The following is a 124,815-nucleotide window of genomic DNA, read 5'->3' as shown; positions in this document are numbered from 1 at the left end:
GATAATCCGTTATCATTATCTATGACACACTCAAGTCCTGCACAAGCCAAACAGGCTAAGTTAAATGTGTATTAAGATAGGAATCACTGCAAATCAAAACCACAATGAGATATCATCTCACACCCACCAGAATGGCCATTATCAACAAAACAGAAAATGACAAGTGCTGGAGAGGATGCGGAGAAAGAGGCACACTTATCCACTGTTGGTGGGAATGTCAAATGGTGCAACCACCGTGGAAGGCAGTTTGGCAGTTCCTCAAAAAGCGGAATATAGAATTGCCATACGACCCAGCAATACCATTGCTGGGTATCTACTCAAAGGACTTAAGGGTAAACACACAAACGGACATCTGCACACCAATGTTTATAGCAGCGTTATTTACAATTGCAAAGAGATGGAAACAGCCAAAATGTCCATCAACAGACGAGTGGCTAAACAAACTGTGGTATATACATACGATGGAATATTATGCAGCTTTAAGACAGAATAAACTTATGAAGCATGTAATAACATGGATGGACCTAGAGAACATTATGCTGAGTGAGTCTAGCCAAAAACTAAAGGACAAATACTGTATGGTCCCACTGATGTGAACCGACATTCGAGAATAAACTTGGAATATGTCATTGGTAACAGAGTCCAGCAGGAGTTAGAAACAGGGTAAGATAATGGGTGATTGGAGCTGAAGGGATACAGACTGTGCAACAGGACTAGATACAAAAACTCAAAAATGGACAGCACAATAATACCTAATTGTAAAGTAATCATGTTAAAACACTGAATGAAGCTGCATCTGAGCTATAGGTTTTTGTTTTTTTGTTTTTGTCTGTCTGTTTGTCTTTTTTTTTTGTACTATTATTATTTTTATTTTTTTCTCTATATTAACATTCTATATCTTTTTCTGTTGTTTTGCTAGTTCTTCTTCTAAATCGATGCAATTGTACTAAGAAATGATGATCATGCATCTATGTGATGATACTAAGAATTACTGATTGCAAAAAAAAAAAAAGATAGGAATCACCACTCTTGTCAGTGAGGGGGAGAGGTGGAGGTATGGTATGTATGAATTTTTTTTCTGTTTTTTTTTTATTTCTTTGGTGTTTGTTTAGCGTTTTATTTCTTTGGTGTTTTTTGGTGTTTCTTGAAGATGATTGTATAATGATATAGCATTCACAATATGACTGTGTGATTGTGAAAACCTTGTGTCTGATGCTCCTTTTATCTACCGTTATCAATAGACGAGTAAAACATACGGAATAAAGATGAATAATAGGGGGAACAAATGTTAAAATAAATTTAAATTGAAATGCTGGTGATCAATGAGGGGGAGGGGTGGGAGTATGGTATGTATGAATTTTTTTGTTTTCTTTTTAATTTCTTTTTCTGAATAGATGCAAATGTTCCAAGAAATTATCATGATGATGAATATGCAACTATGTGATGATATTGTGAATTACTGATTACATATGTAGAATGGAATGATCAAAAGTTAGGAATGTTTGCGTTTGTTTGGTGTTTTTTGGTATTTTAAAAAAAATTTAAAAATTAAAAATTAAAAAATCAATTAAGAAAAAAAAAGTAATGAACTTCCGGATGCACGGGTGGTTCAGTGGTAGAATGCTTGCCTTACATGCGGGAGACCAGGGTTCGATTCCCGGACCATGCACCCAAAAGAAAAGAAAGTAATGAAGTTCTGATACATGCGACAATATAGATGAACCTTGACAACATCACGTTGAGTGAAATAAGTGACATACAAAAGGACAAATACTGTCTGATTTCACTGATATGAAATAATTAGAATAAGCAAAATCATAGAGTCAAAGTCTAGAATACAGATTACTAGGAGCTACACTGGGGATAGAGAATGGGGAATTAATGCTTAAATGGTACAGAATTTCTATTGGTATTGACTATAAAGATTTGGTTATGGATGCTGGTGATGGTAGCACAAAACTGAATTGACAGCACTAAATTATATATGTGAATGGAGTTAAAGAGGGAAATTTTAGGTCATATGTATGTCACTAGACTAAAAATTTAATGAAAAAACACAGAACTGTACCAACACAGTGAATCCTATTGTAAACAATAGGCTATAATTAACAGTGCTATTATAATAATGTTTTCATGAATTATAACAAATGTACCACACTAAAAAAGAAAACTGATTGTGATGCATCTTTCACTGACTTCTATGTACTTATCTTGACTAAATAAACACTGTGGGTATGAATCATTAAAAAAAAAAAAAAGACAAGAATCACCACTCTGGAATTTCTTTGATGGTGGTACAAATATTTGTCATTTCCTTAGGGATGCACTTTTGCTTTTGGTTCACAATTTTTGTGGGGAAGGGCAGTTCCAGGGGCCTTCCTTTGTCCTTCTCAACACAATAGCTTTCACTCCATGGGTCAGTCAATGTGAAGATTCTGCCAGTTGCCAACTATGTCTATTATAAGTGTGCCTGTGGGAACTGGGAAACAACCAAAGGATGGATATGTGAGATAGACTCATGCTCAAACTCCTTTTTATCACTTGACCCCCATAAACTTCTACTCTAACCTAAGGACTACAAAGGCCTTTTGGGTCCCTCGAGATTAGTGCTGGCTTGGGATCAGTCTCCAGGTGTTCCCTAAAAGGCCTGGATATCCCCATTTCCCTAAATGGGTAAATGACTTAAAATCCCTTTGGGAGAAAAACTCTTTTGTTGCTCAGATGCGGCCTCTCTCTCTAAGCCAACCTGGCAGGTGAACTCACTACCCTCCTACCTATGTGGGACCTGATTCCTAGGGGTGTAAATCTCCTTGGCAACACGGGACAGGACTCCTGGGGATGAGCCAGGACCTGGCATCATGGGATTGAGAAAGCCTTCTTGACCAAAAGGGGGAAGAGAGAAATGAGACAAAAAGTTTCAGTGGCTGAGAGATTTCAAACAGAGTTGAGAGGTTATCCTGGAGGTTATTCTTATGTATTATACAGATATCTGTTTTTAAAGTTTATGTTGCATTAAGCAGTGGCTAGAGGGAAGTACTTGAAACTGTTGAACTATTTTCCAGTAGCCTTGATTTTTTTTTTTTTTTACATGATGGCAGGCGAGAACGCAGCCACTGAGCCACCACTGCCCAGTAGCCTTGATTCTTGAAGAAGATTGTTTAACTATATAGCTTTTACAATGTGACCGTGTGATTGTGAAATGATCCTCCGTTTATCCAGGGTATGGATAGATGAGTAAAAAAAAAACAAAAAGGGTAAAAAATAATGGGGGGGATAAGGGATAAAAAAAAAAGGGTGATTGCAATACTAGTGGTTAATAAGAGGGAGGGGAGGGGTAAGGGGTAGGAGTGTATGGATTTTTTTCTTTTTATTTATTCTTCTGGAGTGATGTAAATGTTTTAAAATGATCACGGTGATGAATACACAACTATGTGATATTATGAGACATTGTATACTTTGGATGGACTGCATGGTGTGTGAAAATATCTCAATAAAAACATTTATTTAAAAAACGTTAAGGTTATATTGGGGTTTTTTTGGCAAAAAAAAAATCCTTTGGGAAAAACTAGAAGATTTACAATACACTATGGTGATATTGCTGGCTTTCAGGTCTGAGAATCGAGTCAATGCCTATAACTTCCCATTTTGGCGACTCAAAACAGGTCTCTCTGCCAGGTCTAAAGTTTTGTTGTGTGTTACATAAACTAAGTTGGCCCTTAATAGGTTTCCCACATATTCCTGATTGTTACTCCTGGTCTCTTGCCTTGGTGCTGCCTCTTGACCCCATCCCAGGATCCCATCATTTCTACTCTTATTAGGGATCCCATTCTAGTGGCAGCATTTTTGGCTTCATTCCAAGTCTATGAAGGATATATATACATCACAGCACTTTCCAAGATACTAGTGTTCCCCTCATCTAAGCACTTTTCAATTCCTTGGTGAAAGGACCATCCTCCTCTGGGCAATTTTGGATGGCAAATCACATATATGGTAAATCTACATCAACATTCCAATGTTCATATGTCTTTGGATTCTTTTTCTATTGCTTACTAAGGAGTTTTTGGCATCCCAATTTCACTGAGGGTATCAATGAAATTCATTGACCCACTATCAAGTCCAGGTTTCATCCACCCAGCCAACTAAGAGCCACTATTAGCTGCCAGTGTAGTGAATCCAGAATCTCTAGTATGTTCATATTGATAAATTCTGCCCCAATGAAAATTATGTTCTTTCCTTCTTAATCTAACACTTTATAATCTGGTCCATATACGTTCCTCAAGTTTCTGCTGACAAAAATTAGCAAAATTTTTACAATTCTTCCGTAAACCTTCTCTCAGATCAGACTTTGTGTTTGCCTTCTAGAAGTATACTGGGATCTGACTTGTTACAGATTTGGTGGCAATGAGGGGTAGTGGGTGGGAAATAAGAAATGGCATTCCACTTCAAAGCAACTACTCCAGGTCGCCAAGCAAGACAGGACCAGCCATATCAGAGAGGGGAAGAAGGGCTACTTTTGCCGGTAAGAGAAGCTAAGGATTAATCCAAATCCACTCAAATGTTCTCATTTCTCATTTTGGGGTCCCATTCTTTCCCAAACAATGCTCCAACTTTCACATAAGCTGGTAAGACTGTAAATTCAATTCATATTTAATTCAACAACTCAGAATCTCCATTTGATTTTTACGTAGCCTTGCAGCTATAAGAGAGAAAATTCTTTTGGGATTCTCCCTTACTCTGATGTGCCCTGGGGTGGAAATTTAAAACTCTTGAGCTTTTTGTTTTCTTTCTTTAACTTTTCAAGTGTAGTCACCACCATCTAAGTCATCATTTCTTACACAATGGTCTATCATGACAGCTGCTTGATCTAGTCTTTTCTCCAACAGACACTTCATTTCAGGTCACCATAGGTATAAGGAAATTTTGCCACTGCAAGACATAGCCTACCAGTTTACCATTTTCCAATGCTAAAATTTGTTCAAATTCAACTTAGTCATATAATCTAAGAATCCCATCTTTGAAGGCATGATGACTGTAATGACTTTTGGTATCAAATACTGTTTATGTCACATTCAGTAGTTGCAGAAAACAAAGCCCTTTACCTATTTTAGGTAGAAAAGACTCCAATACAGGTAAATTAGGTGCTTACAAAGAGTTGGAAAGCCTGAACTAGTGATCTCCAGGCTGGGCTTTCAGGAAAGATTCTCAGAATTGCTACCATGGCAGTTGCTACCTGATCTGCCACGATCAGGAAGATAAGGGATCAGGAGGCCATCACAGGTTGACTGTAAGAACACACACCACTTGAATACCACTCGCAGAGAATGAAACCTAAGCTTTCCATATCCTTTTAGGAGCAATACCCAACAGAGCTGAAGATCACCCCTGAATCATATGCTCCTTTCTCAACTTGTTTGTGCACTTAATTAGCAAAACTTAAAATGTATTCAGAACCTTAGTTTCAAGGATCTCTAAGACATGTAGTTTTTTTAGCTTTCTAGTCTCTGGGGTATAAGAAAGTACATTAGAAGGAGGTCAGAATGAATGATGATTATTTTTTAAAACATATCCATAGTTTTTTTCCATTGGCCCATCCAACTAGGATTGGTGACCAAACATGCTCTCCCTGTTTCAGTCCCTTTGAAAGTTGACTGCAAGTATCCTATCTCTCTGTTTTCCAAGATTACCTTTTTTTTTTATCCTGGCCAAAAAAGAACCTAGAATTTCCTTATCTCCAGAGTTGTTTTACTAATTTACACAATCTGGCACCCAAAGACCTATTCAACCTAATCTACTATTCTCCTGTTTGGTGCATTTGCTATATACAGGCCTCTATGCTGTTTTTGTTTTGTTTTCAAAGTCCTAAGTGCCCTTGTACTTTCCTCTTGTGTGGTTTGATTTCCCCCTAGATATTCACATGGTTCTCTTCCTCACTTCATTCAGGTCTCTAATAAAATATACTTCATCAAAGAAGCCTATACCACCTATCTAAAGTAACATCATCTCTATTCTCTTTCTCTGCTTTTTCTTGGGTGCACTTATCCCCATCCAGATTATATATCTGATTGCCTTTCTCCACTACAGTTTAAGTTCCATGGCAACAAAAACTTTGAGTTTACCTGAAACACAGTAGGAACTTCCAGAATGAATGAATGCTGTGTGCTGAGATTTCACTTCCCCCGTTTTCTAAACTGAGAACCAACTTTTCCAATGCATTACTCATTTTCTCCTCCAGGTGGTGCTGTTAGACCTTGTCATCTGCTAATGCCTGAGAGCTACAACAGGAGCATTGCAAAGTATTAGAATAAGCTTTGTTTTTCATAGCCTCTGGTCTAGAGATAAGGGTGTCCTTTCTTAGAAGACACACAGTAACTCCCTTATTTCTTCTTATTCCTGCAGGAGGAGACTCTCAACATGGGGCTTTATCAAAAACATTTTCAGTACATTACCTCAATCTTAACCCCATAATTAAGGTTATCCCAATTTTGGATAAGTGAAAACAGACTCAGAGAGCAAGTTGCCCAAGTCTCACAACAGTAATAAGTGGTGTCTAGATAAGAATACAAGTTTGACTGTATACTCTTGCCCCTCCAGCACAGTTCTTTGATTTATCCAATTTAATTGCTCCCATGAGGAGGCTTCAAGAGAACTGCATGTAGGTCTTAAGTTGATAATTTGCATTTCAGAGATCTCCAGACTGTCTACCTCTTTTTTTCAAAACAGGTTCCTTTCTTCACACAAAGAAACTCTAGGACACTTTCTTCCAGGGACCCAAAGTCCACTAATGGCCTTTCCTGTCTCAGGCACAGGCAGTCCTAAGTCTAGAGGCTGCAGTACCCAAGAGATAAGCATCTTCCAAGTTGGATGTTGTCCAGCTTCATCATTTTAACTGTATAAACAGGCTAGGGAGACAGAGCAGGTACATTTGTGAAAGGACACAGAAAGCCATCTGGCCCTCAGGGAAAGGATATTTTCAATTACTCCTTTGGGCTTAGGGCTAAGGTGATAAAGTTGGCACTGGAAACTCCTTAAATACTGTCTGAGAGTTGGGGAAATTAGGGGAATGAGAGCATAAATGACTCACACAGTCACAAAGTAAGTTATTGCCAGATTTGGAATCCCATCAGGTCTCATGAATCTTTAGTTTAATTTTCCTGCTATGCTATGTATGATCTTTCATTTCTAAGGACACCTAGAACAGCAGAGGAAAAAGCTATGTAATATTAACTTGGCTCAATCATATCAAATTTATAAAGTCAGATAAAATTAAATATGTTCAGAGATTTTAATGACATATCTTCTCTGTCCTTTCACTATAAATTTCAGTTAGATTCCTTAGTATCTCTTACTTAAACTAGACTGAGAAACTTTTTGAGAAAGCTAAGCAACTGAAAAAGCTCTATGAACTGAGAAAATTGAGAATGCTTTTTGAAATAGGAAGGGTGTACCTGAGAACACAGCAAACACTTAGGTTTTTCCTTGATGAATTAGTACATTTTTTCCTCCAATAATTATACTTCTGTTCCCTAATTTGTAAACCTATGACATTCACTGGGATCTCTCTGAAGAGAAACCCAGACCACCATCACCTCTCCTCCTCTCAAGCACAGGACTACAAGTGACTACAATGTAGAAAAGGATCAGTAAAGCTTTAACAAGAAAACTGCACAGCTTCATTCTAGGGCAAACTAGGTTCATTTTAATGTATAGTTTCCCTATCCAGCTGACTCAGCTAATAATTTTCAGTCTAACTACACAGTCCAAAGCCAAGCCTAGTTCTGCTTCTTCATGCTCGAAGGAGTCATTGGTTCAAAGATGACCCCATGGCAGTTTGATCTGAACACAACCCTTCTTCCCTGGAACTAGAAAATCTCAGCTCTAGAAACTGCCAAAGGCATAGCATTCTGTTTTGATCAAATTCTTGGCTCTGTAAGACTATTCAAGCCAAGGAAAATGAGATGAGTTGAATTATGACAGAAATTTTTATTAAAATGTGTCCTTCAGTAATATGTTAGCATACATACAATATACACACATACATATGTACACTCTGACACACCTCATGGATCGCCACTGTCAGTTTAACCAATAAATTAAAACTAAACAAAAGGGGGGGTTGACTAGTGGTAATGGGGGTGGGACTAAGGGAAAAATTTCCATATTTTATCTGGTAAAGAAATAGTGAATTTCTCAGAATCTCCCTGGGGAAAACCTGTGACCGAAACTCTTTGAAATAAAATACATAAATCCCCTACCCCACCCCATCCCTCAAAAAAAGATTCCAAAAGATGCAGTTACAACAAGTGTGCTTCTCAGAACAGGAGCATTCATTCCACTTCATATGCTGGCTTCTGCACCTTCTGGCTTCAAGACAGTCTGCCCCTCAGCTGGGGCAGAGAGGTTCATATGGGCACTTGGGCTTGGTGCACCTTGGGCTCTAGGGGTAGAGGGGCAGGCTGCAGTATGGGAGCGGGGGGAGCCACACTCATCTGAGGTGATGTCTGGCACATCATCTGATTGTGTATCAGAGCTCTCCAGGTCACTGCGGATGCTCTCAGGCTGGGCCAGGCTGATGTCCCAAGGTTTGCTGGCCAAGCAGTCTTTCTGTTCACAGCTTTGGTGTTTACAGGGAGGATCCTCTTCATTGCTGCCACTACCACCACCACCACCACTACCTTCTTCTTCATTTTCTGCCATCTGAGCATGAACATGGAGTGAGTCCTCTGTGCTGCTTCCACTCACCAGCTGATAGTGACTTGGCTTGGCTTCAATGTCCACTTGGATTTCCATATTGTTGCACTCTCTGTGAAGACAAAATCCACCTTGCAGAGTCATGCATGAGATTATATATAATCTGCTATACCTGTTGGTAAAAGTAGTTTATGGATTCAGGATTAGGAACTTAAAAAATATATGTAAGCAGTGGGTTAGCGCTCACTTTTAGCAGAAAGAAAATTTTTAATCTAATACTCAATTAGATTCTTTTTGCAGATTTGAAACACACACACACACAAATACAGAACTTGGTTAATTTCTTTAGACATCTAAAAAAAGAACATGGGAACTCTATTATAGGTTAGAGCCTCACACTACCTTACTCAAAATATGAAAGTGAAAGAAGATTCATGTTTTTTTTTTTACTATTGCATGACAATTAGAAGTGGCCAGAAACACTACAGTTGGGAGTGTTGTGATCATACCACGCCAGATACACTAGCTTCTCAAAAAGAAAAACAGGTTATTGGAGCCACACCAAGCAAAGGGTGTCTAGAGAGCAGAAACCTTAGACCTACAGACATCATTAACACCAATCTAGATGTTTAAAAATATGCTGTTACAATGGCCAAGAAAAAGGAAAGAAAAAAAAGGGAAAACCTCTAAAAATCAAGCACTATCAAGAATCAAGAAATGCTACTCTCAAACCAAGAACTTACTCAATGAATTCACAAGGTACACTATATATGTCACTATATGGTACACAGAACCCTAACAGAAAGCATTGCACTTCTGAAGACAAGTACCCAACCAAAAAAATGCAACCTCTCCTGGGCATCTAACTGTTCACATACCTGTCCTGTGGGTTGTAGGAACTGATTATGGAACCGGCCATAGCACGAGTGCTTGCGTTGTCACTAATTGCACCAAGACTGGCTGTGTCTTTGGGGAAAATTTCCTTTTGGACATCGGCTTGGACTTCTAACCTGTGTAAAGAGGGGACGTTCAAGTTAATACAAAACCTGGATATGCCAAGTCAATCTGCTTCCTGGAAAATCTCTTGCAAATTGTGGTAATCTGATCTCCAACTGGTGGACCAGCTCAAATACATGTCCACACATTTTTCCTAAAATACCTGTTGAAATCGTCCCCTCCTTCCTATTCGCACTACTACTGCTTAACTTCAGGCCCTCAATATCTCCTACCTGTATAACTGAATTTGGACTCCTTCTACAGTAATCCCTAAGTCTACATCAAACAACCTCTAGACCAGTGCCAGTGTGGACAAAGACCCAATAACTCTAAAAATCCTCTTATCTTACTACTGCCTACAGGCATTTAAGGTCTTCCTGATTTGCCTCTAAACTTTCTCTCTAGTTCTATATTTCATCATAGGGCTTAAATTCTGATCACTCTGACTTTCTTCTTTCCTTAAATACCCATACATCTCCATAACCTTGCATATACTTCTTTGGAAGTTTCCTTTCTTTACCTGACAAACTCATACTCAGACCTTAACAACAAATGAAAATGTCATTTCCCCTCACTCTTCCAGCAAACCAGTCATTTCCTGCTAAGTGCTCCTACAGCATTTACCTATTTATTTTATCATTTTCTGCATCTCTCTCTCACTAGTCAGTGAGTTCAACAAAAGGAGGGATCATGTCTCATTCACACTTTGCCCTTAATGCCTTGTACTTAATAGGAACTCAAGTATTTAGCAATCAAATTACTCCCAGGATATGCGATTGCACACACACACACAGGAGCCAATTTCCTACTAGGAGCAAACTTTTCCCAATGGTGTCTCAGAGCTGAGAAACCTAACTATTTCCTTTCTTGGCTCTAACACCACTTTGTTGAACACTTAAGAATTTCCTCATAATGGGTTTCACAGTCAAACCCATCTGACTCATTCACTTCCTATAAAAGAAAGGATTTTACAGAACTGGAACAGCTGGACTGGCTAAGCTGCAGTTTCAGCAAGTCAGTCTCCAATTATATCTGTCTGCTTATTTATAGGGGTGTTGATTTTAAAAAAGTATAGCAGAGTATATTGGTGGCATATGGGGGTGGGATCCCCAACCAAGACACAACCAGAATCAAGAAATGCAGACAGGTCAGCAGCAGTCTGCAGCTGTATATTCAAGCAGCTTCATCCTAAAGCCTGAGCCTTTGCACTACTGTTTCAGCCTATAAGAAAATGTAAAGACCCAGGGAAATGAGATAGTTCAATAAAAAGTGCATTGAGTCAGAAGACCTGGGTTCTGGTTTCAGCTCTGCCACAGAATCACTCTCAGAGTTGGAAGGGGCCTTTCACAAAAGCCATCTAACTTGGGTAGTTTCCAGATACCGGTTCATGAAATAGCTACACTAGAATCATGTGGCGAGCTTTTTAAAAACAGAAATCTCCCACATCCTCCTGATTCTAATTTATTAATTCTGGGATAGGGACCTGAAATCTATTTTTAAGAGGTCACTGAGGTGACTGACAGTGAGATCAAGTCTACCTGCCATCTGTTGTTTCAATCTCTACTCCAAATAGCCATCTGTTTTCACTTTTAAACACTTTGAGGGATAGGTATCTCAGTGTCTACTAAGGTAGCCCCCTCCTTCTTTGGACTTTTTCTATGGTTTTTCCTTATATTCTCTATAGTCACCAAAATTAGTTTTCTCATAGCTTCTACCAATTAGTCTTAATCTATCTCTTGGAACAACTCACGGAAATAAGGCTAATCCTTCCAGTTAAAGGTCCTTCAGATATGTGAAAACAACCATCTCCTCTACCTTGTTTTCTGCTTCACCCCATCTTTACCTCTCCCAAGGCTTTTCTCCAGTGCACTCAACTAACTGCTTCTCATGTAAGAGCTGTTAGCCAACTCTGAATATATTCTGGTTTATCTAATTGGTGAAATGACCAAGAGAGTGACAACCTTTTTAAATCGTAATGCTTTATATAGCCTCAATACAAGTTCACAGAACTTAGCTATCAAATGGGATTATGAATAGGAAAGCAATAAAGATCACAGCTCTCAAAGCCAACAAGATACAGCATAAATGCTGTTTAACTGAAAGCCTAATGGAGCCCAGAGCCTCGAAAATTTTACAAAACGCATGCTCTCTCTTCCTGAAGTAGGTAGCTTAATGTAATAGAAGCAGCATCATAAGTCAAGATAAGATTATACTTTAAATGGTGGCATCTATGGTGCAGGAGAAAGAGCTGTGAATTTTGCATAAGTCCTGTAACCTTTCTGAGCCTGTTACTTATTTATGCAAGAACAAAACACACACACAAAAGATTGATAACTAAATAAAAATGAGGTGATGTATGGGATATGCCTGATACAGAGAAATTGCTCAATACAGGTAAGTTACTTCTTAGAATTCCAATCGGTTCTGTCAAAAGTTCCCTGCTTACCTGCTATATTTTCCCTTGCCGCTGGAGAGAATGCCACCACTCAGCGTGCCCCCTGAGAGGGCTGCAAAGCTGGCTGTTTCGCTGTAAGGGCCCTGCATGACACTGAGTCCATCTGTAGGGCTCCCACTGGTGCTCAATACACTAGTAAGGCCTTCGATGCTACTTTCTCCAATGCTGGGATTCTTGAGGGCTCGCCAGGCATCTGCCACTGCAGATGGAATCGAACATCTCAATTCAAGATAGAACAGTATCAAAACAGCCTGGTAGGTATTTTCCTGCAATGACTCTCTTCAAAGTGCAGCATTTTCAAATAAAAAAGTACTCATTTATTCAAACACTTAAAGAACAGCTACTATGTACAGCTACCAAATCAGATGTATTTGTATTTAATCCTCCCAGTAACAAGGCATTAATAACAATTTTAAAGGATGAAACTGAGGCTTAGAACTAAAAGACTTGTCCAAGGTCATGGCTAGTCACACAAAACTACAATTCTGACTCCAAGTCCACTATTCCTTTCACTACACCACAGATGTCATCTAATCAAGCATGAAGAGTTCAAAACACTTTTAGGTCACATATTGATTCTAGTAGGAAGCTTGCAAAACCTTTGGAGATGTTGTGCGTCAGGTCAGACTTGCTCTAGTCCCAGCAATACAAAACCTCTTAACCCCATTAAAAAGATATGGAGACAAAGGCTTAAAGAAGTTGACTTCCCATTAAATGGATATAATAATGTCCCTGCAATTCCTCTTTAGAGGGCTGCTGTAAAAAGCAAGTAAAAGAATAAGTGAATAAATTCTTCTGAAAAATATAAAGTACAGTGCAGATATAACATTTCATTATAATCACTTTCATCAGCATATTTGGAGTTACTTGGGATCTTACTAATTTGTATCTGCTAAACAGAGGAAAGTACCAGAGGAACTAACCTATTAACTCTGGAACAAAGAAGTGAAAAGCTAAAAATACTTTACCCCGCCCCCCCCCCAAAAAAAACCTCATTATCCAAAGTAATCCAATGACAATCTCCTTGTGAAATGTGCTGAATTTAGTGATTTTATCTTGTATCCCATAAATTCAAATGGAAAAAAATTTATTTTACCTGTGATTGGACCATCATCTTCATCAAACTCAATTTTTACCCCCTTTCCGTTGGCTGTACTAACTCCACAGCCTCCTCCACGACAGAGAGAAATGGGCACAACCCCATAGACATATGCCAGCATAATGGGGACACCAATACCTACGGGAGAAAAATGAAACGTGTCAGCAGGCCATCGGGCTGAACTGCCCTGAATTTTTTTTTAAACCACTTTCTACAGGGCCAAGGAAAGGCAGACAGCTATTCCAAAGAGCTAGGTGACTGGACTTAGAATTAGAAAGGTCTGGATTAGAAGTCTGGCTCCAATTTACCAGTTGTATGACCTTGGACATATACTCCCAGGGTTGTTAAGATTAAATGAGAAAGCATGTATAGTGCCCAGCACTGTAGGTATATGTTGCTTTCACTGTTCCTTCTATGTACTGCTGAAGTGTGAACTCTCAAATCAATCAAGAATTAAATAAATAAGTGATGACTGGGGTCTAGGACCCTTCCCCCCAGAAAGCTAATTCCAAAATCTTACTGCAGTATGAAACAGAATGGCTTAGGTATTAACAGCACAGGCTCTGAAGGCAGACTGCCTGGATTCATGTCCTACTTTGGATACTTCCTAGCTGAGTCACCCTGGGAAAATTACTGTAGCTTTCTGTTGCAACTGTGCTATTGTGAGGATTAGATTAATTAATACATGAAAACTCTCAGAACCACTCCCAGCACATGGAAAGCCTTAGTAAATATTAGTTATTTTATTATTATTCTAAAACAAAGCCCCATGCCTCCCAAAATACTGTAAGGCACTGGAAAAATCAAATAAAAATAATTTCGCTTTGTGGATTTTCAGACATACATGGCAAGTAGGTAAGGAGGAAGATGTAAGATAAAAAACTAAGGCTTAAAGTAATTTTCTTTAATTCAACCTTTTCATGTGCCAGAATGAGTACTAGGCATTATTTTAAGAATGAAAGATCCAAGTTGGCAAAGGGAAATGCTTCAGGCTCCATCCCCTCACAGTATCTTTGTTTGAACAATCAGCAAGAATTGGGAACAACATCCTTCTCAAAGCTCCAAAAACAGCTAAAGGACTGCAGTAACAGAATGAGCACCAAAACAAGAAAAACATTTCTTAGAAGTGGTAGAATTTTGTAGCACCCTGGCTGGCCCTCCCCTTCCCCTTATCAACTTGGCATGAAGCCAGCCCATATTCCCATATGGATCCCTGGTTCTTGTTCCAGAGGAAGCTGAGTGTTCCTCAGTTACATCCTGGGAGCATATATGTCCAGCTCAATATGTAGGGTGGTCACCTGAATGACTTGCCATCCCAGACTTTGCCCCATACATCGAAGGAAGTTCAGAGAACTCTCCTATAGAATACTGTGGAACAGTAGTCATATCGTGATGCTTAAGACAAGAGATTACTGGCTATAGGACATAAGTATAGTGCCAGGAATGTAAGAAAACTGTCTAAAGAAGAAGGGACATTTGGATCTGTGTAAACAGGGGAACTCTTAGGGCCATATATGCATGCCTCAGACAAGATACATGCACAGAAAGGATCAGGGAGGCCTCTAGGCTTTGGTCTGGAGCTATTTTCAGCAATAACACATTAAAACATCAAAATGTCCAAGTTTCAACAAAACACACAGAGAAATAGGAAGTAATGGCCCAGGCAAAGGAGAAGATTAAAGTATTAGAAACCATCAATGAGGAGGACCAATCTGGGATACCAAAGAGTTTTAAACAATGGTCCTAAACATGCTCAAAGAGCTAAAGTAAAATATAGACAAAGAACTAAAGGAAATCAGGAAAATGACAGATGAACGCAAAGAATATCAATAAAGAAATGGAAATTATGAAAAGGAAAGAGAGCTGAAGACTATAGCAACAGAAATTAAAAATGCTGTTCCACAGCAGATTGGGTCTGGCAGAAGAAATAATCAGTTAATTTGAAGATAAGTCAAATGAAATCATTCAGTTTGAGGTGCAGAAGAAGATGAAGCAAAGGGAACAGAGCCTGAGGAGCCTGTGGGACACAATCAAGTGTACCAATATAGGCATTGTGGGAGTTACAGAAAGAGGAGAAATAGAGAAAGGGGCAGAGAGAATACTCAAGGAAATAATGCTGAAAACTTTACAAATTTAATGAAAGACATGAACAACCAAGAATCTCAACAAAGATGCTCAACCCCAAAGAGGATAAACCAAAATAGACCCACATTATGGCATATTATAATCAGATTGTTTAATGTCAAAGAGAGAATTCTGAAGGCTGCAAGAGAGAAGCAATGTGTCATGTATAAGGTAGCCTTAATAACAGTAAGTGACAATTTCTCATCAGAAACCATGGAGGCAAGAAGGCAGTGGGATGACATACTTAAAGTGCTGAAAGCAAAAACTTGCCACCCAAGAATTCTCTATCTGGCATAAATCTCTTTCAAAAATGAGGGACGGATGAAGACATTCCCAGATAAACAAAAGCTCTCCCACCTACCTTCTCCCTGCTTCCTCATCTTCAATAAAACTGTTAAGCTTTGGATAAAAAAAAAAAAAAATTTAAACCCCATGGTAACTACAAAGAAAACATCAGAGAATATAGCTCAAAGAGACAGAAATTAGAGTACAGGTTGCCAGCGGTAGGGAGCAAAAGGAATGGGCGGTTAATGCATAATGGATGCAGGGGTTCTTTTTGAAGATGAGAAAGTTTTCACAGTGGAAGGTGGTAAAGGTACTGCAATATTCTGATTAATCCCACTGAATGGTATACTTGAGAGTACTGACGTGGGAAAAGTTCATATTGCATTTATGTTCCTACAATTTAAAAAAAGAGAGAAAGAGCAAGTAAATAGATGATGACAATTAAATACAATACATAACCCTGAATGGGCTTTATGAAGGTAGGAGAAAAGGCTCACAGGAACATTATAAGTGGACTGATAAATAGACAGAGATAAACAGATAAATAGGTGCATAGAAAATAGACAGACAGATAGAGTGATACAGCAAATGCAGCAAAAAGTTAAAATTGGTGCATGTAGTTATCTGGTGAGGGGGTATATGCTGGACTTCTCCGTATGGGGTTTGTACTATTTTTGTAACTATCCTGTAAGTTTGAATGTATTTAAAAGTTAAAAACAAACAAAATTGAAAAAAGGAAGGATTTTGCTTCAGTGGCTAAAAACAAAAAAATCAGAATAATGGTGTCTGATAGAGTTTAAACTACAAAAGTGGGTCTGACATAAAATGCAGGAACTTCCAGGGTGAAACATTTGGCTAGCTTGCTAACCTGCTATATTCAGAAAGCTGATATGAGAGAGAAAGAGAGAGAGAGAGAGAGAGAGAGAGAAGTAGCGATCTTGACTACCTTACCAACACTAACTGCAGCAATAACTGGGGATGCAATAACCGACAAAGTTACTCCTCCTGTGATAGCCAAATTCCTCTTGTGCTTGGATGTTTTCCTTCCCTCATACCTGCTGTGGATCTAAGAATAAAAAAGAAAATCCAAGTCAGGTTAGGACATCAGTCTTTTTGCCAGGAATAAAAAGGACAAGTGAATATTCATTTATATAGTACCTACATTAAAACAACCCAAAGAGGCATTTTTCTCAAATTTTAGCTTAACTTAGACATGGAAGATATAAACTAATGCAGAAAAAGTTACTCCAAGAAGAGGCAAAATAACTCAGGTAAGTGAAGTAAGCATTTCATCTTTAAGCTACTGAGACAAACCAGGTCCAGCTGTTAATAAGAACTTTCACATCTTTTAGGGGTTTAAGAAAAATCCATTTAAGAAATCAAGGTTATTTTTAACCAGGAAACACCTGGTTTTCAGAAAACTCTGAAATATTAGGTCCTCCCCATTTCCCTTAAACCTTTCCAAAGAAATCTGAAGCTTACAGGTTTATGAACAGAACCCTGCATGTCTTACCTTCCTGCCAACATAAACAGGAATGCCAATGACCATGGCAGGAATGGCAATGCCAGCAATGAGGGAAATCCCCACTGGAGCACCAATCAAAGTGCCCAACTGCCAAAGAATTTTCTTCTTACGGCTCCATGGCTTCTTGCCCCAGAATGTGCAGCCAGAGGGGCTGCGGAAGAAACATATACTGAAGTTAATGTCAATATTACAAATGCAGTTGTTGTCATCAGAGAGCTTGCTAAGAGCAAGGGCCTTCATATCAATAAGGAATGATTAAGAGTTATAAAAAGGAAATGAATTTATTACACTAGGGGGAAGAAAGGACAAGGCCAGATACTAATGATCTGGGCTCAACTTTCTTTTTTTGTGTGTAAAGGCAGGCCTCTATACTTCCCACTTCTTTTCCATTCTTCTATGCTGAATTTTGTCTTCTCTAACCCACCAATATTGATCCAGTTTCCTTGACTGATACTTCTTGGGATCCTATTTAACCTTTGTACTTGGAACACCTCAGTCAAAGGCACTATGCCCTATAGTTAATTAGCACTCCGGTTTGTGTAGTTTTCTTGGCACGTGTTCTACCACATCCAATAGATTCTCTACTACAAGTCATGTTCCTGGAAAGGATTTTAAAAGACCTCTTCACAGACTATATGTAAGTGTGATACTCTGAGTTTAGCAACTTTTACACTTAGCCGTTCTGTGCTGGGCCATTTCTGCTCATCCCCTTTGCCTTTGTGTATGTGCTTGTCTTCTCTACTAGATGGGATAAACAATTCTGAAAGGAGGATCATGTATTATTCCCCCTTGTGTCCCCAATAACTGGGACACAATAAGAACTTAGACGTTTGTTAAACTGGAAATGAAGGTGTATGTCATCCACACGTAACTCTGGCCTCAAGAAACTTATAGTGCAGTAAGATTAGACATGTACCTGAAGTAAAAAGTAGTGATGATATTTATAAAGGCATAGATAAAAGGATGTCAATAAAGAAGAATGAGGCAGGAAAAGATAGGGAAGGCATCACAGATGAAATGGCATTTACTTGGCCTCTGAAGTATGGATAAGATTTAAACAAGTTGAGATAAAAGGGGGATACTGGGTAGGGAGGGTGAGGTGATTAGAAAACATTTCAGGTAAAGAAAAAGAATAGGTGTGGAGGTGAGAGCACAGAAGAGATATAGGGAATAACAAATCCATATTATCTGGAATAAGCATGTATTAAAGCAAAATGGAAAAAGCTAGAAAAATAAATTATAGGGTTAAAGTATGGAAAGCTTAAAAGCCATGCCAGGGAAACTGAACTCTATCTGGAAGATAATGGAAAACAGCCCCTCAAGGTTTCTGAGCTAGAGAAAAAAAAACAGGGTCAGAGGGTGCTTTTAAGGAACAAGGATATTTACTTTTTACAGTTTCTTTATGAAGTAATGAGAGGACAACTATGTCTCTTTGGCATTCTTTCCCCTAATCTGTAAGAGAACAAGACTACTAAAGCAATGGACACTTTACCCATCTCACCTGAGGTAATGCAAGTCTGAGATCTCTTTCATACAAAGCCAACAAAATTCACAGCCACATACTGCACAGGTCATATGATTACAGCTTCCATCATTCATCTTGATGATATAAGCACTGCATCGTGGGCATGGCTTGATGTCATCTGCTAAGGGGGAAAAGAAGAATGGATAGAAAAATACCCCCCGTTAAAATTAATCTAACCCAATTATTTCTAGGAATATATATATATAATAAATGAGGAGGCAGTCAAGAACTCTTAACTGAAGATTCCCAGTTGTGTAACCCACTTTATTGAAGGGCTATGCCCTGACCTTGGGAAATTTCATAAAAGGGATCCTGTCTCATATTGAGCTGCCTTTCCCAACTAGTATACTACACAGCACTTGAACTACACTCTAAGCAAAGAGACTTTCCTAGAGAGAAAGATGGTTCCAAGAAAAATGGAATTTCCACCAGTCAATAGGCTGGCAGAATTAAGGGCAAAATCCTGCCAGGAAGAACAGGCTATAGCCTGGAACTGACTTTAAGTTTTGAAAATTTTAGTTGAGGAAACAAATTTTTTAGGCTCACGAAGTTATTACTGTGATTTGCTAGTGCAACCTACAGTCCCTTTCTATGATATTTTCAAATTCAAAACCTAAAAACAATTGGGTATGCTGGTGCAGCATATACCTGGTAATTTTCACAGTGAGTAAGGAACTATCCTATTACAATAACAATTTGGGAGATTATGCTGTGCCAGGAAAAAGTGAATGGTAAAATCTTTCCTACTAGCTGCTCCCAAATGACATCAGTGAAATAGAATACATTTATAAAAGGCAATAAACCCACTGACACTTTAAAATAGGTTTATGCTGACTTGTCAAGATTGGAACTGGAAATGTACTATTCCTCCTTTCAAGGTTAATTATTAATCCATATTAATACTATTTCCTTTTCTTAAATCTTTATCCTACTTCTAAAAGTAGTGATGTACTCAAAGTTTATAGGAAAAAGAGTACAGGTTTAACACTAATTAAATGTCCTTCTGTTCACACTGAAAATTCTGAAAAAGTTCCCATCAAAAGGACCTAATTGCTCTCTAATCTCAGAAACTAGGTAGAAACTAGAGAATTCAATTTTGTTGCACTCTTATTTACCTGGGTGGATAACCAATAACGGTCAGAGAGGGATGCTACATATTAAGGATAATACTGAAAGTATCACCAAACTATATTCTCTGTCTTTGATCCTATGGAATACTTAAGTTATACAGTAAGGTAATTGCTTCCAGCTTTGGGCTTACATTACAAAATGCCAAATGAAGAGACAATGAGACAATGTCAACTTATACCTGGTCCAGATTCTTGCCCATAACTGAGACCTGAAGTGTGCTTGGTCCGTACTCGCAAACTCTGGGCTCTCTGCTGACGGGCCATATCGCATGTCTGATTTGGATGCCATATCTGTTTGCAGTGGTAGCAGAACTCAGTCTGGCAGCCTTCCCTCTCACAGGTCAGCTTTGGGCAGCTAGCACAGCCATAGGCAATAACAGCATAACTGGGTAAGGAAGAGAGATCTAGTAAGCCAAGGATGATCTAATCAAGACAGATTTATTCATCTATTCCAGTGGTGTGACACTGTCTGGCACCCACCATCACCAGCACATAAGATGCAGAGATAAGAATACACACATACACATACATGAGTGCCTGACTAACTGCTATTCCACATAAAGTAGATTCCTTCTTGAGAGTCTAAACACAAATCTTTTTATTTCCTGAAAAAATGGGGGGAAATAACACATTTCATCTGAATTTGCAGCATTTATTCAGTCACGATTTAAACTGCTTTAAGAGCAGTTTGCCACAGCAAGTTTCATAAATAACAGGGTACAAAACTATTTCCTTTCAATGGTTTGCTATATTTAGAGAGATTAGAGTTGTTTACATGAAGGAATAGAACATTTGTAAAGTAAAGAGCTATACCAAAGATTCCTGTAATGGCTGCTTCCTGGAAGGTGGTGTCACGTGGAACTTCCTAGCCTGAGCATCCAGAGCTCCAAGAAAGGAATATTTCAGGTCAGATAAAATTACCTATATATACCCCATTTCTTCAGAATCTTCAGCCCTCAAGATCCCAATATCATGATCTCAGTTTCAACAGAACTGTTGTTAGTCCTCATTCCACTGCTTTTGGTACTGCCTGTTGTTGAAGCAGTAGAAGCCAGAGATGCCATCATTGTCTTGTTAGGTGTGGTTCTCAGCATTACAGGCATTTGTGCTTGTTTGGGGGTATACGCATGAAAGAGAAATGGACAGATGTGCCCTCCAAGGACCTTCTAAGACAAAACTTCATCCTGAAAACCTTTGTGCTTTTAAGGTTAAAACCGAGCTTTGGTGTCCGAAAGTTACCAAGAAACAGATAGTAAATGAGGTAATTTCACATTCCTAGGTGCTTCCCTATAAATGGGAACAAACTGATATTAAATGGGAAAAAATGTTTTCTTCACACGGGAAGAAACCATTGAGAAAAAGCAGACTATAATTTCTGTTTGCTGGCTGTAAAGGTCAAATAAATAATATGACTCAAATTCGCATAAATAATATTCCATAGTTTCAGAACTCTAAAAGCTCAGAGAAATAATAAGTAGGAAGTTCTTGCTCAGAATCCTAGGAAATCGCCATCATTCCCTTGTAATCACTGCCTCCTGAATTGCTGAGGAGTCTTCATGTTTCAATTAGATTTTTGTTCTCTCATCTCTCAAGTTAATAATGTACTTAGATACGAAAATTAGTCAAAAATCAAAACCTTTATTTCTTCGAAGAAAAAAGATTAGAAAAACGTATCCAATGTACCTAATATGGCAATGAAGAAAAAGATATAATGTAAAAAAAAAGCTTTATATTGATTCATCAATTAACATCCTTTGGTGAAAAGTACTATATTAAATATAAATCCATTATGTTATTAAAAAAAAAGAGCTATAGCAACATCTAAAGCAAGTATACTTTTTAAAGTTCTGCAGTGAAGCTGATCTGACCATAGCTTTAAAGACAATAGCAACAGAAGGTTTCATGATCAATGCCTATTGAAAGCCCATCTTACCTTTCTATAATTAAAAAAAATTTTTTTACTTCAAATCTACACCTCAAAATGTCTTCTTTGACAGCCTCCAAAATTAAAGAACACCATTCACATATTTTATTAATACAGCATAAGGCATATCTACTTTCTCTTCTGATACATATTCTTAGTGTGAAGATAGGCAATTCAGAATCTATCGGCACTAACAACAACTGTTTTTATTTTAATTTTTATTTACCAAGAATTCACCTCTCATAAACAATCCAATATATTTACAATGACTAGTCTTTCTAATCTAAATTTGTCAACTAAATGCTCAAATTAATCTAACAAGTGGATACCTGTTTAAAACACAATAAAAATAATTTTAAGAACAAACAGAGAAAGAAAAACAGTAGTTGTAAAAGTTCACCACACAATTTTTAAACAGGACAATGACTGGAGGTTTATGTGTTGTCATCAGGGCTCTGTCGTCCCCTATTTCATGTATTTCCAGCCATATCCCAAGAACTCAAAGGATTTATACAAAAGGCTAAAAAATGTTTTCTTGTATTTATTCTACAGTACGTTTATTTATTTAAATGCACAGTACATGTTCATGATAGAAACTCATGTTTACAGTTTAACACAGATTCTGCAAGGTGATTTGAAAAATGAAGTTGAAATTATAGATGACAATGAATCCCTGGTGTTATGTAACACAGGCTGTATCAAAACTCTTCTCAGCGAAAAATAAAACAAAACAAAACCTCTTCTCAGGAAGAACAAAGTAAGAATAGGTCAATGTGTGAATGCAAATGATTCACATCCTGTAGGAGTTCTCAACAAATTAACTACACCTAGATGCAAAATAACTACTAAAGATAAACAATGTTTCTCCTAAAGAAAGTGGCAGGTTTGCTATTTCATGTTTAATGAGAAAGGTACTGACAGATAATCTCAGAGAAGTATTAAATTAACTTCTGAAGATACTAACTAGATAAAAGGTCGTTCAGGAAGCCTTGAACATTTCATGATCCATTCCTACCTCACATGATGGGGTAAACAATTAACAGATTCCAATTTTTTAAAAAGAACATTTGCTAGAACTGACGATATCAATTTGGGTACGGAATTTGGTTCCAAGGAAGTAAAATAATCCCCCAAATACTCATGAATCCACAGCAATCTATCAGAATGACAAAGAATTTCTCAGGGCATGAGACTTCGCCTTGCAGCTTTTGGGTACCTGGTCTAGACTCCTGGTCTCTGACTCATAGTATATGACATCGAGCTAGTTGAAACCTCCAAACCTTAGCTGCTATCCCCAAAATAGAGGACCAGGGGTTCAACGCCTTCAAGTGTAGATAACAATATGTTCTAAAATTGCATTTGAGATCTTGCCCTGAAAGTTATGGTATGCAAATAGCACACTTTTTCCTACTTCCTGGCTTTTGCATATACTATTTCTTCTGCCTAGAAATATATATTCCTTACTTCTAGCCATAGCAAATATCCTATTCAAGAACAAGTGCAAATGTCATCTCTATAAAATCTACTCAACCTTACCAGATAGCTAGTTGCCTTCTTCATGTTTGTGCATAAATATTTTATAACACTTACCATATTATATTGCAATTACCTGTTTATCTACTTGCTTCTTCAACCAGCCTGGACTCAAGGGATAGAGTATACAATTTTTTAATCTCTAGGATCTAGCACACAGGTTCACACTCAAAATACCTATGTTGAATGAATGAGAAAGGCCCTTTCTTGCCTCTGCTGTTTAACTTTTCCCCAGGGCATTCTAGGTTTTCTGGGCCTAAAGTAATCTTTTAAACTTATCCATGTATTTACTGGCTTACTATTTGCCAGGTACTATAATGTCATCCTAAATTTTCATATAAACCTACTTTAGGATTAAGTCCCTAAATTCTGAATATGGTAACTGTCTTCCTCAGGAAACTGAGAACCTCATCTCTGAGATCAAATCTGCCCTGACCCTTTTTTCCCTTTTCTTCTATCCTACTACTCTCTTAGCTTACTAACCATTCAGGTTTGCTAATTATAAAGTTAGAAGGGAAGTATAGGAGATTACATGCTGTTAAGACTGTAGACACATTCTCCCCCCCCCCTTTTACTATTTTACTAATTTTAATAATTTCCTAAATCTTTAGAAACATAATAGGTTAGATTCAGCTCTGGACAAAAAATTTCCATTAGTATCAATTTAATTATATTCCAACAGATCCCAGTTGTTAAGAAAACATATTCCTATATTATGTCTGTATTTCTCATCCCTAGGCCGTGTCACTAGGTTACTTATTTCCAAATAAACCCTGAGTATATATCAAGGAAGGGGTGGTTGAAATGATCCATTCTTTTAAACAGGCCTGGGACAAGTAGTTGCACTGGAGTTACTCTCAGAGTCAAATCTGGGATAAGTTTTCACAATGAGCTGCACCTTTACTATCTTCCTTTTCTTCCACCTCTAGTTCAAACCCATGTCATCTCCAGGCCAGACAACTATCAACTGCCTCCAATCTGGTTATCTAACATACAGATATTATGACGTTACTCTTTTGCTTAAAATCCTTCAAAGAAAAAGAAAAAAGTCCTCCAAATGAGTTCCAAGCTATGAAATAAAAATCTAACTTGAATCCAGTCTACTTTTTTTTTTTTCAGGTTGATCTCTAAGTTACCACCAGATCATGCCCCCAATCACGTGCATCTAAAGGCTAATCAAACAAAATTTCAGACTTAATATTGTGCCTTGTGCTTTCATACCTACATGGACTTACCACAATACTCTGGTTTAAGGTACTTTTTTTTTTCTACCCTCATCTTTGTTTGCCTGGTATGAATTCCTATTCATATTCTTCAAGGCTCAGATCAAATATCACTTTCTCTGTGAAGTCTCTTGACACCATAATGCAAAACCTTTTGTTCTTTCATATATGTATTCAGAGCACTGTGTATTTTCTTTTGCATTTATCACATTTTATTTAAAATGTGCTACCCACCTACTACCTATCATACCTCCTCTACCAGACCAAACTGTTAAGAAGGACCAGATCTAAGCCTTTTTCGTAATACCCAGGATTCATCCAGAATTCAACACCATATAATTCTGAAAAGTATATGTCCGATGATTGCCCACTCACCCTGCCTCTGTTCTTCCTCCAAGCAATGAAATTTCACCTATTTTCTACCTCATTCTCTTGGGACCTACTTGAAAGATTTCGTACACAAAAGTTGTAGAAAAAATTGGAATAGCCTAGAGGACTATTCTAGTCTAGAGGAGTCCTCAATCTACCTAGAGCACAAGATTCACTGTTAAATAAAGACACTAACAGAAGATGGGCTGGAGTGACAACTGTTAAAAAGGAGTTTAGACAATGGCAATAGACTTTTTAGGGGGAAGGTTTGACTTAAGCTTAGAGATGCCACAGGAAAAACAAAAACATGGTCCATGGTGATGTAAGATGGGGAAATTATATCATATCCCTCTGTTTGAAGATTTACAGTGCATATTAATTTGTTTAAAGATGAAGAAGCTCAGAAATAACCTTTCCTCATTTTGTTTAACCCAATATTTCCCAAGCTTATTTATTTGATCACAGAACACGTTTCTTTCAAGTAATGCCTATAACATACCTTAGGAAATACTGATTTGGGTGTAAACTAGAACATAAGATCAAAGATTGCTGGCAACCCAGTGTGGACAACTGGGTCCACAAAGTTATAGGCTGAGCCCCCAGTCTTGGGGTTTGTTCATATGAAACTTAACCTCACAAAGGATAGGTCAGGCCTACTTAAAATTAGGCCTAAGAGTCACCCCCAAGAGAACCTCTTTTGTTGCTCAGATGTGGCCTCTCTCTCCAGCCAACACAACAAGCAGACTCACCACCCTCCCCCACCTACGAGGGACATGACTCCCAGGGGTGTGGACCTTCCTGGCAACATGGGACAGAAATCCTGGAATGAATTGAGACTCAGCATCAAGGGATTGAGAAAAACCCTAGAATGAGCTGAGACTCAGCATCAAGGGATTGAGAAAACCTTCTGGACCAAAAGGGGGAAGAGTGAAATGAGACAAAGTGTCAATGGCTGAGAGATTCCAAACAGAGTAGAGAGGTTATCCTGGAGGTTATTCTTTGCATTAACTAGATAGCACCTTGTTATTCAAGATGAAATGGAGAGGCTGGAGGGAACTGCCTGAAAAGGTAGAGCTGTGTTCGAGTAGCCATGTTTCTTGAAGATGACTGTATAATGACATAGCTTTCACAATGTGACTGTGTGATTCTGAAAGCCTTGTGTCTGATGCTCCTTTCATCTACCTTGTCAACAGATGAGCAGAACATACAGAATAAAAATAAATAATAGGGGGAACAAATGTTAAAACAAATTTAGTTTGAAATGCTGGTGATCAGTGAGGTGCAGAGGTAAGGGGTATGGTATGTATACATTTTTTTTCTGTTTCCATTTTATTTCTTTTTCCGAATAGATGCAAATGTTCCAAGAAATGATCATGATGATGAATATGCAACTATGTGATGATATGGTGAATTACTGATTATATATGTAGAACGGAATGATCAAAATAGGAATGTTTGTGTTTGTTTGGTGTGTTTTGGTATTTAAAAAAGTAAAATAAAAAATTATAAAAAACATTGCTGGAAACCACAACAGAGCTTAAATGATAAGGATAGTCATACAAATAAACTCTTAAAGACAAAAGTCATCTTATAGGTCAGTTATTCAATGAACAGTTTCAAGCAAGGGAGTAATACTTATAAGACCTTCCACTTTAAAATGAGCACTTGGCAAATATGAAAAGGATGCACTGGGTCAAAAGATGGTGTGGATAGTCAGAGAATTCAGGAGAGAACTGTTTAACAGGAGGGAGGGAACCAAATTGAGAGAAGAGGTCCAGGATGCCTTTAGAGAAGGAAAAATCCTCCCTTACTGACTGTAAGATTGGTCTTACTTGGGGAGCTTGCTCTTTCCCCACAAGAGTGCTGGGGACAAACAGAAACTTCCTGTTTATGAAATGGTCCAGTCTACTTGTCCTAGGAAGGTAAGAACTGATACTATCTTCTGCTGGGGTCAGAGGGGACTCTGCAACAGTCAGAGGCTGGAGTAGGACCTGCAAGAAGAATTTAGGTCATGACAGCCTTATCTCCTACTCATCTGTACCAAATATCTGCCCCTTTACTTCAGGAGATTTTCTGCTGTGAGACACTGGGCTCCAAGATTTAACCTGTTTTCTCCTTATAGAATGAGTTTCCAAGCATCTGCTTGTATGACACTAAAATGAGGTATGTCTGAATGAGATCATAGTCTGAAGATTACAGAGTAGTATAAAAATGTCAGCTATTTGTATTATGAATTAATTTTATTTCATTTGAAATTATGTTTTAAAGATTACATTTACTGACATTGCATTTAGTGATATTAAACAACACTGTGAATGTTTCCCATTGAAATTCCTTCCCTTATTTACTAGTAAAATGAAATCTCAAACATGAGAAAAGAAAAATTCAAGACTCTTTGCTCTGTTCAACAAATATTTCGTAAACAAATGATGCATCTCTTAATAAATGCTATTTCCATTATGAGTAATTATAGTGAAACAAATGATCAGAAAACCCTTTTGGATCACTTACATACTCTCCACCCCCAACTCTGCAAAACATACACACACACAACACACACAGAAGACAGAGGGAGGACTGGTAATTTTGGCTGGCAAGAAATTGAGTTGTGAGCAGTAGATGTAAAGATGGCAGTATGGGAGGAGATAATTGAACTTCTCTTACAGTATACACCCATGACTTTTACCAGGCCCAGGAAGAATGAATCACAACATTCAGTGAGAATACTAGACCTATTTTTCTTCTGGCGTTAAAAAGAGGTGACAAAACCATTGGCTATATCCCCAGTGAATTAAGACACCTGTTTGGGAAGTGACAGAATTACTCCCTGTTTATACAACACCTTCAACTGACGATCTCAAAACACTTTGCAAATATTAATTAAGCTTCTCTAGCCAGGAAAGGATTATGGCTATTTGAGATAAGAAAAATAAACTAGGTAAGAGGCTGTTAATAGGAAACAAAAAAGAAACTAGATACTAGTATCCTTGGCTCTCTCAATATTGTCCTTTGTTCATTACTTGACTAGACAACCCCCTCCCCAAAACAGTAGCCTCCCCAATAATGGGGGTCTGCTGATGAGCCCATGCTTTTAAAAAGAGAAGTTGAATGGTAAGAATACTGGCCTCAGTTTAAGTGAAACCAGTACTCCAAGCCTGGGCCCATTGCTTATATAACCCTGAGCAAGTCACTCGGTTTCTCTAAACTTCAGTTTCCTCATCTGTAAACTGGATCATGGGGAAATTAATGCTTAATTGGTACAGAATTTCTCTGTTGGGTGAGGAGAAAATTTTGATAATGGATGCCGGTGAGGGTGGCACAACATTGAGAATATAACTAATACCACTGAATGATATATCTGAATGTGGTTAAAGGGGGAAATTTAGGTGTTTAGAGGTTGTGTATATGCTACCGAAATTTTAAAAAAAAGGATTAAATCTATGTCACAATGTTGTTGTGAGGGTCAAATTAAATTACATATGACTGGTACATGGATACTTAGCTGCCAGCTTTCTTTCTTTCCCCAAACTACTTCACCTGTTTTAATCCCACAGACAATACTTACAAAAAATTATACATATGATTATTGCAATCCTTATAATTTATTTAAAAAAATAAACTCTGGATGATAGTAACCCAAGGTTTGGCTAAAATAAGAAATGGCCTAATTCTTTATAACTGCCAAATTGACAATGGTTCAGAGCTGTTACCAAACTTGCAAATTAATTTCTAACTATTTTAATTCATTTTTGCAAAAACAGAAATTGACTTCAGAGAAGTAAAAAACAAAAGGGGAGCTCATGATCAGCAATCCAATCATAGACCTACTCTAAAGTTGCCACATTTCTTAGTCAAAATTCAAGGAAACATATATTAAAAAGGAGCTATGGTAGCACAGTGGCTCAGCAGGCAGAGTTGTCGCCTGCCATGCCAGAGACCTGGCTTCGATTACCGGTGCCTGCCCATGCAAAAAAAAAAAAGAAAAAGAAAAAGAAGTTATCATAATATTACAAAATTATGTAATATTCTTTTGAGTTAATATTTATCTGAATATATATTCAGAAAATATATCAATGATGTCTGCAAAACCCTGAAAACCACATAAGGCCAGTCAGACCAGTGGAGTACCAAATATAAGCAACCTCTTCTAAGAGCCTACAAGGTCCTTTCTGGTATTTATTAACTGAAACTGAAAGTAATTTACCATAGATAAATACAATACCTCTGACCACAATACTTTAAAGTAATTGGGGAATGCTATTTCGGTGAGGCTAAAAAAACACACCCATCTATACATCTCTAAACAAGTTTAGCAGAATAAAAAAGGAACTTAACTCTTTTCACTCTCACACATTCTTAAACGGCTCTCTCTGAAAGGACACAACCGAGTCATCATGGAAATTTCAAAACAGCTTGGATACAGGTTACAATCAAAAGCCTTTCTTAACTCCTTTGAAGCAAAGGATCACACAGTATTTTACTAGCATTACACTTACACAATGCAAGAAGTCCCTTATAATTTTTTGCTCCCAAAGCATGACACACAAGAATAAAATGATCTGCCCAAGGTCACAGAACAGGCAATGAGCATAGTCTGACTCCCAACCACTTAGATGAGCCTGTCTTTACCGAACACTTTGTGGGATGTACTGACAGTAACACACCATCACATCAAAAAGGTCAGGGAGGGGCGTGTCTCCCTGAATGCTCCAGGTAGTGAGATCGGGTGGTATCATGTCTCTGTAAATACAGCATATTTTAACTCACTGGCATAAAAACTCAGTGTACACAGTAGACTTAAACTCACAGTCATCAAGAACCCAAGATCAAGGGAGCTGGGAAACACATTTTCTTACCATACCAACCTCTGGGCATCCTTCTTAGTGATCCATTACTTCTACAAACAGCCCCTCTTTGGACAAAGGATTTGTCCACCTTTCAATCTGCCCAAGGCAACCATAGGGCTCCTTCCAATATCTTGGCACAGAAGAAACGGTACCCAGAGTGTCCCCAGAGCCTGGTCTTTCTCCCCTAGTACCACTCCCCTGGCACCACCATCCAAACTTTAGTAATTGTTAGGCAGAACACGCCTTCTCCTGCAATGCTATGTCTGCCCTAGCCAAACAGACACACCCCTCCAAAGCGCTGCCCACCTCAGAATGATACCCCCAGCCCCAGACAGAGGACATTCACTGAACAATCCTCGTGACTTGATGGACAGCTCCCTTCCCTTCAATGACAGCTCAACCTCCACCTCAAGCCCTTGGGCAGGCGTGGGTATTGGATGTCTATCCCCCACTTGCTAGGGCTTGCCCGTGGTAACCGGTAACTTCCCTAACCCGCCGCAGTTGCCGCCTTCCTTCCAACGATTCATCCAACACCTTCTCCCTCAATTCTAGGAGACACACGGGCGCTGTACCGAGGCGCGCCTCCCGGGGCTGTACACAAGCGGGGTCCAGTCCTCCCACGCCAAGGGTCCCACTCAGCCCCCCCCACCACGCCCCTCGGCCGCAGCCCCCCGCGGCCACGCCCCCGCGCTCACCCGCAGTCGGGGGCCGGGCACCAGCGGCAGTCCGGGTCTGAGGCCAGGTAGCGACGCAGCATGAACTCCTCGTACTTGTGCATGAGCGGCGGGTCTGCGAGCAGCAGGCGGATGTCATGCGGATTGAGCCGCTCGCTGCACTCGGGGCAGCTGATGGGCACCCGGCTCTCGCTGATCTCCAGGCGCAGGTAGTGACGGAGGCAGTCCCGGCACGAGCGGTGCGGGCAGCTGAGGAGGCGCGGGGCCCGCTCCGGCGGCAGCCGCACGAGGCACAGCGGACACTCCACCTCCTCCGGGCCGGGACCGCCGCCCTCCGCTGCCTCTTCATCGTCGAACCCCGGCCCGGCCGCCGCCGCCGCGGCCTCCTCCTCGGCCTCCGCGACAGGCTCGGCGGGCAGTGCCTGGGGCGGCGGGGCCTGGGCCGCGGTAGGAGCCGGGGTGGACGGCGGCGGAGCGACCGAGGGCGGCGGCTCGGCCTGAGGCTTGGCCCGAGCGCGGCGGCCGCGGGCCGAGGCGGAGAAGACACTGTGGAAGGTGAGGCGTCGGCGCCGGCCGCCACTGCGGCACTTGGGTTCCGGCGCTGCCGCGTGTAGGGATGTGGAGCGCGGCGACTCAGAGTCCTTCTCGGAGCCCATGGCCTGCAGAGGCCGAGGGGCGAGAGGCGCCCAGCCCCGCCACAGCTCCCGCCTCCTCAGCCCCTTCAGCTGGTGCCCCGGCGGCCGCCGACGCCTCAGCCGCCCTCCGGAAGCTAGAAGTCCGGCGGCGGCGAAGAAGTGGTTATAAAGCCTCCGCCCCGCGCGCCGCTGTCCACTGCGCAGGCGCCTCGCCGAAACACCTCACAACCCGCGAGGCCCGGCCGGAGGGGGGCTCTGGGCGGGGCCGAGCCGGGTGGGGCGGGCGAGCTGGGGCGGAGCTCCACCTCCTTCCAGTCATGTGGTTTCAGGGCAGCCATCTTGTAGAGGCGCTGGAAGAACCTCTTTTGGCTTCTTCCTCCAGTTTCATCACCCCCACCACTATTATACCCGAGGTAGAGTTTTCAATTCACTTGACTTCACTGCTAGGCTGATTGGCCACCTCCAGCAAATGATGCCTCAGCTACTTTATCTGTAAAAAGAAGGACAGGGGTTTATTAGATGCTGATTCTCAACTGATTCACCTTTCAACGTTTATTTTGTTTATTAAGCAAACAGCATTAATTTGTAAGAATATATTCATTCAGAATGTATTTATTCAGTGAGCATCTTCAAAGTGTAAGACAGGGTCCCTATCTCAAAAGCACTTTCAAAATTAAGTCCAAACCCTTCATCTAGCATTCATTGCTCTCTGTGAGAGAGAATAAACTGTATTCCTAGGCCCATTTCCCATTATGTCCTCTTACTGTCTTGGCTACTCATCATTCCGGGAAGGAAGCCCAGCATTTTCTTGCCTGGAAATGCCTTTCTTTTGCTAGTCCCCCACACATCTGACTAGGGGAGAATCTGGATCCTTAGGCTTTTTAATGAAAATCAGGAAAGGGGCTTCAACAGCAACAGGAATGTGTCAGGATTAGATTCAGTTGCAAATAAAAGAAATAAAAATGGCTTAAGATAAAAAATCTATTTCTCCATGAAAAGTAAGTCGAGGGGTAGGTAATTCAGGGCTGTTTGGCCATCCTCAGCATTTGATTTCCAATCTTAAGATTGGATCATTATCCACATTCCAGAAGGAAGAAGAGGAGAAAGGTACACCTTGTTCCTTTTAAGAAGACTTTTTTGGAAGTTGCACACAACATTTTTGCTTACCTCTCATTGGTCAAAACTTAACCCCATGGCCATACTTAGTTGCATGGTAGTCTGGGAAATTTGATCTTTTAAGTGGGTACATTGTATAGCTAAAAATATTGCTGAAGAAAGATAGAATGAATAATAGAAGTAACTAGCTGTCTTTTTCATGGGTGGCATTTAAAACCATGAGTAAGGTCCCCAGGAATAAACCTTGGGAACTTGAAATTTTTTATATAAATCAGTGGAAGAGGAGCCAGCAAAAGAAACTCAGAAGCAGTGGCCAGTGACATAAGAGGAAAACCAAGCAACTGTGATGTCACAGACACCAAGATAAAATGTTTTCAGGAGGGAATGGTCATTTGTGACAAATGCTGCCAAGAATTCAAGCAAGAAAAGAACAGAGAAGTGACCACTCGATTTGGCAATACCAGTGTGTCTTATGGGGGGGAGGGGAGGGTTCTTCTTCAAATAGGAGAGCAATTTGTTGCACGATGGCTAAAATATCAGTTAATGTTCATATATTGGTCTGAAAGAGAGGGGTGGTATGACACCAAAAAAACAAACATCTCAGTGGCTTAACACAAGAATGATATATTTTTTCCTCTCATGTAAAGCCTGCTAAGGGTCCAGGCACTCTCCAAGGTAGCTCTTCTATACAACGTGGGGTAACTCAGAGATCCAAGCCACTTCCATCCTGGGCTCTGCCATCTCAGTGTGAGGCTTCCAGAATTGCCTCAATTCTGGAAGGGGAAAGAGAGCTGAAGGTTTGTGCACTGGCAATTAAATACTTCAGCCTGGAAAGGACATACATTAAATTCCACTCACAGACCATTAGCCAGTAGGTGTTACATGGGCCCTGTGATAGTTAGAGTCAGTTGTCAACTTAGCCAGGTGAAGATGCCTGGCTATATTGCTGTGGACATGAGCCGATGGCATGTGAACTTCATCTGTTCCTGATTACATCTGCAGTCAGCTAGGAGGTGTGCCTGCTGCAATGAATGATGTTTGAGTTAATTGGCTGGTGCTTAAATGACAGAGCTCAATGTAACACAGCCCAAGCAGCTCAGCATACGTGATCTCAGGACTCGCAGCTCAGCCCAGGCCTTTGGAGATGTAGAAAGAAATCACCCAGGGGAAAGTTGTTGGAACCCAGAGGCCTGGAGAGAAGGCCAACAGAGATCATCCTGTGCCTTCCCACTTAAGAACCTCAGTTGAAAGTTAGCTGCCTTTCCTCTGAAGAACTATACATCAATAAATCCCCTTTTCTTAAAAGCCAGTCTGTCTCTGGTGTGTTGCATTCCTGCAGCTAGCAAACTAGAACAGGCCCAAACTAACTTCAAGGGAGGCTGGGAAGCCATGACTATTTAATAAGTAATGCCTCTGCCACAGCTCCCTATAGTCATCTTTGACTGTTCTCAGTACCCAACATCCTAATCAGTTGTAGAGCCTCTTTAGAATAAGATATGTGTCTGTGGTGGGATGCACTGGGGGAGAGAGGACTTCCTTGTTCCTTGGGTCAGACTGAGCTGAGAAAATGGGGTCTCCTGATTCCAGGCACACTCATATGACTTTTAGATGCTTCTCCCTGTGCAGCTGCCAGAAACGGCTGTCAGAATCCTATCTTGCTGAAAAGCTCAATGCACCAAATGTTTGCTTGGCTTGGCACTGGCTCCCAAACAATCTCTGCCTCAGCTCAAAGCTGCCACCACCGGTAATTTGACAGAAAACTGACTTCTCATAAATGCCATTGACTTTACAGTGGCACCATCTTTATTAGGTTTTCTTTTCCCCTGAATCCACTGCCCTTGAAAAAGAGAAACTAAAGCTATTTCTACCACTTTTTCTTCTGTCTCTCTCCTTTATAGAAACTGAGTAGTGACTCAGAGAGATGGCATTAGGGAGGAAAGGATTCTCTCTCATCTATTCCCTAATTCAGTAAACATTTATTATTACTACTTTGTGCCAGGTCACTTTCCAGGCACTAGGTCATGGGGATGAAAAGCACTGTCTAATGGGAGTTACAGACAAGAAAGCATATCATTAGGGTACTAGTTGATGAGAGCATGTATGAAAAGCTGAAAAAGTCCAAAGGAGGGCATAGCAAACTCAGCTCAGGGTGGTCAGTGATGGCTTCACAGAGGAAGAGCCCTTTGAACTCAGTCTCAAAGGATGAGTAGGATTTGAAGGACATCTCAAACTGAGGGACCCTAGAGGAAAGGTACAGGAAATACAAACAAAATAGGTTTGAGGAAGTGTAAGCAGCAGGCTGTGGCACGAGAAGAGAACATTCTGAAGGATACAGGAGAGAAGCGAGAATGGAAAGGTTCTGTATTATGACTCCATTGGATGCAAGGAACATAAGCCCAACATTAACTAGGACAAAGGAGTGATTTTCAGCTCATGTAACCCTTTGAGACAAGTACCAGGGCAACTGAGCCTTGGAACCAAGGAACCACATGCCATCATTGGCTCCTGCACATCATCATTCACCTTGGCTTCTCTGCATGTCAGCTTCATTGTCTCAGACCACTTTGCTCTCCAAGGCAGAACTGTGGTCAGCTATAATCGCCAACTCACACCTCCTGGATTCCTCACTAGAGGGGAATCTTTGTTCCACATCTCCTAAATCCTGCAAAAGGACTCTGGGCAGGCTTCATCACATGCTCACTCACACCCCTGGTCATGGAAGTTGGATGCCATAATTGATATCCCCACCTGGTCATAGGGTTGGACCAGAAGGGAATATCTGTCCACTTCTCCAAAAGTAAGGAGTTGTACTTTCACAAGGAGGAAAGGGTCAAACATGGGCAGGTGAAACATGAAATGTTCAGCACAGATAAGCTGGGGCCTGGTCACCAGGACCGTTGAACACCAGACTATGAAACTCAGGCTTTATTCTGTTAGATAGTGGGGCATTGAGGGAAAGTTTTGGTCAAGGAGAGATATACGTACAATGAAGTACAATGAAAAGGCCCCTCTTTCTTTACTTGAGTTTCTGAGCCTTTTCTTGCCTTTCAAGGTTGCTCTAGAAGATAATTTTAATCAGATGTCACCTAGATATTGACTTGGCCTGAGGACCTGTTAATGACCCCTACCCTTTCCCTCTGGATTAGGAGTAGTGAATGCTACTGGGCCTAATCAGCCCAAATGAATCTCTTCCTGGATCCTGGTCTTGCCTCCTTCCCACCTGCCTCAATGAATGGTCTCCCCATCCATCTGGAAGTCCTCCTGCCTCCAACTTGTGTTCTAACCAAGTCCTATTCATTACCCCCTAAATATTATGAAATCTCTCCCTTCTTCTTTATGCTCATAGGCACTGCCATAGTTCAGACCTCATTATCTTTCTTGCCTGGACTTTAGCTCCAGGTCATCAATTATTTTCTTTTGCAAATCAAAGGCTCCTGTCAACCCCTACTCAGAAACTCTATGGTTCCCATTACCAGGCCCATCTCCTACAATGGATCCTGGGTTCAAGTCTCCAGGAATGCTTGATGTTATATAATCATGCCCAGAATTGTGAATCCTCACTTTTTTGCATATGCTGGGCCCTCTGCCTCTTATGCCTGTCCTATCCCTCTCTACTTGGCATAATCCTTTGCATCCATCTGGGTCCATTTCCATAGTCACCACCTGCTTTTCTACAATCCTAACCATCTCTCTCCCTTCTCTGTGTCTCCAGAGCACAATATAGATAACTCTAGTGTCACACCTACAATTGGGGTGAGCACACAATTTTCTCAAAAACTTTTGAGAAAATGCTGTTCTTAATTGCTCAGTTCAACAGGTGCCAGTCAGGACTGCTCTAGGAAAACCAAAAGGTATGATCACCCACCTAAACCCAGTATCTCTGTAATCCGTGGTAGTTAATGCTTTCATTTACCTCATCCATATATTGGAAAAGCCCTGTCAGCTTGGTATAGTTATTCCCATTTGAGGTTTAGATTGAGGAGATTTGTGGTCATACAGTGAGAAAGCAGCAAAGTTGGCCAGGGAAGCCAGATCATAGATTCCAAATCCTGGACTCTTGGAACCCAGAGTCAGTTTGTACCACCATACCTGGCTTCTCTAATACCACAGGGTCTTAATGTCTAGGTTAACTACCCTTGGTCCCTGAGATAAAGAGGAAGGGTAGCAGTGGAGTCTTGCATTTCTTGTTCACTGGCCCATATCCAGGGCATATTTGTTGGACAGATGACTTTCCAGGTGTATTAGTTAGGGTTCTCTAGAGAAAAAGAATCAACAGGGAACACTTGCAAATATAAAATGTAAAAAGCGTCTCACGTAACCACAGGAATGCAGAGTCCAAAATCCGCAGGGCAGGCTGTGAAGCCGATGACTCCAATGGAGGGTCTGGATGAACTCCACAGGAGAGGCTCACCAGCCGAAGCAGGAATGGAACCTGTCTCCTCTGAATCCTCCTTAAAAGGCTTCCCATGATTAGATTAAGCATCATTTACTGTAGAAGACACTACCCTTTGGCTGATTACAAATGGAATCAGCTGTGGATGCAGCTGACGTGATCATGAGCTAATTCTATGAAATGTCCTCATAGCAAAAGACAGGCCAGCACTTGCCCAACCAGATAACCAGGTACCACAACTTGGCCAAGTTGACACATGTCCCTGACCATGACACCAGGATACAAATGGTGTGTTTTCATCTTGAAACCTGTGTTACACACTCACTCCCACCACCACCGCCCCTCCAGTACCTAGCTCAGGACTTGCTACATATTCATTAATTCAGTCGATGAACATTTTTGTGTCTGGGACTGTGTTCGTGAACAAAACAGACACATGCATGCTCTCATGGATCTTCCAGTCTAGTGGGGCAGCCTGTTCAAAACCAATCACACAAATAAATATGCAGTTTCAAACCAAAATAAGTGCTAAGAAGTAAAAAATAATGGGTACTTAGGTTTAAGAACTATTTTGAAGGTAAATTTTATAGGTTTTGATCATTTGATGGGAAACCTGGAGCGAGATGGAGGTGGCTCTCAGGTTTCTGATCGAAACAGAGATGGAGACACAAAGAAGGAGCTGTTTGGGAAAATGATAAGGTCGGTTTGGATGCAGCGACTTGTTGGTGCTTGTGGGATTTCCGTTTAATCCTCACCACCTCCAGCCAGGTTAACTGACTTGCCAAAGCTTAGCGGTAAGTAACAAAAACCTGCTTCAGCCAGTTCTCCAGGTGGACGCGAGAGGAAGAGCGGCAGGTGGAGGAAGGCAGGACAGAAGCAGAGGGGAAGGGGAAGGGATGAGCTTATGGACACAATAACCAGACCTCCCGAGCTGCTGCAAGGACTGTAAGTGAGGAGTGGGGGTCCAGACAGCGCGTTCACACACTGCACGATCCCCGCCCTACCCTAGCCCCGCACCTGGGCCAGCGCGCGTCCCCGGGCGCCCGAGCGAGGGGTAGGGTGCCCGCAGTGCCAGAAAACCCGATGAGTCCCCGCTGGCTGAGCTGCGGGTATCCGACAATCGGGCTGCACCTGGTGGCCGCGTCACGTGACTGGTCTCCCCCCACCATCCCCACCCTCCGCCCCGCCCCGGGCCTTTCAGGGAAGACCGGCATCCCCGGTCAACACAACTCCAGTGCCACCCAGCCGCCGCTGCTCCCGTGCGGCATCTGCGCTCTGGGACACGCGGGGGAGGGGCCGGGATTCCGCCGCATTCTGCTGCAGCGTGGGGGGAGGTCGGAGGGCAGGGGCGAAGGGAGGGTAAGCGAGCTGCAGCCGCAGCGCCCGCAGTGTTTCCCGCAAGGTCAGTCGTAACCATTCCCGGGCATCACTGCCTCCGGAATCTCTCCCTCACATTCCCACCTCCACAGCCAAGCGTCTCACTGCAGCATCCCTCCCTTGACTGCCTGGACCACTGTTCCAGTCTCCCGCTGCGTTTGCGGCGGGGACGGAGGGGGTATGGGAGCGCTTCAATCTACTCTGCCCCGCGAGCTTCTCAGCAACCATTCTCTGACGCACACCTCCCTGTGTGGCGCTCTGCTTTAAATCCCACTCTCGGTCTAGAGAAAAAACTGTTTAGGGTGAAAGTGAGCCCTTGAAACTCTAGGAGGCAGCCGTGGTAGAGGCAATAAAGAAGATGGCTGAAAACCTGGATTTGGATTTGTTCCTAAAATGACTCTAGGTGTTTTCAGCAAGAGGCCATATATTGAGAAGCTACGAGGGGTTCCAAGAATCTACTAGAAGCTGGAGGACTGGGCTTGGGAAATAGGCAGGATTGGAGGGTACTGAAGAAGGGTAGGCAGCAGAAGCTCAGCAGGGTCACAAGGGCCCCTGTCCCCACCCCCCCGTCCCCCGACCACCCTGCCTCCACTGCTTCCCAGTGGATAGTCCTCTCACTAGAACCACTGCCAGGAATAACAACATGCCATCTTTTTGGGGCTACATAAAGGCCAAAGAGGGGACTATGGTGCTTTGACTTAGGGTGGGTGGGAAGGAGGAAAGCCACCTCCACCCCACCCCAAACCAAAGGCTTCACACAATGGGATGATGCCTGGAAGGGAAACTGGAGAGCTCTTTAGGAGGAAAGAGTAGAATTGACTAGCCAAAGAGCAGATTAACAGGAGACAAGAGCCAACCCACCAGTAAGGGGCTGGGGACAGCCCTCCCAGAGGGAAGCAGCACTGAGCAACACCTCCTCCTCCCCCTTCCTGCCACGGGAGAGCTGGCTGAGGATGTTTTGGAAACCAGGGAGATTTTAGTTCGCTCTGAGATTTTGCTTGGCTGTGACATGATCTCCTTTCCTCCATCCCCAAAATCTTCAGGAAAGTCTCCTACACTCACCAAGGCTGCCCAGATGGGGTGTTTGTAAAAAACGACAGAAAAGGCTGAGCTTTTAATCTGTTATGGTGTATTGTTGATGCAAGATGGTGCATGCTGAAGTGGGAGCTGAACCAGGAGAAATATAACCTCCCAGGAATTTGCAGTAATCTTGGAGAGGGCTTTGGAAGGTCTCAGGGTTCAGGAGGCCCCTGGCTGACATCCAGGTTAAAATAATAAAGAACTAACTACGATTAGCTGAGTGCTGGCTTGTGCCAGACACTATACTAAATGCTTTCCATGCATTATCTCTGTCATTTCCACGGTGATTGTCTGAGGAAGGCTCTATGATCATAATCCCCATTTTATAGATGTAGAAATTAAGACCAAGAGTTGGCAACCAGTGGAGCTGTGCCTGTTGTCCTGCCAATTGCTCCAGTACAACTAATTGTCATTTTTTTCTGGATTCATGATACTTTCTTCTCAATCAAGGACAGCACTAACAGTGCAGTTATAAGTATTGTTTTGATTTGCATGTCTGTCCTTCCAATGCCTCCATAAGGGGGCAGGAACCGTGTGCCCAGACGCAAGAGTCTGGCATCCAGTGGGTGTGGAGTACATGGTAAATGAACTGGTTAAAGGAAGGCCAAAAGGGATGCCCTCAAGTCTCAGATCTTTGTGACCTCGGGCAAGTCATTCATCCTGCCTGGGCCTCAGTTCCCTCAGAATTAGTCTAAGATTTGAATGAACTCAGTCATGAACTTTTCTGTAAATTTGCCACACAAACGGCAGCTGTTTTTGCTATAAAGATGATGATGATGATGATAATGAAAAGAGCTGAGGCAGGAGCAGGGAAGGGAGCCAGGATCTGGAAATCACAATACTTATCAACTCAGACCGAAATTCTCGAGAGGTTCAGCCAATTTGTGGAGTTTCCAAAACTGCTGTGCTTTCGTTCATCGTTGATGGAGCATTCAAAACACTGCACAGCAGATACTCAAATTATCCTCATTTCTAAATTTTTGTTTTCATTAACTTATTTATTCATTCACCAAATATTGGCAGACTGTTTCACTGTGTCCACAACTTCATTCTATGTCTATGGGAGGGATACAGAGATGAATTTTATACAGATCTAAAGGGAATGATTAAACATGGATGAAAGAAACTCTAGTGGAAGGTAGTTACAGAAAGACCCTAGGACTGGGATACATACAATTCTATGGGATGCCTATGACATTCTAGCATTTTCTTCTTCTTCTTTTTGATATATTTTTATTATCACATCTTCACAAACATACATTCCATACATGGTGTACAATCAGTGGCTCACAATATCATCACATAGTTGTGTATTCTTCACCATGAGCATTTTTTAGAACATTTGCATTACTTCAGAAAAAGAAATAAGAAAAAACTCATACAAACCATACCCTTTACCCCTCCCTCTCATTGACCACTAGTATTTCCATCTATCCAATTTATTTTACCCTTTGTCCCCGTGTGCTGGTTTGAAAGGATGTATGTACTCTAGAAAAGCCATGTTTTAATCCTAATGCCATTTTGTAAAGGCAGCCGTTTCTTCTAATACCTATTCAATACTGTATGTTTGAATCTGTAATTAGATCATCTTCCTGGAGATGTGGCCCAATCAAGAGTGGTTATTAAGCTGGATTAAGTAGAGATATGTCTCCACCCATTCGGGTGGGTCTTGATTAGTTTACTGGAATCCTATAAGAGAGGAAACATTTTGGAGGAAGAGAGATTTCTGAGGTAGCAGAGAATGACATAGCCACGAGAAGCAGACCCAGTGACCTTTGGAGATAAAGAAGGAAAATACATCCCGGGGAGCTTCATGAAATAGGAAGCCAGGAGGGAAAGCTACCAGATGACCCATGTTTGCCACATGCCTTTCCAGATGAGAGACAAACCCTGACTGTGTTCACCATGTGCCTTACCACTTGAGAGAGAAACCCTGAATTTCGTCAGCCTTCTTGAATCAAGGTATCTTTCCCTGGATGCCTTAGATGGGACATTTCTACAGACTTGTTTTAATTGGGACATTTTCTTGGCCTTAAAACTGTAAAACTTATTAAATTCTCTTTTTTAAAAGCCATTCCATTTCTGATATATTGCATTCCAGCAACTAGCAAACTAGAACACCCCCCACTGTTTATTTTTTTATCCATATATTTTTTTATTCATCTGTCCATGCCCTGGATAAAAGAAGCATTAGACACAAGGTTTTCCTAATCTCACAGTCACTTTGTAAAAGTTATATATTTATACAATTGTCTTCAAAAATCAAGGCTATTGGAACACAGCTTAATGTTTTCCGGTACTTCCCTCCAGCCACTCCAATACAACATAAACTAAAAGGGATATCTATATAATACATAAGAATAATCTCCAGGAAAACATCTTGACTCTGTTTGAAATCTCTCAGCCAATGAACTTTATTTTGTCTTCTTGCCTCCCCCTTTTGTCAAGAAGGCTTTTTCAATCCCTTGATGCTGGGTTCGAACTCATCCCAGGATTTTTGTCCCACATTGCCAGGAAGATTTATACCCCTGGGAGTCCCATGTAGGAGGGAGGGTAGTGAATTCACCTGCTGAGTTGGCTTAGAGAGAGAGGCCACATCTGAGCAACAAAGGAGGTTCTCTGGGGGTGAGTCTTAGGCCTAATTTTAAGGAATTAAAATTTTAATCCTTTGCAGGAATAAGTTTCATAGGGACGAATCCCAAGATCGAGGGCTTGGCCTATTGATTTGGTAGTCCTTACCGCTTGTGAGAATATCAGAAATTCTCCAAATGGGGAAATTGAATATTTCCTCCTTTCCCCCAGGTCCCCCAAGGGGACTTTGCAAGTACTTCTGCATTCACTGCCCAAATTACTGTGGGATATATCAGGGCATCACACTAACCTGGACAAACCAACAAAATCTCACGCCATATTCAAGCTTCCATGTACTTATGGTTATCAACTAAACTGGCCTTACAAGTTAAATCAGGTAACGCACTACCCAAAATATGAATTTTGCACCAAATAAACATCTCTCCCTTTGGTCTCATACAGAAGTTGAAGCTTTAAAATATGGACAATAGGGTGGTGCAATGGTGGCTCAGTGGCAGAATTCCCGCCTGCCATGCTGGGGAACTGGGTTTAATTCTCAGAGCCTGCCCATGCCAATATATATGGATGATATCTTCCTTTCCCCTGTGTTTTGCTCTACCTTAGTCCTATCATGATCAGCTTCCTTCATATCTCTACTCCAAATCTGATCACTTTTTCAACTTTTTAAACAGTTCTTCTACGGGGTACTGCTGACTTTCATAGCTTCAGAGCTCAAACTCTGAGTCTCAGGTGTCACATAAATATACACAAACACTTCAGTATCTCAGAATTTAGAAATAATGGTTATAACTCCTGAGTATATGTGACTGGTGTAAGAGCTTACAATCTAGGACCCTTTACAATGGGCCCCAACCTGATAACCCATGCTCTTTTTTTAAAAAAATGTTTTTATTGATAGCTCTTAACACACAAACATTCCATACATGGTGTACAATCAATGGCTCAACAATATCATCAAATAGTTGTGTATTCATCACCATGATAATTTTTTACAACATTTGCAGCCCTCCAGAAAAAGAAATTTAAAAAAAGGAAAAACTCATACATGTCATACCCTTTATCCCTCCCTCTCATTCACCACTGGTATTTCCATCTACCCAATTTATTTATTTATTTATTATTTTTTTTTTTTTAGGAAAGACAGAGAGAAGGAAGGAAGGATAGAAGGAAGGAAGGAAGAAAGGGAAACATCTTTAAACATTTTCTTGTATTTTGTTTTTCCGTTTTTTGTTACATGGGCTGGGGCCGGGAATCGAACCGAGGTCCTCCGGCATAGCAGGCAAGCACTTTGCCCGCTGAGCCACCGCGGCCCGCCCCTACCCAATTTATTTTGACCTTTGTCCCTACTTTTATTTGTTTATCTTTTATCCTTATGTTTCACTCATCTAACCCATGCTCTTTATCCTCCTTTTGTAAGTGAGGAAAATGAGGTTAGAGAAGTGACATGACTTCTCCAGGGGTCCCACAGCTAGGAAGTATAAGATCTGGGTGATTCTATAATCTTTTTTATTTTTTCTCTTTCTACTCCACAGCTTCTTCTATCATCCCTTCATTCATCAAAATATTTAGTAGACATCAGCTAAGTGGAAGGCCTTCTGCAAAGGGCAGGGGATACAAGCCCCAGAGTTTCATTTGCAAAATATTTCCTGTTTACCTCGGGCACATCTCTAACTCTTCAGCATCCCTTCTCTGACTTAAAGAAAGTGAGAAGGGGATACACTCTCATCTCTCTTCTCTGAGGTGGATGGGGTGGAGGGGAGTGGTTTACAGCAGGGGCCACAAAGCAGTAATCAATGCTCTACAAAAAGAAATCCTTCCCATCTCATTCCCTCCCCCCCCTCCCCGTTCTCCCTCCCTCCCACCCTTTCTCTCTCTCTCTCTCTCTCTCATTCACACACACACACACACACACCCCATGAATTCTTCATTGATATTGACCAGAAATGGGTGATGTCGACTAAAACTGGGTTTCTCTGTCATTTCTAGGAATACCCTGCTTGGGTGGTCTAGCACCTGGATTTAGGATGCAGTAGTCCTTGACACTTTGGAGCTGATTGCCTCAGCTTGTATTTAACATCCTGTTACACATACATGAGAAAGAAATCTGGAGGCATCCAGCTGTCAACAGTGATTATCTCTCGTGGTGAAGTTATGCGTAATTTCTATTTTCTTTCTCCTTTTTTGCTTTAAAAATTTACAACACTCTATGGTAATCAGTAAAAAATAAAATATCAGTAGTATGTATACATTTGTATATAATTTTAGCTCATGTTATGATATGTTAACCTTTTTTTGGTATGCTGTATGGTGGGAGTCACATTTCATTCTTTTTCCATGTGAGTATCCCGTTATTGCAGCACCATTTGTTGGATTTTTGTTTCCTTTTGTTTGTAAATTTTGGGGAAGTGCATAAGCCGGGTGTTCTAGTTTGCTAGCTGCTGGAATGCAATATACCAAAACGGAATGGCTTTTAAAAAGGGGAATTTAATAAGTTGCTAGTTTACAGTTCTAAGGCCGAGAAAATGTCCCAATTAAAACAAGTCTACAGAAATGTCCAATCGAAGGCATCCAGGGAAAGATACCTTGGTTCAAGAAGGCCGATGAAGTTCAGGGTTTCTCTCTCAAGTGAGAAGGCACATGGCGAACACAGTCTGGGCTTCTCTCTCAGCTGGAAGGGCACATGGCGAATACGGTGTCATCTGCTAACTTTCTCTCCTGGCTTCCTATTTCATGAAGCTCCTTGGGAGGCATTTTCCTTCATTCCAAAGGTCACTGACTGGTGGATTCTCTGCTTCGTGGTGCTGCAACATTCTCTGCTCTCTCTGAGTCTCCCTCTCCAAAATGTTTCCTCTTTTATAGGATTTCAGAAACTAATCAAGACCCACTCAAATGGGTGGAGACATGTCATCCCCTAATCCAGTTTAACAACCACTCTTGACTAAATCACATCAACCAGGGAGATGATCTCATTACAGTTTCAAATATACAGTATTGAATAGGGATTATTCTACCTTTAAGAAATGAGATTTATATCAAAACATGGCTTTTCTTAGGGGGCATATATCCTTTCAAACCAGCACACCGGGAATCGAACCTGGGTCCCTTGCATGCACCCACCCCTTACATTAACCTTTATACCAGGCATTTAAAATGGTACCTGTCTGAGGTACCTTTTCCCATCTTTGGGAAAAGGTTCAATAGTTTTGGAGTAAGAATTGAATTTGAATCACAGTCATTCTGCTTCCTAGCTATGTGACCTTGGGGAATGTGCTGGTTTAAAGCTTTTATGTACCCCAGAAAAGGCCTTATTCTTTTTTTAAAATTTATTTATTTATTAATTGAAAATAATTTAACAACAAACTAAAACATTAACATGTGATCATTCTGTTCTACATATATAATCAGTAATTCACAATATCATTACTTAGTTGCATAAGGCCATATTCTTTTAATCCATTCCTATGAGCACAAACCCATTGTAGGTGGAAACTTTGATTAGGCTGTTTCAATTGAAATGTGACCCACCAATTTAAAGTGGGTCTTAATCCTTTACTGGAGTCCTTTATGAGAGAGACACCAAGAGCTGGAAGAGAAAACCTGGGAGAAGCAAGTAAGGACCCACAGAAACGGAAACAGCCAGAACCTGAAAGCAATGAACCCTGGTAGGGAAGGATTGTCAGACACTGGCCATGTGCCTTCCCATGTGACAGAGGAACTCCAGATGCCATCAGTCTTTCTTTAGAGAAGGTATCATCCTTTTCTTACCTTAATTGGGACATATTCACAGCCTTAGAACTGTAAATTTATAAATTAATAAATCCCCATTGTAAACACCAACCCATTTCTGGTATATTGTGTTCTGGCAGCTTCAGTAAACCAAAACAGGGAAGTTATTAACTGTACTGGTTTGAAGGGATTATGTGCCCTAGGAAAGCCATGTTTAAATCCTGATCCAATCTTGTGGGAAAAACTGTTTCTTTTAATCTCTATTCAGTACTATAGGTTGGAAACTTGATTAGGTTATCTCCACGGAGATGTGACCCACCCAATTGTGGGTATTAATTTTGGATTATAAAGAGATGTGATTCCAGCCATTCCAGGTTGAGTCTTGATTAGTGTGCTGGTTTGAAAAGAAGTATGCCCCCTAGAAAAGTCATGTTTTAATCAAAATATCATTTTGTAAAGGTAGAATAATCTCTCTTCAGTACTGTATGTTTGAAACTGTAATCAGATCATCTCCCTGGATGATGTGATTTAGTCAAGAATGACTGTTAAACTGGATTAGGGGACGACATGTCTCCACCCATTTGGGTGGGTCTTGATTGGTTTATTGGAGTCCTATAAAAGAGGAAATATTTTGGAGAATGAGAGATTCGGAGAGAGCAGAGAATGCTGCAGCACTGCGAAGCAGAGAGTCCACGAGCCAGTGACCTTTGGAGATGAAGAAGGATAACACCTCCCGGGGAGCTTCATGAAACAGGAAGCCAGGAGAGAAAGTTAACAGATGATGCTGTGTTCACCATATGCCCTTCCAGCCGAGACAGAAACCCTGAACTTCATCGGCCTTCTTGAACCAAGGTATCTTTCCCTGGATGCCTTTGATTGGACATTTCTATAGACTTGTTTTCACTGGGACATTTTCTCGGCCTTAGAACTGTAAACTAGCAACTTATTAAATTCCCCTTTTTAAAGGCCATTCCGTTTCGGGTATATTGCATTCTGGCAGCTAGCAAACTAGAACAATTAGTTTACTGGAATCCTTTAAAAGAGGAAGCATTTTGGATAGAGAAAATGACGAGAGAGTCATGAAGCAGAGAGCCCACAGAGCCAGATATTTTCAGAGATGAAGAAGAAAAACATCCCCAGGGGAGCTTCATGAAGCAAGAGACCTGAAGAGGAAGCTAGCAGCATTGCCATGTTCGTCATGTGTCTTTCTGGTAGAGAGAGAGACCCTGAACTTCATTGGCCTTTCTTGAGTGGAGGTAACCTCTTCTTGGTGCCTTAATTTGGACATTTTTATAGACTTGCTTTAATTGGGACATTTTCATGGCCTTAGAACTGTAAACTGGCAACTTAATAAATTTCCCCTTTTAAAAGCTATTCCATTTCTGGTGTATCGCATTCTGGTAGCTAGCAAACTAGAACATTTATATTCACTCAACAAATAATTTTTAGCATCTACAATGCACTGTTCAGCAAGCAGAAAAAAGATCCCTGGTCCCCTTACATTCATATTACATTCCCTACAGATCCCTGTACTGTAGATTACATCCTACAAGGGGAGGCAGACAATAAATTGTAAACATACTAAGTAAATTATATGTTAGAAGGTGGTAAGTGCTATGGAAAAAAAAAGAAACAGAAGGGTAAGGAGGATAAGAAGTGGGAATGGGGGAGGGAGAAGGAGGTTGCAATATGCACTAGTATTGTCAGGGAAGGCCTTATTAAAGTGATATTTAAACAAAGCCTTAGTGAGGTAAAGGAGTCGGCCATGGAGGTAGCTGGAGGAAACCCTTTCCTCACAGGAGTAAGAGCAGATACAAAAGCCCTAGGTGTGCCTGGTGTTTCAAAGAGCAGCAAGGAGTCCAGAGTGGCTGAAACAGAATGAACTGGGGAAAGAGTCCTCCCTCTCCCCAAGCCTTTGCCCAGTCATTCTTTCTTATAACACCCTTTGTACTGCCTTCATTGTTCTTATAATTTGTAATTACTTTATTTATTTGGGTATTTGCTTATTTATTGTGTTTCCTCCACTAGCCTCTAGCTCCTTGGAAGCAGAGGTCTAGTTGGTCTTGTTTGGTGCTGACTGTAGAGCCTGGAACAGGCTCCGGAGGCAGATTTCATGGATTCCTGGTTCCACCATTGACTAGTTGTGTGACCTCAGGCAAGTTAGGGAACATTACCTGTCTGGGCCTCAGTTTCCAAATCCATAAACTGGCATAATAATAGTATCCCTCTTCAAGGTTTGTAAGTAGTAAAAGCAATCAAGACAGTGTCAGTATATAGTGCTTATGTATGTGTTAGCTACTGGTGTTTTCCTTCTGCAGCCCTCAGGCATGGAAGCCACGACTCTAGTTCCCTTCTGATGGCAACAGATCCCAAATGGGAAATGAGAAGGACACTGTGGTAGAAGAAGAGCCTGCCCGGCACCCGCCATGCGCATTGTTGGATCTGTGCTGTGTGCTGGTAGCGGTAGGGGCTCTATAGTCTCTACTGCAGTGGCATTTTGGAAATAAGCCTCTCAGCCTGATTCTCTGGCCCTTTTCTGTTTAAATGATCTAGAGTAGACCCTAGTGTTTGCAATTGAGAAAGTTGAAGACAGTGTTAGAAGGACAATTAATACTAATTGAGTACCTCCTACTGTGCCTGGTACTTTACCTCTATTTCATTTATTCCTCACATTGTCATGACAGGGAGATATATTCTTAAATCCATTTTACAGATGAGGAAACAAGTTAAGAGAGGCAGAGTGACTTGACTCAAGTCACACAGCCAATGAGTGGCAGAGAACAGGGTTCAGGCCCAGGTGTGACTTTGAATTGCTCTCCCAGGGTGCCTCCCAATGGTACCTATAAGACCCTGGCAGGATTTTCTCTCCTAGTGTTCGCTGCTGACTATGTTGTTAGCCACAGCTCAGCTCTGCTGAAGAGAAGGAATTATGTGTCTGGATCTCAAGCCAGGAAGATAGATGGGTCTGGGCTGCCGGGGAGAAGCTCTGGAATCCAGAAAGGAACTGCCTGTGCTTTGTCTGGGTCAGCACTCCAACAGGAGACGCTGTTCTCCCTACTGACCCTTAGATCAAAGATATTTTCTTTCTGAGGTTGGAGCTCAACTGTCACTGCGTGGCTTGATTCCCATGGAAATGTGGAGATAGAAAACACTTGGGGCTGCTGTGGTTGCCAGGCAACAATCAACCACTGGCTCACTTTTCTGGTCATAGAGACTGCCTGAAGCTGTCAGAAATGCTTGGATCTGGGGCCTGGAGACCTAGGTTATGGTTCTGAATTGCTGTGTGATCTTGAGCAAATCCTTCCTAATCTCTGGGCCTCATTTCCCTTGTATTGACTGTATCAGCTGTAAAATGGGTAGATGCCAGATGGTCAGAAAACAAGAGCGATAGTGGGGCAGGGCCAGAGGCTTAGGGTGGTTCACGGAAAGAGGAAGCCTCAGTTTTCTCATCCATCCTGCCCCAGCCTGGTTACCAGCCAACAACCAGTACATTTCCCTTCCCTTCACTGAACTAATTCAGGCCACCCAGACTCCATTCCAGGTCCACTCTTGTAAGCTCAGAGTCTGGGAATCATCATACCTGCTAGTTAGCTCAGCTGCCACCTACCTGGCAAATTCTTTCCCCAAGGGGAGTTTCCCCAGTTCCTGCAAAAATGAATCCACCCAACTTTGGGCGTTTCCCAGAACACTCATCAGAGTCCTTCTGATGCTATTTCCAGAGATAGCGCTGATGGTAAACTCCGAGAGTGATAGTATGATTTGCAGTAATCAGTAGAGTTAACATTTTTCATTTCACATCCACTATCAAAAATAATGACAGCAGCAAAAAAAATGCCATTTTTCTGGGCCTGGCACAGTACCAAATGCTTTATAGTCCATGATGTAATTTAATCCTCATACAGTCTGGAGGGCTGGGAATGAAGGTCCCTATTCTACAGATGAAGAAATAGAGCTCGGAGAGGTGAAATGACTTGCCCAAGGTCCAAGTAAATGGTGAAGCCAAGATTCCAATGCAGGGCTGTTTCTATAGCCTGGAATTTCAAAGTATTACAGGGCACTGCTTCCCTACAGTCCCATCAGGGAACCTACCCCCAAGCCTCACCATACAGATGGACAAATAAAGGGCCAGAAAGAAGTGACCCTAGGTCACACAGCAATTCAATGTCAAAGCAGATTCCAGTACCACTCCCCCAAAGGTCTCAGCAGTGTTCCAGAAAATAAAAAGTGACCCAGGTAGAGGCGGTGGATAAATGAAAAATCCCCAGTCTTAAGAAATCCCCAGCATTTCATAGAACAGTGCAGAGAGTACACAGAAAAGGATCTCCTAGAGGTTCTCAAGGTTAGGGCAGAGAGTCCCAGCATTCCTATGGGCAGCAAGTGTGGGTGTCCCTCTTTGGGGACTATGAAACTCCAGATTCTTGGTTTGGCTGCTTAGGTCCTATGTGTGCCCAGAATATTCTCCTCAATTGCCTTGCCTGGTTAATGCACATTTGTCTTTCAGGTGTCAGTTCACATCAGTCACCTCCTCTGTAAAGGCCTCTCTGAGCCTCCCTCTGCCCTAAGCTCCCCCCACCATTGATTCTCATGTCCCCGGTTCTTTTCCATAAAAGCACTGACTTCAGTTTGCCCAGTGGAGCCACATCAGAGGGGCAATTAATTCACACCAACTTGAGAGCTTCAACCACTGACAACAAAGGTGCAATTTCATGCTATCCTTACAAAAACAAACTACTCTTTTGACATTCACTAAGATAATAGAAGTTTGCTATAAAAAACAGATTGGCATCCCCCCCTGCAGATGCCAGGAGCACTCCAGAATTCTCTGGCCAACAGTAATGCATCCCTAGAGATGGGGTTGTTTTCTTAAAGGCAGATATCTGAAGACAGCCTCTCCTTTTGTGACTTCTTTCAGCCTCGATTACTGATTCTCAGACTTGAGCAGGCAAGGGAATTATTGTGCATTATAGGCAGTTTAAGGGCTTTCAAATGTAGTTTTGAAAGATTTGCCCTTTCCACCTGAGTGCCGATTTTAGGCCTGAACTCCCTTCAGATATAACCTCGCCAAAATTACGAACGTAAAAGAGTATTAAACCTCTGCCCCTCTCCTGAGACCAGGAGTCCCATGAAGATCTGTTTGACTCACCTCTCTGAACCCACGTGGAAACCCTCCCTGGCACCTAGCAGGTATTCAGTAAATGTTTTTTAAAGGAATGAATTGTGTGTTTACATTGTAGACATGCCAGAAGTGGCCTGTGGGTCTCGGTGGTTGCAGATGTTCTCAGTCTTCAAGGCCTGAAGTCACCTATGTATCTGTGTGCCCCTGCTTACCTGCCCGGGCAAGGATGGGGCATTGCGAGTGTGAATGTGGATAAATAGATAAATATATTTGTGTAAAGACCAGAGGCGGTTTTTCATTTTTGGTGATCAGTATCTGTATTAGTTTCCTACTGCTGCTGTAGTGGATTAACAAATTTAGTGGCTTAAAACAACAAACAATTTTATTCTTTCACAGTTCTGGAGGTCATAGGTCCAAAATGGGGTCTACATGGACTAAAATCAATATGTCAGCAAGGTTGCGTTCCTGCTGCAGGCTCTAGTGGAGAATCCATTTCCTTGCCTTTTCCAGCTTCTAGAGCTGTACTGCCTGGTTCACTGCCCCCTTCATTCATCTTTAAAGCCAGCAGTGTCACATCTTCAAATCTCTCAGCTTCCATCTTCACACAGCTCCTTCTCTCTTATAAGGACCCTTGTGATTACATGGGGCTCACCTGGATCAACCAGGATAATCTCCCCATCTCAAGATCCTTCACTTCATTCCATCTGCAATGCCTTCTTTGTCATAAAAGGTAGCATTCACAGGTTCCAGGGATTAGGACCTACTGTCTTTGGGTGGTCACTAATCAGCCTACCATAGCATTCTACCTCGTACCAGCCCACAAATGGAGGACCCTGTAGCTGCAAAAGCTGAGAAATTGTGGGCGTAATATAACCCAAAGTCCCCTATTCAACCTGGGGGGTGCTGAATCATCATGTCCCTTGCTCCCCAGAGCACTGCTCTTTCTCCTGCCTCTGGGACGCTGATATATCCTGTTCCAACCTCTTCCAGTTATCAAATGTTCTTATTTTATATCTTGTTTTATATTAAATGTTCAATTTGCAAGTTTTATTGTCACCAAGCACCTAGAACTTTGATTTCTATTTGGCTAAACATAAGCTTTGGAGTCAGAAAGACCTGGATTCAAACCTCGGTTCTGCCACTTAATCGCTGTAAACAGTAATTGAATATCTGGGAAGAGCCTGGGATGATGTTTTCTTTTGTTTTGGTTTGTTTGATCTGTAAAATGGGGATAACAGAATCTCCCTTATAAGGTGGTTGTGACAAATAAAGATGATAATGTATACTGTGGTTTTCAATGTATGGCACTATCAGCAGCATGGGCAGAACCTGGGAATTTGCCAGAAATGCAAATTATTGGACCCCACCAGACCTACTAAAACAGAGACTTTGAGGGTGGGCCCCAGAAATCTTGCAACTAGTCCTCTCAGTGATGCCGGTACAGGCTAAAGTTTGGGAACCACTCACTGATGTATACATTGTGCTAGAAATCAAGAGCCTGGTACACAACAAGCATGCAAGAAATTGCTCTTATTTTTATTATTATTATTGTTTACTATTGATAGTTCTAACAATTCCCTCTGAGGTGTTGAGTTGGGTATGCATGTCTCTCCTTCCCATATCCTACAACTGAACTTATTAGAGAGTCTGTTATGGCAATCTACCACACACAGAGCTGCCCTCGAATGAGGTGGTCTTCCAGCCTCTTCTTGCATACCTCCGGTAAATGGGAGCTCACTGTCTTTACAGGCAGGTAAAGCCCCCTAGTTAACTCCTGTCCACATCTGTGTACCAACCTTCTTCCAGGTGCCACTTCTCTTTCTAAATCTCTCAGCTGTGCTCAAGTCTCTCTCCAGCCACAGGGCATGCCTGAGTGTCAGCTGGGGCCTGACCAGCCCAGAGGCGTCTGGGGAGATTTTCTTCTCTGATTAGGCCTTGTTTCTACTTGTTTGCCTGGCATTTTGGCAGCCACTTCACCCTGCTGACTCATACCAGGCTGAGGTCAACCAAAAACCCAGACCTTTTTCTCAGGAACTGCTGGAGTTCTGATTGGTGGGGTCACACTGGTCTTTGATATGTGCAATTCATTTGTTAAAAATAACATTTTCTTTCGAAATCCAAAATCAATGCATGCTTGATGTAATAAATTACACAAACGGAAAATATCACTGGTAGTGGTCATTTTAAATTTGACGTTTTTTTTAAAAAAAGATCATATATTTTGTAATCCAGAGGAAAAAAAACACATTCCAGCAGTTTCCATTTCTGGGGAAGAAAACGATTGTTGAGAAAACAAAACTAATGCACTATAGGCATACTTGTGAATTCTAACAAATATGGATATCTTTTATTTCATAATCCACATATGTCAGATGTAAGTTTACTGCCCCCGCACCCCACCCCACACTACCATTCTACTATTTTGGGTATAGCCTCTGGACCTTTACAATTAACATCCTGCATTAAAAAATTTAATCTAGCACTTAACACTGGATTTGGAGATGGACCTGGTTCAATTTTGTTTTCCCTACTAATTGGTTTTGGGGAATTCATTTAACCTGTCGAGGTCTCAATTTCCTCATCTGTAAAATGGGGGTGATAAAATCTACTTTCCAGAACTGTGATAAAGATGAAAACTAATGGAAATAAAACCACTGGTACACAGTACCTGTGGAGAGTGTATATGGGGTTGTTGTTATTATTAATTCTTCACCTGGCCAACACCTGCTTCCCTTCCTGATCCAGGTCAGATATCACCTTCCTTCCTTGTCTGCTGTCACACATCATACTTTCTCTTTGTCTTGCTGCTGTATGGTGTCCATCCTTCTGTTATAGCATCAGATATGTGTTGCTGTGCCCCACTATCCTTCTAAGCTTCTCCATGGCCGGGACCATGTCCACCTTGTTCATTTCTGTGTCTCCAGGGCCCAGGAGAGGGTATGGTCTGGCGTGGCTGTCAGGAAGTGTCAAGGGAGACTGGGAGAGAATTAAAAGGTGTTTGATAAGAATTTGTTGAAGGAACGAATAAGCATACATCAGAGAGACTGAGCAAACAGGTGTCGAACTGAATTCATGAATGAATGTGTGAGTAAGCCAGGAACAGCGGGTGTCACCCACCAGCCCAACCCTTTCTCCTGGGAAGCGACCCCTCCACCTCCTAAAGTGGCCCTTGCCTGGGTCAGGACAGGGAGGCAGGGCTCCAGTCTGTTCAGGGCTGGGACAGAGAAGCCCTGCTTTTCCCTGCAGGAGACTGCTGGGGGCTCAGGTAAGGTGATGTGGTGGTGTTGGGGCAGGGTGAGGGGAAGGTGGAGGCCTCTAGTGTAAACTAGAAAGTAGGATTTAAGGGATGATTATGATTATTGAATCATTATATAGATATTCCTTTTTACTTTCTGATACATTAGAGTAGATCGAGGGGAATATTTGAAATCTCTTAACTGTCATCCAGCTGCCTTGATCTCTGATAATGAATGCATGACCTTTATCTTGTGCCCTTGTGATTGTAAAAACCTTGTGACTAACCTTCACTTGTACCCATTTTATTTTCAACTTCAGAGTCTTATAATCACTAAAGACAGCCCCTAATGTTTATTCATGAAAGTCCTGGGTCAGCCCAGAACTAACCCATCCCAAGTCCAAAGTTATCTTGGTAACCAAAGCTGGGTCTAACCAAAATGGGCCCACCTGATACGCGCAGTAGTTTAGGCTTTAACCTGTATGTCACCTACACCTCATTATAATGCTAAAAATCACGCCCATCATCACATTAAAGCTGTCATTTTATCACATACATTCTGTGACTAAGTATGTAATTAGTCTGCGCATGCAAGCATTAGATCACCTCTAAGTGTATCATCTGGGGCCATCGTGCTCATTATCCTAAGACTTGCACATCTTTTAATACTATAAAACTATCAGAATGACTGCAGTTTGGGGAGACAGATTTTTGAGCTAATAGGCCATTTATTCTCCTGTTTTGTGCCTAGCAAAAAGCTCTTTCTTTGAAACCTGTGTCTTATGAATGGTTATTTGAATGAATTGGACAAAGAATCCACCGCTTTTGTCTGGTAACAGCAGAAGCTCAGAAGGCGGTCCACTCCCCACCAGGCCGGATGGGAATCTATACCCCAACAGTCAAATCAGTTTCTGACTGCAGCTGCGTAAACACAGCTCCCACAGTCTTTGTGGCCCCACATGCCCCTGGGTGGGCTCTGGGAGGGCCCCTGCCTGGTCTAAGGAGCTGGGAAACCAAGGCCTTAGGGAGGGGATGCGGGGCCTAAGTGGCCACCACCAAGCCTGGCAGGTGCTTCCCCGAGGCGGGTCTGTCTCCAGCCAGTTCATTTGCTGTGTGACCTTGACTAAGTAAGCAACGTCGCCTTCTCCAGCCCCAGTTTTCCCATCCTGGGCAAATGTTCTTGCTTTAGCTTGATTAGTAAGAGTCTTAACTCACTCTCAGGCAACCTCCAAAAAAAACTCCGAAAGCAAAACACAAAAACGCAAAACAAAAATAAGCCTGATACTCAATACCTTTCTTAAGTCTATGTTGCAACCTCTTAAGAGGAAGAGTGAGCTTAGAGTCCAACAGAAGAGTTGTTTTTACCCCGAGCTGGTTCCCTGCTCTTCAGTTTCCTTACCTGTAAAATGGACATGATAATAACTGTTCCTCCTTATGGACTAGCTGGGAGGATTAAGTGAGCGGTTATATGTAAGTTGCTTTACATGGCTGGTAGCCTGTTACTCTTACATTCAGAAGCTGTGGTTTTGGGCCTAGCCCCTTCCTGAGGCCAAACCCCACCCACCCCTCAGCTTGAGGCAGTGGCAGAGGTGGGAGGGCCTCCTGGGACATTCCTGAGCCTGCTGTGGTTGCAGCTAAAGAAGCCAGTGTGGGCATTCTGTGCTTAGAGCCTGGTAGTCTCAGGGCCTGCGGGGATGGGAGATTTTAGAGAAGGAAATGGTTGTGGTCAGACAGAACGATGGGGCAACTTCTGGGGGATGTAGGTGGAAAGCCCCTTGTTCCTGGTGTGTTCTCTTGGTGGGATGTGAGCTGGCACTACAGCCCCGCCCCATCCTCCAACATCATCAGAAAGTACCTGGTATCACTGAGTACCGTGATAGAACAGCAATAGGTCTTAACTGGTGAAACCTCAAGGCCAGTCACTTGCCATCTCTGGGCCTCAGAACCTCCTTCTCCCCTGAAAGTTTCCCTAGATCACCCAGAGGCTGGTTCCACCAGCCAAACCTCTATTTTGCTACTTGAAGGGACAGACCAAGGAAATGGCCTTTGAAGTTAGCTTCTAATTTGCTGGGTGACATGGGAGAGTCTTTTCCCCTCCCTGGGTCTCAGCGAGAGTGAAGTTGCATCTTGCTCTCACAGTGGCATGATCTTGAGCCCAGGACACTAAGGACAAGACAAGCATTTTGTAAATTCTGGACTTTGGATGGTAGAAAGGACCAGCCCTTAAGGAGCCATGAAAAAACACCTAGAACAGTTGGAGAACTTGGTCACTTTTTATGAGCAGCCTGGAGAAGACCCAGTCTTTCTGTGCTTCTGCTTTCTCATCTGCAAAATAGGGACATTCCCCTCTTTGGGCCTCTTGTTCCTTTTCTGTAAAACAGGAGGGGGATAAGCTCCAAGGGACTTGGGCCTGTGATTCTAATTCCCTACTGTGACCTTACGCAAGTCATTTTGCCTCTTTGAACCTTTGGCTTTCCATCTGTCCAATGGGTATTTTGTTCTTCCCCTCTTCAGGATCATTGAACTCAACAGAGTGATGGGTATGAAAGTGCTTTCAACTGGGAGAAGGGTGGACATGGTCCAGCCTCTTCTCTCCCTGTCCTCCTAGGAGCTGGGTATGTGCTGTTTCCATGGTGTCAACTGGAACTGATCTTTGGGATCATCTTTCCAAGGATCTGCTTAAATACCTGCTATGCCTTTCCACAGCCCAAAAGGGATCAAGGACAAACCTCAGCCTCCATTCAAAACCACTCTACCACTCACATCTAATTCTCCCCACTCTCCAAGACACACCAAAAACCTTCTTCCAGACCTCTGCTCATGAGTTCAAGGTCCCAAATGCATTGCCACCTTCCTTTTCAGATCTGTTCCTCCTCCATTTTTCTCAAAATTATAGATGGACTCTCCCATGTACCTGGCAGCTGAAGCCTAGAACCTGGGATGTATTATACTCAACTCCTCTTTTCTCACCAACCACATCTATATGAGCCCAAAGTCATGAAGATCTGTCCTCTGGACATCTGAAGAATCTATCCTCTGTGTCTCTCATATGTAATCCATGACCTTGTGGCCCATATGACGATGTTATTGAATGGCCACACACCATTTCTATGTGCTGGCACTGGAGGCACAGAGGTGGGTCTGATCAATCTTTATTCCTTAGGGGCCCCAGGCTGGTAGGGAGCGGTTATGTTACCACACTCCTGGACTCGCCTCTTCAGTCCCTTTACATTTTAAGCCTTGTACCCCAATTAAGATCATGTTCTTAAAGATAATCCAATCCTGTGGGTGTAAACTTATTGTGGGTGTGGCAGGTGAGTAGGATCTTACCTTGAGATGTGGCCCACTTCATTTAAGGTGGGTCTTAATCCCCTAACTGGAGTCCTTTGTATAAGGATGAGGAAAGAGGGAAGGCAGAGAAAAAAGACACAGAGAAGCAGAGAAAGAAAATCCAGAGAAGCTGAGAGTGAATATCTCACATAGAAATATTGCCACAGGGGAGCAGCCAGAATTTAAAAGACCAGGAGACATGCCATGTGCCCTGAGTGTGACAAAGGAGTCCAAGATCACTAGTAGCCAGTCTTCAGGGAGAAAGCATTGTCTCTTGATATCTTGATTCGCTCATTTTCACAGCCTAAGAACTGTAAGTTGTAAAAGTTAATAAATCCCCATTGTAAAAGCCAACCCTTTCCAGTATATTGCATTTTGGCAGCATTAGTGAACCAAAACAAGCTCCTACACAGAACTTAATAAGACCCTGAACATGGGTTGAAGAGAACTAGATAGGCTGAGTGATCATGTGGAAGCTCTTCCCTTCTCTGGTCTGGAATCTACTTGAAAAAGATTGAGGGCTTTCCCAGTTCCAAGAAGCTTGATAGCAATTGACTTTCCAGGCCAGGGAACTGGTAGAGAAGAGAGGCAGAGGCACATCTGTCTGGTGCCCGACCAAGGAGCGGAGAGGTCTTGCTCCTGCCAATGGCTCCTGCCAGGTCAGTTTCTTTATGCCACAATCCTCTTGTCCTCACCTTTCCTCCCAAGAGGGTGTAAAACCCTTTGTGAAGGTCCATTAAGTCTCATCTCAAACCAAGAGACTACTGAGTAGCTCCTTCCCCAGGCCCTGCTGGATTAACCAACTGAGCTCCTTCCCCCAGCCCTGCTGAATTAGCCAACTGGCTCACAGCCTAACCTGGCTGCTGACTGGCTGCTTCTCTCCAGCTGGCCCAGCCCTGGAGTCCAGGCTGGAGAAGGAGAGTTCTGGATCTCTCTGCCCAGTAGCTGTGGTAGCCATGCCTGAGTTCAAATCCCAGCTCTACCACTTTCTAGCTATGAGGCCTTGGGCAATTTGCTTTCTCACGCTGAGCCTCCATTTTGAAATCCATAAAAATTGGAAATAATTCCTAGCATGAGTACCACTCTCCTGCTTTAGAATTCCTGTTACTTACAGAAAACAGAACAAAATAATCATTTTTTTTTCTTGTTAAATTTCCTTTATTTCAGTAGGCAGAAGACTATTTTCAATGTCCTGGCTGAAAGGGCTCTTGTTGCCACGGAGCATAAGTCCAGGGAACTTCTGGCAGCACATCTGGATTAGGTGGATAAGGGTATGCAGCTTGTTGTAAAGGTTGATAAGAAAGATACTGTGGAAAAATTGACTGCTGAAAATTGTAAGAAATAGGTATCTGAGATTGAATATACCCATTCACTGGCACAAAGTCATTTGCTTGTGGTTCCCCAGCAGTGCAACCAAAATATTGAGAATAAAAAAGATTAGTATATGTGTTTTGGACAGTGCTTGCAACTGCAGTCAACATCCCAGAAGGAGGTGGCTGTGCATCATAGGAGGTTATCTCATGGTATGTCTGGGTAATAAAATTGCCATTGCTGCTGCTGTAATGATAAACACACCAGGCATAATAAGGATAGGAATTTCCAAATGACTGTTCAGAAGAGTTATATATTGGGGTATATGCAGACTGCGGAAGTTCATTCCAATATGCAACAGAATTCTCAGTTAGGACTTTTGAATTTTCATTATTCTGTTGTTCAGAAAAAGAGTGCTCTGTTGTTTGAGACACATTAAGGGTTATATTTTCAGATGCTCCAATAGACATAGTACTGGGATTCAATGTATCCTTCATGTATTTTTCCTTTGACTCAGTGTTTGCAGGCTGTGTTTTGTTTATTTGAAGAGCAGGAATTTTGTTTTGGATAGACAAGAGTTCTGGAGAATTGGTGCATGCAGAATTTTTAATAGGTGAATCTAATATTTTGTTACCTTGAAGTTCAAAGACAGGGTCATTCATGTCTAGACCAGTATGGACATCACTCACAAAACATAAAATGGGCTTTGAGAGCACTGATGTATTAGGCAGACAAGTACCATCAGTTCCTGGTTCTATGTTTGAAGGACAAGAATTCTGTGCAGGATCTGGGGGATTTTTAAGAAACTTTTGTGAAGGTATCTCATCGTCTTTTTTAAATGTGCCATCTATACTTTTTTGGTCACAAATAGCACAAGAAACACAATCTTTATCATCACTTCTAGCAGCACCAAAAATCACATTTCTTTTCTTCACGCTATTTAAATTTCCCTATTGCCCAATGAAGTCTTCTGAAATGTCTGATGAAACAGTAGTTAAGTCTATTTCGCTTTCTGACTTTGACATGCAATCGCATTTTAGGTTCCTTAAAGGTAATAGTAAACCAGGTTGTGATCTTTGCATTTCAGTGTTTTTTGGAGATACATGGTTTCTTTTCAAATTGTCAGATGAACTTGGCCCCATGTCGTTTTCATTTTAGAGATCAGATTTTGTACTCCTTGGATTCTTGAACAATGCCTTTTCTTTGTTGATTTTTGTGACATCTTTCATATGAACCAGGAAATCCTGTTGAGAGGGATTTCAAAGATGTTGCAAGGTGCCCATTATCTACTTTTTGACCAACAAATTTTGCTGTTACTATTGCATATGGAAGACACTGCCTAGGTTTATCTACTGGCTTTGAAAGAATATTGTATTCATAGAAGTATACTGCTGAACTGTAAGCTTGTAGCTCAATGTTATCTTTTAGAGAAGGTATACTTCTCGACATATGGCAATCAAAGTTAGGAGAAGGAGCCAAAGAAACTTTGTTTTTATCCACAGAAGGCTCAATTTTCTTCACTTTTCCAAAGAGAATCTCTTAGTAGTAAATTTTTTTTCCAGATCCTCATTATGAACCAGTTTTGTATCCCCAAACCGCCATGATGACCGTAAATCCGAACTTACATCAAGACGGCACTGGTTAAGAGTATCGTGTATGAAACTATACTCTCTAGTATTGGTGCAACAAGGTGACAAATAAACTTTACCAGCTGTCCTTCTGATCTTGGGAATGGTGAATTTCTTCAAGCAATTGGCTTTTACACCAGTAATAGATAAGGGTTCACTGGTTGAATTCATTTTCCATAGTATCTTGGGTTTAGCATTCTCTTTCATTTCCATTTTGCTGTTGGCCATTCTTCAGTGGAATCTACCATCCTACAGTTACAATCAGGATTCAATCCATACATGAAGAATGATAAACCATTACCTCCGGCACTCCTCGTCCGAGCCCGATCGCCCTCCCGGTCCCGGAGCCGCCCTCGCCCACCCGAGCGCCCCCAAGCCCACCGGCTCCTGCAGCGGGCATCGTGCGAGCGCGGGCTCGGCTCGGCGGCGGCGCCGCGCGCGGGGTGCCGGGGCGGCCCGGGTGCCACAGCGCCTCGCGGCGCCACAGGAGCAGTCGTCACCCGGGGCGGCGTTCCCCGCCTGGGCGCCCCACAGGCGCGTGCCCGGAGGCAGAGGCCTAGGCCGCGGGGTGGGGGAGGGCGGCGCCCCAATCATTTTTTTTTTTTAAATGAGCGTTTCAAGGCTCCTCTCTGCCCTGCCCTGTCTGAGCTTGCCTTGCCAAGACTTATTTTCCCATCACTGACTGGATCCTCTAGCTGGACACATTCCCTTTCCAGACTACATGTCTTTGCACAAGCTGTTCCTTCCCTTAAAATACGTCTTCTCTTTTGTACACCTGGTAAACTCCAACTCATTCTTCAGGACCCAACTCTAAGATATCCTTTTCTGAGTCTTCCCTGATCCCAGGAATGACCTGGCCCAAGACCAAGCTGGAAAAGACAGACAGATTTTCCTCCATGATCTCATCAGAGATCATGAGCCCTGTCCTGGTTCTGATTTGCTGTGTGGATGTGGCTGAGTCACTTGGACTTCCTAGAATTCAGTCTGCCTCTGAATGGGGATAGTGGGCCTTACCTCACAGAGGATCCAGCAAGATAAAAAATATGGAACTCTCTGCTGTTGACATTTGAATGATGGGGAAAGAATACTGATCAGAGGGAACTGTGAGGCAATGAACCTGAAGTCAGATGGACCAGAATTTTGGCCTCAGATCCCTCTTAGTGGCCAGATCACCTTGGACATTGCATCTTGGACTTGATTGGGAAAGTTTTTTCACCTGCTGCTTGGGAAAGCTGATTCCTCTGCATCTTCAGGGTTTAACTGCAACATCACTTCCTGAGGGATATCTTCCCTTGCCTAGTGAGTTCAGCTCTTTGTTATATCATTCTCCAGCTACCTGTATTTTTCCAAACTATTGCTGTGGTCATGTCTTCAGTATCTATGATGGTTAATTTTATGCGTCAACTTGGTGAAGTTATAGTGTCCAGTTGTTTGGTCAAATTCTGGTCTAGATGTTGCTGTGGAAGTGGGATTAGCCTCTATAATCAGTTGCCTTTCAGTAAAGGGGATTGCCATCAATAATGTAGACAGGGTTCATTTAATCAGTAGGAGACCTTAAACATAAAGAACTGAGGGCTCTTGGAAGAAAAGGTATTCTGCCTTCAGACTATACCCTACCCTCCTTCCTGAGTTTCCAGTCTAAGGAATTCAGACCCAAGACTTCAATGTCACTCTTACTGGAATTTCCAGCTTCTGGCCTCTCCTATGAAATTGGACTTGCTACAATTGCATAAGCCAATTCCTTACAATAAATGTCTTTAGTTAATATAAATATATTATATATCATATTAATATATTATATTTTATAAAATAGTCATTACATATTTAAAAATATATATGCACTCATACACACCACACACATACCTTATTGGTTCTCCTTCTCTGGAGAATTCAGCCAGAACTGTGGGTACCCAGCAGGAATCATGCCTGGCTTGTTCCCCAGATGCTGTTGTGGGACCTCACCCATAAGTGCTCAATAACTGGTTTTGGATTTCCTGATTAATTATTTAAATCTCTGCCCTCTCACAGTGCTGCTGAAGAAACCCAGAAGACAGAGGAGGGAAGGGAGCATCCAGAACAGGACACAGGATTGCTGCCGGCCTTCTGCAAAGGAAGGAGGTAGCATAAGCCAAGCTGTGAGGCCAGTATATGGGCTCTGCTCTTTTTACCCTGCAGCTGGAGAATTTGGTGCTCAATTCAGCCCCTTGCTGCCTCCCGCCTGTCCCTTTTGTTTCATGTCTTTGCATTCACATACATTCTTCTCCCTGCCATCTGCCATATGGACCTTACCCTTTCCTCAACAGACCCTGTCCTTTCTGCCCCCAGGCCTTTACACAGGCTGTCCTCTACTCCCCGCACCCCTACCCCTTCCATCTTCTCTTCCTGGAAAATGCAAGCCACAATTTAGTTCCATGTTCTCTCTACTAGGAAGCCTTCCAAGCCAGACAGAGTTAGTTGCTTTCCCTTTGAGCCTCTTGGGTATCTTCTCTCTCTGTAGAACAGTACCTACTACGCTGTGACGTGAATTGCTGGTTTTCCTGGTCCCTTCCCTCCCAACTCCCTGGGAGCTAGCTACCTGAGGGCAGGGACCAGTTCAGCTTCTCTCTGTGGCCATGTGCTGGCATCAAGGAGAATTCCTAAGATCCCTGGGGCCCAGGTTTCCTGGCAGGAAAGACTGCTTTATGGTATCCCTCAAGCCTAGCCTGTTGTATGTGATGTGTGGGAGGAAGGTGAGGGATGGGGCAATCTTATTTATTCACACTCCAAGAAATCGAGGCCCATTAAAGGGTACGGATTTGCCGAAGGTCCCAAAGCACATTAGTGACCAAGCTGGGCCCAGAACCCATGGTCCTGAGGCTTGGTCCCCGAGCTCTGGGTTGTAGCATCCTGGAACAGTGTCCAGGCATTAAGCCAAAGTTCTGGAGGCCCCAGGGGTCCAAGCCTGAAGCTGCTCATTCTGCACTGGCTCAGTCCCTCCGGCTGGGCTCTTAGCCAACCACAGCATGAGGCTAGAGCTGCTCCTGCCAAAGGTCACTGTCAGCAATTTGGGGAGGCTGCCAGGCCACTTCCCACTGGACAGCTCAGACACAGCAAGGCTTGAAGCAGTGTCTCCACTGGGCTGAGGGCTCTGGGGTGGCCTCCCAGCCAGACAGCATTCTCTTTGCCAACCTGATTAAACCCAAGGTAACAGTTTGAAGGGCACCAAGTAGAGACCGTCATGAAGTTTGTTAACTTCATTATTGTTACTATCATGATGATGAAAGACCACATAGCTCAATATATAAATGCATAGACTCTGGGGTATGGCAGCCAGGATGCAAGTCCATGCTCCACCTTCACCAGTTTGGGACTTTATGAAAGTTATTTAACTTCTTTATGCCTTGGTTTCTGTATATTTAAAATGGAGATAATAGTAATACCTGTCTCACTGCGTCATAGGAGAATTAAATCAGTTAATATGTATAAGGTACTTAGAACAGGGCCTATATAAAGTAATCATTGAATAAGTGTAACTATTGTTTTTACAAGTAAGTGGCCCAAACCCAGGGACCTTCTCACTGGCCTCTTCATCCCTACTTTTCTCTTCATGTTAAAACACAAACTGACTCAATTCTAGTTATAAAATGTGTCCAAATTTCTAGAGTGATGGGTTAAGATTCATACTTCCTTATCCCCTGCCACTTTCCTAGCCTCATCTCTCAGCTCCTTTCCATTCCTACAGACTAGGAACCATCCCTGGGTGTGCTGGTTTGAAAGGATGTATGTCCCCTGGAAAAGCCATGTTTTAATTCTAATCCCATTTTGTAAAGGCAGCCATTTCTTCCAATCCCTAGTCAGTACTGTATGTTTGAAACTGTAATCAGATCATCTCCCTAAAGATGTGATTTAATCAAGAGTGGTTGTTAAGCTGGATTAGGTGATGACATGTCTCCACCAATGTGGGTGGGTCTTGAGAAGTTTCTGGAGTCCTATAAAAGAGGAAACATTTTGGAGAATGAGGAGATTCGGAGAGAGCAGAGAATGCTGCAGCACCACAAAGCAGAGAGTCCATGAGCCAGCAACCTTCGGAGATGAAGAAGGAAAATGCCTCTGGGGAGCTTCATGAAACTGGAAGCCAGGAGAAGAGGCTAGCAGATGACACCGTGCTCACCATGTGCCATTTCAGATGAGAGAGGAACCCTGACTGTGTTCGCCATGTGCCGTCTCACTTGAGAAAGAAACCCCCTGAACCTCATTTCATCGGCCTTGCTGAACCAAGGTATCTTTCCCTGGATGCCTTTGATTGGACATTTCTATAGACTTGTTGTAATTGGGACATTTTCTCGGCCTTAGAACGGTAAACTAGCAACTCATTAAATTCCCCTTTTAAAAGCCATTCTGTTTCTGGTATATTGCATTCCAGCAACTAGCAAACAAGAGCAGATTTTGGTACCAGGAGTGGGGTGCTACTGCTGTGGTTTGCAAAAACCAAGCATGTTGGAATGGCTTTTTAAATGGATAAGGGGAAGATTCTGGAAGAGTTGTGAGATGCTTGATAGAGAAGGCCAAGAATGCTTTGAAGAGACTGTTGGTAGAAATGTGGACTCTAAAGACACTTCATTAGATAGAAGTGAGGTGTGTGTTATAGACTGGAAGGAAGGTGATCCTTGTTTTAAAATAGTAGATAATCTGGCAAAATTAACTAGTGGCTTTGGTTGGAAGGCAGATTTTAAAAGCCATGAACTTGGATATTTAGTAGAAGAGATCTCCAAATTAAATCATGAAAATGCAACCTGGTTTCTCCTCACAGCTTATAGTGGAATGTAACAGGAAAGAGATAAGCTGAGAACTAAACTCTTGGGTACAAAGAAACCAGAAGTTGATGTTCTGGAGAATTCTGGGCTTCCTGAAAGGGATACCCCAGAGAACAGTGCCCCACATGAGGACTTGACCAAATGTGGAACCAGTCAGCCATTTCAGAGAAAGCCAGGATTCTACATGGCGTTATCCAGGAAGGATTTGTGGAAGCTCCTTATGTCTGATGGGTACAATCCAAGTCTACTGCATAGAAAGTCAACAAGAGTGCTGTGGGACCCATATAAACAGAGCTTCTGCCAGTCTGGACTGGGAGTTTCAGATAAGGGACACATTGGAGGAAAAATAACTTCAGAGGCAAAACCATTGAGGCTGGGGTCTGGAGTCAAAACCTAGGGCCAGGACAGCCGACCCACCTAAGCATGTGGAGAGGGTGAGTTTGCCCCAAAGGCAGAGGATGGGCCTTCCACCTCATTGCAGTGGAAGAGTCATGCCACCTCAGGCCTTGGAGAGGGTGAAGCACATTCCTTGAGGGTTGGGGACAGCCTGGATACCACACATGGAGGGGTTGAGAATGTGCCCCGGAGACGGCAGAGAGTCTGGGTGTGGCCCCAATGCTTCGAGAGGGTGGAGCCAAGAAAAAGGTGGTCTCCCCAATATCCTGCAAGGTTGCATTTGGAGAGAGGCAGGCCTCTGTGTAGACCCTTGGGAAGGGTGGGCCTGCTGCTTTCAGAAGTCTCAAGGATAAATGATTCTCAGACTTTGAAATCCAATGGACTTTGCCCTGTAGGTTTTCGAAACTGTATGGGTCTGGTGACCCCTGTGTTCCTTCCTCCCTATGGAGATGTGTATATGTATCCCTTGACTGTTCCTCCTTTGTATGTTGGCAGCAAATAACTTGTTATGAATTTTCAAAGGTCCAGAGACAGAGGATAATTTTGCCTTAGAACAGACCATGCTTGTAATTAACTTTGAGAATTTGTACTGGTTTTAACCTTGTATTGTATTTGTAATGTTACTGAAATGGATTAAGATTCTCTGATATTGTTATGGAATGAATGTATTTTGTATATGGGGAAAACATCTTTTTTTTAGGGTCCAGAGGGTGGAGTGTGCTGGTTTGAAAGAGTGTATGTCCCCTAGAAAAGCCATGTTTTTATCCTAATCCCATTTTGTAAAGGCAGCCATTTCTTCCAATTCCTATTCAGTACTGTATGATTAATCCCTGGAGATGTGATTTAATCAAGAGTGGTTGTTAAGCTGGATTAGGTGATGACATGTCTCCATCCATGTGGTTGGGTTTTGAGAACTTTCTGGAGTCCTATAGGGAAACATTTTGGAGAATGCAGAGATTCGGAGAGAGCAGAGAATGCTGCAGCACCACAAAGCAGAGAGTCCATGAACCAGCAACCTTCGGAGATGAAGAAGGAAAATGCCTCTGGGGAGCTTCATGAAACTGGAAGTCAGGAGAAGAGGCTAGCAGATGACACCGTGCTCACCATGTGCCATTTCAGATGAGAGAGGAACCCTGACTGTGTTCGCCATGTGCCGTCTCACTTGAGAAAGAAACCCCCTGAACCTCATTTCATCGGCCTTGCTGAACCAAGGTATCTTTCCCTGGATGCCTTTGATTGGACATTTCTATAGACTTGTTGTAATTGGGACATTTTCTCGGCCTTAGAATGGTAAACTAGCAATTTATTAAGTTCCTCTTTTAAAAGCCATTCCGTTTCTGGTATATTGCATTCCAGCAGCTAGCAAACTAGAACACTGGGTCATGCTGTGCTTTTTTATGCCTCCATGTCTTGTACGTGCCACATCCTCTGCTATAGTCTTTCCTTCCTTCTCCACTGTTTTAGTTTGCGAAGGCTGCTGGAATGCAACATACCAGAAATAGATCAGCTTTTATAAAGGGGATTTATTAAGTTGCAAGTATACAGTTCTAAACCCTTAAAAATGTCTGTTTTATGTTTCTGCATGAGGAAAAATAAAGGAATGTCATTACTGCACATTGTTGAAAATAGATTGTAATTAATATTTTAAAATGTTAACTTATGTGTGAGACTAAAGCAAAAAATGTTTATTTGGTACATAATTTATATTTTGACTAGGGCATTTCCTAATATAACTTATGTAGACAGCTTAATTGAACGCCATAAGTACATGAACCTTGAGTAGGGCATGAGATTTTGTTGGTTTGTCCAGAGTGATGCCCCGATAAATCCTAGAGTGATTTGAACAGTGAATAAAAAAATATTTGCAAAGTCTCCTTTAGGAAATGGTGAGAAAAGGGAAAAACTCAACTTCCCCAAGTTGAATTATTGATATTCTCACAGGCAGTGGGGACAACCAAAGCAATAGGCTGAGCCTCTAATCTTGGAGTTTGTTCATATAAAACTTAACCCCACGAAGGATAGATCAAGCCTACTTAAATTTAGGCCTAAGAGTCACCCTCAGGAGAACCTCTTTTGTTGCTCAGATGTGACCTCTCTCTCCAGCCAACACAATAAGCAAACTCACTGCCCTCCCCCTGTCTAAGTGGGACATGACTCCCAGGGGTGCGAACCTTCCTGGCAACGTGGCACAGAAATCATAGAATGAGCTGAGACTCAGCATCAAGGGCTTGAGAAAATCTTCTTGACCAAAGGGGGAAGGGTGAAATGAGACAAAATAAAGTGTCAATGGCTGAGAGATTCCAAACAGATTCGAGAGGTTATCCTGGAGGTTATTCTTATACATTAAATAGATATCACCTTGTTACTCAAGATATAATGGAGAGGCCGAAGAGAACTGCCTGAAAATGTAGAGCTGTGTTCCAATAGCCATGTTTCTTGAAAATGATTGTTTAATGATATAGCTTTCACAATGTGACTGCATGATTGTGAAAACCTTGTGTCTGATGCTCCTTTTATCTACCTTATCAACAAACGAGTAAAACATATGGAATAAAAATAAATAATGGGGGTAAAAATGTTAAAATAAATTTATATTGAAATGCTAGTGATCAATGAAAGGGAGGGGTAAGGGGTCTGGTATGTGTGAATTTTTTTTCTATTATCTTTTTATTTCTTTTTCTGAACTACTGCAAATGTTCTAAGAAATGATCATGATGATGAATATGCAACTATGTGATGATATTGTGAATTACTGACTATGTATGTAGAATGGAATGATCATAAGAATGCTTGAGTTTGTTGTTATATTTTTTAAAAAAATTTAAAAATTAATTTAAAAAGAAAAATAAAATCTGTTCTAATTTGCTAGCTGCTGAATGCAATATACCAGAAACGGAATGGCTTTCAAAAAGGGGAATTTAATAAGTTGCTAGTTTACAGTTCTAAGGCCGAGAAAATGTCCCAGTGAAAACAAGTCTATAGAAATGTCCAATCAAAGGCATCCAGGGAAAGATACCTTGGTTCAAGAAGGCCGATGAAGTTCAGGGTTTCTCTGTCAAGTGGAAAGGCACATGGTGAACATGGTCAGGGTTTTTCTCTCAACTGGAGAGGCACGTGGTGAATATGGCATCATCTGCTAGTTTCCTCTCCTGGCTTCCTGTTTCCTGAAAGCTCCCTAGCAGGCCTTTTCCTTCTTCATCTTCAAAGTTTGCTGGCTGGTGGACTCTGCTTCTTGTGGCTATGTCATTCTGTTCTGCTCTCTCTGAATCTCTAAATCTCCAAAATGTTTCTTCTTTTATAGGATTCCAGTAAACTAATCAAGACCCACCCAAATGGGCGGAGACACATCTCCACCTAATCTATTTTAACCACTCTTGATCACTCAAGATCACCTCAAGATTATATCAAGATGTGACTCCTTAAGTCACATCTCCAGGGAGATGATCTAATTACAGTTTCAAACATACATACTGAATAGGAATTAGAAGAAATGGAAAATGGCTGCCTTTACAAAATGGGATTAGAATTAAACATGGCTTTTCTAGGGTACATACATCCTTTCAAATCAGCACAATGTCCAAACTAAGACATGCAGTGAAAGATACCTTGACTCAAGTAAGGTGAATTACTGCCACATGGGAAGGCACATGGCCGGCATTTGCTAGTTTTTGTTCCCAGTTTCATTGCTTCCAGCTTCTGATTCCAGTGGCTTCCTCTCTAAGAGTGTGTGGGCCTTAACTTAGCTCCTCTGGACACAACTCTGGGTTCTGGCTTGCTTAGCATTTCAGGGAAAGGCAGATGGAAATGTCTGCTGGGTTCTGCATCTCCAAATATCCATGTCTAGGCATCTGCTCCATCTGTTGGCACGCCAAACATCTTCAAATGTCTGCATCTCTGTCAGCTCTGCAGACATCCTTTTAAAGGATTCCAGTAAACTAATCAAGAGCCACCTTGAGTGGGTGGAGTCACATTTCTATCTAATCAAAAGGCCACACCCACAAATGAGTGGGTCAGTCTCTACGGAAACAATCTAAAGGCTCCACCCTACAATATTGAATCAGGATTAATAGAACATGGCTTTTCTGGGGTACATAGTTGTTTCAAACTGGCACAACCACCCAGCAAATTACTCCTCAACTTTCAAGGCTTGGTTTAGATGTTGATTTTTTGTAAGCTTTTCCCAGTCTGCCCAAAGTAGTTGCTGCCTCCTCTGTGTCCCCATCAGCCTCCAAACATCCTTTTATCCCAGCATGTCTCAACCCACTTTGCAATTAATTGTTGTGTGTGTGTTTCTCCCTGGACCATAAGTTCTCTAAGGGCTGGATTGTGTACTGTGCACCTTGTATCCCCTGCGCCTGGCTAGCAGAGCGAGGTCTGAGGCAGAAACTCAATATTTGCTGAAGGAGTGGATGATTCTCAACCATCCATTCAGGGATGCATATTCTGGGTCAGTCCTTGAGCTAAGCATTAGGGAAAGAGAGGGGACAGAGACCCATGCTTTGTCCCTGCAGGAGCCCACTCACTTGGGGAGGCAGGATGAGCCCATATACTTACAACTAAAAAGTTGCTGAGGCAGCGTAAGCAGCATGTGGGTCTAATCATGTTTCCAGGAGATGAACTGGAGGCTGCCAGGTGGTTGAGGAGAGGAAGGGCACTCAGGGAGGAGAAATAGCATGGTGATAAATTTAGGGAACTCTAAATGGTTCTGTATTTCTAGAATGTGAAATATGAGGGGGAGACAAAGCTGGACAGGCCTTGTGTGCCAGACCAGTGAGCCTGAACTTCCGTGCCCCTATTCTAGGGACTCTTGGCCTAGAGAGAGGTTTCCAGGGCATTCCAGGGCATTACTGCCCACAGAAGCAATGTGGGCTCAGGTACCAAGGTAGCAGGAAAAGGCAGCCCAATTTATAAGACACATTTATTCAACCCAGGTTATATGAGTCTTTCAAAAACTGCCCACAGTGGCTGCCTGGCAAACTCCTACTCATCCTTCAAGGTGTAGCTCAGATGTCCTCTACTCTTAGGTCTTTCCTGACCCATATGAGCTAAGTTGATCACATTGTCCTCCATGAGTGCTTCTGATTTTATACCTGTCTCTCCTGTTAGACTGGGAGCTCCCTGAGAGAAGGCATCGTGTCTCCTTCATCTTTGTTTCTGGTACAGACAAGGCAAGAGTAAATTCATTGAATCAGTAAATGTGGTGTCTATTGTGAAGATAAGGAGCTGAGACTCAAAGTGTGAGTGGTAGAAACTGGGATTGTATAACTTAGTGAAACCTAGAGTGAACAATGATGGTGGTTAATTGTACAAATATAAGAAAGTTTTTACATGAATGAGAAAAAATGTATGTCATTATTATGAGGTGTTAAAAATGGGATGGTATATGGAAAAAATACAATTAATGCAAACTAAGGTCTATAGTTAACATAGTTAACAATTCGTTAATTGTAACAAAGCCAATATACCAAAGCTAAATGTAAAGGGGGGGGGGGGCGTAAGGGAGAGGAGAGAGGTATGGAATTTTTTTTTCCCTTCTTTCATTTCAGAAGAAATGTTATGTTCTCATATAGATTGTGGTGGTCAGTGCATAACTTTGTGATTATACCAGGAGTCACTGATTGTATAATTAGGATGGATTGTATAGTATGTGAATAAAACTTAAAAAAAAATAAACAAAAAACTATAAGTGATGGAGATGTGGCGTATTCACTGTTGATAGGGAAGTAGAATTGTGGAGCCCCTCTGGTGGGCAATGTGGTAGTTCCTTAGGAAGTTAAGTATAGAATTGCCATATTATCTAGTATATTCCTCAGGATTCTCTAGAAAACTGAACCAATAGGAGCTATCTCTAAATATGAGATTTATAAAGGTGTTTCACGCAACTGTGGGAATGAAAGAATCCAAAATTTGTAGGGCATGCTGTGAAGCTGGCAGCTCCGATGAAGAGTCTGGTTGAACTTCACAGGAGAGGCTCGCTGGCCAGTGAGAAAGTCTCTCTGTCCTTAAAAACCTTCAACTGCCTGGATTATCTCATTGGTGAGAGACATGCCTTAGTTGATGGCAGATATAATCAGCCACAGATGCAATCAACTGACTGATGATTTAATATACCAGTCTTCCCGTTTATCAATCAGCCATGAAGTATCCTTGCAAAAATGGTCATGCCATTGCTTGCCTGACCAGACGACTGGGCATCATCACTTGGCCAAGTTGACACCAGAACCTAACCATCACATCTAGCAATCCTGTTACTAGGTGTGCTAGTTTGAAACTGTTATGTACTTCTGAAAAGCCATGTTCTTTTAATTCTAATCTAATTTTGTGGGTGGGATCTTTTGATTAGGTTGGTTCCACGGAGATGCGACACACCCATTTGTGGGCAGGACTATGTGATTATACCAACAGCCACTGATTGTACACTTAGGATGGATTGTAAAGTTTGTGAATAAAACTTAAAAAAAATAATAGGGGCAATAAGGGGTATTTTAGTTTGCTAATGCTGCTGAAATGCAATATACCAGAAACAGAATGGCTCTTAAAAAGGGAATTTATTAAATTGCAAGTTTACAGTTTCTAAGGCCATGAAAATGTCCAAATTAAGGTACCAACAAGAGGTTACCTTGACTCAAGAAAGGCTAAAGCCATCCAGAACACCTCTGTTAGCTGGGAAGAAGACATGGCTGGTGTCTGCTAGCGTTCTCTAATGGCTCCTTCAAACAATTTCCCTGGGAATGCTTTCTCTCTGCATCTCCAAATCTCTCTCCCTGTGTGGACTCTGTTTGCTCTGAAGTTTTTTTCCAAAATGGTTCCCTCTGAAAGGACTTCAGTAAGAGACCCCACTTTGAATGGGTAGAGACACATCTCCATGGAAACCACCTAATCAAAAGGTCCACCCACAATTGGGTGTTCCACATCTCCATAAAACAACTTAACCAAAAAGATCCCATGCAACAATACTGAATGAGGTTTAAAGAACATGGCTTTTCCGGGGTACACAACACTTTCAAACTGGCACAAGGGGTATGGGATGTTTTGAGTTTTCTTTTTTTGTGTGTAATGAAAATGTCCTAAAATTGACTGTGGTGATAAATGCACAACTATGTGATGATTTTGTGAGTCAATGATTGTATACTTTGGATTATATGGTCTGTGAATATATCTCAATAAAATTGCATTAAAAATAAAAAAAATAATTTGTTGAATGAGTAAATGTGGTATCTATTTTGTAGATGAAGAGCTAAGACTCAGAATGTGAGTGACAGATTCAAGGCCACCTATCGGGGCTGAACAGGACCAAGCCCAGGCTTTAGAAGTCCATCTGAGGAAGAGGGGAGGCATGGCTTCAGATGGTTAAGGTCAGAGCTTGGCATAGTTACAAAGGAATTGTACCTGGTTCTGACCCCAGCTGCCCTGGCAATGGTATGGCTGAGAGGAGAGAGAAGTAACATTTATTGAGCACCTACTATGTGCAGACCTAGAATGCAACACTTTCACTTACAGGATTCCATTTACTTCTTGAAGAAGACACTGTAACCAAGAAATTAAAAATTAACAAATAATTATGATTACTGAATATATTCTTCCTTGATTTCTAGCATGTTAGAATAGCCAGTAGGAAGTACCTGAAATTACTAAACCGTGGCCCAACCGTCTTGATTTTTGATAATGACTGTATAACTATATAGCTTTTATCATATGATTGTAAAAATCTTGTGACTGGCCCCACTTGTACCCCATTATCCTGTTTTTCAAATTTAGAGTCTTATGATCACAAAAGACAGCTCCTAATGTTTACTAATGAAGGAATTTGAGTTAGTCCAGAACGAACCCACCTCAAGTCCAAAGTTATCTTGATAATTGAAGCTGGATCTAACCAAAATTGGCCTGCCTGACATACAGTGGCTTAAACTTTAACCTGTCAGTGACCTATATCTCATTATACTAAAATCACACCCATCACCATATTAAAGACTGCCATTTTCTTACCTACGTTCTGTGTCTAAGCATTTAATAATCTGTGCATGCTCAATAATTAGATCATTTCTGTTTGTCATCTCGAGCCATTGTACTCATTATCCTAAAAGCTGCCCATCTTTTTTTTTCTTTTAACTTTTTAAATTGTATAATATAACATATATACAAAGCAAAGAAAGAAAAGCAATAGTTTTCAAAGCACTCTACAACAAGTAGTTACAGGACAGGTCTGAGTTTGGCATGAGCTACTATATCATCCTCTCAGATTTTTCCTTCTAGCTGCTCCAGAACATAGGAGGCTAGAAGAAATAAATTTTTTTACCACCACAATAGACATTTTTTGTGTGTGTGAAAAATAACATATATACAAAAAAGTAATAAATTTTAAAGCTCAGCACAATTAGTTGTAGAACAGATTTCAGAGTTTGGTATGGGTTACAATTCCACCATTTTAGGTGGTTACTTCCAGCTGCTCTAAGATATGGAGACTAAAAGATATATCAATTTAATGATTAAGCATTCATATTCGTTTGTTAAACCCTACCTTCTCTGTATGACTCCACCATCACCTTTGATCTTTCTATCCCTCTTTTTAGGGCTATTCTATGGCTATTCTAACTTTTTCATGTTGGAAAGGGCTGTTAATAATATGGGGTAGGGAGTTGGAACTAGCTGATGTTCTAGAGAGGCTGGGCCCTATAGGTTTCAGGGCATATCTGGACCAGGGACCCGTCTGTAGGTTTCTAGAAAGTTACCTTAGTGCATGGAACCTTTGTAGAATATTATATACTACCTTAGGTGTTCTCTAGGATTGGCTGGAATGGTTTTGATTGGGATTTGGCAAATTATGATAGGTAGCAATGTTTAACTGAAGCTTGCATTAAGAGTGACCTCCAGATTAGCCTCTCGACTTGATTTGAACTCTCTCAGCCACTGATACTTTATTAGTTACACTTCTTTTCTCCTGTTTGGTCAGGGTGGCATTGTCAATCCCACAGTGCCAGGGTCAGACTCATTCCTGGGAGTCACCTCCCATGCTACTAGGGAGACCTTCACCTCTGAATGTCAGGTCCCACATAAGGAAGAGGGCAATGATTTCATTTACAGAGCTGGGCTTAGAGAGAGTGAGGGCACATCTGAGCAACATAAGAGGTCATCCAGAAGTAACTCTTAGGTATACCTATAGGTAAGCTAAGCTTCTCTACTACCTACATAAGCTCCACAAGAGTAACCCTCAAGATCAAGGGCATGGCCTATTGATTTGGGGGTCCCTAAAGTTTGGCACAGTAAGGGATTCCCTGATGGTAAAATTTAATAGTTACATATTTTTCCTCCCATTTCTCAAGGGACTTTGCCAATACCTTTTGATTATCTGCTTAATATATTCTGGGATGTATCCAGGTATTACATTAAGCTATACAGGATTAAAGTCCCTCATTCTTATTCTGCCTGCCCATCTTTGATACTATAAAACTATCAGGGTTACTACAGTTCTGGAAGAGAGATTTTTTTGTGATCTACTTCATGCTTAGCAATGAACAGTTTCACTCTTCGAAACCCCAGTGTCTCAGGAATTGGTCATCTGACAGCATCAGGGAGAGAACCCCCTACTTTTGATTGGTATCAATACCATTATCCCCATTGTACGGGGGAGAAAGCAGAAGCTCAGAGAAGTGAAGAGACTTGTCCACAATTTCTCCGTTAGGGAGAGGAGGAGCCAGGATCTCAACTCCAGTCTAGGTGCTACTGACCTGTGGATAGGGGCTCATGCGAACAAGTTGCAGGGGCTGGGTGGGGACTCTTTAAAGGGGAGGGCTTGGTTTGGCTAAGGGAGGAACAGTCCTGCAACTATGTTCTCTGGCCCTAGAAGCACTCCATACTCCAGGAAGAGACAAAGTGCTCACGTCTCTCAAAGGGGCCCTCATTCTGGGCATTTGCTCTCCATTACTCCCGCTGCTCTCTGGGTCTAACCTGGGGCATGTGAGGAATTGCACTGCTGCTGCTGCAGGCTGTGAGTTTAGTCCAATTTCAAGTTCCAGATCTGTTCAGGCTTCTGGCCTGTGGGGCAGCAGAGCTGGGAGCCGTTACCTACAAGGGAGTAGCATCAGCCCATGCCAGCACCTGAAGGAAGAACAACGGCCCACCCCCATCCCAAGGTTGCAATGACTTCTTCTTTTTCTCAGCTGCTCCAAAGGGAAGGAGTTTAGAATGGGCTATGGAAAAGGGAGAGGATCTTGCAGGCCCTATGGAGCAGAGCTGAACCAAGTCTCACATGCCACAACTTCGATAACAAATCCTTCAATTCCTGATTCCTCCATGTGCTAGGTTCTATGCTGGGAGCTCTATCCTGATTAACTAATTTATTTATCATGGCAGCCCTGGGAAGTAGATACCATTACAACCCCAGTAACAGTTGAGAGAAATGAAGGTCAGAGAGTTGAAGTGACTCGCCCAATGTTACACACTCAGGGCACAAAGGAGTCGGGATTTGAGCTCAGTGAACCTGGCTCTAGAGCCAACAATCTTCTTCTAGCCACATCATTTTTGGAGCTCAGAATTCTGGGTTCTAGACTGAACTCTGCTCCTTTAAGCAAGTACCAACCTCTCTAGGCCTCAGTGTCTTCTCCTGAAAAGTGAGAGGATTAGATCAGGTAAATCTCTAAGGGCTCAAACACTGAATCCCCCCAGTCCTCGGAGGAGGAGGTTATTATGGTAACTGAAAGGGAGCAGTTTCATGCCTTAAGGATTCAGAGATGAAGTGCACAGTTCCTGTGAGGAGCTCACAAAATCTGTAATGGGTTATGAAGAGGGAGGATTTGGATGGGGGTAGTGTGGGGTGGGGTGTGGAGAGGGAATTCTAGGTAGAGAGGACAGCAGGAAGAAATGCAGGGAGATGAGATCCTGGAATCTGTTTTCCCATTCTTCACCATCTACGATGACCTCTGAGGTCAGGCCACCCAACTCACTAGGGCACAAACTTCCTGGACAACCTCACCAGCATCATGGCTCAAGATCCAGCTTTAGCACTTACTGTGTGACCTCTGAGTTTCGGTTCCTCATCTGTAAAATGGGATGACAGTACAACCAATCTCACAGATTTTTGTGAGGGTTTGTTGGGATAAATGAAGTCCACAACACATGAGATGTTGTGCTGGTTTGAAATGAAGTATGCCCCCTAAGAAAAGCCATGTTTTAATATAAATCCCATTTCTTAAAGTTAGAATAATCTCCATTCAATACTGTATATTTGAAACTGTAATGAGATCATCTCCCTGGTTGATGTGATTTAGTTAAGAATGGTTGTTAAACTGGATTAGGGGATGACATGTCTCCACCCATTTGAGTGGGTCTTGATTAGTTTCTGAAGTCCTATAAAAAGAGAATGAGAGATTCAGAGAGATTCAGAGAGAGCAGAGAATGCTGCAGCACCACGAAGCAGAGTCCACAAGCCAGTGACCTTTGGAGATGAAGAAGGAAAACACCTCCCGGGAGTTTCATGAAACTGGAAGCCAGGAGAGAAAGCTAGCAGATGATGCTGTGTTCACCATGTGCCCTTCCAGCTGAGAGAGAAACCCTGAACTTCATCAGCCTTCTTGAACCAAGGTATCTTTCCCTGGATGCCTTTGATTGGACATTTCTATAGACTTGTTTCAACTGGAACATTTTCTCAGCCTTACAACTGTAAACTAGCAACTCATTAAATTCCCCTTGTTAAAAGCCATTCCGTTTCTGGTATATTGCATTTCAGCAGCTAGCAAACTAGAACAGATGTCTTTTCCTTTCTCTCCTCCTATAGCCCCTTCCCCCCATATCTTTTATCTCCTTTAAGGTTTGGCTCAGTACCTCCTCCTCCTGCTCCTCTTCCTCCATGAAGCTTTCCTTCTTTGACTGAATCAACTTGCACTCATTGTCTTATTCTCTTAGCTCCTACAGTCCTTGCTATGCTACACAGTATATTCACCAAGCTGAATTCCCATTGATCACCCTGCCATGGATCGAGACTGCTTTCCCCTTTTCCAAAGTGTCCGTTCCTATTAGGAATCCATGTGCTTTAAGGGGAGCTGATTTTATGCCCTTTCTACCCCCATTTTAAAGGCAAGGCACAGGATCTAGGATAAGCCAAAAAAACAACTCCTGCCCCTAAAGGCTGATTCCTGAGTGGGTATGTGACCTTATTCAGCCCATTAGGAATCTCAAGACTTTTGCTGAGAATTTTGGGATACAGATTTTCTCTTGCTTCAGATAGCGTGCAGTGCATATCTAGGTCTGAAACTTCTGCAGCCATCTGCTACCACGAGAGAAGGCAGCCTGAGGATGACACTGAGGAGTAGAGCTAGGAGACCAGCAGAGAAATGGAGTCCTGATCATATCATGTCAGGTCCCTGCTAGATTTTTCAGTTATATGAACCAACAAATTTCCTTTATTGGTTTTCTGTTATTTGCAACTAAAAGCATCTTGATTCAAACTCCATCTAGTTAAATGATGTCATTTATTTCGACGAGATGTATTTATTTATGTTGATTAGGCCCCTGCTACATGTCAAGCACTGTTAGGTGCTAGGGGTTTAGCAATGAAGAGCACTGATGTGATCCTGCCTTTCTCAGAGTTTACAATCTGGTGGAAAGAACCAGAAATTAAAATACCTGCTATGGGGCAGGATCTGATAATGCAGTGAGGCTGTTATTCAACCTGCTAAGCATCCCTGAAGATCCTCTGGATAGTGGCATCCTGACTTTTCTTTAGAAAGCCACTGCTCCCCTGCTCTTATTCAATGCAGCTCACATAGGACTATTTCTACACCTTGGCTAGAGGTTTGGCCAATTGAAATATTCTATGCTCTAGACACAGTGACTCATTCAGTGATGAGTATGAGAGTGGGCCTTGAGACTTAAGCTGCAAACTTGAAAAACTGGTGCTGTCCTGCTGGTACCATTAAACTGGGGAAACATAAGCCTGGGATTTCCCTGAGCTGAAAAAAGGTACTAGGACTAGTTAATCTTTGAGAGTTGGTAGCAATAAATCTTTCTGACTTTACTCATTCATTCAAATAGACTTTATCAGTGCCTTCTTCCATGCCTGGCCTTGTGTTATGTGATAGGGAAAGAGGGATGAAGCAGACATGACTCCTCCTTTTGAGCTCAGTCTAAAGAGGACAGACAAGTGAAGAATCACAACAAAGGGCAGCTGTAGTAGAAGGAATCACAGAGGACGTGAGCTCAGCCTAAAGGCATTATTCTTTTTTAAAAAAAGTGACATGTTAGACATAGAAAAATTGGAAGACAAATATTTTTTGTACTCCCTTAATTCTACCACTTAAGCTATAATTAGCTAATATTTTTGTGTATGATCTTCCAGATGCTTTTCAATGCATATGAACTTTTTAAAAAAGCATACTATTCAGTGGTATTAATTACACTCACAATATTGTGCTACCATTACCACCAACAATTACCAGACTTTTCCATCACCCCAAACAGAATCTCTGTACCCATTAATAACTAACTCCCTATTCCCCACCTCCACCTCAGCCCCTGTAGCCTGTAATCTACTGTCTCCATAAATTTGCATATTCTAGTTATTTCATATAAGTGAGATCATGCAGTATCTGTCCTTTTGCATCTGGTTTATTTCACTCAGCATGATGTTTTCAAGGATGAACCTTTCATGTAATGGCATGTACCAGAATTTCATTCCTTTTTAAGGCAGAATAATATTCCATTGCATGTATTTACATTTATTTATCCACTCATCTACTGATAGATGTTTGAGTTATATCTGTCTTTTGGCTGCTGTGAATAATGCTGCTAAGAACACTGGTGTACAAATATCTATTTAAGTCCCTGCTTTCAACTTTTTTTGGGTATATACCTAAAAGTGGCATTGCAGGGTCATATGGTAATCCTATACTTAACTTTCTGAGGAACTGCAAACTGTTTCCTGCAATAGGTGTACCATTTTACATTCCCACCAAAAATGCTCGAGGGTTCCTATTTCTGTATATCTTCACAAACATTTATTTTGTTTTTAAAAATAATAGCCATTTTAGTGGCTGTGAAGTTATACTTATAGCAACTTTTTAAGAAGAAAAATGCTGAAGGCAATGTGGCATATTGGATTGGATCCTGGAATAGAAAAAAGGACATTAGTGAAAAAAACTGGTGAAAACCAAATAAAGCTGGAAGTTCAGTTAATAATAATGTACGAATGTTAATCTCTTAGTTTTGACAAATGTCATAGTTATGTAAGAAGTTAACATCAGGGGAAACTAGGTGAAGTGCATATGGGAACTCTCTGTACTATCTTCGGAACTTTTTCTTTTGCAAATGTACAATTGTTTCAAAATTAAAAAAAAAACAGATTCATTCAGTATTGTTTTATAATCTTTGTTTCTCAACAAAAGGAAAACCTGTTTTTTTCCATGCCTTAAAATGATTTAAGGTATTTCATGATTGCATACTATTCTATCCTGTGAACGAATCAACCTAACTCCTATTGCTGGAAATGTAAGTTGTTTCCAATTCTTACACTGTTATACAAAATGCTGTGGCTGTATCTTTCTGCACATACTTAGTCATTCTCTTAGGATACATTACCAAGAGTTAAGAAACCTTCAGCTGGTTTCTGAAAGTCAGAAAGACAGTGGCTCCCACCAATGCCTGTATTTTCTCTTTGAATCCTACCATCATTTACCGAACATGTCAACTGTGGATGGGAGCCCTAATTCACAGAATATTTTCTGTGTGTGTGTAGGGGGGCAGGCACCGGGAATCAAACCCAGGTCTGTGGCATGGCAGGTGAGAACTCTGCCTGCTGAGCCACGTGGCCTGCCCACATAGGAGTATTTTGATTACCAGTGCTGTCAGCACACCTGAGACGTAAGGATCATTTCAATTTTACTCATGAGATAACTTGCCAGAGGTTTCATGGTGGCAGAGCCATGGAGCTGTGCAAATCACTAAATCACTTCAGCAATAAGACCAAGGGGATGGACTCTGGTGTGGGACACTGCATTTGAGTTCCGACTCTGTCTCTTATCTGTGACCTTAGGAATGGTACTTCACCTCTCTAAGTCTGGTTTCCTTACCTGAAAAATAGGATAATGACAGTTCTGGCTGTACAGGTTTCCTCAAGAGATTAAATGAAGTCATGAGTATAAAGCCTTTGCACAGCACCTGGCTCAACTTGCAGTCCTCTGGAAATGGTATGCTCTTATTTAATCCAATCTCAGTTTGCAGATGAAAAAAGAAAAGTGAATGAATAAGAGCTCACCCAGTCTTCTTTCAGTTTATTCTTTTCAATGATAGCATGCTGCTTCCCAGGCTGGGTTGACACAAATTTCCTTCCAGTTTGGTTACATGGTGACCAAGGAAAGGAAGAAAATTTTCACATGGTATTTAAATAGCTCAGAGAAAAGGATCAGAGAAAAGAAGTCACATTGATACCTGAAAAATGACAAAACAGAGGAGGGAGGGGCTATTTCAGGGAGCAGGATTTAATATGCTAGTACTCATCTGCCTTTCCCAGCAACGAGAATGCCTGAAAAAGAATGGTGGCACATCAAGCCCAGCTCTCTCTGGTTTCAGGCACAGAAGTTATTTCTCAGAAATCCCACTGGCAAAGGCATCATTTCCAAAGAACATGAGGGCTTCAAATTAGACAAATGATTTAAGCTAGGGAGGAAAAGGATTAAAGTAGGACAAAGAAGCAAGCAAGGGTATTAAAGAGGCAACTGAAAAGGCAGCCAAATATCTGGTTCAAGGATTAGAAGCACTAGTTTTCTAGGCTGGGGACAAACGTCGTTCAGCCCAATAGAAAGCAGCTATTTTAACATGCATATTCTGATTCAACTAACATTTATCTGTTGTGTGCTAGGCACCAAGCAAAAGGCTTGTCCTTATAAATCTCATTTTGCACTAATGAGTCTGAGAAGGTGGCATTTCAGATGAGAAGACAGAAGAAGAGCGAATGATTGGCTGGGATTTGTCCTAGGTCCTCCAAATCCTCAGCACAGTGGTGTCTGCACTAGGCGTAGCTGCCTTGTCCCTGGGCTTAAGAAAAATCTGCATATGAGCTGAAGGTCAAGAGGATGAAGGTTTAGTTTATCTCATAAACATACATTTGCCATACCTCCCTAACACAAGGCCTCTAGTAACCACAAGAAAGGGCTTCTAAGCCAGGTCCAGAGTTCACAACCATTTTTCTAGCCCAGATGCCCTCAAAAAAATTCCACAACAGGGGATACAATCTTTTAACACACTTTATTGATTTAGGGGCCAAACAAGGCAGCATTTGGTCAGTTAAAAAAGGCACCTCATTGAAAATAAGACATCGCAGTGCTGTTGAGTGATCTCAGTCACAGAATTTGAGGATGGAATGGACAATCTTTGGATATTGCTTAGGACACTGGCTTATTTATTAAAAATGGCCCCTTTACACACCGTGGATGGAAGAAGCATGAGCATAGGATTATGGCGAGTCCTGGGTATCTGCTGAGAGCTTACTCATGAGAACAGGTAGACTGGTAAATCAGTGGTAAGTCAGAAGAGAATAAGACCAGCCTGCCCTCCTCTCCCCATGACTCCTGTAAACTTGATTTGCTGAGTTGCCCTCCCTGAGAATATACCCGATAAGTCTCTCAAATATGGAGATGATTTTTTTATCTTATGGTACAGGAAATCAGGGTCAGTTGTCAAACTCCCTGTTTCAAGCCATAGGACAACAGCTCGGTTTCCTGCAATCTTGGGCTGACAACCCATGAGGTTCTGAGTTAAAAGCTGAGGTCTTAGGGCATTGGCTTTTAAAAATGTCACCAGTCCAGAATAAAAGAGAACCTGATTTCTTAGGAATAATACCGTATCTCCCTATTTCTATCCACACCTTCCAATCACAGTTATATCTTAAAAATTAATTTCCCCTTTACTTATACTTTTTAAAATTCACCTATATGTGAAAAAGAAACGACCTCACTACAACACTGTTGCTCTTCCAAATACTCCTCTTGAGCCCCTTGACACCCTCCCTCTCCATCCTTACCCTGATTACCCCTCCCTATGCCCAGCACCTAAGAGCAGGGATCTTGCCGCAGGGTGTTGAGCAGTGGTGCAGTCTTGCCTGGCCTTCTGTTACTAGGCTGAAATAGAGAGGAAACAAGAGAGAACAAAATGGATTTTTAAAAATCAAGTAAATATCAGAGAAGGCTGGCATACATGCCCCAGCAACCAAATGCATTAAACACTGGATCTCTCTCTGCCAGATGAAAGCTCTCATGCCTGCTGAGGTTAAGACTCTGGAATTAACCGAAGCAAAAACCTCATCCTAAATCAAGAATGGTATACATATCCCGTTATCTTCTAGTTCTAACTCAAATATCACACACGTGTGTGTGTGTGCATACATGGGAATGAATGTGGGTGAATGGCAAATATTTGAGCAAGGATCATGCACATTCAATTAGCAAACATTCAGGGACTTTAATTTTGAGGCCAAGTGCCTGCAGCCATTTCCAGTCAAAGGGGGGCCAACTCCCAGTTTCATGACGCTACTCTCACTCAGAGAAGGGTACCAGGTCTCTGCAGGCAACGCTGATAGTTTTGGTTTCACTCTTCCCTGCCCATTCCCTGAAATCATGCGCTTCCCAGAAACACACAATGCCAGGGAGGGTTTCCGTTAAGAATAGGCAGAGTTCATTTACAGCTGGAGAAACAAGGTAGAGAAGAGACAGCAAACACTCACGTGGACCAGAAGAAGGAAGCAAGATGGCCATATACCTGCGCTCAGCTTCCACGAGAACTGGAGTAAGCCCTCTGGTAGACTCACCGAGAGGAGGTGAGCTCAGGTCAGATGGGGATGGATGCTTTAGAGTTCATTCCACCAAGTCAGCAGAAATGCCAAGGACGGCAGTGTTATTTACTGGACCTGTCACTGACTTTCTAATGTTTTTTTCCAGAGACTGTTGCTTTTAATAACAGCAGTCTACTAATTCATCTGACTGTCATAAATCAAGGGCAGAGACAAAGGGGCACAGCATGGACGCTAGGAAATGTTTAAAGGTTAGGGAGCTGCAGTTATAAACAAAAGCTGATCACTGTCAGAGGTGATCTAATTTTGGGGTGATCTTTTCTTGGGGGTTCTGTGGCCACTACCATCATGAAATAAAGGGTTGAAAGATTGGAGCTAGAGGAGAGAGGGTCTAGGTTTAAAAGGGACACATGTGACTTAGGTTTCATATCCTGGAGAGAGACTGGATTTCAGTAAGTTTTGATCAAAATGAATCTAAGAATATATCATTCCCAAGTCACTGTTTAAAAATAAAAACAAACCAACCTGCCCTGGTCTCTTTTGGGGAAGTGGTTTTGATATCTAGTTTGGATGTGCAGAAGACAATGTTACTCTAAAAGAGCATTTCAGCTGGTTTAACCCTTTGGCAACAATTTAGTTTTCAAATAGTGGTCCTGAATAACCCTTATTTACAGAACATAAAACAAATCACAAAAAATATTCTAACTTGACCTGGCTTTGTCTATAGTGATATCCTCTCCCAGTGATTTCTGGAATCTGTGATGCAAATGTCTTTTTCCCTGCTTTCATTTGGGGGTGGGGGGGTGGGGGAAGATCCCTATCAGCATATTAACTCCTGTGGCTTTTCACTGTGGGCCAGAGAACAAATGGGATCCCTGTTAACAATCTGCCATCAGGAACTCTGAATCGGCCTGACTTTACATGACCATTGATCTTTCCTAATCAGCTGCTGGAAAATACTATGAAGCTTTGGAAGTGGGGGACCAGGCAGATACCTGGGTTACTTATTTTGGTCAAACAGTAAGATTAAGAGTATGGCTCAAGAAGTAAATTACCACTAAGCAACCTAGCCTGTAACTTTGAAAGTTGGAGGATGCACACATTACGCTGACACACACACACACAAACAGATGAGATGATAGCTGCACACACACCAAAGTCACATCAAGCAAATGCTTCTTTAATCATTACATCAAATGATATTCTCGCTAGCCTGAATAAGCTTTCCTCTGCCTGCCTTCCACTCCCACCCACTTCCTCAACAGGAACAGAAAGAAAGAAATTTCTATGGACCCAACATTAGATAAACATAACCAAGTCTTTACATGTGGCTTTGGAGAAGGCTGCTAGAATGCTTGCAAACACAATATCAGGGGTCTGAGTGGCGTCGATGGCAGAGTGAATCCCTCGTTTTCTGTAGTACTGCACCAGTGGGATGGTCTGAGTGTGGTACGCTTCCAGGCGGATTTTCAAGGCCTTCTCGTTATCATCTGACCGACGGATCAAAGGTTCCCCAGTAATCTGAGAAGAGGAAGTGGGCAATGAAAGGCCAGGTCTGTTAGCAAGGTCTTATTTGATGCCAAACTCAGATTTGAGACCAGACCTTTCTGCCTGGGATGTTGTCTGATCCAAAAATCCACCAGAGGGAAAGATCAACACTCTAGACTCTCTCCAAGAAGGAACTCTGCTACTCCCAGAAGTGGACCAGCTGATTCAGAGAAGTCAGAAAGCCTGTCAGAAACGCAACTGTGAAGAAAGGGGCTCATGAGAGGGAGATAGGTGATGGCTTTCTCTCGCAGTTTGTGCTCTGGCAGTTCAGCTTCCAAGATGAACACTTCTAAGGTGAGAAGCAAGAAAGAGGCATGAAGACTAGGACAATATAGGAAATCAGAGATGCATTAGTGATCATACTCATAACTGCCTAAAACTGACAATATTTACTATTGTTATCCTCCAACTTTTAAATGTGGCAAGTGAAGTGAGAAAGAACTCTGAATGGTAAAATGACCAATTTTGTTGAAATGTTAATAAGCTGAGATGATGGAACCTTTATTTATAGAGCCAAAATGACCCGATGAGAGTTGTAACCGTTATTTCTAAATTCTGAGATACCTAAGCTATTGTGTATTCCCAGAAAGCGTGGGTATTTATATAACACCTGAGACTCAGTTAGAGCTCTGAAGCTACGAAAGTCAACAGGACCCCAGACAGGAACTGTTGAAAAAGTTGAAAAAGTGATCAGACTTCGAGTAGAGATATGAATGAAGCTGATCTGGATAGGAATAAGGTAGATCAGAATACAAGGTAAAGAATGACATGGTCCATATTTTAAAACTTCAACTTCTGTGTGAGACTAAAGGGAGAGATGTTTATTTGGTGCAAAATTTATATTTTGGGTAGGCATCATATAATTTAACTCGTATGGTCAGTTTAGTTGAACAACATAAGTATATGGAATCTTGAACATGACCTGCAATCTTGTTGGTTTGTACAGATTAGTGTTATGTCCTGATATATTCCAGAGTAATCTAAGCAGTGAATAAAGAAGTATTTGCAGTGAATAAAGAAGTATTTGGGGACTGGGGAGAAGGGAGGGAATATTCAACATCCCCATCTGGGCAATTCCTGATATTCTTACAAGCAATGGGGACAACCAAATCAATAGGCCAAATCCTTGATCTTGGGATTCGCCCCTAAGAAACTTATTCCTGCAGAGAAGCTAAGCCTGCTGATGATTATGCCAAAGAGTCACCCTAGAGAACCTCTTTTGTGGCTCAGATATGACCTCTCTGTCTAAGCCAACTTGGCAGATGAACTAACTGCAATCTCCCGTACTTGGGCCATGACTACCAGGCGTGTAAATCTCCTTGACTACATGGGTCAGAACTCACAGGATGAACCAGGTCCTGGAATCATGGGATTGAGAAAACCTTCCTGACCAAAAAGAGGAAGAGAGAAATGAGACAAAATAAAGCCTCAGTGGCTGAGAGATTTCAAACAGAGTCAAGAGGATATTCTGGTGGTTATTCTTATGGTATATAGACATCCCTTTTTAGTTTATGGTGTATTGGAGTGGGTGGAAGGAAGTACCTGAAACAGCTGAGCCGTGTTCCAGTGGCCTTGATTCTTGAAGACGATGGTATAATGATAGAGCTTTTACGATGTGACCATGTGATTGTGAAAATCATGTGTATGATGCTCCTTTTATCCAGGGTACGGACAGATGAATAAAAAAAACAAGGAAAATAGGGCAGACCACAGTGGCTCAGCAGGCAGAGTTCTCGCCTGCCATGCCAGAGACCTGAGTTTGATTCTCAATGCCTACCCATGCAAAAAAAAAAAAGGATAATAAATAAATAATAGGTGGGGATAAAGGTTAAAAGATTGCGTAGATTGAAATACTAGTGGTCAATGAGAGGGAGGGGTAAGGGAAATGGGATGTATGAGGTTTTTTCTTTTTATTTATTTTTCTGGAGTGATGCAAATATTTAAAAAATGATCATGGTGATGAATATACAACTATGTGATGATATTGTGAGCCACTGATTGTATACCATGTATGGACTGCATGTGTGTGAAGATTTCTCAATAAAATATTTTTTAAAAATGACCTGATGAACTGGTCTCATATGACAAGGGTAAATCCAAGAAATTCTTACTTCTATTGGCTACTGCATGCTCTAAACAGATCATAAGGAATATTTATGGCAAATGTTACAGTGAACATGTGTGAGATCCTCCCTTTTAAACGTGCAAGCAATAGAAGACTGTCATAAGAACTTCATACTGGTAATTTAGATAGGAGAGTCAGTAGAGATTCTGAATCTGAAGGGCAGAGCAGAGCAGTCACTAGAAGATATTCTTCTGAATATACTGGTTAGGAATATACCCTCTGGGTTATAATTCTGGGCTTCCAAGTAGCCTTCTCCTGATTTTTCTGTCCACTTAGGTTACATGATGCCAGGAAGAGGGTGTTCTGGAGAGAAGACACATAATGGGAAGGTCACTACTTCAGAGTCAAGCAATAAACCACCTGGGGAGATACTGTATAGATGGCCACAGCCCATGTGATTCACTTGATGGGGTGAGGTTAGTAATATTGGTGGCAATAAAGGGAAGATGAAAAGAACAAAGAAGAAAAGGAAAAGTGTTGAAGAAAAGAAAACTTCCTGTCCTGAGTACACGTACGTCATCTTTCATGGGTTCTTTTGAGGGGTTGAACTCCTCATGGTAGGAACGGCCACTTGAAGGGTGAATCAACCTGAAAGACAAAAAATGAATAAGAGCCAGGTTTTATAAAGTATTACTCCCGCTGATCTGAGTGACAAAGGCAGAGAAGTTGGATATATGGACTTTCACCTAACAGAGAACCCAGCTATAGTTATCTTTTGCTTGGGAAAATAACTAGGCTCCCAAGAGAGCTTATATCAGAATATAAGCATGTTTCCTATTTGGACTGAATATTACAATGAGTGTCTGCCTCAAGATACCAACCACTGGCATACTTAATTCAGGACTAGAGAGAAGGCACTCTAGTGCTGGCGTCACACAGCCATCCATTCTATTCATTCTTTCATTCAACAAACACTGTCTCATTTGATTCAGGACTTAAACTGAGTGCAGGGGCTACAAAGCATCAAGTCAAGATCCTTGCTCACAAGCAGCACTTAATTTAGTGGGGGAGAAAACATGAAAATAAATAACTACAATAAACGTGATAATCCTTTAATATAGATTTGTACAAAGTGCTATGAGAGACAAAGGTCAGAGAAATTAATCCTATTTTCTAACCTAAGTGTGGTTACAAAATGAGAAAGGTGCTACAGGGAAAATATGCTCCATGGATACAAACACCACCAAACAATTCAACCAACCTTTGAGATCACATGGTTAAAGGACAGACCAACCAGTACAAGGCTATATTTAAGGTAAAAGGAAAAATGATATATTAAACAAGGCATGGAATAAAGAGCCTAAGAACAAGCATTTATTCGGCACTGACTATGCAAGCTAGTAGCTGCATCTGTGCTAAGCTCTCTCAAGGCAACATGTCTTGTGTTCCTGATTGGAAGTGGCCATACCTCAGGAGACCAGATTTCCAAGAAGGGAAGGAGGCAGGCAAAACACTGCACAGTAACCAGGCTTGCTTGAGTACATGTTGTTTCCTAATTTTGCACCAACCACATATTTGCTTTTTTAACTGACGGTTGCAGACCAGATTCTAAGAAGGGGAGGAGGCAGGCAAAACACTGCACAGTAGCCAGGTTTGCTCGAGTTCATGTTGTTTCCTAATTTTGCACCAAACAAATATTTGCTTTTTTAACTGATGGCTGCTCTCCTCATGAAGGCCTATTAGACCAGAGCTTCTCAACACTTTTTACACTGCAACACACAAAGAAATATTTGTACAGCGCTTGGGAGTAAACAGAACAGGTTGCTTACTCCTTCTTGGGGGAACTACCACCACTCAGCCTCTGTCCAGCTACTCTTATGGCTGAGGGGATATTTCAGAACATTAATTGGGAATTATGTGTTAGTCTATTAAAGCCACATTTTAAAAAATGTGATACTGTATTTTAATCTCATTTTTGGAGGGCCAAGCAGTCCATTTATGGCCTAAAGTGGCAGTAGGGCACTGGGGGGGGGGGGGGGGCGTGAGTAAAACAAGCTGAACTGAGGAATAAGTGGGCCTGCGACTGCTGTCATGTATCATTACACTGGGCCTTCTTTAACTTAAGTCCCTGGAAGTTCCTCTGGTGCAGAACTGATAGCATCTACTAGGAACCCCAACGAGCACAGGCTGCTAGGCTCAGCCAAAGCTTTCCCTATGGGAACATGAGACATGAGCCATGATGTGTCTTCACCTTGTAGAAAGCAAATGGCACATACACCCAGGCTGCAAGGAATATGACTCTTTCTCCTCACATCTCTCACTAATTCCCAGAGTCACTCAACCCTCCAGTTACACCAAACACATTGAGCTTTTCCCATTCACAAATACCATTTAAAAAGAATGCAAGGCTCATTCCTAGAAGCAAAATTAAAGAAAGCCCAATTTCCAAGTTTTCCACTGGGATCAGGTCTAAAGTTCCAAATGAAACAGCTCCATAAGCCACTGAGCTTGGCCTGGAAGTAGAGCAATGAGGGCACAGAGGGATTGGGTGTGGAATGCTATAGCCAGGGCTGCCTTAAGTGTTGACCTTTTAGAACCAGTTTTCTCCTCCACAAAACAGGGATGATACTAAATGTTAGGATGATAGTCACCAGAGAGCCAACCCTCAGTAAACTAAAACAAATAACCAAAAAACGCCAACCAAACATATTCAAGAAATAAAATGATGATGCTTCAAAAAATTGTTAGAAGTCAGCTCAGATATTGACATTCCTTTGTTCTTCCTCTTACAAAAACATTTTTTAATTTGTGCATTTAGTCACTATTACTGGACACTCTAGCATTCCTAGATTATACCATCTCAATCTTTGTCAGTCTATCTTTCCTTCTGGTTTCATATGTGCCCCCAGCCCTCCTCCCTCTATCAGTCTCACACTCAGTTTCATTCAGTGTACTTATATTATGGTGCTACAATTAGGTAGTATTGTGCTATCTATTTCGGAATTTTTATAATCAGTCCTTTTGCACAATCTGATTCCCTTCAGCTCCAATGACCCAATCTCTTCACTATTTCTATCTCCTGATGGTCTCTGTTCCCAACTGAAATTCTCCAAGTTCATTCACTAATGTCAGTTCATATCAGTGAGACCATACAGTATTTGTCCTTTTGTTTCTGGCTAATCTCACTCAGTATAAGTCCTCAAGGTCTATCTGTGTTGTTATATGCTTTATGACTTTATTCTGCCTTACAGCTGCATTGTATGTATAACACAGCAACAAGACCCATCTTAAACTGACTTGTTCTTGCCTCTCCCTCCAAAGTCAGTAGAGGAGACTATGCAGCCAGAAAGCAGGCTTCTGGTGCCAGCTCTGACACTTGGAAAAATACATTCACTACTTTGCCCTGCTTCCTTCTCTGTGAGGAATGAGGTCAGACCTCACACCAAGCACTCACTTCTCAAATGAAGGGACCTGGTTCAGTCTTCTTTCACCCTACAGCAATCTTGCAGATCTGCTCTTCATAATCTCTCTGTTCAATACCGCCTGCCCCCCTGCCCCCACCAGTCCCCCTTCTCCAACCCTGGTTAGAGGCCTTTATCACTTCACAGGTGGATCAGGCTTCTACATGGGGTCCTTGTCTGTTTTTCCCCTCCTTCAATTTAGCTTGCACACTAGGACCAAGCTAATGTTTTTAGAATATTGATTTGTCATAGTATCCAATGGCTTGAGAACCCCCTATAACTTCTAACTCTTTTGTCAAGACTACCCTCTTCACCTTGGCAGAACTTCCCCAGTCTAAGCTCCTATTCTACCTTCCCTAGAGTACTCATTCTAACATCCAGCTCCCCAACCCACTTCAATAAGTCAGACCCTTGCTACTCTATAATCATTTCTGCCTTTTCTCCCTTCTGGGAAAGCTTCACTGAAATCCCTTCCCCATACCGAAAGGTCAAGTTTGATGTTATACCTCTCTCCTAGGCAGCTTTCCCCCACTGTCTCCAGGCTCTCTTCTTAGACTTCCTGTGGCACCAAAGAGCCCAGTACCACATAGGTCTCACAGTGAGCCTGTAGACTCTTTGGGGTCAGACATGTGTATCATCATATAGTTCCTCTGCATCCTCTCCTGGTCCCTGGTTCCAGTGCCTAGCATTGTGTTGTGTACAACCAGGCAATCAGGAAGTGGGCCAACGAATCAAAGGCAGATCCCAGTGTCATCTAGTTCTGCTAATACTTCCCCCTCTCCAGGTTTTGCACCTCAGAGACCCTAGCCCTGGTGATACCCTTTACTGCCAACTCTATCACTTTTTATGACCTTTGTCTGTCTATTCTGTGCCCAACGGGGATGTAAAGAAGCAAAAGACGTGGAACCTACAGAATAGCTGGAATCACGAAACCTGGACATTTGAAAAGAAAATTAATATATCTTATATAGCCTTTTAGGATAACACCTCTATCCTTTACTGTCTGTTTATAAAGCTGTCTCTCTTATCAGAGGTATGGATCATGTGAAATTCATCTTTTCCTTTAAACTCTTGGCACATTGGAGGTATCCAATAAAAGTGTACCAAATGAAAGAATAATCACAAAAGATGTACAGCTAGCAGACACACACACACACACACACACAAAAACATTCATCTCATTAGGAAATCAAAGTAATAAATTTTTTTTTTAACTTCTGAAATTGTATAATATATATACAAAGCAAAGAAAGAAAAAAGCAATAGTTTTCAAAGCACTCTTCAACAAGTAGTTACAGGACAGATCCCAGAGTGTGTCATGGGCTACCATACCATCCTCTTATATTTTTCCTTCTAGCTGCTCCAGAATATAGGAGGCTAGAAGAAATAAATACTTTTTTTTACCATCACAATAGATTTTATTTTTTGTGAAAAATAAAATATATACAAAAAAGCAATAAATTTCAAAGAGTAGCACAACAATTAGTTGTAGAACAGATTTCAGAGTTTGATATGGGTTACAATTCCACCATTTTAGGTTTTTACTTCTAGCTGCTCTAAGATATTGGAGACTAAAGAAATATCAATTTAATGATTCAGCAATCATATTCACTTGTTAAACCCTACTTTCTCTGTACAACTCTACCATCACCTTTGATCTTTCTATTCCTCTCTTTAGGGGTATTTGGGCTATGTCCATCCTAACTTTTTCATGCTGGAAAGGGTTGTCAATAGTATGGAGTAGGGAGTTGGAACTAGCCAATGCTCTGCAGAGACTGGGCCCTCTAGGTTTCAGGACTTATGTGGTCCATGGACCCATCTGGAGGTTGTAGGTTTCTGGAAAGTCACCCCAGTGCATGGAACCTTTGTAGAATCTTATATATTGCCCTAGGTGTTCTTTAGGATTGGCTGGAATGGTTTTGGTTGGCGTTTGGCAAGTTATGATAGGTAGCACTGTTTAACTGAAACGTGCATACGAGTGACCTCCAGATTAGCTTCTGGACTCGATTTGAACTCTCTCAGCCATTGATACTTTATTAGTTACACTTCTTTTCCCCCGTTTGGTAGGATGGCATTGCTGATCCCACGGTGCCAGGGTTGGACTCATCCCTAGGAGTCATCTCCCACACCGCCAGGAAGACTTTCACCCCTGGATGTCATGTCCCACGTAGGGGGAAGGGCAATGATTTCACTTACAGAGTTGGGTTTAGAAAGAGTGAGGGCACATCTGAGCAACAAAAGAGGTCATTCAGAAGTAACTCTTAGGCATACTTATAGGCTAAGCTTCTCCACCACCTACCTAAAAGAGTAAGCCTCAGAAATCAAAGAAATAAAATTTAAAACAAGAAAACATTTTCCTCCTAATTAAATCTAAAAACTTATATGCATTATGATGGTCATAGCATCAATTTAACAGTGACCAATTGGGAGAAACACAAGTATACAACAATAAGGGTATAAGTAAATAAATGATGGTTCATCTGCTCTGAAATATCATGCAGCAATTAAAAAATAATGGTCATGGGGTGGGCCACGGTGGCTCAGCAGGCCGAGTTCTTGCGTGCCATGCCCGAGACCCGGGTTCGCTTCCCAGTGCCTGCCCAAACAACAACAACAACAATAGTCATGGATGTCTGTTTCAAGATGGTGGGCTGACTACCTTCCTCAGAGACCATTAAAATGACAAAGAAATAAAAAAAGCAACAGTCCTTAATAAAGAAGTGACTGAGAGTTCTCAACATATTTCTGGACATCACAAAGCAATGGTAGAGTGATTAAGACATACGGTAGAGGAAACTAACCTAAAGCAGTGGTAGCCTTTCAGAACAAACTTGTGAGAAGCAGAAGCATTTACATGTTCAATGCTGACTACTACTGAGAAACACTTTAAAACAGAACACATGCAATAGCAGTTATGGCTAAGGTGGATGAATTATGAGCAAAAAAGCATTAAAATGGAAATATACACATAAGGAGACGAACATTTTCTGAGCACATAGTATAAGCAAGGCTCTGAATTAAGCACTTTATGTTATCTAACATGCACAATAGTTCCTTGAAGCAGTTATTATTTACCCTTCCCTACAGATGAGGAAACAGCCTTAGAGAGAGTAAGAAACTCGCCTAAGTTCAGAGTGACAAAGTGCCAGGACTGAGATGCTGTCTGATCTCAATCCTTGGCTGTTCTTTCCATATTCCCATCCAACATCACCACTTCAGTGGATGTCATTAAGTAAGAGTGAGCCATGTTAAAATAGCACTAAACTTCACTGCTGGGATAAGGTAAGAGCAAAAGATCTGGGGAAGCATGAAAAGAAGAAACATTCTTAGCAGAAATTCTGGGGATGTATACCTTCCAGTGATTCTTCGGATAAGCAGAGAGTCTGGGATGCTGAATTCAATCACAGAATTAAGCTTCTCTTTCCTCTTCTCCATGAGGTCATCAAGCTGTAAAAGAAGAGTGTGCAGCTAACCTAAGCTATCAGAGCTTCATTAGCCAAATCGCCCTTAAAGGAACTGAGTTAAGGGCCAGAGTTTACTTTGCAATGGTGATACAAAACTAAGGCACTTACCATTTCTGCCTGTCTCACAGTCCGAGGGAAGCCATCTAGAAGAAAACCATTCTTGCATGGAGGAGTCTCCAAATTCTTCTCTATGAGTTCCACCACCATTTCATCACTCACCTGGAAGTCAAGAACAAAACACCCTTGGGTTTAAATCTGTTAAACAGGTGGCATCACCCAATTCCAGGGTCAAAGGTTTGTAGCTGTAAAACCTGATTACTAAAACAGCATGCCTTATTGACTCCAAAGTAAAAATTAGAGCAAATGTGGAGTGGCTCCATTTGGAAGACCCAGTTTCATGATTATTTCTGTGGATGCCATACACACATTCTCTTCCCTCAAAATTATCCCTGTGTGGCAGTAGTCTGGGTGAGGGAAGAGGGATTCACTGCCTGTCTCCCCACCAGGAGAGCTCCATCTGTGTCCGGGTCTTAAAGGCCTCTGCAGCCAGCAGAACTGGCATCCTAACCATCAGATAAAGGTTTATCAGCAATCAGCTCTCTTCAAGGTACAAGAAAGGTGAGGTTACACGGCTGAAAGATTACCTGAGGGTTCTAGGAAAGAATGGGGTTGACCAGAAAAAGAAAGGCACCAACTTTTTGTACAATTTTGTTTAGGCTAACTGTAACGTGACTGAGGGATGTGCTTGCTCATGCAACTGGACCATCCTGGACATGAGTTCTGAACTGGCAAGACTGGATCAGAACCAAGGAACCAAAGAGCCAGCCCAATACAACTCTGAGTCTCTATATAAACCCTAATGAGGACACCTACCAGCTTTCAAAAATGTATTATTCTCCTGGGCCTTCAGAGGAAAAAAGGCTGCCCATCTTGGTAAGGAGATAATGCTCTTATCTCCTGGGACCAGCTGTGAACTAGAGGTCAAAGGATAAGCTCTGGAACTAAGTAAAGGCTAAAGATAAACAATCTCATTGCCACATCTCAGTTTTTTCTCAGTATCTTCTCCAAGACCCAAAGTCCAAAACATTTGGCTTTCTGACTTGATACTAACATGAAGAGGGGGCTAGAAAAAAGGGGAGGGTAGGCAGGTATATCTATAGAATCGCAAAGCCCAAAAGGAGGTAACTTGAGGATGAAGGCAATGCCCAACATCTTTCCCAAACAACACTTTGAGATACAAAACACCAGGGGATTCCCAGCTCATGCACTTCCCAAACAAACAAAGAAACCAGCAAAAACCAACCAACAAACAGAAATTCAACGAAATGGTGCTGCAATAATGGATACACACATGGAAAAAGAATAAATGTGACCCCAACATACAGCAACCCCCCCCCAAAAAAAAGACCAGAGGACAAAGCACCAAATGATTAATTGATTCCAGAGGCTGAGTTTTAGGACAACTCAGTTACAACTAAGCTCTAGCATTAATCAAAGAAGATTTATAGATAACAGACTGTATCTGTCCAATTAGACCAACTGGACTAAAACTAAGAGAAAATGTTAATATATTACTTTTTTTATGCTCATTTTTCAAAAAGCAGTTTTATTCATACATCATATGATTCATTCAATGTGTACAATCAATGGTTCTCAGTATAAACACCGAGTTGTGCTTTAATCACCACAATTTAAGAATATTTTCATTGTTCCAAAAAGAAAAATTCATACCCTTTATGCTCCCCTATTAGTGACACTTAGCATGGGTGTGGTTCCTCTGTTACAACTGATGGAAGAATATTAAAATATTGTTAATTATAGTCCATAGTTTGCATTAGGTGTATTTTCCCCCATAAACCACCCTATTCTTAACATCTTGTAATAGTGGCATACATTTGTTCTAGTTCATGGAAAAACATTCTTATATTTGTACTACTAACCATGTTCATTGTCCACAAGAGGGTTCACTGTGTTATATGGTCCCATGTTTTATCCTTGAACTTTCCTTCTAGAGACACACATGACCCTAAACTTTCCCTTTCAACTACAATCACACACACAATTCAGTGCTGTTAATTATACTCGCACTAATAACATGGTATCATCACTTCTATCAATTTCCAAACATTTACAATCAATCTTATAAAAAATTCTGCACAAATTAAGCATCAGCTTCCCATTCTCCAGCCTCATTCTATCCTGGTAACCTATATTCTAGATTTTACATCTTTGAGTTCACATAATATAATTGGTTCATTTTAGTGAAATTGTACAATATCTGTCCTTATTTCACTCAACATAATGTCCTCAAGGTTTATTTATGTTGTCAGATGCATGAGGACTTTATTCCTTCTTACAGCTGAATAATATTCCACTATACAGCTGAATAACGTTCCACCATATGCATATACCAAATTTTGTTTATCCATTCATCGATTGATAGGTGCTTGCATTGCTTTCATCTTTTGGCAACTGTGAATAATACTACTATGAATGTCAGTGTTCAAACATCTGTTTGCATCCCTGCTTTCTGTTCGTCTGAGAACATACTTAGCAGTAGGATTGCTGGAGCATATAGCAGTTCTAAACTTAGCTTCCTGAGGAACTGCCAAACTGTCTTCCACAGAGGATGTACCATTTTACATTCCCACCAGCAGTGCCTAAGTGTTCCTATTTCTCCACATCCTCTCCAACACTGGTAGATTTTTGTTTAGTAGCAGCCATTCTAATAGGTGTGAAATGATATCTCGGATTTTTTTTTAAATACAATTTTATTGAGACACATTCACACACCAAATAATCCATCCAAAACATACAATCTGTGGCTCAGTATCATCATATAGGTGTGCATTCATCACCACAATCAATTTTAGAACATTTTCATAATTTCAAGGGAAAAAATAAATAAAAAAGGAATACCCAAAACATCCCATACTTCTTATCCCCCTTTATTTATTTTTCTTATTCTTCTGCCCATACATGGGATAAAGGGAGTTGTTAGTCACAAGGTTTTCACAAACACATGGGCACACCATAAAAGCTATATAGTTACACAATCATTTTCAAGAATCAAGGCTACTGGATTCAATAATTTCAGGTATTTCTAGCTATTCTAATATACTAGAAACTAAAAAGGATAGCTACATAATACATAAGAACAACCTCCAGAAAGACCTCTCAACTCTATTTGAAATCTCTCAGCCACTGAAACTTTGTTCAATTTCTCTTCTCCCTCTGGTTAAGAAGGCTTTCTCAATCCCATGATGCCAGACCAGGGAGATTTATACCTGTAGGATCATGTCCCACTTAGATGGGAGGGTAGTAAGTTTATCTGCAGAGTTGCCTTAGAGAGAGAGAGGCCACATTTGAGCAACAAAAGAGGTTCTCTGGGGGGTGACCCAGGCATAATTATTAGTAGGTTTGCTTCTCCTTTGCTGGAATAGTTTTCATAAGGGCAAGCTCCAAGATCAAGCACCTGGCTTATTAAACTGGGAGTCCCTAATGCTTGAGAATATCAGAAATTCTCCAGTCCCTCAAAGGGACTTCAAAAATACTTTTTTATTTTCTGTCTAAGATATTTTGGGATGTATAGGGGTATTACATTAACCTGTACAGATAATAAGATCTCACTCTCTACTCTAGGATCCATGTAATTATGTTGTTTAAATAAACTGACCAGACAGGTTAAATTAGATACTGTGCTACAGAAAATATAAATTTTGTGCCAAATAACCATTTCTTCCTTTGGTCTCAGACAGAAGTTAAAGTTTGAAAATACAGTCAATATCATTCTTTACCTTGTATTCTAGATTTACCTTAATCCTAACCAAGTCTATTTCATATATATCTCTAATTGAAGTATGATTTCTTTTTCAACTGATTTAACAGTTGCTGTGAGGGGTAATGCTGACTTTCAGAACTGCAGAACGCTAACTCTGAGTCACAGGTGTCACAGATACCCAAAGTTTCAGGGAACTACCAGGTTATATACAAAGAGCTCAGTATCTCCGAATTTAGAAATGATAGTTAAAACCCAGGAATAGACGTGACTGCTGAAGATTTTACAATCTAGGAACCTTTACAATAAGTCTTATTGAACATTATGTACTCCTTAATCATTGATTACCTGATCTCTGCCCATGTTCTATTCCCTGATAATCTTTGCTCTCAAATTAAAATCTCAGAGTTTGCTCATTATAATTAGTCCGTATTAGTGAGACCTTACAATACTTGTCCTTTTGTTTCTGGCTTATTAATATCACTCAACATAATATCCTCAACGTTCATTCACCTAGTTGCATGCCTCACAACTTCATTCTTGCAGCCGCTCAATATTCCACTGTAGGTATACACCACAGTTCACCCTTCCATTAATCAGCTGATGTACTCTTAGGCCATCCCTATCCATTGCAAATCATGAATAATGCTTACATAAATATGAATGTGCAAATGTCCATTCATTTCCCTGCTTTCAGTTCTTCCAAGTATATACCAAATAATGGGGTTGCAGGATCATATGTACTTCAGTTTGCTAAAGCTCCCAGAATGCAATTTACCAGAAATGGATTTCTTAGGTTACAAATTTACAGATCAAAGGTTCTTAGATGACAAATTTACAGTTCTAAGTCCATGAAAATGTCCAAATAAAGGCATCAACAACATTCACTCAACAAAGGCCAATCATTTCCAGGGATTCTCTGTCATATGGGAAGGCACAAGCGATGTCTGCTGGCTCTTCTCTCCTGGATTGGTTTCCAAAACGGCCCTCTCAGCTTCTGACATCTCCTGGAGCATTTTCCTTCTGTATCTCCAAACGTCTGTGTCATTCACTTGGTTTCATCTTTCTGCTCTCTGTATCAGCTCTAAGCTCTCACTATGTTTTCTGCCTTTTATTCTCTTCATAGAAGACTCCAGTGAAAGGATTTAAGACCCATCTAAAATTGGATGGGTCACATCTCCATGGAAATAACCTAATCTAAAGGTCTCACCCAACCATAGGTCTGACCCCACAAGATGAGATTAGAAGAACAACAGTTTCAAAGCAGCACAATATGGCAACTCTATACTTAGCCTCCTACAGAACCACCACACTGTCCTGCAGAGGGGCTATACCAATCTATTTCCCTACCAACAGTGAATAGGTATATCTCATTCTCCACATCTTCACTAGCACTTGTATCTTTGCTTATTTTTTACTGTTTTATTCATTCACTATACAATCCATTCTAAGTAAACAATCAATGACTCCCGGTATAATCACAGTCATGCATTCACCACCACAATCTATCAGAACATATCTGTTTTTCTGCAAAGAAAGAAGAGGAAAAATAAAATAAAAAGTAGAAACAACAAGAATAGCATACCCTTCCCTTATATGCCCCTTTTATTAACATTTAGATGTTATATTGCCTTTGTTACAATTAATGGAAAAATATTACAATTTACTGTTAACTATATACCCTGGTTTACATTGACTGTATATTTCCCATATACCATCCCTATTTCAACACCATTTGTTTCAACATTCGTTTTCTTTCACGTAAAAATGTGCTGTCTGAAGCTGTTATGTATCCCAGAAAAGTTCTTTTTCTTAATTCAATTCTGTGGGGACAGACCTACTGTTTAGGGTGGGACCTTTTGATTAGGTTGTTTCCATGGAGATATGATCCACCAACTGTGGGTGGGACCTTTTAAGTGGTTTCTATGGAAACGTACCTCTGACCATTCAAGGTCAGTCTTAATTTGCTTACTGGAGTCCTTTAAGAGGGAATCATTTTTGAAAAACCTTCAGAGCCAACAAGACTTTTGGAGATACACAAAGAAAATGCCTCCAGGGAAGTTGCTTGAAATCAGAAACCAAAGGACCAGCAGACACCAGCCACGTGCCTTCCCAGCTGACAGAGGTGTACCAGATGCTAACTGCCTTTCTTGGGTCAAGGCATCTTTCTCTAAACCCCTTAGTTTGGACATTTTAATGGGCTTAGAACTCTCAACTCATAACTTAACATCTCCTTTATAAAAGCCAACCCATTTCTGGTATACTACATTAGCAAACTAAAACAAAAAACTTTCTTGTACTTCTACATTTAATCACCATCATTGTCTATTCTAGGTTTCACTAAGTTATACAGTCCTAGTTTTTATCCTCTATCTTTCCTTCTGGTATCATACATGCCCCTCGCCTTCCTCTTTCAACCATATTCATACTCAGCTTTTTTTTTTCAAGTTTTTTTTTTTTCACATGGGCAGGCACTGGGAATCAAACCCGGGTCCTCTGGCATGGCAGGCAAGCATTCTTGCCTGCTGAGCCACCGTGGCCCCACACTCAGCTTTGTTCATTAGGCTTACAACATTGTGCTACCATCAGACAGTATTGTGCTATCAATTTCTGGATCTTACAATCAACCTTGTTGAACATTCTGTACTTCTTCAGTATCAAATGCCTAATTTCTACCCTTTTTCTACCTTCTGATAACATGTGTTAATTTTAACTCTCACAGTTTGCTCACTATAGTTAATTTATATTAGTGACACCATACAGTGTTTGTCCTTTTGTTTCTGGCTAATTTCGCTCAACATAATGTCCTCAAGGTTCATCCATGTTGTTATATGTGTCATGACTTTATTTTGTCTTAACAGCTGCGTAATATTCCATTGTATGTATATACAACAGTTTGTTTATCCACTTGTCCATTGATGGATATTTGGGCTATTTCCATCTTTTGGCAATCATGAATAATGCTGCTATAAACATCGGTGTACAAATGTCGTTTATGTCCCAGTCTTCAGTTCCTTCAAGTATATACCTAGTAATGGAACTGCTGAATCATATGGTAATTTTATACTTAGCTTTCTGAGTAACTGCCAAACTGCCTTCCAGAGTGGTAGCACCATTCTACATTCCCACCAACAGTAATTAAGTGTGCCTCTTTCTCCATATTCTCTCTAGCACTTGTGGGTTTTTTTATTTTTTGATAGTGGCCATTCTAGTAGGTGTGAGATGGTATCTAATTGTGGTTTTGATTTGTACTTCCCTAATAGCCAGTGAAGTTGGGCCTCTTTTCATGCTTTGGAGCCATTTGTATTTCTTCTTTGGAAAAGTGTCTATTCATGTCTTTTGCCCATTTTAAAAATTGGGTTGTCTGTCTTTTTGTTGGTGAGTTGTAGGATAGTGGTTTCCAAATATTTTCTTATCAGATACATAGTTTCCAAATACTTTACCCCATTGAGTATGCTGCTTTGAAGAGCAGATGTATTCAATTTTGAGAAGGTTCACTTACGTATTTTTAATTTTGTTGTCTGTACTTTGGGTGTAAAGTTTAAGAAATCACTGCTTACCACAAGATCTTGAAGATGCTTCCCTACATTTCCTTCCAGGAGTTCTATAGTCCTGCTTCTTAAATTTAGATCTTTGATCCATTTGAGTTCATTTTTATATAAGGTATGAGTTAGGTGTTGCCCTCTTTCTTTCTTTTGGATATGGGTATTCAGTTCTGTCCAACCATTTGTTGAAGAGACTATTCTGCCCCAATTGAATGGACTTGGCAGCCTTGTCAAAAATCTACTGACCATAAATATGCAGGTCTATTTTTGAACTCTCAGTTTGATTCCACTGATGAGTAAGTCTTGCTTTATGCCAGTACCTTACTGCTTTGACCACTGAAGCTTTGTAATATAGCTTTAAACCAGGAAGTGTGAGTCTTTCACCTTCTTTTTTTTTCAAAATGTTTTTGGCTATTAGGAGCCCCTCACCACTTCAAATAAATTTGATAATTGGCTTTTCCATTTCTGCAAAGTAGGTCGTTGGGAGTTTTGATTGGACTTGCATTGAATCTATAATTCAATTTGGGTAGAATTGACATCTTAATGATATTTAGTCTTCCAATCCATGAACATGGAAGGTCCTTCCATCTATGTAGGTCTTCTTTGATTTTTTTTAACAATGTTTTGTAGTTTGCTGAATATAGGTCCTTTACAACTTTGGTTAAATTCATTTCTAGATATTTGTTTCTTTTGGTTGCTACTAGAATTTTTTTCCTGATTTCCTCCTCAGATTGCTCATTACTAGTGTATAGAAATAATACTAATTTCAGCATGTTGATCTTGCATCCTGCCGCCTTGCAGAATTCATTTATTAGCTCTAATAGCTTTGTTGTAGATTTAGGAAAGATTACTTTGTCACAACTGTCAGCTCACTCTCCTGTCTCTAAAACAGATTCACAAAAGGAGGTTGAAAAAAAAACTTATGTGGCTTCTAGAGTCCTCTGTTAATACAACTTGGCTTCTGGCGTAGGCTTGGTAGTTTCATTTTTGGCCTTAAAAATTAGGCATATAACAATATACACTGTGAATAAAATAAGTACCATAAACAATTCAGAACACAGTAGCAAATAACTTGCTACTCTAAAAGCCCATATATGGGCAGTTGTTAAAACCCCTCTAGCTCAGGGCTGTCCTTGCAGGATTTTTCTGCAATGATGGAAATGCATGGTATCTATGCTGGTTAGGGAACACTTCAAATGTAGCCAATGGGACTGAGAGCTGAATTTAAATTAAATTAAATTTAATTAGGTAGCTATATGTAGGTGGTAGCTACAACATTGGACAGTGCATATTTAGAGTCTCTGAGGAATGTCAACATTCACTGGAACCACCAAACCTACCAGCTTCCCAGCATCCATTGTTGCCTTCAGCTTCTTCCCCAGCTCTGAGCCAGAAGCCACCATGGCCCTCAGCATGTCCCCAGTAGCAAGATGGCAGACACAGAAGTTTTTGGCCAATTTGGGTGCCTGTGGAGAGGAAGATAAAAACCAAGATGCAGTTAATACTTCAGGCCCTGGAGACAGACTGCCTGGGAGGAAACTGTTTCTGCATTTACTGCTTGTGTGAACTTAGGCAAATGCTTATTGCCTCACCTGTAATACAAGAATAAAAACATCTACCATACATTATATTCTAATGTATAATGATTATAGGGTTGTGATAAGAATTTCATGAGATAATATATATAAAGCATTTACAAAAGTATACCTAGCACAAAGGAAGCTGCCATAAGTATTGGTATCTAGTGCTATTATTGCCACTAGACACTCTCGGGACTTAGAAGACTCAGTTTCCCACTTCTAAATGGAAAGAATAAGAATAAAAATAAGAGCACTGATTCAGTGGAGAGGAGGGGCCAAGATGGCAGCTTAGCAATGTGCATATTTTAGTTCATCCTCCAGAACAACTACTAAATAACCAGAAACAGTACAGAACAGCTCCTGGAGCCACGACAGTGACCGGACACAGCGTACCCCAGTCTGGACCAGCTGGACTGGCTGCAAGCCTCCCCAGAACCATGAGTTCCCCAAGCTGCCGCCGTGGCAGGCGCCTGGCACCCCTCCCCCACAGGCGGCTTCCCAGAGGGAAAGGAAAGAGACTCTAACAGCAGCAGGGGTTGAGTTCAACCAAACACCAATTGTGGCATTAATTAACAAATTCTGACTACTAAAAATAGGCCCCCAGCTCAGGCGAACCTGGTCAAGGCAGAGGTCACTTATTGGGCTAACGGAAAAAGAGGAAAGGGGAGGAAACGGAGGTTTTTGTGGCTGTGTTTCTACGGAGACTTGGCTGCCTTTGGATTCAGCGGCGGGACTTCTTGAGCTGCAACTGCCCCAGGCATAGGCAGAAATGGACTGCTTTCAGGGCTGTCTCCCACCTGTGCTTTTCCCAGGGGAGGGGTGAAGCCCAACTCAGGTGGAATCCCTCCATCAAGGAATTCAGAACCCAGGGCTTGGCAATGTGAAGCCATTAAAACCAGCCTACAACCTCTCCTCTGTCTCCACCACGCCCCCAGCAGGGAGAGTCTTCCAAAGTTAAAGGTGCCGCAACATCTTTTGCTGGTGGGACCCGCAGGCAGACAAGTGCCACATACTGGGCAGGATAAGAAAAATAGCCCAGAGACTTCACAGGAAAGTCTTTTAACCTGCTGGGTCTCACCCTGAGGGAAAACTGACGCAGGTGACTCCTTCCCCCTGATAGGAGGCCAGTTTAGTCCAGGAAAACCCAGTTGGAGTCTATAATACCTACATAGACCCTCCTAAGGGTGGGGAGGGAAAAGGCACCATACAAGCAGGGCAAGAAACAAGAAAACAAGAACTGAAAAATTATCATCTTTTAAACTAAACCTAAGCTAGAGGTCCAGAAAAAGCTGAACTAAAGGTCAAAGAACAGATTGACGACAAACTCATCTAGCAAGAAAACCCTAGGTAAGATAAGCGAAAGCAATCTCCAGAATAAACTAATTAAGGTAATTAAACGTCTAGACGCCAGCAAAAAATAACAAATCACACCAGGAAAATTGAAGATATGGCCCAGTCAAAGGAACAAACTAATAGTTCAAATGAGATACAGGAGCTGAAACAATTAATTCAGAATATAGAAACAGACATGGAAAACCTCATCAAAAACCAAATCAATGAATTGAGGGAGGATATGAAGAAGGCAAGGAATGAGCAAAAAGAAGAAATGGAAAGTCTGAAAAAACAAATCACAGAACTTATGGGAATGAAAGGTACAGTAGAAGAGATGAAAAAAAAAATGGAAACCTACAATGGTAGATTTCAAGAGAGAGATTTTTCTGAATTAATGCAAATGTTCTAAGAAATGATGAATATGCAACTAAGTGATGATATTGTGAAATCTTGTGATGAACTTGTCAAATCTTAACCAAAACTTTTCCAGCCAATCCTAAAGAACACCTAGGGCAATATGTAAGATTCTACAAAGGTTCCATGCCCTAGGATAAATTTCCAGAAACCTACAACCTCCAGATGGGTCCCTGGACCAGCTAAGTCATGAAACTTAGAGTGCCCAGCCTCTCCAGAACATCAGCTAGCAACATCCCCCTATTCCATATTATTAACAGCCCCTTCCAACATGAAAAATTTATAATGGCCATAGTCCAAATACCCCTAAAGAGTAGGATAGAAAGTTCAAAAGTGATGATGCAGTTATACACAGAAGGTAGGGTTTAACAAATGAGTATGATTGCAGAATCATTAAATTGATATTTCCTTTAGTCTTCAGTATCTTAGAGCAACTAGGAGTAAAAACCTAAAATTGTGCAATTGTAACCCATCCAAACTCTGAAATCTGTTCAACAACTAATTATGGTGCTCTGCTTTGAAACTTATTGTTTTTTTAGGATATATGTTATTTTTCACAAAAATGGAAAAAAGTGATGATAAAAAATGTTCTGGAACAACTAGAAGGAAAAATCTGAAATTATAGTATGGTGGCCTATGACAAACTCTAGGATATGTCCTGTAACTACCCGTTGAAGAGTGCTTTGAAGACTTGTTTTTTTCTTTCTTTGCTTTGTATATATATTATACAATAAAAAAGTTAAAAAAAAAAAACACACCAAAATTTATATGCTGGGTAGCACATTATCTAATTTAACTTGTATAGTCAGTTTACTTGAACACCATAATAACATGGAATCTTGAATGGCACGATATCTTGTTGGTTTGTACAGGTTAGTGTGATGCCCCAATATATCCCAGAATAATGTGGACAGACAATAAAAAACTATTTGCAAAGTCCCCTTTGGGGACTGAGGAGAAAGGAGGAAATATTCAATTTCCTCATCTGGGGGATTCCTGATATTCTCACAAGCAGTGGAGACAACCAAATCAGTAGGCTTATCCGTCAATCTTGCGGCTCATTCCTATGAAGCTTATTCCTGCAAACGAGAAGCTAAACCTACTGATAATTATGCCTAAGAGTCACCCCCAGAGCACCTCTTTTGTTGCTCAGACGAGGCCTCTCTCTCTAAGCCAATGTGGCAGGTAACTCCACTGCCTGTTCCCCCCCAACCCCAACCCCGCCTACATGGGAGTGAGTACCAGGGTGTAAATGTCCCTGGCAATGTGGGACCTGACTCTCAGGGATGAGCCAGGACCCAGCATCAAGAGAATGAGAAAGCCTTCTTGACCAAAAGTGGGAGCAGAGAAACGAGACAAAATAAAGTCTCAGTGGCTGAGAGATTTCAAACAGAGTTGAGAGGTTATCTTGGAGGTTATTCTTATGCATTATATAAATATCCCATTTTAGTTTATGGTGTATTGGAGTGGCTACAGGGAAGTACCTGAAACTGCTGAACTATGTTCCGGTAGCCTTGATTCTTGAAGAAGACTGTATAACTACATAGCTTTCTCAATGTGACTATGTGATTATGAAAACCCTGTGTCTGATGCTTCTTTTATCCAGGGTATGGACAAATGAGTAAAATAATAATAATAAGGATAGAAAAATAAATAATGGGGGGATAACGGGTAAAATAAATTGGGTAGATTGAAATACTGTGAATCAATGGAGAGAAGGGTAAGGGGTATGGGACGTATAAGTTCTTTTTGTTTCTTTTTCTAGAGTGATGAAAATACTCTAAAAATGATCATAGTGAAGAATACACAACTATGTGATGATATTGTGAGGAACCGATTGTATAATATGGTTGGACTATATGTGTGTGGATATTTCTCAATAAAAATATTAAAAAAAAAATAACAGCACCAATACTTCACATGGTTGTTGTGAGACTTAAATGAGATAATGTATATAAAGCACTCAGTACAATATTGGCCTGGCAGATAACATGCGCTGAATGAATATTTGCTGAAGGAATTACTGTGTCATCTTCATGTTCTACAGCCACAGGAAGCAGCTGGAGGCGGGTGAAGATGGGTTCGCTCCCAAGCAGATCTGGATTCTTTCTTTCATCTCTAGGTAGGTGCCTTACTGTGGCCAAATCACTTAACCTCTCAGAGGCTCATATTCCTCACCTGCTTTGTATATGAAGGCAAAAAAAGCTCCATCTCAGATGGTAACTGTAAGGGTTAGATGAGATATGTATGACAAGTACATGGCAGATAGTAAACACTTGAATATTAGTTTTAGCAGGCAGGGTAGCCTTTTAGTTAAGAGTAGGGACTTGAAAGTCAAATTGCCTACCCAGGTTTCTAACTCCAGGTCAACCAATTACAAGATACGTGAAACGAGAAAAGTTACTTTATCTCTTAAACTTCAAATTTCCTCTACATGAAATGGAGATGGTAATAATACCTACATCACTGGGTTGATAAGAAGATTACACAGAATTAGACATACATGGGGCCTGACACAAAGTTAGTGCTCAGTGAGTGTCAGCTATCATTGTAACCACTGTCATAAACCCATATTCATTCATACAGCAGGAAAACATTTACTGAATGCTGCTTTGAAGAACCCTGCTGGGAGCCATGGAAACAGAAATAAATAGGAGATACAGATCCTGTCCTCAGAGACTTCAGTTTGGTAGCACACACATAAGAATGCAGAATTAGAACAGGAAGAGACTCTGGACGGTTCAAAACTGGTTTTATAGAATGTGCCAGTTGAAAGGGTGTATGTACCCTAGAAAAGTCATGTTTTAATCCTAATCCCATTTGTAAAGGCAATGATTTCTTCTAATCCCTATTCAGAACTGTATGTTGGAAATTTTATTTTAGATTATCTCCATGGAGATGTGACTCACTCAAGAGTGGGTGTTAGTGCAGATGATATGATACTATATGTTGAAAACCCCGAAAAATCCACAGTAAAACTACTAGACCTAATAAATGAGTAACAAGTGGCACGCTACAAGATCAACACTCAAAAATCTGTAGTGTTTCTATACACTACTAATGAACAATCTGAGGGGGAAATTAAGAAAAAAATTCCATTTACAATTGCAACAAAAAGAATTAAATATTTAGGAACAAATTTAACTAAGAATACAAAAGACATACAAAGAAAGCTACAAGAAATTGCTAAAAGAAATCACAGAAGAGCTAAATAAATGGAAGGGCATACTGTGTACATGGACCGGAAGACTAAATATAGTTAAGATGTCAATTCTACCTAAATTGATTTACAGATTCAATGCAATACCAATCAAAATCCCAACAACTTACTTTTCAGAAACAGAAAAACCAAAAATCAAATTTATCTGGAAGAGCAGGGTGTCCCGAATAGCTAAAAATACCCTGAGAAAGAAAAATGAAGTTGGTGGTCTCATGCTACCTGACTTTAAGGCATATTACAAAGTTACAGTGGTCAAAACAGCATGGTACCGGCATAAAGACAGATATACTGACCAATGGAATTGAAGAGAGCGCTCAGATATAGATCCTCTCATTTATGGACAATTGATCCTTGATAAGGCAGTCAAGCCAATTCACCTGGGACAGAACAGTCTCTTCAATAAACGGTGTGTAGACAACTGGATATCCACATGCAAAAGAATGAAAGATGATTCATATCTCACACTATACAAAAATCAACTCAAAATGGATCAAAGACCTAAACATTAGATCTAAGACTATAAAACTTTTAGAAGAAAATGTAGGGAAATATCTTATAAACCTTATAATAGGAGGCAGTTTCCTAGCCCTTACACCCAAAGCAGGAGCACTGAAGAAAGAAAGAAAGAAAGAAATGGGAACTCCTCAAAATTAAACACTTCAGTGCATCAAAGAACTTCGTCAAGAAAGTAAAAAGACAGCCTACACAAAGGGAGACAATATTTGGAAACAATATATGAGATAAAGGTCTAGTATGCAGAATATATAAAGAGATTGTTCAACTCAACGACAAAAAGACAAGACAACCCAATTACAAAATGGGCAGAAGACATAGACATGTCTCAGAGGAGAAAATACAAACGGCCAAAAGGCACATGAAAAGATTCTCAATTTCCCGTACTATTAGGGAAATGTAAATCAAAATCACAATGAGATATCATCTTACACCCACCAGAATCACCATTATCAATAAAGCAGAAAATGACAAGTGCTGGAAAGGATGTGGAGAAAGAGGCACACTTATTATTGTTGGTGGGAATGTCAAATGGAACAACCGCTGTGGAAGGCAGTTTGGTGGTTCCTCAGGAAGCTAAGTACAGAATTGCCATATGATCTGGCAATACCATTGCAAGGTATCTACCCAGGGGATATGAGGGCAAGGACACAAACGGACATTTGCATACCGATGTTCATAGCAGCATTATTTACAATTGCCAAGAGATGGAAATAGCCCAAATGTCCATCCACAGGCAAGTGGCTAAACAAGGTGTGATATAAACATATGGTGGAATATTATGCAGCTGTAAGACAGAATAAGGTTATTACATATGTAACAACATGGATAGACCTTGAGGACATTATGCTGAATGAGATTAGCCAGAAGCAAAAGGACAAATAGTACATGGTCTCACTGATATGAACTAACATTAATGAATGAACTTGGAGAATTTCAGCTAAGAACAGAGGTCATCAGGAAATGTAAACAGGGTAGATATTGGGTCATTGGAGCTGAAGGGATACAAATTGTGCAACACGACTGATTGTAAAAATTCAGAAATGGATAGCACAATCCTACCTAACTTAATATAATAATGTTAGTGTACTGAATGAAACTGAATGTGAGAATGATAGAGGCAGGAGGCCTCAGGGCACAAATGAAATCAGAAGGAAAGAAATGCGATAAAGACTGAGATGGTATAATCTAGGAATGCCTAGAGTGTATAATGATAATGACTAAATGTACAAATTTAAAAATGTTTTTGCACGAGGAAGAACAAAGGAATGTCAATACTGCAGGGTGTTGAAAATAGATGGCAACTCATATTTTAAAACTTTAACTTATGTATGAGACTAAAGCAAAAAATGTTTATTTGGTACAAATTTATATTTTGACTAGTGCATTTCCTAATATAACTCATGTGGACAGTTTAACTGAACACCATAAGTGCATGGAACCTTGAGGAGGGCATGAGATCTTGTAGGTTTGTCCAGAATGATGTCCCGATAAATCCCAGAGTGATCTGAACAGTGAATAATAACGTACTTGCAAAGTCCCCTTGGAGAATGGCGAGAAAGGGGAACAATTCAACCTTCCCACATGGAGAATTCCTGATATTCTCACAAGCAGTGGGAACAACCAAAGCAATAGGCAGAGCCCTCAATCTTGGGGGTTGTTCATATGAAACTTACCTCTGCAAAGGATAGGCTAAGCCTACTTAAAATTAGGCCTGAGAGTCACCCCCAGAGAACTTCTTTTATTGCTCAGATGTGGCCTCTCTCTCTCAGTCAACACAACAAGCAAACTCATTGCCGTCCCCCTCTCTACGTGGGACATGACTCCCAACCTTCCTGGCTATGTAGAATAGAAAGCCTAGAATGAGTTGGGACTCAGCATGAAGGGATTGAGAAAACCTTCTCGACTAAAAAGGGGAAGAGAGAAATGAGACAAAAGAAAGTGTCAATGGCTGAGAGATTCAAACAGAGTTGAGACGTTATCCTGGAGGTTATTTTTACATATTATATAGATATCACCTATTTAGTTAAGGTGTAATGGAGAGTCTGGAGGGAACTGCCTGAAAACGTAGAGTTATGTTCCAGTAGCCATGTTTCTTGAAGATGATTGTATAATGATACAGCTTTCGCAGTGTGACTGTGTGATGATGAAAACCTGTGTCTGATGCTTCTTCTATCTACCTTATGGACAGACGAGTAAAACATATGGATTAAAAATAAATAAATAATTGGGGGAACAAATGTTAAAACAAATTTAGTAGACTGAAATGCTAGTGATCAATGAAAGGGAGGGGTAAGGGGTATGGTATGTATCAATTTTTTTCTTTTTTCTTTTTATTTCTTTTTCTGAATTGATGCAAATATTCTAAATGATCATGATGATGAATATACAACTATGTGATGATATTGTGAGTTAGTGATTATATATTAAGAATGGAATGATCATATGGTAAGAAAGTTTGTGTTTGTATGTGGTTATGTTTCAGAAAAAAATGATTATGGTGAAGAAAACACAACTATGTCATGATATTGTGAGCCCCTGATTGTATACCATGTATGGACTGGGTGTTTGTGAAGATTTGTCAATAAAAATATTTAAAAAAAGTGATACCAATTTAATGATATAAAAAAGAATGGAATGATCATATGGTAAGAATGTTCGTGCTCGTATGTTGTTATGTTTAAAAAATAAATAAATTAAAAAAGAGTGGATGGGCGGGCCGCGGTGGCTCAGCGGGCAAAGTGCTTGCCTGCTATGCCGGAGGACCTCGGTTCGATTCCCGGCCCCAGCCCATGTAACAAAAACGGAGAAACAGAATACAATAAAAAACAAGAAAATGTTTAAAAATGTTTCCCTTTCTTCCTTCCTTCCTTCTATCCTTCCTTCCTTCTCTCTGTCTTTCCTTTAAAAAAAAAAAAAAAAAAAGAGTGGATGTTAGACTGAATTAGGTGGAGATGTGTCTCCATTCATTCCAGGTGGGTCTTGATTGGTTTTACTGGAAACCTTTAAAAGAAGAAGCACTTTGGAAGCAGCCAGAGAACGACAAGAGAGAAAGTCAAGAGATTCTTTGAGAGCAGAGAATGCCACAGCACCACGAAACAGAGAGTCTACCAGTCAGCAACTTTTGGAGATGAAGAAGGAAAATGCCTCCTGGGGAGATGGAGAGGAAGCTAGCAAATGACACCGAGTTTGCCATGTGGCCCTCCAGCAGAAAGAGAAACCCTGACCTTGTTTGCCATGTGCCTTTCCAGATGAGAGAGAAACCCTGAACTTCATCGGCCTTCCTGAATCAAGGTATCTTTACCTGGATGTCTTAGATTGGACATTTCTACAGACTTGCTTTAATTGGGACATTTCCATGGCCTAAAAACTGTTAACTTGCAACTTACTAAATTCTCCTTCTTAAAACCTATTCCGATCCTGGTATATTGTATTCCAGCAGCTCAACTAGCAAACTAGAACATAGAAGCAAAAAAGAGCACAGAATTCATGGGGAATAGAATCAGTTCAAACAGCTAAATATTTAGTTTTCTGGTGCAGTTGTTTTTAGAAAATAAGTACATTAGGATTCCTGTTTAAACCAGTTCATTGGGAATTTTCTTAGGTGCATGCAAAGGTAAATAGATGGGGCTCAATGCAGCAAACTCTGCTTTGCAATTCATGGAGTGATTCCATTCAAGCACAGAAATGACTCTATGGCAAAAAGGCAACCTAGACCAGGAGGTTTATTAAAAACACTGTACTTTGGAAAACCAATGAAGGTCAAGAACCTCTGGCTATGGAAACTTCTGGGTCTTCTAGGTTGGCACTTTGGCCACAAATCCCAATAAACAACACTTTCTGCCAATCCTTCCCCTTGGTTGTTAAAATCAATGTGAACAAACAATTTGGAGATCAGTCCTGCTCAGGGAAAAGGCTGACCAAAACACACAGAGAACAGCTTAGCACACTACCTAATTGTTCTGTTTTTATCATTCCCCAATCTGTAGGACTCCTGTGATGATCCAGGTGATTTAACGCTACAATATATGGAAGAACACACATCAATAGGGAATGTGGCATAGTGGAAAACTAACTCCTTCATTCATTGCTGGCTGAAAGGGAGACAATGTGATAGGCACATTTGCTATGCAAAAGCACCGACTTTGAAGTCAGAGAGATTTGAATCTTATCTAAAGCACAATAGCTATGTGACTTTGGGCCAGTTAACTTCTCCAAATCTCAGTTTCTTCACCCAGTCAAATGGTGATAATGTCCACTTTATAGGGTTCTTCTAAGAATTTAATGAATTAAAGTACCAAAAGCATCAGACACATAGAAATGAAATAAAGTACCAAAAGTATCAGACACAGAGAAGACATTTAATAAACAAAAAATCTTCTTCCATGGTCTTTTTCTTGCATCACTCTTTATTGCAGAAGAAACATGATGATGTAACTGTATTATAATCCCCTCACACTTCAAGCTTACGCTTTAGAGCAATACTTCTCCAACTCTAATGCACATGAGCAATCTGGGATGCTGTTAAAATGCAGAGTCTGATTCTAGAGGTTTGGGGTGGGGCTCGGGCATCCACATTTTAACATGCTTCTGGGGCATGTCTACATGCGCTGCTGTGAACTGAAGTGTGTCTTCACTTTGAGACATAGTATATCTACAGTCTAGATAGTCACACTAAGTTAGTGCTGAGGCTCTGAGCCACTTGTGCCTCACAAGCCATGCACTGTTGCTGAGTCCAGGAAACAGACTCATCACCTCTATGAGAGCCCCATATGAAGAGTGGGGAGTGGGGGGATTGTGGGTGAGTGGGTGACATCTAAAGCCACGTGCGAAGCAACACAATGTGGGTAGTGGGTGTGCTGGTTTAAAAGGATGTATGCCCCCTAGAAAAGTCATATTTTAATCAAAATCCCATTTCATAAAGGTAGAATAATCCCCATTCAATACTGTATGTTTGAACTGTAATCAGATCATCTCCTTGGATGATATGATTTAATCAAGAGTGGTTGTTAAACTGGATTAGGTGATGACATGTCTCCACTCATCTGGGTGAGTCTTGATTGGTTTATTGGAGTCCTATAAAAGAGGAAACATTTTGGAGAATGGGAGATTCAGAGACAGCAGAGAATGCTGCAGCACCAGGAAGCAGAGAGTCCACCAGCCAGCGACCTTTGGAGATGAAGAAGGAAAATGCCTCCCGGGGACCTTCATGAAACCGGAAGCCAGGAGAGAAAGTTAGCAGATGACACCATGTTCCTCGCCATGTGTCCTTCCAGCTGAGAGAGAAGCCTGACAGTGTTCGCCATGTGCCTTCTTACTTAAGAGAGAAACCCTGAACTTATTGGCCTCCCTGAACCAAGGTATCTTTCCCTGGATGGATGCGTTTGACTGAACATTTCTATAGACTTGTTTTAATTGGGACATTTTCTTGGCCTTAGGACTGTAAACTAGCAACTAATTAAATTTCCCTTTTTAAAAAGCCATTCCGTTTCTGCTATACTGTATTCCGGCAGTTAGCAAACTAGAACAGTAGGTTATCAAACTTCGGTGTATTAACACAATCATAAGGAGTATGTCTTACAAATGCCAAGCCCACTCTTTTCATTTATAATTGAGTGGTTCTCAGGTAGTATCCTGGGATTCTGATGCACACACAATCTAATGGCTCGAGATTGGGTTTTGAGGGGTATAAATCTGGGTTGGAAACTGGTCTCTACTATTCACTTACTGTGTTACCTTGAACAAGTTACTGAGCCTTCCTAAGGCCTGTTTCTTCATCCATAAAATGCAGATAACAATGTCTACTTTCAGAGCTGTTGTGGGGATTTAAAAAGATTATGCATGCAAAAACCTCTAGCATGTATGTTTATTTCTGCCGCTCTAACCAAATAGCTACAATGTAAATGGGTGATTGGCTCAAGTGTCAGACAGTCATGAGTTCAAATCCTAACTATGCTACATACTATATGTGTGCCCTGGGGCAAGATACAACTTCTGAGCCTGTTTCTTTATCAGTAAAGAGTATGGATAAGAATAAAGGGTTGTAGAAGGATTAACTCAGATGATGCATATAAGTTCCTAGCTCAGGGTTTGTCATGTAACCGAATAAAGCATGACTCTGTTGTAATCATCACATCTCATGAGGGCAAAGGCCACTTTCTGCATCCCCAGCACCAAACACATTCATCAAAACAGGCATATGGTAGGAGAAAAATCCAATCTTGCAACTAGCAATAGAAACAGCAGGAGGTTTGAAGTCATTCAGATGCAAGATCAAATACCATTTCTGCCAATTACTTGCTATGTTTACCTAGGGCAAGCAACAAGCCCTTTGGACCTCACTTTCTACACTCTGAAGGTAGGAATAAAAGCGTGGGTCTTAGAAATCCTAGAATGAGCTGGGACTCAGCATTAAGAGACTGAGAAAACCTTCTCGACCAAAAGGGGGAAGACAGAAATGAGACAAAATAAAGTGTCAATGGCTGAGAGATTTCAAACAGAGTCGAGAGGTTATCCTGAAGGTTATTCTTACGCATTAAATAGGTATCACCTTGTCAGTTAAGATGTAATGGAGAGGCTGGAGGGAAGTGCCTGAAAATGTAGAGCTGTGCTCCAGTAGCCATGTTTCTTGAAGATGATTGTATAACAATATAGCTTTTGCAACATGACTGTGTGGTTGTGAAAACCTTATGTCTGATGCTCCTTTTACCTACCTTATCAACAGATGAGCAAAACATATGGATTAAAAATAAATAATAGGGGAAACAAATCTTAAAATAAATTTAGTAGATTGAAATGCTAGTGATCAATGAAAGGGAAGTGTAAGGGGTATGGTATGTATGAATTTTTTTCTTTTTTCTTTTTATCTCTTTTATTGATGCAAATGTTCTAAGAAATGATCATGATGATGATTATAGAACTATGTGATGATATTGTGAGTTACTGATTATATAACAAGAATTGAATGATCACATGGTAACAATGTTTGTGTTTGTATGTGGTTATGTTTCATAAATAAATTTTAAAAATTGAAAAAAAAAGTGCGGGTCTTACAGAGTTGTTGTGACAATGACAAAACTGACAGAGTCTGATCCATAAGGTGGTAGCTGACTGCCCAGAAGCACTGAGCCTCTAAGAATGGACCTCAACTGAACACATGAAAAAAACTGTGCAGATTTTCTGCACAAGTGGCAGAAAAAAAAAAAAAAAAGGAAATACACTTTTGGTTTTGACCACACTGCAGGAACATCCAACTCTAAAAGGGAGAGAGAAAGGTAAGGTAATTTAAATAAAATAACAACTCAAGTATTGTAGATGTTTTAAAACATTATCCTGTTGACAGCAAAAGCAGATATGCTTTCAAATGTTTGTTTCAGTTTTAAACAACTGCAAGTTACAAGTTTTAAAAGGAAACATAATTTCAGTCATATCAACATAAAACATAAAATACTCAGTTATGTGGATATAAAAGGAAGAATTAGTGGAAAGAAATCAAACATTACTGAGCAGGTACTGACTCCAGGTTAGTGATTTTCCATCAAAGATTGTAAACATCTGCCAAGAGCCAATGGGAGCCAAGGAGGCAATGCAAATAAATGATATGGGTCACAATGAGGTGACGATGTAGAGCATGGAAAAGCACATGGACATCTAAAATGGAAGGGCCACTTAGTTGTAGCTGACTGCTGCCATGCCAGAATGGAGGCCAGTGCCACAAGATCTGTTTTTCAAAGAAACTGGAGCTCAGGATTTCTAAGCAAAATATCACAACTGGATATACCATGTGGCCAAAATACCATGTTACTATTATTATTATTACTATTTTTGCATGGGCAGGCACCAGGAATCAAACCCGGGGCTCTGGTATGGCAGGTGAGAACTCTGACTACTGAGCCACCATGGCCCACCCTACCATATTATTTTGAAAACTGATAAATCAAGGGAACAAACAGAGCATTTATCCTGCCTTTTCTATTCAAACCAGTGGGTAACAAATAGTACTTTATAGAAATATTTCAGCTAATAAATGAAAACAGAATGATATAATTAGAACATTACCACTTGCCCTAATGAAATAATGGATCTAGAAACTGAAGAGCAACGGTTATGAAAACCACAAACAGACAAGCAGACATCAAGTGAACTTCTAATGAGAGCAGAGTACCACCTGTGAAGTAGACTGGTTTCTAAACGCCCCCCCCCCCAAAAAAAAAATCAACCCCCAATCTAAGACTGTGGGTCAAACTACCAATATTTAGCAATTAAAGAAGATAGAGGAAGATGTTAAATAAATTGTGCTGGTTTGAAAGGATGTATGGACCCTAGAAAAGCCATGTTTTAATCAAAGTCCCATTTCATAAAGGCAGAATAATCCCTACTAAATATTGTATGTTTGAAACTGTAATCAGATCATCTCCCTGGATATGTGATTTAATCAAGAGTGGTTGTTAAACTGGATTAGGTGATGGCATGTCTCCACCCATTTGGGTGGGTTTTGATAAGTTTACTGGAGTCCTATAAAAGAGGAAACATTTTGGAGAATGAGAGATTTGGAGAGAGCAGAGAATGCTGCAACACCACAAAGCAGAAAGTCCATGAGCTAGTGACCTTTGGAGATGAAGAAGGAAAACACCTTCAGGGGAGATTTAAGAAACTGGAAGCCAGGAGAGAAAGCTAGCAGATGATGCCGTGTTCACCATGTGCCTTTCCAGATGAGAGAGAAATTCTGACTGTGTTTGCCACGTGCCCTTCCATTTGAGAGAGAGAACCTAAAATTCATCAGCCTTCTTGAACCAAGGTGTCTTTCCCTGGATGCCTTTGATTGGACATTTCAATAGAATGGTTTCAACTGGGACATTTTCTTGGCCTTAGAACTGTAAACTAGCAACTTATTAAATTCCCCTTTTTAAAAACCATCCCATTTCTGGTATATTGCATTCTGGCAGCTAGCAAACTAGAACATACATTGTGGGGATTCAATAAAAAATTGCCAGAATGAGGGATACTCTACAGATAAACATCCTAGTTTCTTAAACAAATAAGCTGCAAGAAAAAGAGAAAGAACCTACAAATTAAGAGAACAACAAAACAAAGAGGGCAGAGAGAATATTAAAGAAATAAAGGCCGAAAACTTCCCAAATTTAACAAAAGATATGACTACACATATCCAAAATGCTCAATGAATGAGATAAACCTAATAGAACCACACCACTGAATATTAAAATCAGACTATTAAATGTCAAAGACAAAGAGGGAATTCTGAAAGCTAAAAAAGAAGCAATATGTTGTATAAGGGAGTCTCAATAAAATTAAATGCCGATTTCTCATTGGAAACTATGGAGGCAAAAAAGGCAATGGGATAAAGTATTTCAAAGTGCTGAGAGCAAAAAATTGCCACTCAATAATTCTATATCTGGCAAAACTGTCTCTGAAAATGAAAGAGATGAAGATGCCCCAGGATAAACAAAAGTTGAGGGAGTCTGTCACCACTAGACCAGTACTACAGGATATGCTAAAGAGGGTTCTGCAGGTTGAAAGGAATGGACAACAGACAATAGATCAAAACTACCCAAAGAAATAAAGATCTTCAGTGAGGGCAACAATATAGGTAAATATAAATGCTAGTACTTTTGTATATTTGGTTTGTAACTCCACTTTTTACTTCCTACAAGATCTAAAAGGAAAACGCATAACATTTAATTACATAATCAGTGGTTTTGGACTCAATGCATAAACATGTAATTTCGGACAAGAACTACATAACGGTGGAGGGACTGAGGGGTATAGGAACACAGATTGTGTATTCTCTTAAAGTTAAGTTGGTATCAAACCAAACAAGATTGTTATAGATTTAGGGTGCTAAATTTAAGCCCCATGGTAACTACAAAGGAAATATGAGAGAATATGCAAGCTCAAAGAGACAGAAATTAGGGGACAGATTGCCAGGGGCAGGGGAAAGGGAGAATGGGAAGTCAATGCACAATGGGTGAGGATTTCTGTTTGGGGCAATGGGAAGGTTTTAGTAATAGAAGGTGGTAAGGGTACCACAATATTCTGATTGTGATTAATCCCACTGAATGGTACATTTGAGACGGGAAAGTTTATGTTGTATATATGTTCTCACAATTAAAAAAATAAATAAAAGAACATCTAAAGAGATAATGACAACTAAATGCAATATATGATCCCGGATGGGATCTAGAAAGGGAAGAGAAAAAGCTCAAAGGGACATAATTGGGGCATATGAAAAAACTATGAATATCAACTACAGCTTTATATCAATGTTGAAATTGCTGGACTTGATAACTGCACTTAAGGTGGTTACATGAGTGAATACCTTTGTTCTTAGGAAATAGATATGGCAGCATTAAGTGTTCAAGCATGACATATACAACCTCAATGAAGTATTCAGAAAATGAACTAATAAACAGATGAATACATGAATAGATATGATATAACAAATGTGATAATACATTAAAATTTTGCTGCGTCTGTGGGATATGGGTAAGCTGGAGTTCTCTATATGAGGCTTGTATTATTTTTGTAACTGTCCTATAAAGTTTGAAAGTATTTAAAATAAAAAGTTAAAAATTTATCTGGCTCTGGTTGATCAAGATAGTGGTGTAAGATGCTCCACGGTGCCATTTCCCCACAGAATCTTTGAAGGCCAGCAAAAACGTATGGAGTCATCATCCTCAAAACTCTGGAAAACAGTTAAAGGGCTGTAGTAACTAGACAAGTGTCGGATCAAGAAAACACAGCTTTTGAACATAGAATTGCCATACGACCCAGCAATACCATTGCTAGGTATCTACTCAAAGAACTTAAGGGCAAAGATACAAACGGACATTTGCACACCAATGTTTATAGCAGCATCATTTACAATTGCAAAGAGATGGAAACAGCCAAAATGTCCATCAACAGACGAGTGGCTAAACAAACTGTGGTATATACATACTATGGAATACTATTATTTATTTTTTATCCATATTTTTTAATTCATCTGTCCATACCCTGGATAAAAGGAGCACCAGACACAAGATTTTCACAATCACACAGTCACATTGTAAAAGTTATATCTTTATACAATCATCTTCAAGAATCAAGGCTACTGGAAAACAGCTCAACAGTTTCAGGTACTTCCCTCTAGCCACTCCAATACATCATAAACTAAAAACAGATATCTATATATTGTGTAAGAGTAACCTCCAGGATAACCTCTTGACTCTGAAATTTCTCACTGAAACTTTATTTTGTGTCATTTCTCTCTTCCCCATTTTGGTCAAGAAGGCTTTCTCAATCCCTTGATGCTGGGTCCCAGTTCATTCTGGGAGTTCTGTCCCACGTTGCCAGGGGGATTTATACCCCTGGGAATCATGTCCCATGTAGGGGGAGGAGGAGAGTGAATTCACCTGCCGAAGTAGGCCATGTTCTTTTTTTTTTTTTTTGGGGGGGGTAACATGATCTGGGAATCGAACCCAGGCCTCCTGCATGAAAAGCGGGCATTCTAACCTCTGAACTACCCATGCACTGCCTAGGCCATGTTCTTTTAACCCACTCCTGTAGGGGCAGACCTATTGTGGGTGGAACCTTCTGCTTAGGTTGTTTCAATTGAGATGTGACCCACCCAATTCATGGTGGGTCTTAATCCTTTACTGGAATCCTCTAAGAGAGGATAAAACCAAGAGAAGTTTGGAGAGCTCAGAGAGAAATACGGAATGAGAAACCCCTTGAGAGAGAGCTCACTGAAGGAGAAAAGTCCCAGAGATGCTACCAGAGACCACACAGACACGAAAAGAGAAAGTCACTGGAATCAGAAGTTGAAAGCAAAAGAACCCAGGAGCGAGGGACCAGCAGATGCTGGCCATGTATCTTCCCATGTGACAGAGGAACCCCAGGTACCAGGAGCCTATCCTCAGAGAAGTTATCTTTCTCTTGATTCCTTTAATTTGAAAATTTCGTGGGCTTAGAATTGTCAATTTGTAATTGTAATAAATCCCCATTGTAAAAGTCAACCCATTTCTGGTATATTGTATTCTAGCAGTTTTAGCAAACTGAAACACCCTTCCTAGCTCTAATCACACATCTACTACTTCACAAAGCCTTCTCTGACTAACTCCAACCTACATGCACCTTAGAAACTAGCTCACAAGAAAAATTTTCTTCTACACTTTTTACATTAATATACATCAGAGGTGAGAGGAGAGGAGATGTGTTACTAGGGAGAATATCTACTGAGCACCTACTAGCCAGGTTGTGATCTATGTATTTATGGGTGCTAAAAACACACAGATAACCTAACTGTCCAATATTTTTGCGAACTTTTAGTCTAAGTGGGAAAGCAGTCTTGTTCACTGCTTTCTCTTCAATGTGGGTACTCAAGTGCACTGGTTTGAAGCTTGTGTACCACAGAAAAGCCATGTTCTTTAATCCCAATATTGTTGCGTGGGATCTTTTTGATTGTTTCCACGGAGATGAGACCCACCCAATTGTGGGTGGTACTTTTTTATTGTGGTTTCCATGGAGATGTCTCTCCACCCATTAAATGTGGGTTGCTTACTGGAGTCCTTTAAGATGGAATCATTTTGAAAAAAGCTTCAGCACCCACACAGCTAGAGACCTTTGGAGATGCGTAAGGGAAATGCCCTTGGGGAAGCATTATAAATCGGGAAGTCTGAAGAGAAAGCTAAAAGACTTGGCCAACTGCCTTCCCTGCTGACAGAACTGTCCAGAAGCCAAAGACCCCAGGAGATGCCAGCCACATGCCTTCCCAGCTGACAGAGGTGCTCTGGATGGCATCAGCTTTTGAGTGAAGGTAACCTCTTGTTGGTGCCTTAATTTGGACATTTTCACAGCCTGAGAACTGTAAACTTGTCATGCAATAAATTCCTTTTTTAAAAGCTGTTCCATCTCTGGTATACTGCATTCCAGCAGCTTTAGCAACCAAAGTATTACAAAATGTTGAATGAGGAAGACAGGTGATCCTCATTTTCCAGATGAGACTACTGAGGCTCAGAAGTTATATAACTTACCAAACTAGAATATCCCTGTATGCCCTTGCCATAGCACTGGCATAGACTGGCTACTTCACAACTACTGAAATTACTATCTTCCAAATGAGCTAAGAAAAAAGAAGTCAGCACACTTGAGCTACCCTTTTTCTACTTGGCCAGCAACAGCAGAAGTCTGGCAGAGTCTGGGATTAAATACTCATGGGCTGCAGATTACATAATAACTGAGGGTGGCAGCAATAGAAGAGAGAGGAGAGATGTCAGTATCTCTCTGAGTGTGAGAAAGAATCAGCTCAGGCTTCAGAAAGTAAAAGAAAGTAGTCCCTCCTGACCTAGTGCCCAGAGGCAAAAAGCAAAGTCACGGGGACAGAGATTCCCAGATGTCTAGACTCATCACTCACATTAATCTATGTCATTCATCCATTTACAGCAAACCCACTAAGTGCCTAGTAATGTGCTGAGTGCTATGTGGGTGGAGGGGAGGGGAGGTTGGCCAAAAATGAATAAGATGGGCTGTTTGCCAAGACTCTGCAATCTTGGCAAGTGCTAAGAAGTGAAGATTGGGCACAGAGTGGTCACCAGATCCCCACATTCAGAGGGAAAGCCAGACAGCTTTCAGGAATGACCTTTAGGACCTAGTAGCAAACAATGACAGACCTCAGGCAAGAAAAGGACATTGATAACCTAATCTATGGGGTTCTGAATCATAAATGAGATCATAAATCCCGACCCTGATCTATGGTCCCAAAACATCCCAGCACCAAGTGAGGCCTCCTATAATAAGGGAAATTCCAACTTCAATCTCTGGTGTTCCTAAGGTCCCAGGCTCCTTGACGCCAATTTCTCTTGGGAAAGCCACTGACCCCTCTGGCCCTATTTTCTTACCTGCATACTGAAGAGGTTAAATTTTCCAGTTCCTTTCCATCTAAATACATTTGAGTCGGCTTCTCCTCCCTTGGAAAATGCTCGTGCTCATCTTTGAGCATGTACCTTCGCTACACATTAAAGTTTTGAGCTGTACACACTGACTAATTCTCAAGTTCATTCCTGTGGCTGTTTCCTGTGGCTGAGTCAAGAACCCTCACAGCACCAGCCCTTAGCTGAGGTCTTAATTTCTTTGAGAGTTCCTGGGACTGTCAAGCTTCAATGTGACACCATCAAGTGCACCAATATATGTACTATGGTAGTCCCAGAAGAAGAAATAGCAGAAGTGGCAGAAGGAATAATAAAGAAATAATGACAAAGAACTTCCCAAACTTAGGAAAATGTGAATATGCACATCTAACAAGCTCAGAGAACACTAAACAGGATAAACATGAGGAAATACACCTTGGCCTATACTGAGTACACTATCAAATGCAAAGGACAAAAAGAGTTCTGAAAGCTGTAAGAGAAAAGCAATGATAAACAAGGAAGTCTCAAAAAGATTAAGTACTGGTTTCTCATTAGAAACCAAGGAAGCAAGAAGGCAGTGGTCTGAAATACTTAAACTGCTGAAGGAAAACAACTGACAGCCAAGAATTTCATATCTGTTGGGATTCTCTTTCAAAAACTAGGAGGAGTTTAAGACATTCTCAGATAAACAAAAGCTGAGGGAGTATATCACCACCAGAGCTGCCCTATAGGCAATGTTAAAGGGAGCTAGCTCTTCAGACCAAAGGAAAGGATGCTAGACTGTTTCAAAGGTACACAAAAAATAAGGAGCTGTAGTAAAGGTGACCATACGAGTAACTATAAATCACAATATCATTACAGTGTGTAAGATGTCTAATTTTACTTTTTCCTACAGGTGCTAAAATGGAAAATGCATAAAAGTAATGATAAATCTATGTTTGGGGGCATACAATGTACAAAGATATGAGTTTTTTTAACATGAACAAAACAATGGTGGGGGGACAGAAGGGTATAGGAAAAGTATGTGTGCATGGTATTTGTGCTGGTTTGAATGTTAGGCACTTGAGAAAAGATTATTGTCTCTCTCTCTCTCTCTTTTTTTTGTATGCTGTATGGCAGGGGTCACATTTCATTCTTTTCCCATGTGAGTATCCTGTAACTGCAGCATCATTTGTTGAATTTTTGTTTGCTTGTTTGTTTTGGGAACTGCACGGGCTAGGAATTAAACACAGGTCTTCCACATGGCAGGTGAGAATTTTACCACTGAAGAATTCTACCACTGAACTACCCTTGCATGCCGAGTATGTTCTTTTAATCCATTCTTATTGGGTGGGACATTTTGGTTAGGCACTTTCAATTAGACATGACCCAGCCAATTGAAGGTGGGTCTTATTCCTTACTGGAATCCTTTGGGAAGAGGATAAAAGACAGTAAAAGCCCAGAGAGATTAGAGAGAAAGCTCCTGGGACAAACAAGAAAGGACCCACAGGAGCTGAAGCAGAGAGCCACCGATACCAAAACCTAGGAAAGAAGGAGCAGCAAACATGTGCTTCCCATGTGACAGAGGAACACTGGATGCCAGAAGCCTTTGCTATGAGAAGGTATCTTCCTCTTGATGTTTAATGCGGACATTTTCATGGCCTTAGAACTGTAAATGTATGACTTAATAAATTCCCTTTGAAAAAAGAAAAAAAAAACAGTATTTGAGTCACCTGAGCTGCTTAGCCCCTCCAAGTACAGCCAGTGGTCTCAGATCTCGACTCCACCCAAAGTCCCCATAAGCATTCCCAATCTTAACTTGACTACTATTCAAAGGTTCACTGCCTAACCAGAACCCCCATGGCTCCCCAGGCTTACTCCAAGCCTGCTCTAAACAACCAACCTCAGCTTTCAAAGGAACAGGACCCTAGGCTTTCTCTCCTGTTTCCTGACATAACCGGCTCACTCAGGTTACTTCACCTCATCTGCACGGATACCACTCTGCATCACGAGCTGGAGTCGCTCTCCCCTTTCCTGTCAATACTCATAAACGAAAAGGTCCCCTTATCTCTAATGCCTGGACGGTAACCCTAATCCTGGACAATCTACTCCCAACTTGCAGGGAATCTGGGCCAGAAAAGCGTCCAGCTTCCACTCAGTTAGTAATCCAGATCTTCAGGCCAAGACTCCCCCAACCGCACACACTTCTCAGTCTCTATCCACATCAGCCTCAGATCCCCTGACACGACACCTCAAACCTCGACTCAAGAGTCTCAATTCTAACTCAGACTCCTACGATCTGAAATATGGAGGCTTCTGTAAATTCTTCACCAGAACTGGGGACCACGCCAAGCGATGCCCACCCCCTCACCCCCCCAAGCCCAGCGCCCAAACCCGGTGCCTCCACCGCCCGCAGCTCCGCTCGCAGACGAGAACAGGACTTCGGAACCTCCCGCAGTCCTGACCCTGGAGTTGCGCACGGACACCGGCCCGACCTGCCGCTCACCTGGGTACCCTTGCCAGCCCCGGGTGGTCCCAGCAGCACGGCCCGGATACCTTTAGGGCTCTCTCCGGCCGCTTCGGCCGCTGGCACGTTTGGAGCCATATTCACCTACGCTTCTGACCACCGGACAACCGCACACCTCGCGCGTCCAGCGCTTCCAGGCCAGCTCTCCACGCACGCCACGCACGCCGCGCTCGCCACTCACACTGGCCGGTCACCACGTCTGTCACCCCGCTCCGCCCGCCCTTGAGCGCCACTGCTACTACAATTGACCAACTACGCGGCGAGAATGGGGAAAGCTGACTTTGACTGGACAGAGTTGATGTCAGTCTAAGGGAGGGGCGGGCCAGCATGGTCGAGGGGGCGGGGAGAACTTGGCGCGCGCAGCGGGTGTGTGGAGTAGGCGGGAACTGAGGAAAGAAGGCCAGAGGCTGGGCTGACAGTTCTCTTAAGCGTTTGGCAGTTTCTGACGGCAGTATATCCCAAGTACTATGCAGTTGTCTTGGGAATGTAAATGGGTTAAATCACTCTTAGACAAATTGGCGGTGTGCCTTAAATACCCCCTGGCCCGGGAGTTCCACCTCCAGGCTTTCAAAGGACACAATGATATA

The 124,815-nt window shown here is 41.3% G+C and overlaps 3 protein-coding genes and 1 non-coding gene across 8 annotated transcripts; 2 read left to right on the top strand and 2 right to left on the bottom strand.

Moving 5' to 3' along the window:
- Nucleotides 1-1,598: 1,598 nt before the first annotated feature.
- TRNAV-UAC (transfer RNA valine (anticodon UAC)) lies at nt 1,599-1,669 on the top strand. The gene has a single exon. It is a non-coding gene; the product is annotated as a tRNA-Val (tRNA).
- Nucleotides 1,670-7,960: 6,291 nt separating this feature from the next.
- Nucleotides 7,961-31,228, bottom strand: RNF19B (ring finger protein 19B). 3 transcript variants are annotated; one of them, XM_077150421.1, is made up of 9 exons: nt 30,419-31,226; nt 20,007-20,212; nt 18,674-18,818; nt 17,161-17,323; nt 16,599-16,713; nt 13,236-13,376; nt 12,131-12,338; nt 9,567-9,698; nt 7,961-8,800 (listed from the first exon to the last, which is right to left on the bottom strand). In XM_077150421.1, exons 1-9 carry the CDS (start codon nt 31,051-31,053, stop codon nt 8,335-8,337), a joined length of 2,211 nt encoding a protein of 736 aa, XP_077006536.1. In that variant the 5' UTR covers nt 31,054-31,226; the 3' UTR covers nt 7,961-8,334. The 3 variants fall into 3 exon arrangements, with proteins under 3 accessions (XP_077006536.1, XP_077006537.1, XP_077006538.1); XM_077150422.1 differs by having other exon boundaries at nt 18,674-18,815; nt 30,419-31,225; XM_077150423.1 differs by lacking the exon at nt 9,567-9,698 and having other exon boundaries at nt 30,419-31,228.
- LOC143674551 (small integral membrane protein 30-like) lies at nt 20,800-20,958 on the top strand. The gene has a single exon (XM_077150424.1). The coding sequence runs from the start codon at nt 20,800-20,802 to the stop codon at nt 20,956-20,958; it is 159 nt and encodes a 52-aa protein (XP_077006539.1).
- A 50,111-nt stretch (nt 31,229-81,339) lies between the features above and the next one.
- AK2 (adenylate kinase 2) lies at nt 81,340-124,399 on the bottom strand. 3 transcript variants are annotated; one of them, XM_077150419.1, is made up of 7 exons: nt 124,208-124,393; nt 102,100-102,225; nt 93,545-93,655; nt 93,325-93,419; nt 87,087-87,159; nt 84,224-84,419; nt 81,340-82,230 (listed from the first exon to the last, which is right to left on the bottom strand). In XM_077150419.1, exons 1-7 carry the CDS (start codon nt 124,304-124,306, stop codon nt 82,226-82,228), a joined length of 705 nt encoding a protein of 234 aa, XP_077006534.1. In that variant the 5' UTR covers nt 124,307-124,393; the 3' UTR covers nt 81,340-82,225. The 3 variants fall into 3 exon arrangements, with proteins under 3 accessions (XP_077006534.1, XP_077006533.1, XP_077006535.1); XM_077150418.1 differs by lacking the exon at nt 81,340-82,230 and having other exon boundaries at nt 83,690-84,419; nt 124,208-124,395; XM_077150420.1 differs by lacking the exons at nt 81,340-82,230; nt 84,224-84,419 and adding an exon at nt 84,621-84,735 and having other exon boundaries at nt 124,208-124,399.
- Between the last annotated feature and the right edge of the window lie 416 nt (nt 124,400-124,815).

This window comes from Tamandua tetradactyla, chromosome 2 (assembly GCF_023851605.1).
Source record: "Tamandua tetradactyla isolate mTamTet1 chromosome 2, mTamTet1.pri, whole genome shotgun sequence".
Classification (NCBI taxonomy): domain Eukaryota; kingdom Metazoa; phylum Chordata; class Mammalia; order Pilosa; family Myrmecophagidae; genus Tamandua; species Tamandua tetradactyla.
Note: the sequence above shows the minus strand (reverse complement) of the source record. Positions and strands in the feature narration are given on the sequence as shown.

Excerpts from the sequence above, each read along its gene's own strand:
- LOC143674551 (XM_077150424.1), top strand. The coding sequence starts at position 20,800 with ATGATCTCAGTTTCAACAGAACTGTTGTTAGTCCTCATTCCACTGCTT.
- RNF19B (XM_077150421.1), bottom strand. The coding sequence starts at position 31,053 with ATGGGCTCCGAGAAGGACTCTGAGTCGCCGCGCTCCACATCCCTACAC. Across the intron at positions 16,714-17,160 it reads CTGTTTATGTTGGCAGGAAG|ATCCACAGCAGGTATGAGGG; the intron begins GTAAGACATGCA and ends TTTTATTCTTAG. Across the intron at positions 9,699-12,130 it reads GGCAAGGGAAAATATAGCAG|GTTAGAAGTCCAAGCCGATG; the intron begins GTAAGCAGGGAA and ends CTCTTTACACAG.
- AK2 (XM_077150418.1), bottom strand. The coding sequence starts at position 124,306 with ATGGCTCCAAACGTGCCAGCGGCCGAAGCGGCCGGAGAGAGCCCTAAA. Across the intron at positions 87,160-93,324 it reads ATCCGAAGAATCACTGGAAG|GTTGATTCACCCTTCAAGTG; the intron begins GTATACATCCCC and ends TTTGTCTTTCAG. Across the intron at positions 84,420-87,086 it reads AAGAACCCATGAAAGATGAC|ATTACTGGGGAACCTTTGAT; the intron begins GTACGTGTACTC and ends TCCTCTTCTCAG.